This window comes from Haliaeetus leucocephalus, unplaced genomic scaffold, assembly GCF_000737465.1.
Source record: "Haliaeetus leucocephalus isolate CR32 unplaced genomic scaffold, Haliaeetus_leucocephalus-4.0 Scaffold598, whole genome shotgun sequence".
Lineage (NCBI taxonomy): Eukaryota > Metazoa > Chordata > Aves > Accipitriformes > Accipitridae > Haliaeetus > Haliaeetus leucocephalus.
Genome location: NW_010973034.1, coordinates 2,588,566 through 2,732,744, shown reverse-complemented (window position 1 = coordinate 2,732,744; position 144,179 = coordinate 2,588,566).

Below are 144,179 nucleotides of genomic sequence, written 5' to 3'. Positions count from 1 at the left end.
TTTGGTGTTTTGATTTTTATTTTTTTTTAAGGAAAAGTACCGTAATGTTAAAATACCAATGAAGTACATTGTGCCCAAAAGGCTCTGTAAAGATTTTGGGGCTGAGTAACAACAAAAAAGCCTTCAGGACTGACTGTCCCAGTATGACTGAGCAGACAAGACTTGAAGGAAAGCAGTGAATCTGCATATCTAAAGACTATGAAAACAACATCAGATGAAACAAGTGAATATCAGGACTGAAAAGGCTGCAGGAGTTTGCAAGCAGATGTCAAAAAGCATACCAGAAAATGTCAAGAAAAGTATAACAAGCACTGGTTGCAGAGATTAGGGTGCTAAATATATGCATGATGAGCACACCGTGCTAGGGCTTGCTGTCCTAGGAGCTGCTTTGCAAGCAACACTGTAAAAAACCTCCAAACCCTCACCACCACCACCACCAAAAAAAAATATCAGTGAACAATGTCTGCAGATAATCTTGGAGTCAGAATGTAAACAGGGGGTATTAGTCAAATAAAGACATGGCTGAAACATGCCTCTGGAAAATCTCAATCATTGCTGTTTTATCAGAGCCTGGGCCAATTGTTCTGCTCTGTTAGGAAGGAGAACAAATAGGCAGCAATTTTCAAGATAGTACAATGGAGAACCTGAAGAAAACAATTATGGTGAGCACTGACTTTTTCAAACGGTTTCCTGAAAGTGTGAGTAAGAAAAAGAGTTTGGAACTGCAGAGTGGTCTTCTGTGGCAGGCAACAGCAAGTTTGTGTGTATGGCATTTACACGGCAGCAAGCCGTACTGTTTCAGGAACAGTGCTGGCTCCGAACTGTCGAGTGATGCTACGCTCTCCCGTGGAAGAGCCCCATGGTCCTGGGGAGCACTTCCAACCGGAGAGGTTGTTCACCCCCTCCCTGGAGGCACTGAACTGAGCAGAGAGAGCAAATGGCTGAAATCCAGGAGCTTCTGAGCTGGAAACTCATTGAAATTACAGCAGCTGAGAGAAAATGAGCAAATCTTTAGACAGTGTTGTAGAAGCAGCCTCATCATGGTGTCTGTGGCACCTATTAATTATGGGATATCCTGGCTAGTCATCAACATCACATTGCGCACTACGTCCTTTGCTCGCAGATACAACATTAAACAGGGAAGGCAAGAATATTTAGCTCTTCCTCACAAACTGGTGGATCAGAAGTTGCAGTGGTGTGAAATAACACCCGTCCCGGTCTCCAACGTGTGTCCTGGACCACAGCTGTGGGGGAGCCCTGTGGGGCCATCCAAGGGTGTAAATTTGGAGAGATGAATGCATCCTGCCCCTCTTGGAGAACTCTTGCTGGGACTGGCCAATATCTCACCCTTAGAAAATCAGCTTGATGCAGAGAGCTTTCAGTTTCAGATTTTCCACTTAATTTGTAGTGACTCATCTTTGTTTGTTTATGGCCACTGATGTGTGCTTGGCTAATAGAAAACTGATGCCTCATCTCATGAGCAGAAAGCTCATGCTTCATTTCAAAACTGCCATATAATGGTCAGTCTCAGCATGCAATTTTTGTTTAACTAGTGTACTTGGCACTGTGATCACCACATGGAAACATTGATTCCCAGTCATCCATGTCGTGTAGTGCACCACTATACAGGCTACCCATAAAATAACTACAGGCTTCCTGTTCAGCAGTGCACGCTCCTAATTAAGTACCTGATTATATATTCCACTGATTTGTAAAACAACACAAGTGTAAGATGTAAATAAATATGCATAGTCCCTACTTGAGGAGATTATTTCCACTGAAAGAGGATGTACATCAAGAGAGCACCATATTTACTGCTACACAGTGAAGTTTTCTAGCACAAGCAGGAACTGTAGATCTGACCCAGCAAATATCTATTGTCACCAAGCAGTTCATGTTCCTGTAGTTAGTCCTGCTGAATTCATAGATGGCTTTAGGGAAGCTCAAATGAATTTGAAGTGCGGCCCATTTTAGTGAGTAAGCAAAACTGATTCATTTTGAATTGCCATGGGTTACAGAACATGAATCGCTACTGCAGCTCAGCTGCTCAGTGATAAGTTGATAAATGCCAGCTGGGTTTGTGCCTTTAAACCTAAAATGGTGGTTATCAAAGAAAATGTCAGTTACATCAGTTCAAGCCCTCCAGTCTTTGGATGAGTTCCTAATGCCAATACTTGTGCCTTTTTGGGAAATTAGCAGGAGAAAAACTCCCTGAGCCTTAGCTGGAAATCTTAGGTTCAGGAGACATGTACAGGAGGTTGGTACTGTAGCTGCTGCATCCACAAATAGAGCACATCGTCCCAAAGGAGAAGGAATGGCAGAGACCTGGCTCTGCATGTTGCACCAAACTTGCTGGAGCACTTATGCAAGGAAGAGGGCTACTGTTATTTTCTGCTGATATACACAAAAAGCAGTTCATTCCCCCAACCACAAGAGCAGGAGAAGTATAGGGGCAGAAGAGTTTTAGATGAATGATGCAGCTTAGCCACCACCTTATTTGCATCACCCAACTTAATGAAATGTAGTTTCCTTCCCTCCAGTTGTTTAACATACCTAATGAAGTAGGTCTGAATTCATAATCCAGAGACCTAGCAGAAGGAAACATGATTAAAAAAAATCCCCAAACTATACAACTTGGAGATAGTTAAAAATAATAAGTTAAAGAAGGCTCTGCATTACTTCCAGGAATAACTCCTTTCATCTCTTTGGTGTGTGAGTTATGCAAACTTAGATTCCCCAAGAGGTGGGCAAATAACCTGAAAGAATACAACTGACGGTAAGGAAGCCTTTGTTTGATCTCCTTACACACCATTTCTCATTTGGCTTTGGTGAGTTCAGTGAGGTTTTACATGAATTTACTTCCACAACTCGGTCCTGCCTGTGGCAGAGTCTGTCTCATTCTGACAGTTTATTTTCCATGGCCTATTAAATTTCCTAGTGGAAGCATTGATGAAAGCTGCCAAGCAATCCTATGGTTGTAAGAGTTGGTCCATACTTCCTCTCCCTCCATGCACATTTAAAAAAATGAAGCCAGAAAAACATATCATACCACAATTCATCAAAACCTATGCAATAAAATAATTAAAATTTGGGAAAATTTTCCCCAATAAAGACAGAAAGAACAAAACCAATAAAATTGAAACTGTCTTTTATTAAGAAGTGACACTATTTCTAGATGACTAGTACATGCTGGCAAAAGTAAAAACGAGGCTAGTTAATGATGCAATGCTTGGAATCAAAGAACATTAAGTTTAACACCGAATTAAACACACAAAGAATTGCTACAAGAAATGAGAAGCTCTGAAATAAATCGAACAGTCTGAAACCCCATCTTTCTAGCCAGGGAATGGTTAGAGGTCTCAAAAGATCTAAAATAAATTCCAAAAAGCTATAAAAACAGGAGAATGGAAACCACATGCAACATAATGGAGTCTCAAAGCACCAAAGAACTTCAGTCCAATATAGATAGATTACACCGAGGTATATAGGTTACATTCAGCTTGGATGAGTCTTGAACATTTCTATACAGAAAGCTTTTTTTTTTATTATTTTTTTTTAATGAATGATGTAGAATGAGTGTATTTGTGACACATCTGGTGAGCAATCACTCTTGCTGACCACTTTGTTTGACCTCTCCCCCTCAAAACTGAAACTGTCATAGAGCAGAAGATACTTCTTTTCCTTTTTTTTCTTTTTGTTTTCGATTTGCTCTGTTCTTCTCACTTCATATGTTATATGCACTGCTACAGAGATGAACAGAGCTTGAGCAATCATACGCTGGTACCTGACATGGGAAGGTATTCTGCACTTTATTGTTCTGGTGGTTTTATGAGTGTGACAGAGGATGAGGTTTGCTTCTAATTTTGTCATTTCGTAACTCATCGTTAACAAAAACACTGTCAGTGCAGTAATTAAGGTGAATACCAGGAAGGCACAGCATTAACTATCTTTTGAGTTGTAACTAGCAAGGCTCCTCAAGTGTTATGAAAGGTGGCAAAATTCAAGAGATGTACAAGAGATAATGGATGAGACTCCACTCTGTTCCATTACCTAAGGGGTTTTTTTCTTTTTCTTTTTTTTTTGGTGAAAAAGCATACTTTCAATAGGCACAAAATTGACAGCACTCCAGACTGAAGTTGCACACATAGCCACTTTTATGAAGAGACACCAGCAGTGCATCTTTCCTCTCCCAGCCACTCTCAGGTTGCTTCAGCCACAGTTCAGGAGAAAAATACTTAAGGACCAGAGAGTAATTCACATTTTATCTTAGCTCTCCTGCTGAGATCGCCAGCCAGGGTGCCTCATTTTAGGAAGACCACATTGCAATGCCTGTACTTGTCCACTAAGGAGTGGACCGACCCCAGTGGCCCATTTCATGTGTATTAAGGCACCAAATGGTAACAGATTTCACATAGTAACAGCATGAGATAGTTCTCAAAAAAAAGACAGCTTAAACCATTCATTTCCCTGTCTCAAATTTTGCTCACCCTAGCTACACTTTTCAACATTGTTGAATATTGACAAGCCTCTATTTTTATCACACAGGTCAAGATTACTTGTTTGTTGCTATTGTAGCTCCCCACAAACTTCTGAAACAATTTTGCGACCGTGCATGAGACTTGCATTTCGGATTTCCAAAGATTCTTCCTTGTCATGGGTGTAGAGGAGTGTTATTCATAGGAGGCTGTACCTTCATACTTTAGTCATTAGTAGAAATGGGCCATAGATCATGTCATGTTGTCTGTAACCTAGTTAGATTCTGACAGGAGAGAGGTTCGAAAATCATAGGTTCACATTAGAAACCTTTAAAAACTCATTAGCTTCTGATAATTATCCTAATATCCAAAGCACTAAAAATCACAGAGCTCATTTCTGCCTCATAACCGACTGTGAATACGTTCAGAAAAAGCTTTGTCTTTTCACTTCTCAGTAACAAAGGAAATAGCTGCTCTGAATGTGAACATTTGGGGTTGGTGCAGAAAAGGACCACTTTCCTTCCTAAGTGTGAAGAGTGAAGTCCATTCATTCTGTAATGGAGATGGAAAAATTACAACTAAGTCTTGATTCAGTGCTCTGCCTTGGGACATCGCCCTTTCCAGGCCATCTCCTCCTGAATGTTTGACATCTCTCTGCCAAACTCAGAAAACACTGGATTTCTCTAAGATACATTTATTCAGAAATGTTAGCTGGTGGGGTTTTTTGCAGTCATGGTAGAAAAGGTTTCTGTGAGGCCGTTGATTCTTTTAAACAGCCTGCTCTTAAATGCACCTTAGCCCTCGAGACCTTTGTGGTCAGGACCATCTTCTGCATCCTCAGTTTTTCTACTATGGCTGGATCCCAGTGATTTTTTTATTTTGAACCATACAAGGATCCAGCCCACATACTTGAATGTGTCTTGAGTCACAAGCAAAGTGACCCAAAGATACTTTGTCCCTCTAGACTTTAAACAAAGCAAACACCATTCTTTCAGCTTAATTAGCGGACACTGTGGATGAAAAACCCTGAACAGGATGGCCAGGGAATATTACACTCTGAGTTGGAGCACTGGTTTATAGATTCAACTGTCCATATTTGATCCCACTGTAAGTGGCAACAGGAGCAAACCTTCTTCAACCTCATCCCTTATGGATTTTAACCAAGTCTGGCCAAGTCTGTTTCTAGACTTAATTTTAATAGCAAAACCATTTAACCTCATAAGAACAATGCTATAAAGATATATTACTCCACATTTATTACCATACTAGCTCCTGAAAATGGCTAGAAGTGGACAAATTCCTGCCAGAACAAAAAAAACAGCACAATAAAACAATGACCAACCCTTAAAAAAGACAGACATGCATTTAAAGTATACATAAAGATGATCACATTATTCACAGACTTGTTATTGTGCCCCTCTTCTAATCACACTTGATTTCCTTGGGAATGTATTTTCCATGATTTCTGGGATGTTGTGCTTCTCTCTTTAGTAGAGACTGGGAATTGCCTTTGACGGCTGCACGGGGCTAACGCAGGAGGGTTGCAATCTAGGTTAAGTTTTTTCACGGAGATCTCTAGCGTAAAACAAATAACAATCATAAAATTAATTCTCGTGACATCGTTTTTACACACCTCACCTAGCGGGACCTTCAGAGCTAAAAGGAAGATGATGACCTAAGGAAGCAGGGACTGTCACCATAGCTACAAGGGACACGTTTACTTGTGCAGGTTAAGTACAGAGGTAGACACATAAAAGACACTTATTGGCAATATTTGCCACACAATAATGTAGGGTTTGTCCCCAAAAGAATCAGTAATTGCTGTACTGGCAGTGTGTTGAATACTTTTATTACAGAGTTTATTAAAATGCCACTTACACTTAAAGAAACAATCACTAAGGACATTAGCTTCTGTGCAACAGAAATTTCTTAAGCTACCAGCTCTGCAAACACAATACTGGCATCTGAAAAATCAAGCTGTTCTCCTTTGTTGGCTTACATCATGACTTGCAATAACCATGGCAGGTTCAGAAAGTAGCTAGCCATTTTTTGATCTTTCCCTGGGAAAAGCAGGAATATTTCTGTGTTCTTGAGTAATGCACCAGCTTCTCCAGCAATTCTTATATCATGTGTTGCCCCGTCCTGGGGAGCTACATGAATATTTCTACCTTCATGAGTCACCTCACTGTCCAAAAGTGACGGGAGCAGCTTCTTTTTAGGGTGACCATGCTGGATGTTCCTGGGAGGTATCCAGTTTTCAAAGGGGGAATAGGTAACATTTTCTGAAGATTGGGTCCCATAACATATCTCTGGCTGTCCACCCAAAACTACATGATACCTAGCCACCCTTGAAAAATATTAGTTTAAGCAAGTAATAGAGGACAGCATCAGAGGTACTGTCTACACCAGTAAAATTAAACTTGGAAGCATAAGGAAATTTAAAGCGAACAACTCTACTGCAAAGAACAGGGTTTGTTTGGCCAATAAAATGCAAGAAGTGAAAAAGTCTGAAAAGTCTTTTCATACCTGAAAAATGTCAAATAAAGGTGTCATCGTGGAGCAATGCTAACTATAATAATGCAGTTTCAAGGAGTAAAGTCTGTTTCCCTACATTTGACTGCATCTGCTTCATTCATTTTTTCCATTAGCCCTATGAAAGCCTCCATTTCAGAGCATTTGATGTGAGCTTGGGAGAGCCGTACAGGTGGTGCTGCCTCAGCAGGAAACCCACTCCTTGCTGAGGGACCGTCAAATATTTGCAGGGAAACTAAAACAGAAGAATAAATATTACATGCTGATGGATATTTGTCAGAAAAGATAGGAGTACTTTCAATGGGGCTTGTCAGACACAATACATTCAGCACATCTACATTTTCTATGGCAAAGGGAATAGAGCGCTCCAGCTGCTCCCCTGGCAAGCCTAAAGTTTTGTCTCGTAAATTTAAATTATAGATGACATAATGGTGGAATGGAAATGGATTGCACCTATAGAGATAAATCAGTGAAAAACCTCACGCTTTCAAGGAAAGGAAGAAAGAAAAAGGTTCTGATGTGCCGCAGATCTTCCATTTGTTGTGATATTTAGCCTCTCCAACTCAACACTTTGTAAAGCAATTTGTTTCTTTTTTTCATTTCCCTCCACCTCCATTGAAAGCGATGAACATTTTTGTGAAGCTCACAGAGAGTGCTAGGTTGCAAATATAACAAAAAGCTTGCCAATGCCTGGGAGTCCAAACTGGCAATGTTTTCTGTTGTGTCAGCATTTAAGTATTATTGTAGTGTTATCATATCATGGCATAAAAAAATAACATGGAAGCAGTTGTGCCAAAAGCTTAATGTTTGACTGAAAGCACACACCAAGTATCCATAGGTACATTTGGGTTCTTTGCCAAAACATTATTTTAATATGAACCATTCAATGGATCTTCCACTCAATCATGAGAAACTCCACTTTTTATTTTAAACCAATAAGACAAAAAGCACTGGCAGGTTTCCTGCATCTGATACTGATGAGGAATAAAGATGATTTGACAGCCCTGGAAAGGAGACTGTCTCAGGCCTGGAGCCTGGAGAAGGTTCTGCTTTTTCTTCCACATACTGAACTTGTCACTTTTGTAAAATGTCAGAATTCCACAACAAATTTATCTACCTGCGTCAATGATAAAGCAAAGCCTTGTAAGTCGAGACAGAGGAAAAAGCAGACTGAGAGAGGGAGAATTTTGCTCGGCAATGGGTAATATGTTCTGTCTCCTTTTTTGAACTCAATGGAAATGATATCTGAATGATCAATACAGGAAATTAGAGAAGTGCTGTTGTGCACTCTATCATTTGACATTAAACTTTTGAAGCTATATCAAGCTTGACAAGCTAGTGGAAATACAATCTGAAGTTTAAAAAAAATGGAAGAATACATGTGCTTCAGACCAAATTCACATCCAGATGACCGTCTCACCATACGAATATACTAGGTGTGATGAATAGGAATTTATTTCTACAACTGTTATTAAGTAAAGCCTTGTCCTTTGGATAATCCAGTGTGAATTCAGCCGGCTGCACTCTGACAAACACCAGCTCTTGGATGAAGGTAGAAGTAACATTTGGTCATTTTTCAGACCCCTTTGATCTTCTGCATCCTCTGAACTTTATTATACTGCACAGTTTGCAAGGAACTGCAAACTGCTCTCAGCAGCAGCCCAGGACTAAGCAGCAAAAAGCGGGACTGAGAATCTGGGCCCAATGACTTAAACTGCAGAAACAGCTGCTGAAAGAAAATTCATTGGAAACAGAGATGAGTGTTCACAGGAAACAAACTGATTTTGTCTTAGAGGAAAAATTCATCCAGGCCTGGTCAACAGGGGCATGCTGAATGAGATCTCAAAACAAAAGACATGAATGTAAGTGTTATGTACTAATGATGACATATGTAAATAGTTACAGCAAAGATGGCAGCAGAAATTTGGCTTTTGAAAACTTCTACCTGTTCCTGGTGTTTTTTGTCTGTCTCTCCCCAGAGCGAGCATTAGTTGTACTCAATTGCTGCTGCAGCCTCCCAGCAGGAATGCGAAGAACCAAAACTCTTCTCACCCTTAAGATGGAACTAAGCCAGCAAGAAAAATGGACTGCAATATGATGTGCAGACAGAAAGGTGATATAGCCAGTGATCCCCAAAGTCTTTGCTATTTATGCCGTTTGTTAGGTTGTTTGTGAATAGTTGAGTCTTCAAAATAGAGCAAGTTTAATTAAAGGCTACCTAGCATACTTCAACTCTCTGAATAGGCAGGATCTTTCTTACAGCAAGGTTTCTGATGAATACAAAATCTGCTTTCCACAAATATTTTTCATTCTCACTTAAAATTTTGCTGCTTCTGCAAACATTTCTGCAACCAAACTTATTTGCTAGGATGTACGTGAAAAGCAGACAAAAAGGGAGTGCAAACACATTAAACGTGAATTCACTTAGAATTTAATAATAAAAAATTGCACAGCAATTTTGTGCAGCACTTGCCTGGCAATGACTGTTAGAGCATCAGAATCAAATTTGGAAAGTTACACACAGCTGACAGCAATGTGTCTAACACCTGATCCTTCAAGATAAACACAGGAAAAAGTAAAGTGAGGATCATAAAGGACCAGATTTTAAAAGCATTATGAGACCTAATGCTGCAATTAGGCCTATGAACTTAGGTTTTAAGAGGAACTTTGCACATGTCTATCTGAATGGGTTGAGATGGATCCCACCTGCCACAGGCATAAGCCTGTTCCAGTCTGGGAAGCCATATATCTGCAACAGCAGCTCTGCCAGGCACTTAGTTTGAACACAGTAAGATATTAATTTGGTCATCCAGTTTCCAGACCTAAAATGATTTGCATACCACCACCAAACACTCCATTGCTGACAGTAAATATACCCCTGTAGGACTTCAAATGCCTGCAAGGCAAATGGAAATCTGAAACTGTTCTTCTTATAGCCTAGGTAAATACTGCACATCAAGCTGCCATGACCATGTTTTGAAAAGACTAACTCCTTGGTTTTTGGAAGAAATTCACATCTAACTTCAGAGCTGTGAATCCTAAACAGAAATGGGAGCCTGCCTCCAGTGTAAGACTTTGATCTCTCCACTGTGTTAAACCAACAGTAAGTGTTTGACAACAATAGAGACCTTAATGTTCTCCAGAAAACATATGATTACTAAATGGGCAACTCCTTTAAAAATTTTTCATCAAATATCAGCCCACCTAACACACTCATGCAACTGCTTCAATTGGTTCAGCCAGTTGTATCTCCCTGTTGGCTTCTGCAGAGCTGGGCTGAAATATGACGGCTGACACTGGAAGGAAGCATACATTACCCTGCTAAACTCAGGGGTGAGAGAGCTCCAAAAGCTTCCTTATAAACTCATTCATCCTCAGGCTTTGTCTCAGAAATCAGAAAGCTTGGAGCAGTTCCTGACACACTGCAGCAGCAGCAGTCTTAGAAACAGACTGTGCTCAAACCGAAAACCCCCAGAACGCATCCCTGAACCAGCACAGTGCTGCCGAAAAGAGGAATAAGTCACTGGGCCCTCCAGAAGGGGAAAACACATTTCAAATCCCCTAGAAAACCACAAGTCAGAGAGGGAAGTGTGCTGCTGGCCTACATGAAAAGTCATTTGCACCTGGCAGAGGCGGAAGACCTAAAGATTCTTTAAAGCCTGATGTATGGAAGTGGGTTTTGTCTTGCAAACAGGAGCAAGGCTCAGAGGTTCAGTCGTCTTCACCATAAAAGAGTGAATCACGGATTCCTAGTGTGCGCATCTGCACCAGGACACTGCTTAGCAGCAAAGTCTGCACCAGCATACTCTCCTCTTCTCCTGGCTAGATTCTAATGGTGATAAAACTAGTTTTAAGGCCTCTCCTCTTTATCCTCTGTTCCACCATCTCCCCATTGCTGTGCCCCCCTCTCCGGTGTGAGATGACTAGTTTAATACAGAGAGAGGAAGAAATAAACTGCAGGGAAATTTTGTTTGCTTGTTAGGCTTTGTGCACTACTTTCTTCCTCTGTAATTTCTTCTTTGACCATCTTACGGTCACTGTAACTCTTAAAATAAGGACAAGTATGATGTACACGTTGAGCTTACGTGAAGCCTTTGGTGTTTCTGAGAATTTCTTAGCACTCTGGCATTATAGAAACACAGTGGTACCCAGCAAAATGCTGGACACAAGCATTATGACTTTTCAGCAGCTATTTTGTCTCTGACTCTGGTTATCCATCATAATAACTAATTAGTGTACTTAACTGCATAAAGGGTCTGCATTTTGACAATAGATGAAGAATTTTGAAAGTTTGGGTACATATGGGTTACGTTGCCTGCCTCTGGTGTCCTGCGGCATTCAGTGCACAGTTTCTCAACAGGAACATTTATGACCTCAGTTGTGCCATACATGTCATCTATTATAAATAATGTCCCTGGTCCATGGTCAACTTTATCTTTGAATGAGAGCAGCAGCCTGAGGTCTGCTCCTCATATCACTTAACTTCCTGCCTTAAGGTAGTTCTGTGGGCCAGATGAACTCTTCAGCCAAAACATTGACTTGCACATGTTCTAGCACACCTTTTTGTTGCACTACGGCGTATAGTGCATAGAAAAAGCAATATGGCATTGCATCGTCAAGCAGAAAAAAGGGAATAATTCTTGTGGTTTGGTTTTTTTGTGTTTTTAATGAAATGATTTTTAAACTGGTTGGAAATTTAGGATGATTGATTTATTTTGCTAATAAATGGGTAGCTAAAAAGTGCAAAATGAGGCACAGTATTGCATCTGTTGTAAAAAGCATGCCTATTTCCACTGGGAAATACAGTTATTTCTTAAATTAAAATAATATCTGGTTAGGGTGTTCATACCAACTTCTTATGGCCAGGAACAACACAAAGCTTTGAGGATGTGAAGTGAAGAGTAGCATATCCACTTGAAACTACAGAGATGATCCAGATGCACATAGCAGAACTTGGAATGAATCCAGCATGCAGGGGCTAACACCCCTACCCTCGGATAAAGTGCCATGGGATCTTTTCACAGGAGTAAACTGCAGATTGCAAAACAGTTACCTTAACTAGTTCCTGATGTGCTGTATCACACCACATTCAAATCTCCATCTGTGGTGTCTGCAACTACTGTTCATGAAGTTTTCAGTGCAGAAATAAATATGATGTAGTTCTGTGATAGTGCCACAGAGTGATTTCCATCATGTCATAGGCCCAGCCATTTAATTTGAAAGGTACTTCGAGCTTGTGTAAATCCCACCTAATGCCTAATCTGGAGGTCTAGGAGAGTATGCAGTCATCATTTTCAATATTACCAAGTTGCATTCTAAATATATTTTTCAACGTATTGTTCTTTTCCTGTCTTGTCTTACCAGCTTGCTATTCATTGTTACAGAGCACCCATGTACCATCCCAGACGTGACTGCATTTTCAAAGAATGAAATGCTTTTAATACAGCAGTATATATAGTACAAAGGCTTGGATAACCACATGGTATGTCTATATCATACCACACAACATTATTGACCCATGAAGTAGAGACATAAGTTTGCATGCAAACGTCTCTCCTCGGGTCTTCTCTTTCAGTAGGGTCACAGCTCACTAAGTCCTTCCCTTCATTCTTAACTGTTTGACTAAGCTGGGCAAGAGGAGCAGCAGTGTTCCCACAAACCTATCTAGTGGTAAACTCATCATGAGTCAACTTTAACTAATACTAAGCCACCAGAATCACTAGAGGGGAAAAAAATCAAGTTGACTGGTAGAAATCAAAACCTAAGTAGGCTGAAGCACTAGGCAGCCTGAGAAATGCCCTACTTCCTTAGCCCAGAGTAGGAAACAGCTTAAGGAGTAATAAAGAAGTATTTTACTTTTAAGGTGGGAAAAAACAGAGCCCAGGAGTGAGGGGTTCAACCAAGAAAGGAGCATCTTCCTGATAGGAAAAGGGTAAAACAGAGCAAAGAGACAAAAAGTGTTTGGCAAGAGTAAGAAGGGAAAAAAGACTCAGGGGGAGGAGAAAAAACAATCTGTAGGAAGAAGGACAATGTGAGAATCTGCTTGAGTGAACAATGATAAAAAATTCCTGGGTCACCCCTGTGATGTGTCATGATGCTGTCTCTAGAAATACATACAGTTCGTTTTGTGACCAAATTTCTAGCAATAGCTTCCTGTTTATTCATTTGTATCTGATATGGTCATCCTGACAAAGCTCAGAGAATTGACTACAGGAAAGTGAATCTCTTCTATAGTTGCAGAAGAGGTTAGAAGAAAATAATCTGGCTGGCCACAATAGTCGCACTTTTCTGTGGCCTGTTTACATTCTATTTCTCCAAGTTTCGAATATATAAACGGTAGACCAAGGAACAACCTAAATTTACAGTATCAATACCTTTCATCATGACATAATATATTTTTACAAATGTACATTTATTTGAAATATGATTTTAAAAGAATCCTAACCAGCTAAAATTATCTCTGGTATAATTCCCCTGAATTAAAAGAGGTTGCAGAGGGAGGGAGTGAATTTGCCTCCTGGTGTTATTGGTGAAAAAAAAAAAGAGTTTTATGTCAAGATGTTTTTTATGAACTTGAATCCAGTTTCTAATCATCCAGATTGCCCTGTACAATAAACTCTTGATTATGACTGCTGGCGTTAACAGTAATAAGACAAGATGATGTGCAGCACAATTTTCTTCATTCAGCTTTTCATTCTCCCACTGCTCCTAAAAAGTCTCCATATCTTTCTGTTGGTTTTGTTTAAAAGTCATGTAAAATTAGATATTATCAATCAACTCACACATTCTCAAGTGCAAAAACGTTATTTTGTTGATTGCCATGTAGCTTTGTGGGACGAATCGGCACAGCTCCGCTCCTTGTTCAGGAAAGTTGGCGCTGTCGTGCTCATGTAACTTTCTGCTGAACTGATAGCACAAGAGAAAGCACTGACTTCCCTTTGGTCTAAAGCAGAGCTGCGGAGACCGATCGAAGACACTTATCTGCATTCTTTCCACTCTGTGTCTTCAGCCGTGCACACTTCTCTTCACCAACACTAATTAAACTAAGGAGGAAAAAAATTAGATGTTTGCACTCAGACAAAATTATTTGAAGAGAGAACTGCTTGCTGGAAAGATAATCAACAAAAGGCTTTCATTTTGAAATCACAGTCTGGCTTTTCCCTGGCTTTCTTGTTTGGGCTCAGGGTTTGGAAACCTTGTGGCCCTCACTCTGCGTGGTTTATCAATGTCAAGAGTTTATTGTAGGCATGAGAACTGAAACCTGGCAGTTGCTGTAGAAATCCTAGCATGAACAGTATGGCTAATGGGGTGCCCCAGTATCCTGAAATTACTGCTTCAAATAAGAAAAATATGTAGGATTTCAGACTTTGGGGAGTTTTTCCTCTCTATTTCAAGCATGTGTCTTTGCTTGTGTCTCTAGTGTCTTTGCTCAATCAGCTAAATGACATTCTTTGTCTGGCTGCGATGTTCATCCAAATTTTTTATCTTATCCTATACAAAAATCTTCCATTTCTGTAATACCAGAGACATTTATGTGGCTGATATTTTAAATGGATGTGTGGAAAACCTTCTTCTCTTCCAAATAACTAAGTCATTATAATTCTTCTCTGTAACAAAACAGGCTAAAGGCAGAGGCACAGTTTACCAAGTGCAAGCTAGAGGCAACAGGATCAGATTAAAAAAAAAACAAAACAGAGAAGAGAGATGAGACCAACAGGATTTGTAGTGGTTTGTGGTAGCTAAAAGGATGCCTGCACCCCTATGAGGTGCTGGTACAAACACAGCTCTGTCAACAACGCAGCTCTTAAGAGGGAATCTGCTTTGTCTGGTCAGTTAGCTGACCAGTGGCTAACTGGTCTGGTTTTCGAAAAAAGGAAAGCAAGGAGCCTCACAGATTAGTCTTCCAGCACAACCGTGCTCGTGAACTACACTTGGAGGGAGGTACCAATCCACTGCCCAGCCTCTGTTAACTCTCCCCATGATGCAGATCTACCAGTTAGATTGTGCTAAGGACAGTTTAGGGGACCCTTAAGCTACCTCACATATTCTAGGAGCTAAAGAGAGGCATGAGCTACCTGGCCCTCCAGCTGAGACCAGTTTACACTGTTTTGCAGTGTCAGAGCATGGTCCAAGCTAAGGAGCAAACAGTCATATCAGTTCCCCCTGGAAGGGGGTGAGGAGACTCAGCCACTTCATTTATGTGACCCTAAACCAGACCAGCTCCAAGCCAGTTCTCAAACTAATTATTCTACTTCAATCTTAGAAAAGGTATAGGCAGCTTGCATAAGGAGAGGTTTTGGGGTTGTTTTTTTTTGGTGAAAAAGATGTTTATGCTACATATGGAATAACCAATCTTACCCAAGCCAAAAGCATTGGCTACATAATGAAATAGCCCAGTTTCTAGCAATTTGTATCTCACAACAGAGCCCAGAGAGGTTTAAAGCGGTGTAAATGCCTCTCTACATTTCCGGAGTTTCTGACCTTATGTCTGCTGTTTTGCAGGGGAGGCAGAGGTTTGATCCCCAGCTGCCATGAACTGTAGGCTCCCTTCAAAAACCTCTTTCTATAGAGGATTGCAGACAGTTATTGCAACACTCCCTTTCAGTAAGTGACCTCATACACATGGCATTTTATCTTCAGAGCTGGCTGCTTATGCCTGATACACAATTTGCTGCACAAACAGTCCTCTGACAACCCTGCAGAAGCAGAAGCAAGCACTGAAACGCAAGGCTGTTTTGTAAGGTGGCCTCTTTGCTTAACTTATTGCCTTACCTGAGTCTTCTTTTTCAGAGCTGTAGACAGTACTCATCGCTGTCTTGCGCACAGATGCTGATCCACAGTGAGGGAGACCAAGAAGGAAAACAAAGGCACCCACCAACCCATAGCTTCAGGCATGGCTTGGTTCCCAAAACCAGAGCTGGGTACAATGACTACCCCATCGGGTCCAACAGGCTCCCTGGGTATCCTGTACGCTAGCTTTTGTCAGTGTTTTCTCTGCCCTGCTTCTTTAGTAAATGGCCTTTGCTAAATCTCTTTTTACTGCCTGCCACATTTTTCATGGCAAGTTGCCACTTTTTAAAGATCTTATACCAGCCTCACAGAATGGAACTAACACTCACTGATTTCACACACTTTGGCACAGAAATAAATACTTTATGCATGCAGATAGTCCCAATGAGACTTCCAACTTCAGTAGAAGGGATCGTCATCAACTGCAGTCATTACAGCACCTGAATAATAATTATTGCTCCTTATTTGGCATTGCCCCACAAGCCAAAGAGACAACAGCGCTGCTTACCTCTTCTACACAAACCACCAGAAATAGTCATGAAGCAGAGCATATGCTGTGTCTTGTTCCAACTGTAACACTCCAGAAGTTGGGCAGTATATTTTATTCACCGTAAGAATAATGCTACCAAGAGGCTCTGCACAAATGATACATCACTGCACCATATCACAGTGCAGAGTTGGAATTTAGTGTGTATAGCCTAGTGTGTGTATAACATGTTTATTTAAACAAGTATACGTGCACATAAACACATGTACAGACATGTATACATACTTCTGTATGCGTTGGTTTGTGTGCATATGCATTTATATACATATATACACACAAAATTTATATACATATATAATATATACATATATAATATATACATATACAAATGCATGCATAAATATATAAATGTAGGGGGTTTTTTATATATGCATGATAATTTTACTGACCAATGACAAAGAATTTGGTTAGCCTCCTTAAAGATTTTATTTGCTTAAGTGAGAAGCAAGATGAAATATTCAGCAAAAGATATGGCATACTTTTAAAAGTATTAGAGAAACATTGTTTCAGATCCAAAAATGAAGATTTGCAACATGAGAAATGCAAGAAGGAAAAGAACTAACTTTAAAGCCGAACTAATCACATGCATACTACAATTTGTTACTTTGCATCCTTCCCCCTTGTCCTCAAAATATTATCAATGCATAGAAATTCCTCAGGAACAGAAAAATATCTATAGCATTAATCCTGTCATTTCCAGATTGCCACCATGAAGTGGCTGAGTAACACAAACCACTGAGGCAAAAGCAGAAAGTGGTTAAAAATGCACTTTCAGGCTACTGCTGTTGACTTCCTACAGACCACGGAGGTATCAGTAATTGTTGTTGACATGACAACCTCCAGGAGAAGCAATAGATTTCACTGGTGAAGCCACAAGGCTGTCCTTTGGAACAAGAAACCTGCACCAATACCCATAACTTACAGAACATAAAGTAGCGTGGGGTAATAATATTACAGTCTTCACACTGAGGGTGAGGGCTGTGTGAAATGTCTAAGAGTCTAAATACATGTAGCATCACAAAAATACACCACAACCCCCCTCCCACCCAAATGCAGTCCACTTCTCTAAGAGCACTGGTCCTGCTGCTTGCTCAGGTGGTAGAGCAGGAAAAGATCGCCATACGGTCCAGGGGTGACAACTGCATGCAGAGACGCACGATGTTTAACAAAAAAAATTGGAGCTGGGTTACTGTTTGTGGTGAGCTGCCTTTGTCTCCCCTCTCACCCTCCAAGAGCAGGAGATAAGTCCTAAGAACACCAGCCCCACAGAGGACACCTGTCCCACAGACCTTCTCTCCATCTGCGGCCAGAAGGGCTGGACCCTGGGGCTGGTTAAGGAAAAAAGGTGTCACTTCAGCAGCTTGGATGGTGTTACCTTGGTTTATGTGAAGCCAAGACCACTCAAAATACGAGAAGTTAGCCAGGACCATTTAAAGTACAATAAGTTCACTCTTCATGGACACTCCATGTCACTTTACTCCACTACTGAGAGGACATGACTCACTCTGTGCAGGCTGCGGCAGAACATCGTGCTTTATATTTTTTCTTCTATGTAATTTCAAATGCCTGAAGTGAATTTATTGATTTTCTGAAAGTTGTTTTGTTAACATCATCTTTAGTTCCCATTATCTGAACGTTTTAAGCTGCTTTGTTCGGAGGAGCGCCCTGCACCTCTTCCCAGTGTCATAGTGAGCACAAACACGAAGTCCTGCCAGCATCGCAAGTGCAGCTTTTTCTTTAAAAAGGTGAATTTGACCCTTCTGAAAACAGAACCAGGCAGACAGTTCTTTTCAGAGCCAGGTACACCAGACATTTGTAAAGATGTATTTCTGTGGTACCACGTGTATGGCAATGCCCTTCCCTGTGCATCTGCTACCACGGGGTCTTTGCACAGGAGCCAAAAGAACAGTCATCTGTCGACTGCTCTCCTCTTCCCTCCCTTCACACCTCTGTGACCAAACCACTCTGCACATCACGAGATCTCTTTAGTATTTAATAAGGTCACGGTGTATTGGCTGTTTTAAAGATTGGCCTGGTGAAAGAAGACACATCTGAGTCTTTCTTCTTGAAATTGAGAGGGAAAGCCTTTGGCACAGCAAAGGTTAATATGTTGTGGGGAGAAAAACCTATTGTCAGTCTTTTTAACACTTCCAGGTGGATCACTATTTGACATACCGCAGAAGACACCCTTGTTTATTGACATTTTCTTTGCAGGAACAGTCACACTCTCCAGTCATTGGTTTCCTTGTGGCTTTCATGCTGAGCCTGCAAGAACAGGATGTTCAAGAGCTGTCCCATATGGTGGCATGCTGTCTATTGTTCGGATGATTGGCTTCAAGCACTGGCTGGCTTTCACTTTTTGCTTTGAGTTGGTTATGGCTGAAACTTGCATCAATTGTTGGGATGGGGTGGAGAAACCGGGTCCCAGTGAAGGATGAATCCGCAAAGGGGCTTCTTTTCATTACATGAATTTAACACATCTGCTGGAGTTAGATTTCTTTGTATATTAAGGGCATTATGGTTCAAATTAGAGGGATATTTTAGGATCATAAGAATAGAATTCCCTTCTAATGCAGTGGTGTATATTTTTGGTTTCATTATAATTCTTATTTATTTTAACACATTTGTGATTTGTCCAGAGCTTAGGTTAATGTCTCTATTTATGTGTTTATTTTGGATGGTTGCTATATGTAGATTTACCAGTAGACTTGATTAAGCTGGTTTTCTTATATCCTGGACTATTAAGAGCATTCGCATATACAACTGAGTGGTGAGACAAAAGCTGTCCGCATTAAACGAAATAGAATGAAAAAACTTGAGGAGGTCAGGTTGACTGCATTTGCTCCTGTCAGTAATTGTTTGCTTTCTTTCTCTTCCTGCAAGAGGTCTTCCACATTTTTTCCCCGTTTCTTTCCAAACACAAAGGGAAATTGCAATGTCATAACAGGAATCCATATAGAAAAACTGTTCTCTATTTTGGGTAAGAGAATAAAGCACCCAAAGTGCATCAAATTATATAATGCTAAGCCCTGATAGTAATGGTTATGAATTACTTTCTGACCCCAGCTGGTGACCAATCTCTGTCTTAAAGTGTAAAGATTGATGGTCCCTGCAGTTTTACCCTGGTCATTGTAAATCTGTTTTTCAGGACTCTCAGTGGATATTCACTGTCTTGTCTAGGTTGTCTGCCCCTCTAAACTAGTTTTAGCTTACAGCCTTTCTGATTTGTACAGAACGAAAAAAACCTACAACCAAGATGGCAACTTCTGTGACAGGAATAAATAGGCAAATTTTAATCTATAAAATTCTTCCTTATGTACACCACACTTGGCAGAACTTGAGGAGTGTGGAGGGCTTTAGAGGGTCCAAACATGTTTGGTACCCTCTAATTTAACACCAAACACTTGCTACTTAAAAATCTAGCTCTTTCATTTAAAACAAACAAACAAACAAACAAAACTATTAAAAAATAATAAAACCCCCCATGCCCACAGTTGATAAATACACTTAAAAACCAGTTTGTCATAATAGCAAAACAACTGAGACATTCACAAAGAGATACACACAGATTATCTCACCACCTCAAAACAGAATCCAAGCTTCCCACCGCAGCTGAAGACAGCATTCTCCTGTCCATTTTTGTTGCCCATTCCCCCCCGCATGTGACTGATCTCTGGAAACTGATTGAATCAAATGCTGATGGGTGTTGGACCTGAACACCTTTCAAGATTTGTTTCCATGAGACTTTGCACCCACAACAGTAACAAGTGAGCGCATGAAAGCACGAATGGTTTCACCAGGATCTGCTGGAACCCGCATGGCAGAGGAGCGTTTGCAGACAGGGAATGGTATTTTGCCACTTTCTAAGCAAGATCGCATTGTCTTCCCTAATCACATAGTGGTTTGCTAGCCTAATTTATTCTTTTCAGGAAGGATTTTGTGGAATGCGTGGGGGTGATGGCATCCTTGCACCACAGAGCTCCGGCTGCCGTGCACTAGCAGAGTCCCCGGAGGCATCGCGCGCAGGTTTGGGGAGCCTTGTATGAACAGGACTATTAAGTACACGCTCTATTTGAGCGGGCATGCACTCTGGATCTCTTTTCTCTCAACTCATTATTAATGGTGTGTGTGTGTTGGGATGGGGGGACTGCCTGAAATTACAAATGAGCTAATTTCCTTTTGTAACTGTACATCAAGAACTGAGAAGTTTGTAACACTTCTTTCTTCCCAGGCAGACTCCACACCCCAAGGAGCATTTTTAAGGGTTTCCCCCCCACACACGCACACATGCTCTTTTTGTATCTCTCCTAATTCAAAATTTCAACAGCACTACTGTGGAGGGAAATACTTGCTAAAATAAAACGTGATGCCTGGAAGAGAAAGAATTATCCAAATCTAATTATTAGACACTGCAAGCATTTTGAGAGTCAGAGATCCTACTGAGATGGCAGAATGCCTCATAAGTAATGCAGCAGGCAGGTTTTATTTCATTTCTAGGAGACTATTCATCTGTGGATACAAAGAATCTTTGATAAGTATGCGCACGAAGAACAACCACTATCATTTTGGTGACACTATCAATTACTAGCTAGCAAGTACCACTGATACACCACGCTGCGCAACACATGATGGGGGCCCAGCTTGTAACTGGTATAATCAGGGAGTAAATAGCGTGCTGATTATTGGCACGTTGGCAAGTACATGGAAGAGCATGGTAGGAAACAGTTTTAACCAAAATTATTCACACAGGTTTTCCACAGTTCTTGAGGAGGAGAGGAGCAACACAGTGCAGAGTAAACTTACAGACAAGACCTTGCTGACATTGGTAGTGTCAGACAAGGTCTTTTGAGACTAGTGCTGCAAAATCATTGCTGAACTTTTCTATCGGCGACAACTAGACTATGACGCACATCCAGCAAAGGCCCAAAGACCTTCATATGAATGAACTAATTTAGCATTTTAAGGCAGTTCTTTTTAACCATTGGATGATATTAGATTGAGACTCGCACTGTTAATTGGTCGACAAGAAGACAGCATGTACATGTTCTCATGCATGGAAACATATAAAGGTTTGATTGTGTGTACTACAATGTCTTTAACTGATTTGGAAATCTTTGGGTTTAATGCTAACAAAAGTTTACTTATGCAACATGCACCATTTGAGCTCAATTATCCTAAGCAACGTGACTTCTATTTATTCTGATCCAACACTTTATCTGGCTCCTCCTTCCTCTTGTAATATTCCTTCATTACTACATTATCAAGAGGGGACTTGCCAGTGTTCTGATATCTGCTCTAATAGCTGTTTTGTGTTTTCATGGTGTCTTACATCACCTATTTTGGATTTTTAGAGGCCAGTCGCGTGGTCTGCTCCCACACCCACCACTCCTGGAAGCCACAGCAGCAGGCTAACAAGACACACTGATTCCTGGTGCTGCTATAGAAAGACTTAATGGCTGATGTGGTCTCTTAAGGAAACAAGACAGACAAAGTCAAAATCTAGGTGATAGATATATAGTACCAAGTTAAAACAAGTTTCATGGGAACAGAGGAGAGGGTGAGAGGACTCCCTTCTCCCTCCTCACTGCCCTCACTCCAGGGGATGCAGTTTGAGCTCAGTCCTTCAGGGATGCTGGAAAATGCACAGCTGCCCTGAATGCTCCAGCTCAGGAAAGAGCTTACAGAGTGTTAGGCACTGGGATAGCTATCTGCTAGAGAGAAATCCATAGGAAACCAGGCTATATTGGCTCTCAGAGCTGCTCAGCCTGCATTCAACTGCTGCCTTCAAGATCTCTGGGGTGTCAGAATCCCAAAGTACACTTTTCTAGTGAGAGCTTTTAGATTACTGAAGGCGTTCTGGAAGGATGGTTGGATTAGTGATAGAGGTGTCTAACAATATACCTCTAGTTCATACTAATACTGATAAATTGCAATATTCAATACAATTTCATGGTACCACTGTGAGTTAAAGTGCTCTCAATAACATAAAAATTACCAAAGTGCACCTTCACAAAACGTACTATTCATAATTTTTCAGTCAAGTAATACGGAAAACGTAAAGGAGAGCAGATTGTTTTCTATATCAACAGTTCACTGAGAAGATTGTTTTAATTACAAGGCTCTCACGTCTTTTTATATTAGGTGTCTTGTTGAGGTTGAAAAGCCATTAGTGTCTCAATGTCTTGCAAAGCTTTCTCTACAATTGTATAACAGCTACTTAGCAGTTATATGAAGCATACCATTTAAACAAAATTTAAGTCCACAATTACTCTGTTAATAAAATGTAAATTTAAAAATACATGCAACCATCACGAAGATGGAACATTTAATTCTCACTTAGCTTCCCACAGAATGAAGGGTTAATTTGGTAAAAGAGATAAGAAGACTGCAGTAATTGCTCTTATCTGCCGTTTCGTGGGTGAAAATAACTTCTAAGACTTTGAATTCTGAGGCCTAAATCAAGTGTTCATTTTACCTAGCTATAACTCCCCTGGAACATTAGAAGGAACAATTAGCATAGATCTACCTGTGTATCTTAAGTTATGGTTAATGCATGGGAACAGTGTGCTTAATTTTACTGCTTTGAAAATATACCCCTGGAGAATAAAAGAAAGACTTTGGAGTTCTCGATAACAGTAAAAAAGGAAGAGCTTGATTTATTTACTTTTTCTTTTGTGATAACCTTGCTCTTTCTGGTCCTAATCCTCTGCAAGGAGTATAAAAATAAGAAAAAGTGACAAAGAGGATTTCTGAGCACTATGGGGCTCAGTGGAAATGCTGCTCTGGCATGTCTCAGCCAGAAGACAGCAGAGACACTGTGAGTTTCTTTTTACAAAACTAATATTTAATGACTGTATTATGCAATGAGCCTTTCTGTGGTCATCGCTACTATGAACAGAAAGAATAAGTGGGTCGGTCCAGGAGAAGCAACAATGCCAGCTGGCATTTAATACAGGTAAGGTCTTCTGATGCTGGAGCAGTCAGAGAAGTGGCTGCAGAAGGAAAATCAAGAGCAGATTTATAATGAGGAAGACAGGAGACATCGATGAGAAAATGAGGGTCCATTACCACCAGGAGTAGCTGTCACAATCCAGTGAGCAGTATGAAAAAAAGAGGTATCCTTCACCACTCCTGAGCCCCACACTGACATCGGGGAATATTTCTCAGTAGGGAGACCAGCACCAAATTTCCATACAAAGGGAGAAAGTACAGAAAAAGGAGTTTGAAAAGTTAAGCTTCAGGGAACAAGGTCACTCTTGTAACCCACAATTAGATGAGCCTAAGGGACTTTCACACCCAAACCCCATCAAATGCCAAGAGTAGCTAGCCAAAGTCAAGACTACAAACTCTTTTAAAGCTGCCTGAAAATCTTAGCCATACGTGTCTGTTACCTCCTTCCTTAGAGGCTGCTCAGAAACCAGTAATTTGAATATTTGTTGTTAACGTTGAACAACGCATATTGGGAACTCACTTCTCCTTTTTGGTACAGAAACTGCTCCATTTATTCCTTTTCTAGTATCAGTCTCTCTTGAATTAATGAAGCTGACTATCTTACAAGGTGCACAGTCCAGATCAAAAAAATGTTTAGGAACCTAATTTCTATCATGCACTTAAATAGGATTTAGGAACCTAAATCATAATTGATTTGATCCTGTATGGTGTGACTGGGAAATGCTGAAAGTGAGTGAGCTACTCACACAGCCAAGGGAGTTCCATTTTAACTCCAGTTCTGCCTTTACCATTGTCTGACCTTGCCTACAAAGATCAGGCCAGTTATTCACCTCTCCTAAGGAGCTCACACTTCAAATTTTGAGGAAGAATCCTTTTTCAGCATTCCACTGGTTGAAATTTTACAGTGAGGGGCATTTCCCATTATCTTTCCCTGCTGATCAGTAAATTATTAAGTTCTGTCTCCTAAAAAAACACAGTCAGGATGTGAATCAAAACATGAATTTTCATGCAGATAGTTTCACTTGTCCATCCCATTTTTAATGCTCACTATCAACTCTGAAGGAGTTTGCATCTAGAAAGGAAAGCTCCTGTGTTTTTGCAATGTCTTATGATTTTGCCATTAAAGGCTACATCAAAATTATTCTGTAAAAATGAATTTTTAAAAAGTGCTAAACCATCTTATTTCCTGTGTCGTCTGTATTATGGAACCTCACCCACAAAAAAATTAGCCATTGCTATTTATTATGCATCACCATAGCCTATATTCCAGATCAGGGTAAACTCAGTGGGAAGAAAAGGAGTGACTGAACACTGTACATGGAAAAAATAGAAACAGTGAAAACAAAAAGTTTACTGCAGTAGCTGGTCTGCAGTAACTTACAAATTACTAACAACTTATGTAAGTTTTACATGCCTATTCCATCTGCTATTCATTAAAAAAACACGTTGCCATGGTAACTGCCACATGCCATGGTATTTATGCTGCTTCTGATGTACAAAGCATAGTTTGTGTAGGAGTGTGTGTATGTATATGATGTGGCAGCTGTCGTCTCTGCCATTTTGTTGCTGCTCTAGAAAAAAATAAAGCGAGTAGTGGCTATGAATACTCATTTGAGTAACGATACTCGCGCCCATTTGACTAAGGGCCCACACAAAGCTCCACATGGTTATCATCTGACCAACCCACACACGGGGTGTTCTCGCAAGGGGGCAGAGCTGGGTGGGCTACCTTTAAAAATAACACCGCTATCTGTCACAGAATTAACAGGCTGGAAGGCAAAAAGATACCCATATTTTTAGTGACACATAGGAAACAAAGGCTTTCAGAACGACCCTCTTCATCTCTCTTTCAGAAATATAAATGGGAAACAGCACAAGCGGTTATGCCCTTTAGAGAGATTCAAATTTTCTGCACAATGGAAAAAGAGGCAACTCAAAGCACTTCCCAATAGTCTTCTGTCCATTATTTAAAGAGCACTTGCTGAAGATGGACAAGCCTTTAAGAATAAAGTAGACAAAAATTGTCCAGCACTCAATTTGTACTGAACCTCTTTTGAGTTTTAGTAGTATTGTGACATTTTACTCTGTTTGCCATGTATTTAACTTTGACATTTCACGAGAAAAATATAATTCAAAAGGCTATTTGCATACCATTTTAACTTCATTTAATATAAATTGGTGCCTACTACAAACTTCAGAGAAGTGTTCTTATGAGATGACTTGTTTGCTACCTGCTTGAAGAGATGCTTAGTTTCACATTTGTATTCTTAACTCTCAGATAACTATGTAGTTTTCCAGCTTAAGCCAACTCTGTTCATTTTATACTGCGCTTGCTTGTCACAAGCAATTAGCAAATAGAAATTTCAAGGTTCATTAATATAATCTGCCCTCAACAGTAACCTGTTCCTATAGCAAAATACACCCCAAAAAAACCCTTTAACTCTTGTTGAGTCTGCTTTCTTGTGCAGTGAAAAAAAAAAAAAAGAGAGAGAAGCAAAGGAAATCTGTTGCTGTACCTTCACCTACAATAATTTAAATAGTTCAGTAGCTAAGGTGAAACTGCTACTTTGTGGAATATGTGTACTTGCATAAAATCAGAAAGCTGAGAAACTATCTATTCTCAGTGCCATGGAATAACCAGTTTTCATGAAAACATACCTGCAAACTGATTAATAACATGAGATGGAAGGAAGGGGCAATACCGATGACACTGGAGATTAGAAAAGCAGCCTAGCTGTATTTATTAGCCTTCTTGCACACTTCTTGACAATGACAAATCAACAAACCATATCAGAGTCCTGTATTACAGGAAATGAACCGAAGCAGCCCGTGCAGAGCCGTTGCCTACACATCTTCAGCTGACTTTCAGGTGTCCCAGATTCATCCATTTCAGAAGAACTCTACAGATCAGAAATCATGATATACAGCTGTGCAAAGATTACAAGGATGCAAATAGATGGTTTTCTTCAGCAGAATGTGTTTGCTCCTTACTGAAAATATCTCAAATGTGTATGCTGAGCAGAATAAAAAGCAAGAATCACTTATTCATGTGAAGAAGATATCAGGCCTCAGTCTGCACGGCTTTGCACATTACGGAATCATTTATAGCCTTAATCATAAGTGCTTATAAAATGCTCTTCCTCATCAGAATTCTCTTTTCATACTTGCATACAAGACTTCAGGCACTTGCACAGGTGTAAATGACCATACAGTGGCCTGACAGTGCGCTGTCATAAAGTATCAGACCCGGTAGTCTTTTTTCTCTCACTTATATTCCAAAATGTATCTTTTTGCTTTCAAAAACAGAGGAATAAAAGAACAAAACCTAGGAAGTGCCAAATGCCATAGGGAGAAATGAAAGGGACTATTAAAAAACCCTTTCTCCCTACATCAGTGATACTTGGTGGGAATTAGAGCAGCCTCAGCTCCCCTCATTTTACCATGCCTTTGACCCCAGAAGGCTGTTCTAGCAGGCAGGGAATTAGCAGAAAGTCAACATGTCATACTCTGACCCTGAGACAACAGCCAGAGCAGGTTATCATAGGAGTCATTAGAGCCTTAAAAATGGAATCCTCAATTGGCCAGTTAAGCCTGCTTCGAGCTGTCAGAATGATGCAAAGCAGCAGCATCAGGTCAGAGAAACTGGCATTTTCAGGTTTCAGAGTAAAAGAGTGAATAGCAATCCTGTGCTAAAGAATTTTAGGATTCATCAGGCATAGACCCAGTTCTGTGTGCTTTTGGATTTTTCCTAGAGAGTTGTTAGCATTTATAACTAAATCCATCACAGAAACAGTATCTCAAAAAAAACTCAATAAACAACCAAACAAAAAAATTGAGTCCTGGGCATTTTGCATTCCCAGTTAGAACTGGCCTTGCGCACAGCTGTTAGGCAATGTTCTCCCAGACCAAAACACACCAGTTTATCCAACGCACAGTTGCTTTTCAGCTCATGTCCAGTGTAAGGTATTTTAAGAATTGCAAAATCCAGGGTGGGAAGGTTTCGTTCCAAACAAAATAACTATTTTATTTGTTAAACTAGATTAAACTCACAGCACTGTGTATGTCTAAATAATAAGAAAGGAGCTGGTAGAAATAACTCTGCAGTTCCAGGAGGTCGATGATATTAACCACTGCTATTTGGCCCAGATTGCTCCACATACTTAAATGGTTATATTTTACCTACCACTGCATTCCTTCCCTCTGTATATTCAGCTGTAATTACCCTATCTTTCAGGATGATACCTCAGGTAGTCGTGACTGTTGTACTACAGGGAGCTAGGGAAATATCTTCAGCTTTGAAAGCTGTTACAGGTTTTTGCAGGTGTGTTTGAGACTAGCATAGCACAAATGAAGTTATCTAGTGCAAGATTTAGACAATATGGACCACATGCACAGAGGGGTAATTAGCACAAACAGGGGAATAATCTACGATAGTGGAAAAATAAACAGAGCTCTTTCACGTTGAACCTGAAATCCCAATTACATTGCAGAACACAGATGTTAGTCCCATAAAATAAATACAATTGGCACCTTTGGGTTATGATTAAATCCTGCAGGCACTGAAAAAAACATATACCTTTTCATTTTATAACACATTTTCCTTTTTGTTCAGAAGCAAACATTCTTTTGCACCCAATTCCCATCATAGTTATTTATATAAAGAAAATGGTATTTAGTATCATTCCTTTCCTAGCTTATAACGTACAAGAATCTCCTCTTTCCCTCTCAAGAGAGGGATAGCAAAACTAAGATCAATGATTCTGACAATATAATCATCCAAGTCAGCATTTCCCAGGAGTCCAATTAGTCTTTCTTGTCTTATCCTCATGTATAGACCTTATTCCCTTGTCCCTGGCTAACTCCAGACCATTTCAACAAAATATGCTTCAACACAGTCCCTGGAACAAGACCAATTCTTCAAGATGCCTCGGAAGATGTTAAGTGATACTCAAAACTCCTTCTCTGAAGGTGTCTCTTTCACATATTCCACCTCCAGAAAGTGATTGTAGAAACAATAAAAGCATTTTAGATTGTCATGCATGCATTTTAGGAAGGCAGGTGTTGGGATTACAGTGGTTTACAGGCATATAATGGAATCACACTATGTAAAACACTGGGTGCCTACTTTGTTGTGCGTAGAAAACACAGCACAATGTACCTCCTGTTGCAGAGGAATGAGGTCTAACCTTATGGGATATTTCACATATGTATTTCTAAGAAGAAAAATAATAAATTGCTATGAACTCCAAGGATAAAGCAAAGTGTTTAGCATGTAACACTAACAAGAAATCAGAGCGGTTTTTACTCCTGTCAACTATACTGCACAAAGACCAAGATAGACAAAAGGGTACAGTACAGAAAATTGTTGTTTTCTTTTTCTTTTTCTTTTTTTTTAAATCTAATTAATATCAACCATCCCTTCCACTTCTGGGACTCATTTTCACAGTGGGGTTGCTATTTAGCGCTAATGTTCCAGTCTTTATAAAAATGATGAGCATCACTTCCCTTGGATTTAGTGGGAATACCAGGACCTCTGAAATTCAGGTCTTTAATGCAAGTTTAGGCATCTAACCACCCAAGAGAACTTCAGTTCCCATTTGGAAGGCAAACTGTTTATCGCTGCTAATACCAGACATTCATGTACTGAACAAGGGCATTCGGGACAGGCAACATGGCAGATTTCTGTGCTTTGTGATACTTTAATCTCTAACACTTAAAATGTGTCAGCCAGCTCCATGAATGAACAGCATTGCCCCAATTTTGCTTATATAGCACAAAGAATTAGGAGGCTTGGACAGGCAGTCAGTGCATCAGCCAGTAAGGGTCTAAACCACAGACCCCAAAAGGCCCAGAAAAAGGTGTTTTGTGAGCAGTGCTGTCTGCAGGTGGAAGTTAGGTCACAGTGAAGGTGGTGCTCAAGGTGTGAAACTACTCACTTAGACTTCTTCCTACGGGGACAGAAGCAAAGCATGTAAAAGAATATTTTCTACTTTTTCTGCAATAGCTCCTGGGAACTCATGCAACCAAGAACATAATTCTTGGAGTTATCAGGGCAGGAAGCAAAAGGCAGCTTGGCTCCAGGCAGGCAGCAGAATGCGCTTCTGGGGAAAGGGAGGTGGAGAATTCAGTTACCTATCAATAACTGCCTTAATGTAGCATGTACAAACCCTTCAAAAGCCAGCACCCACCTTTCAATGGCTTGGTTTGGGCTGAAATTCTGTCTTGGGTCCTTTGAAGCCACATGGAACAAGGATGGTGGTCACTGATGTCAACAGGACACAGCTTTTCTTCTTCCCCTAGGTCGGACAACCAAAAGACAAGGAGATGCGGATTTTCTGTAAGCTCGTCAAAGGTTGCACTTGAACCCTTTCTTCCAAAACCAGCTTAGCAGGAGATCTCTGTTGAGGGAACAGACATATGGAGTTCAAATAAAAATATAACCTCATACTTTCACAGAGTTTAATCTCCCAGTATAAGACAGACCTGACCACCCCTACCCTCACTCGGGAAGCTTTTTAATAACCAGGCTACTGTGTAAAAGATTAGTACTGTACACTAATCACTGCAGGATAAATAGACAGCTCAGGTCAGGACTAGACAACAGAGCTCATAAGAAGGCCTAGTGTTTGGATGCTTCGTCTCCTAATCCCAAAAGAAGGAGATACTTCTTTGCTGAGCTGACTTTCTGCTGAAGAAGGAAACCACTAAGTAAGCCCAAAAAACATGGTTGTAGGCTCCCATGGAGTTTTTGCCTGAAACCTAGATTCTTAAGGTGTCTCAGTCTGAATTAGACTAGACTTTGTTCTTTTGAACTGTTGCCATGCAATAAGTGCCTAAGCTGTTCATCAGCTGCTGGCTATTACATGCAACCGAGATGGAAATTGACTAAGCGGTGGAAAATTAGGGCTTAAGACTAACTTTATACTTAAAATTTATTAATATTACATGAGGATGTAAGGCTCTGAGTCATGAACCTGTGTCCCACAAGCCTAGGAATGATACAAATAGGTAAAACTCTGACAAGAGCTTGCAGTCTTGTATTTCTTATTTCCTACTTTATAGAATCATAGAATCATGATTAATTAAGTGGGAAGCAAGACAATAGATCAGAGCTAGACATGCATTTTGAGACCCAGTTTAAAAGCCTTTACAAGGAGAGCAGAGCTGGTTGTAATGAAATAGTAGCAGTCTGCAGTGGACTTGTACCTACAAACCTGTTTGTTTGTGAGAAACATAGAAGCATTTAGGTTGGAAAAGACTGTTAAGGTCATTGAATCCAACCGTTAACCCCACACTGCCAAGTCCACCACTAAACCATGTCCCTAAGCACCACCATCTACCTGTCTTTTAAACACCTCCAGAGATGGTGACTCCACCACTTCCCTGGGCAGCCTGTTCCAGTGCTTGACAACCCTTTTGATGAAGAAATTTTTCTAACATCCAATCTAAACCTCCCCTGGCACAACTTGAGGCCATTTGCTCTTGTTACTTGGGAGAAGAGGCTGACCCCCACCTCACTACAACCCCCTTCAGGTAGTTGTAGAGTGCGATCAGGTCTCCCCTCAGCCTCCTTTTCTCCAGACTAAACAGCCCCAGCTCCATCAGCCGCTCCTCATCAGACTTGTGCTCCAGGCCCCTCACCAGCTTGGTTGCCCTTCTCTGGACACGCTCCAGCACCTCCATGTCTTTCCTGCAGTGAGGGGCCCAAAACTGAACACAGGACTCGAGGTGCAGCCTCACCAGTGCCCAGTACAGGGGAACAACCACCTCCCCGCTCCTGCTGGCCACACTATTTCTGATAGAGGCCAGGATGCCGTTGGCCTTCTTGGCCACCTGGGCACACTGCTGGTTCATATTCAGCCGGCTGTCGACCAGCACCCCCAGGTCTTTCTCTGCTGGGCAGCTTTCCAGCCACTCTTCCCCAAGCCCATAGCGCTGCGTGGGGTTGCTGTGACCCAAGTGCAGGACCCGGCACTTGGCCTTGTTGAACTTCATATATCTGGCCTCAGCCCATCGATCCAGCCTGTCCAGACCCCTCTGTAGAGCCTTCCTACCCTTGAGCAGATCAACACTCCTGCCCAACTTGGTGTCATCCACAAACTTACTGGGGGTGCACTCAATACCCTTGTCCAGATCACTGATAAAGATATTAAACAGAACTGGAATAAAGTTCAATAAAAAGTTCAGGGAAAACTGGGGATTCATGAAATTAGGTCTATCCAAATATACAGAATGCAGGAATCTGCATTTGGGGATTTGACCTCCTGTTCTTTTCCATTAATTCACATTCTTTCCAGTCTTCCCTTGTCATTGTCTTGCTAAAGTCTTTAGGCTATTCCATGCTTAATTTTAGCCTTTTGTTTCACCGAGGCTATTCAGGTTCAGGAACATATCAACTAATTATCAGAAAGGAAGCATGCTGCACTGCAAACTAGCAGGTACTCATTTCCAGAATTTAAACCTTCATCTTCCCCTCTACCAGCAATGATGCAAATGTGCTGTGAAGGTCAGGATTCTTGCTGCTCAGAAACAGTCTAAAGTGGGGTGCAAAAGTTACCTGACCCCTGGACCATGGAATGAGCATGTCAGCACAAAATTATGAAACACAGGTGCTTCTTTTCAATGTGATGCATTGCTGAAATGTAGAGTTTCAGTAGCCCTCAGACCTTTGCTCCCACCTGTGCAATGGTCTGGATTTTATACTCAAGGGAGGCTTGTAAACATTGTGGGAATAATGGCTTTTTTGAGACCTCCTGGAGCTTTTCCCTTACAGTGACATCCTTGCTTGCATAAGTAGCAAGAAAGGAATGAAGAAACATGATGGGAGTCTGTTTTGTTGTTAGCTCTTTCTTTGCTTTTCTTTTGCAAAATATATTCAGAAGAATGACAGGAGCCTCATAATAAAAGATCATTACTGAAGATATCCTCTCTTATTTGCAGCTCCTGGAGTGGAATCAAGAGCATTGGCAGGCTACACTGGCTTAAAATTGTGCTATTTGACAGGTAAAGATTTTATTGAGAGAGTTTTAATTTTATTTCTGCATCCTTTATGTAAAGGCAGGGAGTGGGGGGGAGGAGAGAGGGAGACGAAGTGAGGAGGCATTTATGCCCTACATGAAAAATCACAACAGCATGGTGGTTTTGCAGGGGAATTCCACACTCCATATACTGTTCATTTAAACTCCTAGGTTAACACAACGTCTATAAAAATAGGGGGTCTGTGGGATCACATAGGAAAGGAACCAAAGACTAATAAAAGGTAGGAAAAGGAATGGCAGCCGTTAAGTTGGAACAACAACAGAAACAATTCTGTCACATAAATGAAAAGAATTACAATGGAAAATGTATAATATGGAACAGCAAAGCAGACAGGATAATGATTTACTGAAACTTCTGTGCCTCATACTTTGGAGTAACAATGTGAAATTTGGCAAAGAAGAGAATGCCCTTTGCATGAACCCTTTATCCCCACATCCCAGAATCTGCCTTCAGTAAAACAGCTTCCATTCATACATACACAAGTAAAGGTTTAGATTTAGCTCAGCCACGAATTGGCAGTAAAACTGGGTAGGTTTAGGAAAAAAGGAAAAGGCGGCCTGTAGGGAGGACAGAACAGTCCATTTCCAAATCTGGAACACATCCAGTCTTGAGTGTCCTCTGTTTTTATGCACTCTTTAAAGCCCACCAGTTATGTCTAGATCTGCCCAGTGTCCTTGTCCCATGGGTGATCATGACCTACTACTTCTTTCTGGTATTACATTAATTTAAGTGACAATAGGCAATTGCGTAACTAAACTTGTACCATAATGGTAATGTTCAAAATGAGACCAGAAATCTTCTTTTTGGCATTTTTTGCCTTTTATATGCTTGACATCAAAACCAATTTTTTTTTTTTTCAAGTGCTTCCCCTTGAATATAAGCTCTAACAGAATCCTTAGCAAGCTACAGCTCTTTTTTTTCCCCGCAAGGCTGGAGGAAACATCATATTCAGCAAACACTTCAGTATTTAAGGGAAGGATGGTAATTTAAAAAGGGCAGGGAAAATGGGGGTAAGGAGTTGTGGGGTTACTGGAAGTGGAAGAGGAAGTAATAAGGAGCAGTATAGGAAGAATGATGTTCAGTAAACATGATAAACAAATGCATTGCTACTTTGTCCATTATCCTATACTTCCATTTCTCTCCCCATCCTTTCTCCTAAATTATGGTCATGTCAATGTCTCTGACTAGTCACTTAGAGCCATTATAAAGATCCTGTGTGTGTGACTCCATGCAGACTGTCAAATAAATGATCAGTTGTAAGCTATACTAAAAGATGAAAAAAAAAAAAAAAGAAGTCTGTCCCATATATTAATCTATCCCACAGGGACTCATTGTTCAAATAAGCTGTTTTTTTCACAGCTACTATGAAAAGCCAGATTCTGTGGAAAGTGAAGCAGAAAATTACATGATTAGGAAAAAAATTGAAAAGTTGTGTCATGATAATTGTCACATTTTGGACCAGGTTCAGTAAAGGGAGGTTTGTTTTGTTCACTTGTTTACTTCTAGGAAATGCTGTCCCTATTTGCTATGATTTGAAAGTCCATACATAAATAATTCTGGGAGCAAAATGTTGTGATTTTAGAAACATTTTTCTATGTATTTATGTGCACAAGCCACTGCACAGTTTTAAGTATATTTCACTGGATTCTCTATCTTCCTGGTTGTTATTCTGCCACAAATATCTGTGCCCTCTATCATCACTAGGACATTAATGTTAATTTTGACAAATGTAAATGCCAGTGAATTATGAAAGCTGAAATCTACCAGTATGAAATGCTTTGAGGACAAATCATCATGAGGCAAAGAAAAAAACATAGTCAAGAAATTCCTTTCTCCCTCCCCTTATAAATAACGGTTTGATGTGTGGATGACTTGAAGGAAGAGTGCCTCCAGTACCCTGCTCCCTGCGGTTTGGTTCTGAGAGTCTCGGTTTAGGTCAAGAATTGCAGCTGCTGTTTGAGGGATTTTCCCAGATCTGGGTGTATCAGGTGTTGGTTGACGCTTCGAGCAGTGAGACCTGTCATCACACTGACAGGGTGTGACATAAGGGGAAGTTACAAGAAGCAGCAAGGCAGAAACGTGAAAGAAAACTCATGCAGATACCAACTAACATTTCAAGCAGAAATTGTTAAAAAAGATTTAGAGTTCCCTGAATAAGAGACAAGCTTTTTGGTCGCAAGCTTGTAATATATTACTATGCCATCTACTATATAAAGCTCCAACTGAAAAAAAAAAAAAAGGCAATAGAAAGGATTTTAGAAGAACTAAGTTGTCATCCTGTGCTACGCCATTAACTCAGGGGTGGCTCTGCCAAGGGTGTGCTTAGTACTGCATGAGTATTCCAGCTTGAAAAATGAGAAAATTTAATCCTTGTAGAATACATTAATCTTCACCCCAATTCTGTGTGACATTGTCAGCAGTTAATTTAACAGCAGAGCTTCACAAATGAAAGATCAATGCAGGGGAAGCTCCTCTGAAATCCTAGTTTATGCAATGAACATTGTCTAAAATCTACAGCCCAGACAGAAAGGTGTCTGCTGTTCACTGAACCAGTCAGCAACTAGAGCAAAAAGGTGAAACTACAGATGTTCGTGACCAAGTCCCGAATCCTTTACAGACCTCTTGTTCCCAAACACCAATAGATTTTCACAGGAGGAAAATCTGACAAAACCACTGACATTTTTTTCCTTCGTGTAATGAGCACCATACCTCCTCCACACCCTTGCATACCCAGTGATGCACTAATTCAGAGCTGAGTCTGAAAGAAATAGTTAAAAACCAGCAACAACAACAAAACAACCCGCAAAACCTGATATAAACATAAATAACTTTCCCAAACCTGGACTCCAAGAACTGAGAGTGGGACAATGACATCCACAATTTATAAAGGCAGATTTTAGAGATACAGTACTTGGCCCTGGGCTGTCAGGCACAATTGGTGCACCAGACCTGCAGGAGAAAGGCACCAATGGCAGAACATTTGCACACATCTATATTTCTGCCGCTGGCACCTGACAGAGGAGGACAGAAGAGACACTGTACAAAAAAATCACCATTCTCGCTTCATAAATTTAAAGGCGTTAAACAATGAAAGACCTCTGTGACAGAAGGGTCATTTGCTGCTTACAGGATGTCCAAAACAAACAAACAAACAAACAAAAAGTCAAGCTTCCCACTTTCTGAACATACCATTAAGCCTTCTAGGTTATAAAATACTACTTAAAATGAAGTTTTTTCACCAAAATCAACTCCTTGTATTCCATCTGATTTCTACAAAAACAGAACAGTTTTATTTGTGGTGTCCTTTCCTTTAAAGCAGTTGCTTCACCTGCTGGAGCTTTCCAAGTCACTCAGCAGGAATTAATGTGGGGAAGCATGAGTATATTTAAAGCTCCCAGTGCTGCTACACTGCTGGAAGTACACCTCAAGAGGTCCATTGATTTTTTGCTCTGGAAAAGAGAGGGTCTCATAAAACCCATCCTGAAGATGACAACTATCTTGTTCCAGTCCTGGTTTACACCTAATAGATACCATTGCACTGTCCACTACTTTAACTCCTGTATCCTACACTCTGTGCTGCACAGCCAAAAATAAAACTTCAGAGATTCTTGTATTCGAGCACAAAGCAATAAAGCAGAAAGTAGCTCAGGTCAGATTTAGTGAAAATGCAATTAGCAGAGGACTGCAGAAAGGTGGTAATGGCAGCTGGAAACCACCTTTCTGCTCCTCTGACATTAACTGGCAAAAATGCCATGGAGAGAATTTACACGTGGGCTTCGGTCACGTGCAGTGCAGCAATCAACTTCCAAACACTGCTGTTGTCTCTAGTGGTTTTGCACAGCCTTAGTTTTTCTGGTATAAATTTGCAAGATTCTGCCTGATCGTGAGTACTATGAATTATGCACAGAGCAAAAAGTCCATATCCAGTACAATTTCACCTCTTAATAAGAGTGAGACTACTGCAAAACCAGCTCTAACAAATGCGTAAGAGTGATAAGCACTTATATTTGCATTTCCAGCAACCCCTGTCTCACAATAATTAGGATGTGTGTTGATTCTTCTGATTCTTTAATTTCCTTTTTAAAAATTTAAAAAAAAAAGAAAAGGTTTGTCTATCTGATTAATAGTCAATATTTTCCACGCACTCAAGCTTTCATCTGTCGAGAACAGCAAGACATAGTTTTCGGATATTGCTGAGGATGCAACATGTGGAATTAACTAGAATAATAATCCACGAAGAAAGAATCTGTGACATTGATTGTCATGTCATTTGTATTAAGTAAGGTGGGAAGGACAGCTGTGAGGAATTAGGATGATGTTATGACTTGCTACGAGAACACTGCAGTGTGAAAGATTTGCAAAAGAACGGGATATTTTATTCTTAGTTTGCTTCAATACAAACCATTCAGTGGCCAGTAATAACTATCACATGGTAATTATTTGGTGCCCTGAGCCAGATGTATCGACACTGTCAGCTGAATTTAAGTCAACTATTACTCATGAAACAGAATTGTCATGGATGGTGATAAATGATAATTAGTGCTCCTTTGCAGAGGGGTATCAAAAATATATGCTAGGCTTAGACCTGCACAGAAAATTAAGAAATGCTGCTGTAATTTTTTTTATGTAGTCAATGACCAGAACTACTTTTGCATTTTGGGGGAGACAAAAGTGGGCTGAAAATTCAGATAAAGTGAAGTATACTGAATTTATGCAGTTTTCTGCCTGTTTTTCCAATAACTATGATGGTGATGATGGTATCAACAGGGAAATTACAATTTCTCAACAAAATCAAATGTGATTACTTGAAAAAGTGTTCTTCCATATACTTATACCTCTAATAGGAAAATATGGCTGCTGTATCAATAAGTAGATTTGAGAGCAGATATACGGCATTAGTGAAATTATATTGTGTAACTTTCTTATGGGAAAACAAACAAACAAAAAAAACTAAAAAAAAGGGGGGAAGCATGAAGCCTGAGAATATCATTTAATAAAGTCCAGACATGAATCATGGTGTTTAAAATCATTAGTATCCTTGATCCAAGTAAAACAGAAAGCCGAGCTAATTCAGGTGCTGTACAAATAAAAACTTTCTAGTTGTATTTAGGACAGACTCTGAGAGAGAGAGATAAAGAAACCTCAGCATATACCAGCAGGATAACAGTATAGCACCGTTCATTTTGATAGCAGACAAGGATCTACACGGTACATCAAAAGACTATAAGGGACATTTAACTACTTGATTTTAATCATTCATTATACATTGCCAGGAAACCACTGCATTTTTCCTTAACCGAATGGCAAAAAAAAACCCGATCACACAGCATTCCTTCTGCTTCTTATAGGAAACTGTTTTTAAAATCTACTGAATTGACTCAATCTGTCATTGATGATACAATATCAATATCGAAATGCCATATTTGCAAAAGGAACCTGTCAGAGAGAATGTCCACCAAGCTGAAAAACAGGGCAGTCCCTAAAGCGAATATAAAAACATCTTGTCCCCATCTGAAACAAGTGTTTGAGTTGTAAATAGGGCACGAACCACTGGACAAACGTGTCTAGTGTTGTGCAGCTCCCAGTCCTGCCCAGGTGCTGAGCAGGGTTTGGAAAAGTGTTCTTCAGCCACAGTATGTTGCATTTGCAAGCTCAAGCTCTGCACATGCAGGGAAGGTAAGAGAACATTTATGGGCGCTCCAGCAGCCACCCTCAACTCACGATTCCAACACAGTCTTGGAGGCTTCCGACCATCACTGCAGTAGTGTGGAGGTACAGCTACAGGTCAGATCTTTCCTCTAACAAAACAAGGGGAAGCAAATGATTTTAAGAACAAGCACCTCTTCATGCTGATCCTCTTGAATTTTCTTCCACATGTGCTGCATGAATTCTAATGTTTGTTGCAAGACATGAAAAAGCAGAGAAAACTTAATCTTAAAATTTAAATCAACAGCCAAGTTATGCAAAATGTATTATGAATTAGCCTGTAGCAGCTCTTCTCTGAGATGATTAGCTTCCAAAGTCCATCATCTAACTATAGAAAATTTGGTGAAAAGCAAGTCAAGATTAATCAGTCTCATTTAATGGAATTATAAATATTTCCTACAATCATATCAGGATAGCAGTTGGCCATATTGCCAAAAAGAGTCTTGTAAATGGAGAAGTTATAAATAAATAGATAAGCCTTTTGGTTGGTTTGCTTCTTGCTTAGAAAAAGAACATGATTTTTTCATCAGGTTAAAGAAAGTTCAATAATGTTTTTAGGCACTGAAGTGAAAGAGTAAATTGAGACTAGAAGCAGAAAAAAAAAAAGGGCTGATTATCTATTTGACCATGAGAACCAATTTAATGAATGCTAGGGGTTGAGATTTTTACTGATTATTGTCAGTGATGACACCTTTTAGATCCTGACTGAAGGCTCCATGAGGTAAGGAAGTGCAACTATCTCCATTTGTGGAAGGGAAACTGGTGCAAAGACTGCCTTTAATGAGCTCTGGCTAAATCCCAGCTCCGTGACCATGAGAGTTCAAGCTCAAAACCTTTCCATTATCCTTCCAGTTGTTCTGGAAACATGGGCACAGAGGCTGAAGGAGAGGTGCAGGCTGAAGGAGAGTTTCGGTTGGTTTTAGTAGGCTCCTCTGCATGTTATGGTGCCCACTCTTCAAATAACACTTGTTCTGCAGCGTAGGCATAGCCAGAGAGACCAGATATCTGCAGTACAGTGCCAGGGAAAGGTCAACGTATGAGCTTATCTAAGCTCTGGTTACCTCTGCATGGCTTTGTAGAATTATTCTGTTTCTTCAGACCTCTATTTATTTTTTTCCCCCAACAGAGTTTCATCTCCATGTCTGTCAGGAACAGAGGATGAATGAAATGTCAATGGTTGTTTCTTTTCCACAGGAATGCTATCCTTCCCCTTGGTTTGCAAGCCCTAAATTACTTTCCCATTTTGTGTTTGTGCTTTCACAGGCAAAATTCTTGTGTCTTCTTTTTTACAAGGTTCTTTGAAAATTGATTTTTTATGTTTTAATTAAAAATTCATCAATAGTTTTTTTTCTCTGAAGTTGAAAAGTGAGTTTCAGGGAGTGATTAGATCCATTCCCCTAAAACTTTCCACAGTTTTTACAATCAATCAAAGAAACAAACATTGACAATATAAAATATGAAGAAATATGGTTACTTTAGCTGCCAGCAATTGTACCAAAATGTCAACACAAAGAAGAAAAAAATTATTGCATTTTTAAGCATTCTCAGATGAAGTAGACTTACATCCTTAGAACCCCAAAATTGTGGGTACACACCATTTTGAACGTCTCCTAAATTTTCTTGCTCTAGGACCTTACATTTTCATTGTGATCCTGCATAAAAGGGAACTGGATTAAATTCCAGTATAGGGGAAAAAATGACAGGTGCATTATTCCTACCCTTGCAATACTTTATCTTAATATTTTATCACAAGAGAGTTTGTAAAGTTGGCTTTAAAGTGCCATGCCAACTAAAAATACGTAAGTACTGTATGAACAGGAGAAAAATCTCATCTCTCCCTCTGCTCTCCCAGCTGATAGTTCTTGTCATCAGAAGTATACCGTTTGACTGTGATGGATTCACGCTGAAGGGAGGGACATCAGTGTGGTGAAAATGAGGGCTACTAAAACATATGAGCTTACTTAGACATACACTGACTGTTCAGGCCAGTTATCCAAAGTACTACACCTGGTGTTATTTTCCAGCAGCTCCCTCAGGGGAAAAAGGTTTGATGACTGCTTTGAGTGGCATCTCTCTCAACAGACCAGGACTCAATGAGGTCGTCTGAGAGGCCTATGGTGCACAAAGTAGATTAACTCTATAGCAGCCAAAACCAGCACAAGAAGGAATGGAGGAGAAAGACTGGTAAGTTTTGCCCAAGGGATGAGGAAAGTCAAAACCCTTGAAACAACCCTTGGAACAACTTTTTTTTTTTTTTTTTGGATCTCAGAGGGACAGGAAGGTCCCTCTACCACAGCTTCTGTTTAAGTTCTCAAAAATCTGTCTGGAGCATCTCAAGAAGCAAAATGAAACATGCCTTCTGGTTACAGCTAGTAAAGTTTTGTCCATGCAAGAGGGTTACTTTCACAGGTAACAGCCTTAAATGTTGCAGGTACAGAGAGAGAGCAATAGAAAAGAAACAGTGTGCAATTCTGCCCTGCTTTACAATCACTTAAAATAAATGCCAGGAGCCTTGAAAAGGCTTTTCTGGCCATAGAATATCTCAATATGAAACTGAAAAACCATTTTGAAAACTCAGAGAGGAATTGTGGTCCAATTGGATCAATAATTTGGAGCACAGGACCCAACCATTGTGACCACACAACAGAAATAATTGCAATCACTGCTAAAAAAAGTAACATATCTCAACACAGCTGAGATCAGGCTAATGATTCACTTTGTTTTAAATGTGAATTATTGAAAGCAGGAATCAGAAAGTTCAAGGATGAAATTAGCCTCAAAACAAATTAATCTATTTTAAAAGTTTTGGAAAAAAAGATCCCAACTTGTACAGTACTGGGGAAAAAAAAAATCTACAGAATACAACTCCAAGCTTCCAAGCTCAAAGTTAATCTGATGATATATCTGAATACTGATAACCTGGGCACAGATCCATCTCCAGAGAGAGATATGCCTGCTATGATTATCTCTCTGGTAGCTGTCAAACAAAGAGATGTCATTCTGTCTACAGTTAAACAACAACAGATGGAACAGACCCTCAGCCAAGGTAAGTAGCATCACTCCAGTGCTTTCAAATGGAGCCTTACCGTGGTTTTCACCAGCTGAAGATCTGTTCCAGATCTCTGTTCCTAGGCTAGGGTTAATCTCATCTCTAATATAAGCTGAGATCATCACTGAAGAAGCTACAGAAGAAACTACGTCTTTAAGGCACAGGCTTATGTTTGTGGTATCATTATGACAGGTACCCTCATCAGTTAGGTTTTCCACTTGCTTCAGAGGACACTTAACATGTAAAGCCTCTCAAGTTCATAAATTCATGAGCTGCAGTATCCTGCAAAAGCACAAAGTTCTTGGGATAGAAGGTGTCCCATCTTACCTGATTTTGCATATTGCATCTGACCAGTTGCATAAACAGCTTTTACAGCCTCCACTGAAAGAAACAGGAATTTTTAGACAGCAGCTCATTAGTTGTAAGGGGTTTGCTCAAAATTGGTCAGATGATCCAAGACGCTGCAAATACACTTCTCCCTCTGTTGAGTATAGAGACACAAAACCAACTTGCACTGAGGCTGACATCTATTCTGCAGTTGTTTACATATAGGTGAGCTAGATAAGTTCTAGATATTGTGCCCAACCTTTTTTAGCTGTAACAGCAAGAATTAATGGATGGAGCAATCCAGTCACACTTTTGCTAAATCACAGTTCTCACACTTTGTGTAATATTATAGATAAATTAGGGATCCAAAATGATGAGAAATATGGTTTCTAAAATTTATATGGTGATTTGAGGCTGGTTTATCTCCAAGTCAGAATATATGGTCCACCAAGAATAGATGTAAATTCTGCATACGTATTTTTATATACAAAGGAAACTCTTAGAAAATAAAGGGGAATGGAAAGAATGCTCCACATTTACCAATTTTCATTCCAAAATTCCCTTAAGACTAATAACATTTGATATCTTGACCAAAGACCATAGTGTTTTGGCTAGAATACAATACGTAAGGATATTATTTTCTGTGATTTTATCTTGAAATCATCTTAATCCATTGATATTCACATATTTCAATTTGGTCATACGTTTGCCAAGTGGTTCTGAAATACTGGTGTTTAAGATATGTGTGGTGGAACTGTGATTCATGGACATCACAAATGGAAAATATCTATTAGATGAGCCATTTCTGCTAGTACAGGCTTGTTCCCAAAAGAACATTTCCTGGTCTTTTGTCCAGTCTAATTTCAAAGTCCATCTGGGTGTATAAGTCATGCTATTATGAGCAGGAATGTTATTAAAATGTGTGATGTGTTTTGGCTCTATAGTTTTTAGCCAAAGAGCTCTTTTTATTACTCAGTGTGGGCAAAAAAAAAAGATTACTTCTTTTGTTTACTCTTGGTCTGGAAGGGACCACCCCAAAAGGCCACTTAACAAGGGACCCACATTAAATGGTATGTCATAGTCTAAAGCAACCGCAGTGGCTAAGCCTCATGCAGATATAGCCAAACATCCCTCATAAGCTTATTATAAGTGCAGCTACAGAAAACTGGAGTTCAAGGCCACCTGCAAAGTGCAGTCAGAAAGCTTTATAAGCACCCAGATGGTGAAGCTCACCCTCAGTCCCATACTGCTGCAGGTACATTGCCATCAGTTGAGTGCTAGTATAAGTGTCTGCATAAGCTGCAAAGATTCCAACATAGATGTATCTAAAAGGATACATGACGTGATAGAAAAATGGTACTATAAGGGAGACAAGGCCATTAAAAAAATGCAGTGGCCAGAATGAAGAGCTTTTAAAAATTCTTGTCAGACCAGTTCATCCTTCTGAGATCACTTGGAAGGGTCATGTAGTAAACAGGCACTTTGCTGTACACTAGAACGTTGATTGATTTCTATCATTCCTATATTAGACCAAGAAATGCTTGGAAAGGGAAGGAAAGGGCTTTTATTTTACAGTGTAAGATAAATGAAACTCTCTCAATTTCAATGGACAATCCTTCCTTCTTACATAGACCCTGTTACTTTGATATCCAAGCAGCATACAGTGCTTAAATGATACTGTCCTACCTTAAGATACAGTCACACAGTTACTGTTAGTGCAAGTTATCCCATCCTCATTTTACAAGCCAAAACCTCAGAGACAGAGGAACATAATCATAACTTGGCACCCAGCCCTAGCATATAGTTCCCAGAATCAGGTTCTTGATATAATGAAAACCAGACCCAGCTTTTACAACAGGATTCATAGCAGTCAACACAAAACACTAAATTCGAAAGTTTTCTCAAGTCCTACTTGTCCTGTCTAAAGGCATCTTTGAGTTTGGTATCTTTGCAGGTTCAGAGCTGCAAATCTGGGACTAGACTAAGACGTCACATACAGAAAATGGAATTTTTATAAAGGTAGCAGAGGACACAGCAGGATGGCAGCAGAAAGATATTTAGAGCACACCTGCCTGGAAACCAGGAGGTCTAGACTTCAAGCACTCCTAAATCTGAAGAATTTAAGCTCATGTCTCAGAGTTTTAAAATTTTCTTCATCACCAAACTAACAGTGAGGGAAAAGAGAAGGACATAGCGCAAGATGACCCATCAGGGCAGAGAGCAGGTAAAACAAGGTTTGGCTAGAACATAGCAAATAAAGTCTGTGATCTTGGGAGGGAAGAGCCAAGGGCTCTGGTACGTGAATGAGCACTAGACATAGCCCAGACATGAACTCAGGAATGGTCTCTTCCCAAAGTTCACCTCAGAGGGGAGGTAGAGAAGAACAACCAGAAGTAGATCAAACCTAGCAAGAGTTGTGATTAAACAGTCCGTAACAGCTACAGCCCAACAGGCTGTGCCTGGCAAAAGGCTGTCCTCTCTGATGCTTTCCCATCTCTCCACAACCTCAGAAAAGGGCTCTAAGACCTTCCTGTCCCCCAGCTCAAACCCTACTCTCTGGTGTTTCACTGTCAACACAAAACGTGTCAGCACCTTGCTTCAGGGACAGTTTCCCTACATTTCACTACAGTCATCGGTAAAATGGGTAAACATTTTCTGTGGAAGCAGAAAGCAGAACCAAGAGCTCTGCCTTCTAACCACAGGCTTTGCTGTCATTTCTTGTCCTACATGTGTGATTTCTCCTCTCATGAATCTTGATTGTCCTTCCCGCACAGCAACACAGCTTCCACAATAGGGACAGCAATTATCTTCTCTTATCCCAGAGTAGACCACAGTAAGAAGTAGTAAATTTTAAATGCCACATACTGAAAAGAACCTACAAGCCATTTCCTTCCACTTCTCAGAGCATTATATCCACTGGGAGGATGCACGAGAGGTGGACAACAGGTCTTTCTCCTTCCAAGCTTGAAATATATATATAAATACATGTTGCCAAAACTATCACACTTTGTGCTGGACTCAATACTCTTTGCACACACCAGGCACTCAGAGGACACCTAGCAGACCAGGACCTTCAGGGATATAACTGATTTGTCATTTCTAAATAGGCTGCAAATGAGGCTACTTCTATTCTCAGCCCATCTGGGGACAGTGGTGCCTTTGAACTCATTTAAATGATCTTTGTCTGTCTTTTCTTTCCTAGCCAAAACCATGGCATCTATGTCCTCTCAGGCGCCTAAGCAGGCTGAATTTTCATGGAGCACTCCTGAACAAAGATGCCTAAATTAAGATTGAGTTACACTTTAGGTTCCTAAGTGCTTTTTTGGATGTCAACCAGACTAAGAAACTTGCCCAAGGTCACGCAGGAAGTCTATGGCAGGAAAGGAAACTGATCTGGGGTCTCTGAGGTCTAGGACTAGCACCCGCAGCAGTAGAACATCTTTCCTCTCCCTGCTGCTCCTATCAAACCTAAAATGACACAAAAGATCAGAAAAGCTAATGACAGGGATGAACAGGTTTTGGAATCAATTAATCTCATCTACGAGACTCTGAAACATGAACTATACTTACTTTTATCCATTTATTACTTTCTTACCCTCTGCAAATGATTGCAGAAATGCCAAATCCATCTATTTATAAAGCAGTGAAACCGTCAAGTGTTCTCTAATGTACCACTTCCAAGTGCAAGCAATATATACTGACCAGCTCGTAACTATCTTGGCAAGGATTCACACACCTGTTAGGATTTTAATTTATCAAAGACAGACATATTTATATTTATGTCTACGGCTGCATGCTCATGAAATAGGAAAGGATGTTAAAACAACACTACTGCTTTAAGAGCAGCCAGGAATCTCAGAGTTAAGGTTTGTTGCTCTGTCCTTAGCTCACCCGTGCTACCCACAGCTCTCATATATGCATAGAAGCAGCCCATGAACATAGCTGATACATGAAAGAAAAGAGTTTGAGGCAAAGACCAAGAGCCAAATCCAACTGGAAAAACACCAGTTGAGTTCATAGGGCTCTGGAATGGCCATGCCGAAATCAACCAACCTTTAGCAAATGTCAGAAAAAAGCCTGAATTGTACCTACCATTGTCTAGACGACGCGGTGTTCAGATTTGGCATGTTTGATTTTTCTTTGATTAATGAAAGAGATTATAACAGGCTTTCCCATTTGAAGACTGTTAATATTCTTCCCGCGTTATAATGGCCCCCAAGGATTTCAGGGAGTGTACAGGCACTCCCACTGATTCCCTGCCGTTTTCTGCAGACTCCGTGCAATTTCAATAGACCCGTTTCTTTCAGACCCATTACACACATAAGTGATACACCCCCATTATCAGCAGATCATTGAAGTGATAGATCGTAATGACTCCTTAGGAGGTAGACTGTATATCAACCTGCAGCAGAGTGTGTTTTATAGACCAGGTATAAATTCCATAGGAAATGCTGACAGATCCTTGACTGAAACAGTACCCAACAGCACCTTGACTGTGCAGTGACAGTAAAAGGTTAGGCACTGCCCTGTCCTCAGTCCACAGCAAAACTGAGGTTAATGGGAGTTGCACACTTGGAGGAAGAAGAGTCTCAATCCCAAAGTTTATAAAAAAATCCTGTTAATTTTTTTTTTTCCCCTCAAGCACACTGCTTTTGTAGTCAATGTTAATATTCTAATAATCTGTTTATTTGGTAAAAAGGTTGATTAGGTTCTATTTACTTTTTATTCTTGCCTTCTGCCTTGTCTGGACTGCCAGCATTTTCTGAAACTAATCCTGGTAAAATATTTATCTCCATTCTTGACAATGTGAATTAGTTTCTACCCCTAATCTTCCTAACTAATGTCTTACCATCTCACCAAAAAAAGTTGGTCATCCACAGGATGCTATATTTGAGGACATTCCACATCATCTTATCATTGTAACTGCAGTCACCACCTCTAAGATGAGTCCAAGATGGGGACACTTCATTAAAGAATATTCATCCTCTGGCCTGGCTATCAATTAATAATTTTCTGTGTCATCGCTGCATATACCCCACAACCCATCCACCACCCACACAGTCCACTCCTTGAAGGCACCACCCCAAGGTGTAGAGGTTTGATATAGCACAGTCAGTGTGAACTTGAGCAAGCTAAATTTTGTGAAGGTAACAGCACTTCATGCATTATCATGAGGGCCTGAGGAAAGGGAAAGGATCAAAATAAATAATTAACAACAGAGTACTACAATGGAAAAGTATTTTAGGTGTACCAGACAATACTGTAAAATGTAAGTATACTTCTAACCTATTTTAGGTAAAGAGGCATTAATCCCTTTTTTATGATGTACTTAATTTCCTTTTTTTATAAGAGTTTAACATTGATCATTGCACCTTCTAATAAGTTTCTGAATCATTCAGATATATTGTTCTAATATTAATTAGTTGTGTTTTATAACTGAATTTGCAGGACAAAATAGCATCATTTATGACAAGTAAACAGATAGCACTCATTGTAATAGCATCTTCACAGATTTTGAATTAGAAGATTTATTAAAAATACAATTAACTGACAAAACTGGAATTTCATAAACAACACAGTGTGAACAAGAGGGACTCCCACTCTGGGACTTCTTTATTTCCATGCAAGTTTTTAATTTCTGTTACTTATAGCCTTAAAAACAAACTTTTCAGGATAGAGGCAATCTTCTTCCTGGAAAGACTGTAAAACCTGTACAGCAATTCTTGACCAGGACAATGAAAACTACACACTTCACTTCTAATAAAAGTACTTCAGTCATAATTGACTGGCTGAACAACCTGAACACTTCACTTTTGTTGTTCCAGGGATGGATTCTGGACACATCTGTGTACAGTTTATATAACATAAAGTGCATTTGTTTTTTACAAACATGCTCCAATACAGGCATAAAACTTATACTAACTTGCATGCAGTGTATGTAACCACATGCAGTTAGTAAGACTAACACACTAAAGAAAACTAATAAGCTGCTAGCATCCTCAAAGCACAAGTACTGTGTGCTGCACATATCTTATTTCTAATTAGGTTCTTAACAGCTACTGGTTGTTCTTCATTCACTGATCAGACTGATCAGAAAGAAATAAAAGGGCAGTGATTTGTGTACATTTTCTGAGCCATAACCTTTATATTATTGTTACAATTATGTTACTTTACTCCTCTTCCAGCAAGTCAATTTCTAGTGTTGTGAAGAAAAACAAGTACACACATTACACTGAGTTTTGTGAATTTCCTGGAGTTCCATATAACTTTTGGTCTAGCTCCCATGGCACAATCTCAACTGTAAAGTAAAGTTTGGCAGTCTCTGAATTTCAGAAACAGTTCAAGAAGTATACACTCAAAGGAAAATGAATTCTAAATTGCAAATATCCCTGCTATCATATAGACTTGGCTCACTTTTTGCCCCAATCCCTTTATTTTCATGATATGTCTCATCTTGGTTAGCTCATTGCCAAAGGACAAGTTTACGGCAACTTTAAAATGGTTTATATTGGCTTGAGGGAGCGTTGCCCAGTCAGGGTTTAGTCAAAAATGGTTTATGTTGACATGACTCAGGTCTGGGCACTCACTTGCCTTCATTTTCTTTCCAGTTTACCACACTTTCAAACTCAATGACATACATCCTTGCCTGGAGGCAAGGGTTTTTTTCCATAGACACTTGAAACTTTCAACCATACTTCTGCTTTTACTTTGGTTATAGACTTCAACAGTTTCTTGGGAGGAGGTAGGTGCTGATACCAAAAAGCATGTTACGGAATGAGCTTAAAACCTAATGCCTTATAGAAACCCTGTACAAACAAACAAACCAGTACAATGTAAGTAAAATGCATATTTTAAAAAATAAGTTTTTGTACTCAGAAAGAAGGTTCCATTGAATATTTCTGAATTTAAATACAACCAACAAGCTCGAAATAGCAGCCTGAATAAGGAGTTCTTTAACAGTGACAGGAAAATCTTTCATTACAGTAGAGCCATACTGCATGGAGGCTCTTGACTGTCCATCTTGACACCAGAGGTGCTAAACTGCAAATTGGTCTTACACCTATTCATCTGTGCAAGGCAGAAGTATACTTACCCACCGTTCCCACTACTTATAGTTCTGACTTAATGTGTTGCTTTGAAAATTGTCTGTCATTAGGAGGAAATTGAAATACTTAGATTTTTAGCAAGTCTTCTAAATAAATAATAAAAAACATAATTTTTTTTTTGCCAGTTCTTTTTGTGTCTTCTACTTCATGTATGTCTTGTTACCTCATTGTCTCTTCTTGCTACCTACAGTCTCTGTTGGCACTTCCCTTAGCCTGTCTGTCTTGTGCAGCGGAAAAGAGAAAGGAAAGTCTTGCATACATTTGTGTGTTATCTGTCCAGTAGTCTGGTCATTGCTGTTTTCTGCAGAATGCGGGTAGCTCTTCACAAAGAGCTCTACACAACTTTTCCTGAGTTATGCTGCAAAGTTATTTCAGCCAGTTCTAGAGTCAGTAAGCAACAAAAGTGGCTTAGTCACTTGTACTCACTCTCCATTTCTATACTGCTCTAAGAGATGCTGGTGGACTTAATTTACATGCATGATCCAAAGTGGCTTTGGAACACAGAATTATCTGAAAACTCCTGAGAAGTTGAAGAGGGAAAAGAATGTTTTCTAAACATTCATTTCAACCTGAAAGCCTGTTTTCTGTGCTTCAGAAAAAGACAAACCTTTGATTGCCTTTATTCCATTCCTGGCAAAAGCTCAATTTAAGGCAGGCTTAGCTGGTCAGTAATGCATTGACAGCTTTTGCTTCCATCCAGCCCGTTAATTTTGATAGTAGAGAAAAACAAGTATATCTGGCTGTTATGGACAATGGTGAATGACTCAATGTAACCAAGGGTGGCTTTAGAAGAAGCACTTAGAAGATTGCAGCCCTCCCCTCCGCGCTGCCTGGAGAAAGAGGTCACATACCACCAGGAGAGAGCTTGAGCAGCCTTATCATCCAGCCTTGGGGGGTAAAAGCCTCACTGATCTCTGTTTCCATTTGCATGACCTGAGACAACAGTTGAGAAAAGAGTCATCTGCATCTGATCTGCATCTCAAGTGGTCTAACTTAATTGCCAGCACTTGAAATTTCAACTGAGGTCACCCATTATTCAATAATATGCAAGAAAAGAGAGGGCTCCTCGGAAGATCTCTGCAGTCTTTCAAAAGCAGTGACTTGTGCCCTAAGCTCCAACTTTTGCCATCTGTTTCTTGATTTTTCTGCCAGCTCAGCTAATGTCAGGGGAGTAGGTAAGGATATCCCTGAGACATAACATCTTGTTCAGGTGTCCAGTACAACATTGTCTTTCTGTCATGCTTATAAACCTAGCTCACAACTCTTAAACATGTATCATAAACAGCCTGTACTAACATGTTTAGTCCTGGAAAATACTGTTTTCTGCATATTCTAATCTCAAAGGGATTCACCTCCTACTTATTCCTTATAGCTCAATGAATTTAGTTTTATGCTTCTGCTGAAAATAAACACTAGTTTTCTACATGTGAGGAAACACAATAAAATTGCTGCTTAACAACTTTTGCTTAAAAGTAAAACAGTATTCACAATTTACCATAAAAATATAATGACCCATTCATCCTTTATTTGCAGAACTTCCTTCCTAAAGTATTTGAAGACACGTGATGTTTTCCCCAAAGACAAAAGCACTCCCAGCTTTCACAGTGTGTTTACTTGATGGTTCCCATTGGCAGCTGTAGCCATAACAGAAAACACTTGCCTTATTCCATGGGGCCACAGGTGAAGAGGACACATATAGATCTTCATTGATGATTATGCTAGGCCCAAATGGACAAAGATTTGAGAGAATCAAATTATTCCTATTGGCCAAAATGGCCTTTGATTCAAGCTTCACACTTTGATATTTTTCCTTTTCAGTACTTCAGGGAGGACTAGAAGATGAGACACTATTAGCCATGATAGAAGGCACTACCACCATATGTGAAAACATCTCATCATAGCGCGGGATTTGTCATCTCATCCTGCAGAAGGCTAAATAATGTCTGGATTTCACATATTAATGTGTGCTGGCAGAAGAATACTATGGATTACTAAAGTAATGGTAATTTTACCCTTTAGATTATGGAAAAATACGAAGGAGAAAAAAGACTCAAACTCTAATATTTTACTAAACAGAAAATTGGTCATTTTGTAATCCCCAAAAGTGAAATCCTATTTATAGCATCAGTGAAATCAAATAGTATGCAATCACTCTGAGGTTTGCAACATTTGACAAATTGTAATTTTGTTCTTCACAAACTCCTAAACACTTCCTGCTAAGTGACAACAAGCATCAGCAAGTTTCAACAAACCTTCTGCAGCTTCTTTATCTCACTATAAAGAACAGATGCCGTTTGGGGGCTGCTGTGAGCTCTTCTGTTCTTTGTGTAATATGCACATGTATATGAGAGTGCACATCACACAAAAATGTGATAGCCAAGGCCCATCTCAAATACTTTTTCTGTGGTGCACGGTAGGCAAACAGCTGGCTCCAGGCAAGAATCCTCTGTCAATCATGGCAAAAACACAAGCCACGTGCAATTTCATGGCAAAAGTGACAAAATTTTCAGCATTAATAACAAAATTATTTAGGCCACTAAAATGTACAAAGATGCTCCAACACTGTTTTCCAGTGTGTTTGTGAAAATGATTACCTATTTCTGCCCCTCACCAGTAGCAAGAAGGAAGTATCAAAAGTATGTAAGTTAAATAGAGCTGGTGGTCCCAGAAAATAATTACTTTCAGGCTATCAGGGTGCTTTTAAATCTTTCAGCAGAGAGCTTCCTATAAAACAAGAAGCCCAATGAACTACAGATTTCAGGATGGTAGGAATTTCATGTCATGATGTCAGAACAAACATCATCTACATGCTAGAACACTGTTAAGTAAAGCTTTGAACATCCAAGCCTTTGCCAGTACACACTTTTCTTCCATTCCAGGCTTCTTTATAATAAGGAGTAAAAAGACAAACTTAAGAAGTCTCACTAACTACACAGAAAAAGAGAGATTCATCATAAAGATGAGAAGGGACTTGGGTTTGGAAGGTAGGAACATTCCTGATGGAGAAGCAAGAAGACATTCAGCTAATGAGGAGCATAACATTAGAGACAATGCAGGAAGAAAAAATGAGAAATAAAAATGGATCTCTTCAGGGAGGGGAAAGAAAATTAGCAAAGTCAGAGATAAACAACTTAGAGGAAGTACAAGGGGACTTATGAAAAAGGAGTACATCTTAATAGAAGTATGTCTGGAGACAAGCAGTGCCAATTTACCCTACTGTTAGCAGGTAGGCAGCTGCATCATTATACAAGTGAAGAGAAGGTAGAAAACACACATGTTGGAAGAATATGGTGCCTGCCCTGCAGTTACCTTGTGATCCCATTTTTTCCATCCTGAGTAGTCTTCCAGTTTAAAGTGCCCAAGTTTTCCATTTATAAATTTTCATTGGAAAATGTCATTTCATTGATTCCAAAACATGTAGGAGAGAACACATCTGTTGCAGCAAATACAGACATTTTGTTCAGGAAGACTGTACTATGCATATCAGAATAACCAAAAGGCATAGTGACAAGAGCATCTTCCTGGAGGCAGGAGACCCATGTCCAGGTTCTGTTCCCCTGGAGTTAGAGCAAAGATTTCAGCTTCAGCCTTTCCCCAGTAAGCCCTCAAGGCTATCCATTACTCTTGATGGAACATTTTCAATCTCAACTATTAGAGCAGCTCTATTTTGTATAAATTGTATTAAGTATTCATTGAATTTTGGGCTTCAACACCAGGGGTTAGTGCCCTAATAACCTGGCTATTCTAGGAAGACATGAGGCAGGGCAGAACGTGGTAGGAATCACATAATAAGACTCAATGGCTTTTATAAACTTCCTCCATCAAGCTTCACACTCCATCACTGCTGACCTCACTTCTGGGAGTCCTGACACCTTTGCAAACCTCCACTTTCCAGTTAGGCTACGATTATATCACTGGGAGAATTGATTGAGATGTTTTTGGCAGGCCCTCTGACTCCTTTTTACCCTGGGAGAATACTAAGGGGCTTGGATTTAACATGATAAGACGTAGAACAATTTAGAAGTAACATAACATTTTGGAATTAATAAATAGCTTCCTGACCAAGTCTAATCCTAAGGATATATTAAAATAATCCATTTTTATTTTACTTTAAAAAAATAATTTAAAACAAAACAAACCAACGTAAAACTGGAGAAGAGCAAAAATAAATTGTTGAATGCACAAGTTGGCTGGGTGTTTACCTCTATACGTTGTTCTTTTTTGAAGCAGAGATGTCACCAAAGTACCTGTAAGGGAAAGTCAATGAAAAGTAAGGATAAGGGTCTTTGTTTTGACAAAGCATAATTTAACAGTAAAATACTAACATCTGGAGTTTAAAATTACATGGGAAAGCTTCACTTGGAAACAACATGGAGAGACTTTTGCTGTTGTTGCAAGCCTCATCTAAAAATGCCTCTTGCTGCCACCACAATAAAGTTAAAGCATTAAATATGCTCATACTGTAAGTTAAATAGTTCAGTTAACAAGAATGGCAACAGACAAATGAGAAATATGGGAGCTCAGCACTGTAAAGCGCAGCCATTCATGCTTATTGACTTCCCTGGGCTTGTTCCACAGTGATTGCTCGTTTTCAGTTTGTATGAGCCAGCCTCTTGATACTTCATTAATTCATCCATCCTCCATGTGTAGCATTCACTGCACAGACACCAGGTCAAACTCTTAAACACGGTACTGGACTTGATCAGCCAAAATCCTTGGCAAAGTAAATGCAACCTTCACTCTACCCAGGGGTTTTGCTACGCATGTCAAACAGAGGAGAGTGAAAGCATGCAAGAGGAGAAGATTCACCAAGTGAGTGGAGCAGGGCAAGGTAAGATTAAAAGGGATGATTGCTGCCTCTTTTTTCTTCTTCTTCCTGTGCCCATAGGATCAGTTGTGTGGAGCACTTATTACACAGCTCATGACCAGAAGTTGACTTTGTCACACTGTGGGGTCCTAATCTACATGACAGCTGGAAGAAGGAACGGACTTGGAATCCCACTTCAATGTGCAAGCCTCCAGATATGCTGTAATTCATAGGTGGCATTTTCCAGTGCTAGATCTCACCAGTATCCTCAGACCTAACAGGAGCAAGGAAAAGTGCTGGGTCTGCAGAGGGAGGTTTCAGTAACTTTGAAGGCAATTGGAGACAATTCTGATGTATACACCACACCTTGTCAACATTGTACCAAAGGTTAAAATTGATCTATCATTTTAAAATTCAAGTCCATATTCTCCCTTCCAATACCAGAAGGAATCTCACTGTATAAAAGATAGAGAAAAACACTGGTCCTGTTCTTTAGTACTTTTCATTCTCTAAATGGTCTTTTTGTGCTTTTATATCTTTAAAAGTGTAATGTCTTTTCCAACTCAATTCTACTCCCCACATGAAGAGTTCATGATAAACTGAAAATAAACAATTTATTCCAATTTCCTAAGATGATAGAACATGGGGTGTATTTCACAAACCCTCATTTAAGCAAGACCTTTGAGTTTACGTGATAATGTACATAAGGTCTGCAAAATCAAATTAAAAACAAGCTTTACCATAATGTCTTCCCTCTGCCACAAGTAGGTCAGTAATTTCCCTGTCATTATCGATAACTTTTTTTTTCATTCTTTGTTCATGTATCTAATTCCAACACAGCTGTCACACAGAAGAGCTGAGATAAAAATCATTGTGTTGTTACAATACTTATGAGCCATTTAAACTTACACAAATCAAAAATACACTTGTCTCTGCCTCCTTTCTTAAATAATCCTTTGACCTATCTTGATTATCCAGGGACCTAAAAAATGACATCCAGTTTGAAAAGTTAAAAAATCTAAAAATATTCCTGCTATTATTCAACAAATCTCTTTCAATTTTCTGTGTTTTGAAGGCAAATAGTATGTATGACAAACAATGACAGCATATTTTCAATAGATGCAGGTGAAAGGTATATCTGATCTCTGACATCCATGTGTCATCTCAGTAGTGAATGTTATAAAAATTTACCAATAGCTTCAAGATCTTTGTGGTTGTCAATGAGTTGTGTACAGTTTACATTTTTTGCTTTGAATTTCAATTTCAGAACACGTGAAAATAACCAAACTAGAGGAAGTGTCGAGAAAGAATACAAATATTCATATATTGCTGAGAATGAGTGGTACAGTTATTTCAGGTTTTAATTGCCAGCATAGCGTGCTGGCCAATCTCAATATTAATGAAGAAAAAAAAAGGGTGTTTACATCAGGAAATGGAGCATGACAGTCACGACCTACAAAAAGCAGAATACATTTTTTAATCTTTAGAACAAAGAGTAGTTTTTGGTGTTGTATTTTTGCTTGAACAGACACATTACTGAGGACCATATGATTTGCAAATCTGGTTTAGTTCATCTGAAAAATCTCATGGATCAGGAATGTTCTTTTTATCTCTTAATCATTTTGCTTGGTCCCCAAATTAAATGCAATTCAAACCTCTCTATCAATATGCATTCAAAATCAAAATTTCCCATTAGAGCTATTTGTAACTAAGAAATGTGTGCCTGTTGACACAAGAGCAAATGACATGAATGAATCTGCAGACCTCAAGAGAAAAAAGGAAAATGATACCATAACAGCCACCCGTCTGGTACTGATTTCATCGTCTTTCCACCCAAATGTTTTCTTCAGCTTTCTTTTTTAGCTTTCTTCTAGTGACATATTACAAAAACCTGGATACCTTGCTCTCAAGGAAAGCTTTTTTTGTGTGCATGAACTCAAAGGAATACCAAGAAAAGCTTTTTTGTGTGTGTGTGAACTCAAACGAATACCATATGTAAAGTACTTATAGCAACATTATATACAAAAGTGCTAATAGAACAGATATTGCAAAGCTGAGAAATGCAAGTACATATTGAGGTTCACAAAAAAAGAACATGGTAAACCACTAATGATCTGATAATTTCATAGGTCTTACTCAAGTTCAGGGCAACATTAAGGAGACTACAATTATTACTCAGCTCTCATGCTTTCAGTCATGGTGCCTTTGAAGAATGAGTTAGGGTCAATCAAACCAAAAACTTATCACTGTCATAGTGTGACTGATTACCATAACATCTGATTTCAAATTAAAAAAGACTATTTGGGGTCTGGGAGATGCTGGGTCTGTGTTTTCTAGCTCTTACTATCCTCAGATTGCTGTAGATCTTTACTATTTCTCCTTCTGCTACCATTCTGGTGCTTTTCTGTTTTTCACTCAATCTTGCTAGTTTTTAATCCATCACAGTCTGCCCTAGCTTGCTTCCACCCGCAGCTCTAACCTAATACTGTTCCCCCCCCACACCCTTCTATTATTTTCTCTAAGGAAAAGGAGGAAATTTCAAGTCTCATCCCCAGCACAAGAGAGGAAATAAGTGAACAGACACGTGTTCTCTACCAGGAGAAACAGAATTGTGAAACAGTCTGATAAAAATCAGCATCTATCTCATATGTGCTGACTACCAAATATTTGTAAGTAAGTGACTCGTTTCCCAGCAACAATATATACTGGCAAGCAATGATGAATTTTTTTCTTTTCATGATTCAATACAAATTTTTAGTACCTCAAATGAAGTCGCTCATTCTTCATAATAAAATATAGAGTAGAGGTAGAATAAAGTTGAGCAAAATTTAGAGAAAGGGATGATGATTCATTTTGCCCTGATTACAAAGAAAACACTGGAAGGTTTGTTAAAATTTGATGTGGGTATCATTAGTCCTTAAAATTTACTATCCCAGACTCCTTGTTGCTCCTAACACAATGCAGTCAAATGTAAGAGTAACACCTATTAAATTGTCTGATAAAATAATGCCTTCAGTTGCAAACTTCTGGCCCAACTGAAACCTAGGCCTGGGTTTAAGCTGGCTCTAGGCACAGCCCACAACTTTGCAAATATATATTCTTAAACCTATGCCTGTGCATATGCAATGAGCAGTACCCACGGTCATTTCAAACTCCACTTCCAAGCAAAGAGTTTCAACTCTCTGATTCCTAGTAGGGGAAAGAAGACCCTCAAGACCACTGCTCCCCCAACCCTGTGTTTCAAGTACTCAGACTGATAACTCACAGGTAAGAATCTCTCTTCCCATCATATCAGCCTGAGCAATTGGGAAGAAAAATCACAACCTGTCTCCCACTTGAGGAAAGAGAGACGAAGGGACAGAGATAGAGGCAAGGAAGGAGTGAGAAGAGGTCTGACAGCAAGAAGAGATCCAGGCTAATATGGATAATGGCAAAACCACCAATTCCTTTTTCAGCATTTGCAACCCCAGGGAGGCCAATTCTGAGAAGATCATATTGTTCAAACAATGGATTGATCGGCATGTTCATGGGCTGCAAACAGGCCAGCTTGCGGTAGAGAGGGGGTGGTGGGGGAACAAACAAGAGATTTGGAGCTGTCGGGAACCGGGAGGGAGGCCAGCCAGGCATACTCTGCGCCATCAGCCTTGACATGTGGCCATGACTGCATAAAGAGTAAAAACGCGGAGGAAGAGAAGTTAAGTAAGGCCATGCCAGAAGAGTTAGCTCAGCTAAGATCTGTCACGGGGAAGAAAAATGATTTTGACGCAGAAGACAGAGTGTCTGGGTAGGAGCTGCCATTGGAGTGAAGAGGAATCGTGCTCTGAACATAGGCTAAACACTACAGAAAAACAGATTGTAAGCATCTAAGCCTGAGTGACCCCCAAACCAATAAGCATCTCTGGTTTTGATCTCCCTCACTTCCTTGGAAATTTAATATTTTTTTTAGTATTTCTATTTTTTTTTTTAGTATTTCTCAGCCTTAATTGTATTCTATAATAGCCATAATACAAAGCTTAAACACATTAACTTAAAGCTTTACTGCTAGCTCCCTCTCATTTGAGGGAGTAATTTAAGCGTCTGTGCTCTGTTGAAAAACTTTTTATGTTAAGAAGTGACAGGATTGATGTCAAGGTAGAAATAACTCCACATTTGACACCTAAACCTACTGCAATGTACAGCTTAATGGAAAGCCTACAAAGAAAGAAATTTGTTTCCTGAAAAAATTTATATCAACATTAAGTTTTGTGGCATTTTAGAAGTCAATCATAAAAAGACATCCTACTTCAGAATTTAGGTTATTGTGGATTTACCCAAATAAATGTTTTATTGTCCAAGGCTAGATCAAGCAAATACTGTAGAATTGTAGTAGATCTGTAGCACAATCATCGGCTTTGAAGGCCTGATGCGTACACCATATGGGTTTCATGGTAGGTGACTTTGAACTAGCTGCAATTTTTGGCCACTGCCAAATCAAAATGGACATTCTGAGGAGAGGAAAAAAGATCACACGCCATCGTATAGCTGAAGCAGAAAAGTGGTTTGTGTCTGGGGCTCTTTCTTTTAAGATACAAGACCACACACATGAAAGTCTTCCAGGGTGTAACTTCTTATAGAAATGCACTGACAGCAGCAGTGAGTTTTTTAAACATTTATTAAATCACTTCACAACAAATAGTAACACATCGAGTGCTATCCTCACTTGTAGCAGTCTCATTCTAAGAGGGAAAATACTAACCAAGCAATTTTTTAACTCTTTAACATATTAATTTAGTTAATATCTAAGATATAAGTTTCTCTAGGGCTTCCCTAGCAGTTCCTTTACTCCGTACAAACATCAGGATACAATATATCCGTAAATGTGAATATTGAAATTAAGAAATAACTTTCTGATTGTTGAACTACCTGTATTTCATAAGTCAAGCAGCGTGCACATTCTCTAGTCTATTGGGCACTCAGGAAAAAACCTGAACACACACTGGTACTGTATGTCTGTTAAATTCACGGGAGGCTCAGATTTCATAAACTACATATTAATATATGTCATGGATTTGGGTGAAGTAGGATTTGGTGCATTCAAGTTTATTTTGCAAAATAAAGGAAGAAAAGAAGTAAAAATACAGCCTTAGAGCTTTTTTTTTTCTTTTTCATGTTCTTGCAAAAGTTAAGCAGCTATCTCTCAGGCTTTTTTCCCTCCATTTTCTTCACTTTGCTAAAAGCTTTGACAAGGCAATGATTTTTTCCCCTAGTTAAACACTTTCACTTCTTACTTGCCCAACTCCCTACTTACTGTTCGAAAAATTTCTCTGCAAACAGCAGCATAGGGTATGAACAGGGAGATATTTTCATATATGTTTTAACTGAAATGTCATTAATTGTAAATTAAAAAAACCCTTTAAAATATAGTTTATTCTAATATTTGCCTTAGAAAATTTATTTTGTGCACCCAGTGATTTTTATAATCAAGTCTTGCAGCCCTTTTTTTCACATGAAAACTCATTAGTCCCGTCCCTTCCCTTCCCCTCCCTTCCCTCCTCTCTCCTCTTTTTTTAATACAATATGGATACAGAAGATGAACTGCAAATAAAATCTCCTATACAGATACAGAAGAACTACAGCAGGAAAACCTGTTGGTGTGGTGGCAAGTGGCTACCTGCCTGGTGTATAGCAGAAGACAAGCTGTTTCCTGAATTTGCAATGAATAAACTCCACTGACTTATGTTTGCCATTGACCACACCACTGAGCAGTGATTTCAGATCACCAGAGAATAAGGTAGCTTCTCAAAAAGGGGAGCACGTATTTTGCAGAGGGAAACGTGCCCATCGTGGGGAGGGGAGGATGAGGAAGCTGAAAAGAAAAGCAGCCCTAAGCAGATGTCACTTGACCGTGCCTGTTTTCCCCTTTCTTCTTCCCTCTCTGTTTTTTAGCACTGATCTGAAGCATGTGAGGTTTATTTTGAGCTTTTGAGCAGGTGGGCGGGAGGAGTCAGTGCATCCAGTGCCTCGGACTACATTGTGTGCCCTGAGTTTACTTTTTTGGCAGAACAGGGACCTCACCCCTTCTGCCCCATTTCTTCCTTCCTTTATATAAAGGCACATTAAGACAAAGTGGGGAAGGAAGTTGCTGTAGCAGTGTGATGGGCCAGGGTGAATATCCTCTTTGGAGGGACGTGGAGCATACAGCACAGACAGGGCAAGCATTAGGTCAGGATGCAAACGGCTGGGGATTTGGGGAAAAGAGGAGGGGAAAAGAGGACCATGGGGTGGTGGGAAGATAAGCCCATGAAGTGCCTGAGAACCCAGCAGCCCTGAGCCCCACTTCTCAATTTGGAAAATACCTGTCCAATGCAATGCAAATAACCATATTTGTTACACACAAAACAACAAATTTCACTCATTTATTATGTCACTAATTCAGCGGTATAACTCAAGGACTTCAACACTACTAATAATCAAGAAACCATGCCAATGACACCAGGAGTTAGTATTATAGCATTGTGAATAAGTATTACGCATAGCATAGGTACAGGGAATCTGAACAAATAACACTGGATATTATTCCAAATGCTTGAGTTTGTTGTCTTAATGAATAGCTTTTTTGTTATAAGTATTAAGAGCTAAAAGTTCATAGCCACCTACAGCACCAAAAAACCCCCCAAATTTACAAAGTTTTTTGACAAGAAAAGACAAAAAAGAGCAAAGAAAAGACAATATCATTAACTGCAGTAGATTTTTTTTTTTCATCCTTTGGGTTACTTGTTACAACCACTGTTAAAGTGAAGAGTAAACTAACCACTTTATTCCTCCTGTATGCAGGGAGGTTTGGGGGTTTCCTTACCTTTTCCTTTTTTTTTTTTTTTAATACTTAGCCAATTCTTGACCAATGTTAATAAGCATGCTTGAATACCAAGTCACTGTTGAATACTCTCAAACTGCTCTCTCACCGTCCACAGAGAGAAAGAAGTTTCCAACAAAATTTGAATAACAGATTTGAGGAACTTGTGATCAGGTGAAAAAGTCTGCCTAGATAATTCAGTGTGAAATATTAATTTAGGTTTCCTGGGAAAGGTCTTTATGGGTTACTCTATCACTAGCAGTAAAAGGAAATAAAAAGAAGTTGAGATATCACAATTTTGAGAAGTACTCAGAAAAGCCAGCGTGTTTGGGGTTACATGCACATTTCAACACCAGTTTCTATCCTTTGTTTAGCAGAATACTGGTGCACAGATGTTAAATAGATATTCTGGTTTGGGGCCGAGAGCCCAAGATTCTGTTCTTCCAACTAATTACTTTAATTTTACAATTAGAGCACAATGCTCTCTCCTCCCTCCTCCAAATGCTCCCTCTCTCCCTCACTGTTCCCATAAGTAAATCCTACATGCTCAGCTCCATCAACCTCCTATCCTCTAACTCATTCGCATGCTCCCCTTCCTCCTATCAGGCAAATAATTTTTTGCTTTTACAGAGAGAAGATGCTGGCAAACACATGATCCCTTTTTTTTTTTCAGCAGAGTTTAGATGACAGTGAATTGACCTTACCAATGTACAAGTACACATTTCAGCATTTGGAGGGTGAAGAACAGGAAGATTTTAAGGGGTGGAAAGGAAAAAGTAGAGACAGAGTTAGGTTTTCTTATCATTATGGAGCACACAATATAGCAGCATGACCAGACTTTCTGGTCACATAACTATACTGCACAGGAACAGACCAAAAGACATAAAAAAGTAGCTCTGTATTCCTCTACGTATAACAAACACAATTTTGTTACAAGTATTCTGTCACTCCTAAGGCGTGCCAAACATGAAGTTGTTTCCCCATCAGATGGTAGCCTAGGTGTGACATGGGCAGCTTTTAAAAAGGCTATTTGTGCAAAAACCAGTGGAATTTTTGTTATCAGGCAAGCAGATCCCCAGAAATCATCTAAGAACAGGCTTGCAGGCAGGGTAATAAACGCATCTCAAAGTTAAAAACAAACTATTTTTGCCAACGGTTCTCCTTGTGCCTGACCAGAGGTTTTTTAATTATGGACATTGACGGCTCGTTTCAAAAAGTTCCTCTACAACTTTGACAACTGGAGTTTCCACTCTGTTGATATGAAGCTGACTTTTTTGAAGGTAATGTAAGTACTGCGTAATACATTAAGATAGATTTGACTCTTTAATATTTATAAGATTAGCATTTATATTAGACCATAATGAGCTCCAATTAGTATCATTCCAATCTAACCTAAGGTCTATAACCCAATTTTCTTACATTTCAGACATCATCTTGAAGAGTAAGATGGAAAAGAATTGATTGATTCATGACAACATTTTTTAGGGTCTACTGGGAAGAAGAATTGTTTGAGTGATTGATCAGCATTTTTTCATCTGTCGCTTGAGGTATCTTTTATGAAAAATACCTTGTAAAGCTATGAATTCACTGATAATAGCAAGTATTTAGAAATTATCTTTTTTTTTTTTTTGCTTGTTCAAAATCTAAACATTTCCCTTGCTTGTCAAATAAACCTTTAATTAAATTGATTTCCCTTGTTGCATCCTTTTCACAGGTAGATTGTTCAACCGCTTGAAACCTCAAGGTGTTGCCAGGCTGGCATCTAAATAAATTTATCCTGTATAACCCCTGCTGACACCCTGCACTCTGCTCTAATCAGCAACACTGTGACTGATCAGAAAGCCCTCTTTGTGAGGTTTTCAGCTCACATACCCAGCAACCCACCATCTTTTGATTGAGCCTGGTGCATCCATGGAGAGGTGTGAGGTGAAGGAAATACCTCACCCAGGCTGGAGAGCAGTTGCTGGACACACAGAGCTTGTGCTTTATGGAGAAGACATGGCAAATGCCTGATACATACAGGGGGATGGAAGGTAAAAAGAAAGTATAAAAGGGGTATTAACCTCACAGACATGCCAGAAGGATGAGACCCCTCTAACTTCAGGAGTCAGCAGTCAGGCAAGGATAAACTTGTGAGGATAATTATAAACCATGGGCTTTTTCAGAAGGTTGTAAGTTTTCACAAGAGTAATTTTTGCTTCATGCACTTCAGTCAAAACAAAGCTAATTTTTTTTGAAGTATTTCAGCAGAAAAGTGTCCTAAATCAGATACGGCATGGGAATTGTCATAGGAATAAAAACACAAGAGGTGTCAGAATTTGGCACATTTGACCAGTGATGATGCAGTAGGATAAGGCTGAATAAAGATGGAGCTGTGAGAGGACAGTGCTTTGTGTGCAAAATCCCACATCTCCATCACCTGGCCTCTGCAGCATCTCCTTCCTGTAAGCAAGCCCAATGACAGATCCTATTTCTTCTTCTGAGGAATTACACAGAAATTATTATTTCCATATCAAAAGAAAATATATTGACCCTACTGTTCAGCTTATGTAAACCACAAGTAATTTACCTAGTCATATTCATAACACAGGTTAGTGTGCATATACAATCCAATTTACACACATCTCTTCAAGCAAGGTCTCCCACCTGCTCTTGATCACTTTCCCTTTACCCAGTATAGTTCCCTGATAGCGTACACTAATCTGTTAACAGTCCTATGCTTTTGTACATGCTCCCTATTTTAAATTTTACTACATGTAAGTCCTTGTAAACATAAATAAAATAAATATAATATCTTTTCTTGTGAAGTCATATTAACAGATGCTGCTCTGTCCATATAAATGCCACAATAGATACCAATAGTCGCTGAAAACAAAGATCGAAATAACGTTCAAAATGTTACCCTTACTCTCAGTTACTTTAGTCTCTCATGTCTTTCCACAAGATGGGCATATTCTCTAGCACGTAACTCAATAGGAATGACTGTTGCACTGAAATGAATAACATGAGCACACCACGAGCCCACCATGCTGCACTTCACAGCTTTTCTGCCTTCTGCAGGGCTGTGCGTCTCTCTCTCGTCCCTCAGCCTGAAGTTACAAGGCTAAGACCCTATCTCAAAGCCTATTTTCAGGCAATAGTTCCCTGATAGATATGCTTCATTTCAATTTGTTTCATGAGTTATGATTTGTATTCTTGCTTTCCAGTAAAAAGAACAAAATCTGTCACATGTGCCATGTAAGCTGTAAGAAATCATTCCCCTCTTCTAGTAATTTCCATCTTCAATTCAGCCCATGTTATCAAATCCCCCTGAACAAGTATTCAGGTCAGCTCATAGCCAGTAGTCCATCAATGCTGATGGAACATTATTCACCTTGTTTCATGCTTCTGCTCTCTCAGTATCTGCAGAAGACATTAAATGGAAGTATCTGGAAAACAATAATCCTTCATTCTCTTGTTTCATGAAGTAATCTCAGTGATCTCTACTCTCTTGCAGCTCTTCCTCTTTCAAGTAAAATCTAGTAACTCTCTAGTTAAGCTTTGCTTTGCTACTTCAATTTTATACTTTTCTCTATGCCCAGAAATTGTAAAATCAATTTGACTCAACATGCCATGCAGCAAAGGAGGATTATGCAAGGATACCAGTGAAGGTCCTGAAACAGAGATGCCTTTTAGATAGGTGACATAATTCAAGAATACTGTTTCTGCAAACCTTCCCCACTACAGATCATGCACATGCTCATCCATTGAAATCTTTCCTTCTGTGACCCACCAGCTTTCAGGAAAGTGAACTCCTTCAATACATCAAATGTGCTACGCATGTTCTTGCACTCTTGCAACTGAAAATCAACACAGCAATGAGAAAAGGTGTTGCTGATAACAGAATAATAAAAAAAATACTACAGGGTAAAAGAGGAAATCTGTCAAGACTGGAAATGACTTTTCTGAAGTAGAAGAAATGAGATGAAGCCTTAAACATCCACAGAAATTGTGATTAAACACAGCGCATGCGGCATACTTAAATTCAAGGTGACACGGTAAACAGATGTTTGAATTCTTTACCAGTTGTCCCTTCAATGACATACTTCCCTCCCTATCATAAACTGATAGAGGTACTTTAAGCTGGCAGTCTTCAGCTGACATTTCATTGAGGAACCAGAATAATGAAAAAGTCTAATGACTGAATTAGAAAGCGAGCATCTTCCAGTCAAATCCTGTATCAGTATCCAATGTTAAAGGCACCATTGTGGAAAACATCTCAAAAGTAAGGGGTTATTACTGTACTATTTCCTTTGTGCCTACACTCTGTGGTTTTGGGGGGGGGGGGGGGAAGGGGGAAAAAAGGAAAAAAATCCATTTGTTTGCCCTACCTCTTTCTGCATCATCCATGTTGATTGCCAATGTTAGACTGGGGCAATTAAAACAGTGCGAGTGATGAATTTGAGTACCCATTTGATATTGACTGTACAGCACTGGTGGGAAAAAAGAGGTAGTTAGCTAAAAACTCATTAAGTTATGCATGCAGACAGAGAGACTGCACTGAAAACAAACACACAAGAAAAGCTTTTCTGGATCAGACCAAGGGTTCATCTCACTCAGCAGCACGTTTCCAATGGCAATCGGAAGCTACTGCAGAGGAAAACTTAGTACTGGGAAATACGTAACAGTTCCCTTAACACTTTCTCAGCCTTCAGATGTTTTCAGCTCTGGGTCCTCTTGAGCATCGTGTGGCCTTTATTTAGTCAGTAAGCTCCGTTGAATTGCTCTTGCCTGAACCTCTGTAGCTTTCCTTTGGTTGCACACTGTCTCAGCTTTCACGCATTGCTTTAGCAAGGACTTCCATAGCTCAGATACACATTACGAGCACTTCTTTCTTCTGGCGGCTTTCAACATGACTTCTGCTAGCTTCCTTATCCCCTCCAGAGGACCCGATAGAAGTTGCACAATATTAACTCTTTCCAGTAATGTTTGTAATTCCTCTATCCATTCATTACAAATACGCTTATCACCATGATGTCAAGGGGTTCCTTCAGAGCTCGTCCTGCTTTCCCAGGGATGTAGCAACAGCCAAAAATGCTTTAATCCATCTGCATGCAGTAATAAGTTTGTGACCTCAGAGTTAAGTATGCATTTGTGACCAGAAGATTCAATTGCAGCTGAGGGCTCTCAGGAGTTGCTCTCAGAGAGCTCTGATGAGACTTAGTGCAGAATATACCTATCAATGATGTGGTAGGTTTTATCCCAGATGTCCAAGGAGACGTTAATTTTCTCTATACTACAATACTAAAAGAAGGGTGGGAAGGTAGGACATAATAGCAGGTATTCTCTGTGTCAATGTTTAATGCATTTTTTTTTAACTGTTTCAATTAGAAAGTTTTTGCTTCTCAAATGTTTTTCCTAGGATTTCCAATAGCAGATATTTTTTGCTAAAAATGCAAGTAGTTGAAATGGGCACGTGCTATTTAAATACCACAAATGGATTTTTTTGCTTCAAGCAGGCTCCCTTCCACTAGAAAAGAACATTACCTTGCTAAAAAAAATACTTTTTAGAAAACTAGGTCCATTTTTCCACTTGAAGTAAAATGTATATGGCGAAGCCACTATTTATGAGCCAAGATATTTTCAAAAATGAGTACATCTAATTTAAGAAAGGTCTTTGGGATCTGCTTTGAAAACTACAACATAGTAACTTACATGACTTGTACATCTCTTGGGATCATAAACTCAGCTTAAAGGTACAGAAAACAGCAGTGATTTTATCAAGGATTGTGCTTAAAAATAAAATATTTGCTAGAGGTACAATCACTTATTGGTATTTTAAATAAACGGGCAGTCTTCGCTATTTCCTAAAGCCCTTTTGGGGTATCTTGTCCAGAGCAGCATTTCCCAGAGGCTTTTATCATGTCTAGAAAGGGGGCTTATTCACAGAGCATTATTTATGATTTGTCTTCAAGGTATATTCTATTTTTTGGACAACGTCTTCTGTGGAAAAACAAATAGTTCAAGACAGAATACTTGTAGCTTCAAAACTGCCTAAATTTCCCTGTGCCACACAACAAATAAGTCAGCCTCATGTCTTTTGCTGTAAATATTTCAAAATATTTAGCAATGATCTGATCTATGAATGAGGTCAGTGAACTCTGGCTATTAGTGACTCTGACACTACACACAATACTTTGGCACCATTTTCTATGAAAACCAGGAGATCCTTACACGTCAGGTGCTTGCCTGCATCAGCTGGACTGCAAAACCAAATCCTGAGGAGACCTGACATGACTTCAGCAAGTAAATGGAAAGTTGTTGGCCATGTTTTCAATAGGCTCAGTATGTCTCTCCACCTGCTACTGGGCCATTTATCAATGTAGACCAGTAGACACACTCCTGAAAACTGCAATTTTATCACTCAGTGCATTACACCATGCCTCCAAAGTCCTGAAATCCCTTCTTTTATTACTTCAAAGGCTAAACAACTCATTCAGAGGAAAATCACTTACTTTCTGCACCTTAAATCCCCAATCAACATCATCAGGAGCTACTTAGTTTTTTGTGAGATACTCCTCTGGATTTTTTCCCCAAGGACATTTAACTAAAAGGATATATAGCTATTGAGCTGTTTCAGAATTTGAGCAATAGTCTACAAAACGAAAGCTATATTGCAGCAGATGCGAAGAGATGGAAGAAAATGGAGACACTGGAGAGGATCAGCCGTGGTTCTGAATTTCTTGCAGGTGTACAATGATTACCTATTGGATCACACACATCATTGTGCTCTGAAGAGAAAAAAGGCACTCACTGAAGCATGTGTTGCAGGCCAAACTGTTGAATGTAATTCTAACTGCAAAAGGAGAGAGAAATTTGTCCACCATTTTAGCATATATGGTTTTATTTCACTGAAAGCACAGCTGGGAATAATGTGTCCATCCAAATGGCTTGTTTGGAGCTGATGGCAATCTAATCACTGTCTTATTTAGGTTGATAGATTAAGGGGAGCAACAGGCAGTTCAATCAACTCTAATCTTTTCCAGCCCAGAAGCTGTATTTCAGCTAGTGTTGTAGTTGAGGATATTTGTGTTGTGTAATGACTGTGCATAAGGCATTCAATCACCAGGTTGGAAGCCCATGTACACCTGACTAAGTACCTTCTAATACCTAATTTAATGTAAGGTTCTGCATCACCAGATTAAAAAAAATATCTCTATAGCAGCAGGATTAAAGGTCTTTTCAATGTCTATGTTTTTCAAAGTTAAAAGATGGAGTCATCTGTTTTCAGTTTTCATTACTAAAAGGCTAGCTCCTCAAGCTCATTAGCTCTGTTGTGATTGGCTCCTATCTTGCATAATACTTTTGTTCCTTGATGAATAAGCATAGACTTCAGGAGCAAATGATCCTTTATGATGAATATAAAATATGTTTTTCTCTGTATAATGTTGTATGCCAGTTTAATAATCCAAATATTAGTGCTGGTAGAAATTATCCAAAAGTGATCCCACTTGAAAATGTTCCTCTTCCAATCTCATTCCATATGTTCCTATCAACTCCTTTTGCCTATGAATATGACAGAAGAAGACATGGACAACTGGATTATTGAACCTGGAGATTAAAAAATATTTCAGGCTTGAGTGTTTTAACAGCTTGTCCAAGCAGCAGTGTTCATTGCCGTAGCATTTAGTTCAGTTTAGTTCTTGACTATCATCATTCATGACCAAGTAGGTAGGTAATTTTTAGTTTTGATTTTATGATTCCAATCTGACATTCACTATGAAGGATATAGTGTAAGGACAGTGAAATCAGCTTGCTAAGGTAAAACTGGTATTTAGGAGGAAAGACTCTAGCACAAGAGATGACAAAATAGCTGCAACAAATGAAGCATTTATTGTAAGAAGTCATGAGAATTATTTTGCCAATTGTCAGCTAAACATCAAGCATTTTCATGTTAACTTGGAAATAGCAGTCTCCATTGAGAAACCCCAGCAGCTGAAATCCTGCTATTCACAAGAAAATAATAAGAAAAAAACCCTTACTAGACAATATTACTTTGTATTATCTACCAAATCCTATGCATGAGCTCTTCTCTTGAATATCCCCACTTTGTTTCACACTGATGTATTTAATGGCCTCATTTGTGTATTGGTTCACATTTTCATTATATTTTGCCATTTAGCATTCTCCATGATTGTGTTTCATTGAACAGATGCACTACAGTTTCTCTGCAGCAAATTCTATGATCCATAATTAGATGTCAATATGTTTTCTTGTAATGCTATTGTGAATTAAACACATTTTTAGTTACATGGACATTAATTAAAATCATATGCTGAATTGTTATATCTTTTCAAGCCAGTTGGAGAAAATATTTCTGGTTTACTTGAGTGCTGTAGAGCATTCCATTTTATTTTTTCACTAGTTACTGTACTGGAAGAATCTACCCCCATCCCACCCCAAATGACGCAATATTAACGTTCATAACAAGATCAATCCTGCCCTGCGATGCATAGATCTAAGTGCTAAAGAATGCCTTCAGTCATATGCACTTAAATTGCAGATGAGAACACCCTCCCTCTAGGAACTGAGATCTACATTTATTAAACATGACAGAGGGAAGGTGAGACCCAGAGCTTGCCTTCATCCCAGATGTCACCGCCTATACAGGGGCATACTGGAGAATATATGTATTACAGTAGGAAAAAGTCCCTTAAGCCAAGGAAGAACCAGGTCTGTAGTCCCAAACTAAGCACCTACAAGCAAAGTTTAGAAACCTGACCGCTGTTAACAGATAGGAGGAACAGACAGAAGAAGAGTAGTACCAAGATCTTGCATAATCATTGACATGTTTTATATACTAAATGATGTAATCTTTTTTTGCCTGTAGGGGAATCAGTTTTGATGGGCAGGAGCTAAGAATTTGCTTTAAAAAAAATCTATAGCAGTAAGTTTTGGAGGAGGTTTCAAGCAGGTCCCAACAGAATGAATGGCATAAGGCTGGCATAAGATGTGTGAAATAACTGTAAACAGCTAGTGGGATGTGAGCTAGTGAGGAAAAGAGCAAAGAACAGCTTAAAATAATAAGGCGAGCCAGTGAGAACCAATATTCTTCCCTATTATTGTAGGTGGCACGTCCTTCCAAAAACACCCTTTTGGTTAGTGTAACATTTATTTCTACTTCCTACTCACTGAGGGCAAGTTTTGCCTCCACTTCACAGTTGCCAAAGTTTCCAAGACATAAATGATGCGATTCAGAAGAGTAAAAGCAGGCTGAAGAAGTGAAGTTGGAGTTCAGTCTCTCCTCTGCTTGGTGGAGTTTCACTCTATGGAATGTATTGCTGTGGGCTGCAGAAGGGCAGAGACAAGCAGAAGAGGAACCTACTGAAAAAAAAAACCAAACAAACAACTGACTAGTTAGATCCCTTATTTAAACATCCCATGTAAGGCAAAGTAAGGCTGAACTGTTCAAAGAGAGGGTTCTGGTCTGCTCCTTTTTTATTCTTCTACTGTGACACGTCCCCTTTTGCCCAGTCCCTGTCTCCAGAGAGTTTAATTACAGGTGTGAGTTTGCTCCAAGAAAAAACAATGACCTAGATAAGAGCTGAATTCTGCTTTTTCATACAATTGTATCATGCAGCACCATACAAATGTGTACTGCAGTATCTCAGTAGCTTTCAAAGGACAGGCTAAGGATTTGATTAGGAAAGTATGGTATAACATACAAGGGAAAAAGAAGGAGAGATTAATCCAAGCCACTAAATGAGCTCCTGTCATCTGTGGAAACGTAAAGCTGTCCTATGACACTTTTAAACCCCACAGGCATTTTGCCGCAGCAGGAAGCCATTGCTAACTTGGGTACAAAGCAGTTTTTCTCCAGCTTTCCTCACCCTGTCCTTCCTCACCCCTCTCCATATGCAGCTGTATAAGGAAGATTATAACTAGAGTTTGTGGGGATGTGCCTTCAGCATTTTCCGGAAGATGTTAATTGATTAAAATTTGAATGTTTATAAGATGGGTATTTGCAAAATGAGACATTCAGAAGTAGAAATGGAAAAATTTTTCTTCATCCCATTTCATTGTTATTTTAGTGAAAAGTTCAAATTTTTAGCTTTCAGAAGATACAGAAAGACTTATGTGAAAACAAAAAACTTATAAATGACTGCCTTTTCCCAAGTTTTCAGCTTGTGAAAGTTAGAGGGATTGCAATTTCTCCTCCTGACTTAGCTCTATTTTCAGTGAAAGCACATGCGGTTCTAATGAGTGCCATTAGGTCCGTGACAAATTTTCTGAGTATCAAAACTACTTATGGTAAAACACAGACTTCACAAAATTAAAAATAGTGTATTGAGTTCTTAGGAGATTGAAAGGCAAACATTCTGAACTGTGAATAAGTCAATTTTTTAAAACCTGTAAGAAATCTCAAATTTAGAGAGGAGCTCAATTTGCATGCAAGATTTACTGTAAATTTTGAACAAAAATGTCATTGAAATGTTCACAGAATTAGGTTATACAAAAGACAACTTCTGACTGAAGACTCTCTACTATTTGCAAGTATCACATAGGCAAATAGCTAGAGCAGTTATGAGTTTAAAGTCTATAGATCAAGGCTTGGATTCTCTAACACATCAAAAGTCTCATAGCAGCTCCCAAGGTTCTGCTGATTAACCCAGTAGGATATTAATTAAGGAAACATCTGCCATCCATACTCAGCATTCTCTTTCACCAATTAGGAGAGATCTGGGTAATTCAGACTTCTGAAGCACAGCTTTTTTTTTTTGCTTTTTTTTCTTTTCTTTTTTTTTTTTTTCCCAGAGAATTAAGTCTATACAGCACTGACTGAAATAAGCCAGTTTACTACTAAAACAGACTGTAATACCTACTGGAAGTAGCAGAACTGAAGGAAAAAGAAGATTATCATTTTAAAAATAGTTCAAGCTACCTGACCCAGTTTTGTGTAGCTGCTGGATTCTAAGGCAGACATCTTCCTGTGCCATGTACTGGAAGAACGAGGGGTTAGATAGTCCCTGCCCAGAGAAAAAGCTCTGAAGCAAAGCAAGAAAACAAAAAAGTTCAGTGGAGCTCCACAAAAAAAGACTAGTTAAGGAGAACAGGAGTATTATTTTTTAAAGTTGCATACAAAGAGGTCAAAGTCAGAAATATGCTAATCATTTTACTTGCACTATATCTGCTCTCTCATGATCCTGTAGTACTTTATAACAATAATGGTGGCATTTGGATGCCTACAGTCAAAGGTACAGTGCTGCTTCTGTGCTGCCTACTTTCCGAAGGTTTATAGATTTCACTTAAATATACACCAGAGCATAGCAGATTACCAGCAGATCTTTCTTATGCTTCTTGCCAGTGAACAGCCTTGTCCAGTTTCCTCCCCTTCCATCTTGACTTCTCTAATCAAAGCCAGGCAAACACTGAAGCCAGCTGTGCCTACTCAAAGCTAGCAGAGATCTATCACTCTCCCAAAGCTATCCCCCGTCCACTGCTTTGATCACATCATCTTCCTTGCAGTCCATTTAGTTCCCCCTTCTTTAACCTGCTGTGATCTTCAGCTTGTGCTCCCACCCTGTCCCAGTTACCACTCCTCGTACTCTACTGAGACGTCAACAACTCCAGCGAACCAGTGACAGACACTTCCCTCACGCCTTCACTCTTGCTGCCCATGAGAACATGCCTGTAAATGTGAAGAAACACTTAATTTTCCTATTTGAAAACTAACCTTAAAAAATTCTCCTCTGCCATGACGCTTTAAAAAAATTGTCCATGGTTAAGCAGCTGGTGTGCCGAGACCACTGCCTACTGTGCCAGTCAATTTCCTCTTATTTTTAACACTCCCCATGCAGGACCAGCCATCTGTTTCTGGTTTTATCCTTTGACTGCAATCTTTTGGGGATGGGTTTATTTCTGTACATTTAGCACCAGCCAGACTGGGGTCAATGAACCCAGGCAGCCCCATTCAGTAGTATATAAATACATAGTATCGCCCTTCATACTGCAGTTGTGGGGATTGGGTTTATTTTCCTGTTGCCATTGGAATGGGAAGTAAGCCAACATTCTTCATTTAGTTCTTTTTATTTTTTCAATTAGAATCCAATAAAAGCATAGACAAAATAATAAAAAAAATTGTTGTTGTTTTTACAGGTATGTCATGCAATAATATCATTTAAGAATACAATTTGTTGCTGAAGGGCCAATATCTGCAGTCAACCTTTCTCCCCCACATAAGAACACTGAATCCCAAAGCAACATATGATGCACTAGGTTTTGTTGCTTAATTCTTAATTACCACTGAGACAGAATACATGTGGAACTGTGATTAGTTTTACAACAAAAGAAGTGAAAGTGTAGAAAAACTGGAAAAAACATGATAAGGACTGGGAGTCTTGCAAGACTTACTTCAAGTTTTCCTAAGGTGCTGTCTACAAGGGCTTAATTTCAATAGTTGCTGTGCAGTAAGATCTGCTTTGAATCAGTGAAAGGTCTACAAACCAGAATTACAGAACTCATGTAGATGGTCCCGTCTGGGTTGGTACCATCCGATGCATTGCTAAATTGCAGGCTGCATCAAAAAGATGCCAAGTTTTTCCAAACTTGCAGGCTTCACTGCCACCAAAGGGGTGACTATTTTGTCCCTGCAGATGTCTTTTCAAGCTTGTGTTAAAGAGCTCTTGTCATCCTGCTTTTCATGGTAGGGGCACGGCAGGTGGCAGATCATTTTGTGACCATGCTTTCATAATACAATAGCAGAAGCTGGGAAAGGCAGTTTCAAATTTCCTTTTTGCCTAAGGAAGCTTGAATGCCTTTTCTCTTATGAGTTCCTTAACTATCCAGAAACAGGTAAGTCCATGGTGAAGCTACACCAATTGCTTCTCCTGAAGATATTGCATTACTTCATGCAAATTATAAATAGCTGTACCTCCAACTCTACTCCTTTTTGCTGTAGACTTATGTGTGTTGTGTACTAGCCCTTACACTTTCCTGCCATTTGTCCAGAGTCCAGCATATCTTCACAGATAAGAAGGTGTAGGAATGCTTACTTTACAAATGTCAGAAGGGTTTAAACATGTTAGTGAGTATTTCTCAGAGCTGAAAAGTCTTGCTCAGTCCCAACCATGCCCAGAAGATGAAATTTCTTACAAAATTTATCTTCTGAAAAAGCAGCCTGGAAAGGATTTGAGTTTGAGAAGTTACATGCTAAAAAGGTGGGTTTAATCATCAGGATTCTGGCCTGAGGTGAAGAATGGTGATTAATCACCTAATCACATCATTTTCTGTATCTAGTTATGCATACAATATACTCCCTTTCCTAAAATGATCCTGTAGGAAAAATGGCAGTGTGGTGTATCTGGTATACAGAAACAAGAAAAGTTAATTAAATCTTTAAAAAAAAAAAGGGAAAAAACAGTCCAACAAATTAATACAGAGGAGAGCAGAGTAATGGAAGAAAACCAGAACAGTGGTTAGCCTGTCATTTTATGTTGCTGTCGTTCTTGATTTACGAAATCCAAGAAAAAAAGTACGTAAAGAAAAAAAAAACCAAACCTGTTTCTTGAATATTTGCTAGTATTTCAGGTCACACTATGAAAGCTGCCTTATTTTAAGAATTTTCAGAGGATTACTGCTCCCATATCTCTGTTTCAAATTTGACATTCATGAAAAGGAGAGACTAATAAAACTAAACAGATCCACACTTGTACAAAATCATGTAACCTATCACATTTCCACAGAACAAACCTCAAAACACAAGGGCACAATTCTGCAGGCTTTTGCTCAAGGAAGCCTCATTTCTGTAAAGACAACCCCGGAATACCAGTACATGTTCTTTCACAAACACAACATATACAATACTTCACATCTGGAGTACTCTGGAGCAGAATCTTAAAGGTGCCAAGTTATGTGGTGCTTGCTATTGTAGCAAATGTCTGCTAAGGATTTATAGGGGAAAATTTTGCCTTGGCAAGGATGATAAACATGTACTAATAATACTTTTCCATCTCAAACATTCATGTTTCTATGGGTAGATAGGGACCAACAAACTTATCCATTGGTGATCTAAACCAAAACATTAGCCCAGAGGTGAAACCTGCTGTGCCAATAGATGATTTTTCCTATCCTGAATCCACAGGTTGCAGAATAAAGAAATTAAAGCTATCATTCATTTTGGCTTGTTCCTAGTGTTGCGGTATGAAAGCAATGACTGATGAGCAGCTGCATCATCCTGGTGCAAACTCAATGAATTTGCCCCAACATAAAGACAAATCACTCCAGTTATTAAGAGGAAAGATAAGCAGTCACTAGGAGAGGAGCTGATTATTCTACCATATTATACTATCCTCTCAAATGTCTTGATTTTGTTTGATTTTTCCCCATCAAGTGCCAGAAAGAGCTGGCTGTCAACAACTCACAGGTTCCTTTTACAAAGCTGTAGATTTTCCAAGACTGCGCACCAAACCAGAATTTGTGATGATTTACACCCACTCATGCTGTACATGCAGATGGAAATCTGAACAATGAAACAAAGCCCGTATATATCCTTCCTTTTGTGACCTACAGTGAGGGGTTTTGTATGGAGCACCCAACAGCAGAAGTTGCTTTATATGGAGTGCTCTCTGAAGATTGTAAAGATACTACAGCTCACCCCCCTGCCAAAAAAAAAAAAAAAAAAGAAAAAAATACCTAGTTCATGGCAGTAGTAGCCACAGGAAAGTTTCTATCCATTTTCTGAAGACCAAGGTTCTTTCCCATATGTTTCACTGACACTAAGTTTTATTTCTAAACCATGAAATTTGTTTGAGGTTTGGGCAATGGAGAAACTACACCCTATTCTTTTCTTGCCCAGATTACATACCATTATAACCTTTATTACCTGTGGCTGGCTTACCACTGGTCCACAGTGATAAGAATAAACGAAGAAGCAAGTCTTCCTTTCCTTACATGTACCAGATTTGAACCCCTGGAGAGGGGAGAAGCAGAGCTGAATGTTTCCCTTCAGAAAGTTCTCAGCTCTGGTTTTCATCAATTTTCAGTCAATTCATAATATATTGATACTCAGAATGACCCACGTTGTTAGGCTTTTCCTTCAGGTAATGAATGAATGTTGATAAGGAATGAAGTTAAACCGTAAGTTCACACAGATAAGCCTTCAAAACTGGCTATAAATCTAGGTGGATGAGAGCTTCTTAGCCAGACAAATGTAGTCATTCAGCATATAACTAGCATAAAAGACTCAAATTTGCCCTAGGCACTTACCTGGGGCATTTCTGGGTTTCCTGGAAAGAATTAACATCTTCCTGAGTTTACTTTATTTCAGCCTTCCCAGGTATCTTATACCACTCCATCACTAGTACTTGGCAATATCACGACTTTCTCCATTTAGAGTGGCACTTCACACCATCTCATCTCAGATAACACTTCTGTCTATATTACTCCAATAACCAGAAGGATCTGCCTCATGTATACACCTTATGATATATAAAATATATAAAGCAGGACACAGATCACTGCTTTTTTGTTTGTGGATATGAATAATTTGCAATAGTATTAACACCCCTTTTATATTACTAAGAAATAGTAAAACATAAAAAGCAGGTTAAATATTTGGATTCCTGTTAATGATTTGACTCATGCCTAAATTTTCTTTTGGCTTGGAAAAGGTGGGGAGGGTCACATCTTAATGCAATATCATAATGCAATGTTATATTACCAGAATGATTATGATGACTTGCGTAAATTCTATTAAAAACTACCATTACAACATGTAATTCTGACCAAAAGTAATGTGCAGGTCTGTGTGATTTGGGCTGTAAAGCACCCACTGTCAGACTTTGTGGTATTCATCAAAAAAGGTAACAATATTTGTATTTCCCTTCTATCTTCAAACTATAAAATCTTTTAAATTATAAAATCAGGAAAACCACAGTCATTAAGGCATGTATGATGTTAATCTAGTATTACGTCTAGTACATTACATTATATACATCTAGTGTACACCCAGTATAAGGCCTGTCAGTTAGCAAAGGCTGTATCCACCCATGCACCGTCTGTTTTGGATGACTGTCATATGACTGAAAGATCTCAGGGTCAGCACTCCCTATGCTGACACGGAGAACATGAAGCTAAGTCAGAAAGTGCCCAGATCCTGAAAAGCTCAATATTCATTTGTTTGGACTTTTGACCATTATTATACCAGATAGGCTATAAGCTGATGCTCCTCATCTTCACGTAGTGGAGAGTGGAAACCTAATGTTTAGAGAGAAATGACCATCTCTAAGTACTCATGATTTCCATATCGGAAATGTATTTCATGCTTCTGTAAGCTAGTTGGGTCACATACACATTTCGCTGTGCAGAAAAAAGGAATGGTAAATCCACAGCGTACCTTGAACTGTGAGGAAGTGCACCAGCATACTTGACAGTCCCCAAACTCTTACTTTCTTCAAAACGTGATGGCCCAGCCATATAGCCTGTACGCAAGTAAAATCTCTCAGATCTTTCTGGGTAAAATTCCTCCCTCTCTTTCTCCTTCTCATCACTTGCAATTCCACACACCCACGCAATACTGGAGAAATTTGTCCGTGTGAGGAACTGTGCCAGAAGGAATCAGTCTCTGCAGCTACACTGCAACCGGCACCACAGCCCCACTGCACCTCTTGTGCTGGAGAGGGCTGAGCATCACAGAGAAATCAGCTTCCCTTTCCAGGACACAGGCTACTATTTAATTTTTTTAATTAGTATTATTTTTGCAGCCCTTCCTCACTCTGTCCCCCGGGCTTTCCAGTCCATCACGAATGCTGTAAAGGGATTTTAAGCCCTGTTATTGCCTTTCTATATGCTCAAAGTGCTTTTGACTCTGGGTTCTTCCTATAACAATCAGGATAGGTTTTTTTTCCATAGCTATTTCTTCCTGTCTGACAGACTGCTGTTAATCACATGCGTAACAGTATTCTGAACTATAATAAGTTTATGCGGTTTGAAAAACTGTTATGTACCCCTCCCTTGTCCCTGTGCCTGTTACCACAAGTTATTTTCACAGGTTTTTTGGAGGGTTGTTTGGTGGGTTGTTTTTTTTTTCAACTAAACACATCTTTACAAAGCTGAGATTATAAAAGAGAAAGGTGTTTTCACCATGCTTTCATTATTTGCTGACACAATATACTTGCATTGAAAAGAACTCAAAGAACCAGAAGAAATTAGTAAAAAATACATGTAGGAGTAACACACTTGTTACAGGTAATGTTTCCCTGATTCCTGGGCAGTAAGGAAACTTGTCTGCATTGTGAATTTAGGCTTTAAGCACCTAATTTAACCAAAAGTCAATAGGACTTTGATTTATATACCATGGATTTCTTAAAAGCTTCAATACTCCTATACACCTCAGCTTTAGCCCAAACCAAGCAAGTTCAGAAGGTTGTCGTAGGCTTTCCTCTTGTTGAAGGCCTTTACTGTAAATAATGAACTTAAAGACACGGTGGAGAAGAAATGCAAAGGCTGTTCCACCTCTCCCAACCACATGTACCCTGCAGGGACAATTTTTAAGTTTCACATTTGGAGGTTTTTTATATGCAGGGCATAATAAGTGATGAGAAGATGAAGGAAGGGACCTAATTCCATTTCATGAGAGCCCTGTTTATTAAAAGCCAAATTTTCCAGTAGTATCTAGCCATCTAGAAGATGCAGTTAGATCAGCTCATTATTAGCATTATTGAAACACAAGTAGCTCCTCCACCCCTGCGCTGCTCTCAAAGCAGGAGATGGGAACAAGCACCCCTCAGCAGGCAGCAAGCAGACATCAACAGTCTGCTCTAAAACAGGTCAGCAAGACAGGGTTATTGATCAATGAACATCAGAAAAGCTAATGAAGAAATCCTTTGGCTGTCCTTGTCCTTCCACCTTTCTTTACAGTGTTGACCAGGAGCAATATGTGGCTAAAATCTGCATGTCTGAGAGCAGCAATTTCCACTTCATGAGGATTTTGCACTGGTCATTTTCACTCAGTCACAAGCTTATGGCTTGTGCAGCTGTCAGTAGACATTCCCATTCAGTGGGTTCATTTAAATAAAAATTTTAAAAGGAAAAATGTTTGTCTCAGCTGCTTTTTTTATCTAGCAAGGTGTAAAGGTACTATTGATCAAATTTGCCTTTTTTTCTAAATTTGTTAGGTTTCAGTAGAGACTTCCTGTGAATTAAATGTTGGCAATTGATCTAATCTTGGCTTCTGAAAATGTGTAATGAAATACACATCGCACGATGTGAAAAGCAACCACACTGGAGGCAAAGCAGGGAAGGGCAACAAGTTCAGCATCATACGTGTGTATGCTGAACCAGACAAACATAGTATTTTCTTGAAACACATCACGGTTTCTTTAGGCTTACAATAATGAAAAGTTTCATTTCATTAGACAAAAGTGCTGAGGGGAGCCAGAGAAACTTGTATATTGAAGCTGGAAGTAGTAAGAACTCTGTCACAGCCTTAATGACCAATTCTCTCAAAAGAAGTTCCTTCTTTTAGGGATATGACTTCCAGTACAAACTGGAACGAAAGCAGCACACAGGTAAATGCAGTGGTATGAAAGCACCTTTTCTTCCAAGGGCCTGTTTTACTACAATTTATGGATTATAGTAGAGCAATACTCAGTAGTAATCGTATTACTACAGTTTGTGACTACATTAAATAGTAGTGTTATCTTTGAGGTTGGAGATGGTTTTCCCACAAGCCCTTGGCAGACAGCTTTCCTTCATCAGACACCATTTTACTGAGAAGAACAGATTCCTTTCCCCTACTACCATTACAGGGTGCAATGGTTATTACTTACATTTGGCTCCCAGGCCTCTAAATTCCTACAAAATACCAAACTAGTCTAATTTGCTTTTCTAGTGCCCTGCTATCAAACACCATCATGTTTTTACAAATACTAATGTCAATGTGAAACGCCTCACGTTTTCAGCCAAAAAGAAGCTCAAATCCAAACTTTTTCCTTTTAAAAAAAGACTTAAAAAAAAATCTGCAAATTAACTTTTATGCAACAAAAAGCCATACATCAGTGAAAATCCTGGCCATTCCCAATCTTTAAAACTATTTAAAATGACAGTAGCAGGGGTATTATCCCAGGTACTGTGCCAAATGTAAGTAGCTATATTCCACACACCCATTTTCTTCCTTCAGTTTAATTGGATGGTTGAATTGAAGTGTTTTCATTTCCTGCACTAAAATCGTGTGCAACATCCCAGCTCAGACTTACCCACTTTCTTTCAATCAGCACTATGTTTCTGTGGAAATGTAAACCATTCCATTATGTATATAAACTCATTTGTGATCTCACATGCTAGAAGACACTGATAACACACGTTATTTAGTCTCAATTTAATACAGCGGTCTGGATCATCTGCTGGGATGTATGGCTTACCAATGCTCCGACTGACTCCAGCAAATGAGCCTACTCAAGATAACAGTTATAAAGAAACCTTCTAGCCATGTACCATCGATTCACTCATTTAACAGCCAAATGAATCAGATACAGAAACTATTGAAGAGGTTTGAGTGGAGAAGTGGGAGAGCCAGAACTGCTCTTGCCAGGCTCTGCCTGCCAAAAACATTAGGAAGCTTTCTCTATATCTAATATTAGACAGCAGAACTGGACCTCTAGCTACTGTCTCCAGAAATGCACTCAGCAGGAATGAATATGTCTCCACATGAGATGACATGAGAGTACATATGTTGTGCCAGGCTATCACTAAGCTTCAGGCAGGTTATCAGAGATGATGCCAGAGGCAGGATGGTGCCGAAAGCAATGAGCTTTGCTTGTAGAAGAAGGGATGTTACTCCAACAGAGCATACCCTGCAATGCTGCCATGATTTTGAAAAGGCCCCTTCAAAGTTGCAGGGGGCTTTGGGTGGGGGGGGCCAGGGGAGGCTAAGAAAATGGCTCATTAACTTATTCTCTCCAGTATATACCAAAAAAATAGTTTCTAATTAAAAATTATGCCAACTACAGAGAGAATGATCTGAAAATAACTCTCACTTCTTTTACTAACTCTCCCCCCGCCCCATTTCTTCAAGTTTCTTGGCTTTAAGACTTTCCACACTCCTCTCTCTGCTTCCCCCTCTCCCACCTCTCACCTCCTCCCCCTCCAATCTGGCTTCCCCGCCTCCCTTGGCAGGCTCTTTAGCTTTAATTCAATAGTTAAAAGGCTGAATCAAAAGTTGTATAATCCGTTTGAACCAACTTTTATTCTGTATCAGAAAAGGAGCAGAGGTTAAGGACAGCCTAGCTGTGATTTCCAATCCATGGGAGTGAGCACAATGAGCTACCGATATTTTCCCCTTACTGTGCATGTTTTATTTACCTGGTGAGAAATGGTACCTGTGCAGTCAGGTGCTGCAGTGGGGCATCTTCATGACAGGTATGAAACAGCACAGGGATGTTCCTCTGGCCCTTCTCATCTGAGACATTTCATCACTGCTGTCATGTGAAACCTAAAACCTAGAAGCTGCTTCAGCTTTAGTGGAAGGCAAATTTCAAGGAGACAAAGGCAGAATAAGGCAAGAAAAAGGAGGGAAAGAGACAGAGAAAGAAATGATAGAAGTATGAAAAAAGGGGAGAAAGACTGCCCAGTTTTATTCTTCCTGTCCAAAGCAGCATAGACACTATGAGAAATTGTGCAGAGCAGGCAGATAGACACTATGAGAAATCTACTGTGTAGGGCAGACCAGAAGATGCCTTGATTAGCCTGATAAAAAGGCTGATACGTGGTATGACTGCTGTGTCTAATTGCAAAGAATGAGCACCAGTGAAGAAGAAAATGTCTCAATGCAAGTAGACAGTATTAATACAAAACCAAGCATGAGCTCACCATAAACGCTTTCGTTAATATAATAATAAGGAGTTATGGCATTAAAGCTGTGAACAGAGTTGCAGGAAGAAGAGTTTGTGACTTTCAAGGCACAGGTCAGTAGGAATTAGAAGAGATGTGCCAAGTGTTCACCACAGGGGACCAGACCGACTGGCTATGCAGAAGAGCAGTGAAGGAAAAGAAAGTGCTGCAGGGTCAGGAACCAAATGGCTCTCGGTGTTGAGAGTGGCACAAGCATCTTCAACACAGTTTTCTGTTGGCCAGCTTCGACACCCCGAAATAATACACCACAATGTGCTGACACCAGTAGCAGGGTTTCTACAGCCCTGGTAACATTGATGCCTGAGCCAGCTGCAGCCTTGTCACAGGAGGATCACAACCTGGTCTTGGTCAGGAGTTGAGTAATTGGGTATAATGAGGCTCAGCAGTCAGGACAATGAAAGCAGGAATCAACAAGTGATGGCAGAGAAATGCCTGAAACTGCTGGAGATGCATAGGATGTTGCTGGGGGTTGATTTTATTGGTATCTTGGCTATAAACAAGTATTAAATATTTTGGGTAGAAAAAGGCAGAAACAAGTTTTATTTATTTGGAAGATTGTCCTGGCTTTAGTTTAAAAAAAATAATAATTTAAAAAAGGAAAAAAAAATCATGTTTCCTTATACAACTATTAAGAGGAACAAAAACACTTACAACAAAACAAAGATTTTTCAGCATGTCATGGAGAGCAGAGACAGGTTGATATTTCTCAAAGGCCAGCATTGCACCATTTTAGTTTGGTTAACCTAATTAACCCTGTCTGTAAAACAGTTAAATTCACTCAGAGGCTTCCTCTCAGAAAAAGTCATCAACATTATATATGTTTGAGCCCAGATATTGGTTGTCTTTAAACTATTTCATTTAAGGTAAATGGTAAAATTAGAAATCTAGATTATATGAATTTATTCTGGCTGTCCTTGGTTTTTTTCCCAGCTATTTGAAGGTTTAAAAATAAACCAGCCATACCGCATTGCTTGAGAAAAAAAAAAATCTTAGATCTCAGATATAACTTATAATGGGCAAACTTCTTTTAAAAAAAAATTAATCCTAGGATTTTAAAACCTGCAAGAGCATATGGGAACTGCACACACATATTCTCCTGCAGTGAAGCCTGACACTTGCTCAGGGGCTGAATTTTGGCTGTAAGTGAGCCTGTAAGGACCTTCCACCTTCTGAGAAATGGGGCACGCACCACAGCAGCATTACCACATATCTGCCAGATCCTTACCACACATAGCCACACGTGTTTTGCATCCAAAATATTCAAATTACACATACTTTACAAGTCAGGCTAAAGACTTTACCAAGTTGCTGTCGGTATCATGACTATTGCATATTCAGCCATTTGTTCTCTTTTATCTGGATTCCTTTACCAATCTGTCCTTGCTGTATGTAGTGACATAATACAAACCAAAATCATTATTTCTTTGTGATCTTGGGAGGGAGGGGGGGACCTACAGTAGCTCAGAAAACACCTCTAATTTCAATAGTCACTATCACCCAAAGAACAATACTACCTGGTTTTGAGGTAGCTGCTTAGGACTCCATTCCTACGTTTTCCACCATTTTTCCCCGGATTTCTTCTTACACATATTAAAAAACAAAGTTTTCTTTCCACTTTTAATTACTTAATGGCAATAAAAAGGAAAGAAAGCAAAGACTTTGACTATATGCTGTTATTACAAGGGGTTTTATTGCAAAAAAGCAGAGAGAAAAGTTGCACTTATTTCATCTCCTACAGTTCCTTCTCGACAAATCGTCAGGTCCTCTCGTGCACATACGTCCACCCCACACACATATGACTGCATATGGGACATCGGAATAGCTGTGAGATAAATGCAGTATTAGCTCAGTGTGGTAGCTTTGATATGTGACGCTCTGCAGGGCTGCCAGCAGAGTGACAGCCTCCTTACCCTAATGCAAAGACTATTCTTCAACTATTCAGTTCACTCCTAATAGTCTTATATTGTCATTAGTGGCATGAAGCAGATTGTGCATTGCAACAGAAAGCCTTGCATCCCTGAGGATTAGTTCCTGCTTTTGAATGTCAGTTCTGAAGCATTCGACAATTTTTATCAGATGAATTTAAGGGTCAAATGCAATCAAATTAAAAGAAGGGAAAATAAACAGGCCAAAATAAAAAGGAGATAAGCTAGAATTTGTGTTTCTACTACATTGTTTCCAAAGGGAAGAACTTGATTTTTGTAGCAAGGTGTTTTCCATATCAGCAAAGTTAAGACTTTATCTTTGAACAAACAAAGGATATTGCACTTTGAATTCAAATATACAGATTGTAGCAGTTAAACATTAACTGCTCTCCTCTGAAAAACCCATTGCAATGTACTGTTCCATGAAAAAGATTTGGTGCATTTAAACCTATAATTGTGCTAAGTCTGGACATCGGAAGACCACGAGAAATACCTCAGAAGATAAAGCAGTTCTGAGTGTCTGTGACCCAGTTCTGGTACCAGCGCCCATGATAAGTAGAACTTTCCTTTGAGTGGGTTTGCAGATTCAAGGAGAGAAGGTGCCGCATAATTTGTCAAATGCATTCTTGCTGAGGTTACAGGACCACTGTGCTAGGTGCTATAGAAAAAAGCCATCTGGAAGGTTTACAGCACAGAGAGACCAAATATGACGGATAAGAAACTTGCCTCTAGCGATGTAGCAATTTGGTAGTAGAGCCAAGAACAAAGCGAAGGTCTCCAATCCTAGTCTAGCAGTTCCCTCCTCCCCATCCCGTCCCCCCTCATGATATTACTGTACTTTTAAGGATTAATTTTTAAGGCTCTATTACCTGTAAGTGTGGGAACATTTTGTGTGGAGGAGTGCTGGTAAAAGGCTATTTAAAAGAACAAAAATACCATATGCTTCCTGGATTAATTTTGAAGCCTCGTTAAGGTCAACATAAAAGACTAAGTTACACTTGTGATTTGGCATGTACTTTCACTTGATCAGAGAGGGATGGTATTTTTGTAAACAAAGTCACTAATTTAACCCAGTCCAGAATAAACTTGTGTGTAAATATCCTGAGCTGTAATAGTGCTGTACCTTGGGAGCAAACACCCTAAGTAGATGCTACCCCCTGAGTTTACTAATGCTAAATACTAATGTCACTTCATTTACGAACACAACAGAGACTAGAGAATGTTCATATTATCTAACATCATCTAAGCAGTTTCCTACTAAACTAGTAACCAGCTCTATGAACTGGTAATTTAAAACTGAGCCGGAGGCTGTGACTCTATGTGAGAAAAGGTCTGTAAGGGTAATAATCCTTGTACGTGTTAACAGCAGATTATTTATTAAATAAGGCTACCACATTCAAATACTGTCATTTTATTCTTACGACGAGCTATAAAAAAATATGAGAAGCAAAGGCTAAGGTTCTGCCTTGAAATATTCCAGTGACACCAAACTTAGTCTCTATATCCATGAAGAGAAAAAAAAAAAGTTGTAATACATTAATTATATCCCTGTAAAAACTAAAAGCATAATTCCACTCCAATATTGGTTCTGTAGGTAGAATAGTATTGAACTCAGTGAACACACACTAAATTTGTTCAGTCTGGAAAAAGAAAAAAAATTTACTTTTAAATTGCCAGCCAAAACCCTAATACTCCATTCTGAAAGCTCTGACATTTGTTTTCACGTTAACAAAGTATTTTTTATTCCAGTGACCTATCAGTGGGAAAAAAAAAAAAGACAGAAAAATCAGAATTTTGAATCTGACAGGCTACCTTTCCTTGCATAACTTTATCCAAAAACTGATAACATTCATTATTTGAAGGCCAAGATTTGCAGAAGTTTAATTTAATCCTACAGATCACAGAACCCTGATACTGAAAAGAGATGTAAGGAAGGACACACCTGATCAGACTGAAAGTAGTTGTTCATCTTTAACAATGTTAACTGAAAACGTGTCTTAATATTTTAATATTTAATAGGTGATTGAGACCCACTGATTTTAATTTTAAATCTTCTTTAAAATGTAGACTTCTAAGGTAATAATCACAATAGTAAAGGGCAAAGACTGGCAGGTGATGAAAAGAAATTTGATATAAGGGAAATGAAGCAGACTGGCAAAATCATAAATACAAGTTCAACATTTCCAACTTTCAAGTTTATGCATCTATTTACATTTTTTTTATGAACAATTTTCCTTTAAAAAAAGGATGTAAAATCAGTTTTTTAGATCTAAATCAGACTTTACTTTCAGTTTAAAAAATGTTGAGTGACAAAAATCTTCAACTTAAAAAAAACCAGACAGTAACAAAGGTGAAACTTTCCCAAGGAACATCTAGATTTTGAACACCATTTAGAAGACCACTACTCTTTACTTCTAAACTTCCTATATTTTTCCACTTAATTACTTCAACTGATGTTAATCTAGGATAATTCCATTTGCTGCAGAATTCGTACCCACATGTCAAAGCTATCCTACTTTAGTTACAGCAGAATTTATCTCATTGTAAGATATTTAGGTGAAATTCACTGTGTAGGTGAATTTCACTTACATCCAAGAAGGAGGTCTGTATGTTGACAGGCCCTTAGGAAAATACTTCAACAGACCAAACCCACTGACTACACACTCTGATGTATTAGGTTTCTCTAAAGTTCCCTAAGGTACAATTCAGAGTGCATTAAAACACATGCTGTGGAGGCATCTTCAACCAGCTAGTAGGAAAAATATAGCTACATTCATAAGGTGGAATTTAAAACATCTGAATATGGCAGCGTCAAGTCAGTAAGTGACAGCTGTGTAGTTTCACCACTAGAAATGTAATAGCAGTAGGAGCTGTGGTGGGTCAACCCTCCTGCACCAGTACAATCCCAATTCTGCCTCATCATACTTGGCACTCGGGCCAAATTTCCCACCTAAAGGTCTTTGATACAGGACACTGCCTGGAAAGACAATGAAATCTTTTCCAGTATTTCTCTTTTCTGCTGTCCCAACGTTACCAAGTAGTTTTCCTTGCTGGAGTTTAAGTGTTTATTTTTTTAACCTACTCATTGGGCACAGGGAAAACTTTTCACCTTTCTCACTGCAAAACTAGTGTCTTATTAAACCCTTTGCCACCATAATCTCCTTCAAAACTTCATAAGCCCAATTCATTCAGTCTTTCCTTGCAGGTCATATTTTCTGGATCTCCAATCACTCTCTCTGCAAACAGCCATAGTAACAGCCATGAATCCAGACTTCCCTGCAGGAAGGCACAAATAATTGGACTTTCCTTCAACTATGATGTCATCAGCCAGAATAGAATGGTTTCCTCATCTCTTATAGACAAGCTTTGTTTCAGTATAGATTTGCCTTTTCTTTTTTTCTTTTTTTTTTTCATAACAGGATAATGCTGGCAACACATTCCAGCTGTGACTGACCCCACAACGCTGTATCACATTCTCTTCAGGCAGAAGGCATATACAGATATTTAGTCTTGCCTAACAAAGGTATTTGCACTTTTTCTTGTTGAATTGCATCAACAAGAGTCTTGGCATTGCAAATTTGCCAAGACTCTTTTCACTTCTGAACTCCAGCCTCCAGGACTCTTCCAATCTCCCATGCCATACACAAAGCTAATGAACACATGTGGTCATCCAGGACTGCAGAGTTTTTGTTAATACCAGATTAAGACTGATCCTTTCAGAAACTCATTTTCACAGAAATCTGTTGATAACCACTTAGATAGTCATTTTGCAACAAGGTTTTTATTTTCTGCATAGTGCTTTAGTTTAGATCGATTGTAAGCAATTGTCAAAAGCCTCACTATGTTCACAATGTACATCTACAATAATTAATGTGTCTCTTAGTGCCTCTCTTGTAGCCAGAGAGTTGGCTACCTTATTATGGAACAGGCAACCAGTGTGAAATAAAAAATACTCCCCAACGATTTGTTAAATTAGAAACCTGAAATTAGAAACCTTATCTTCTCTTGTAAAACTGAAGAGCAAGAAGTTTTAGGAAGAAGAATTTCCAGTAGGTGCACACTCTTTTTCTACCAAGAATGACTGGGTTCTCTGCAATTTTGAGGAACCAGAAAAGTGCTGATAATGTCACCACAAGAAGGGATATGCAAAAGGAACACTCGAAATGCACATGAAATTGCACAGAACAGAGAAAAAAAAAAGCAGGAGGGTTTTTAATTGAGCATGTTCCAACAAATGTAGGACAAGCTCATGGTAATGGGAGATTGGCAGGAGGGAAAAGAGAGGTGAGCAAACAATTTAAATGCCATACATCAAAGAAAGGCAAAACACACTACCACAGCACGAACAGGCAATGCCTCACAGGAATGCTTATTTCTCTATATGTACCTAAGACAATGAGTAAATACACGAAGAATAGAACATAATCATTTCAGCACTGAAAACAAAAAGAAAAAAGAACAAAAGCACAACATACGTTGTAACAGTCTGATGACCTGATCAGTCAGTACAGTAGCAAAAAAAAAAAAAAGAAAAAGATTAATCAGCACAAACCCTGCTGAAAGTATAAACAAAGAAAATGTATTTTTAAAGCACAATTAACACCTATTTGGGCATTGCTTTCAAATTTCTTTTTTTGATGAAAGGTACGCTAACATGAGGCGAGGCCTAATTACCTGTTACTTGTAGGCTAATCCCAAAGCTATTACCAAGTCTTGTTGGATTTAATCTGCACCAGTTTTAAGAGAGTGGCTGAGAATATTGTGTGCTCCCCATCCACATACCTGCCTGGCAGCATGGGGAATGACTGGGCACGCTTAGCCCTTCAATGAACTAGAGAATGTCCTACAGACACACATGTGGGGGATGTTCAGAGGCTCCATCAAGAGCAGGCACAGTCTTGACCGTATCTTGACTGCAACAGCAGAGCCTCATCAGCAAACAGAAAGACTACTGTAAATTTTTTTTTTCCAGGAACCCACGGTTTTTCCTCTCCACTCTGCTCAATGTAATCCCTTCTATGTTAATGCTGGTGTGGATCTTAATGCTCCTTGGGCCGTTGACCTGTAATTTTTGCAAGTCTTTGCAATTCTCTGGAGCTATATAAATAATTGACAGTAATTAATTATTATTATACCTGTCCAAAAAGTGAAGACAGTGATCTATCACCAGATGTGGAAAATTACTAAAGGCTATACTTTGGCCAAGCTCTCTGAAAAGATGTGTTCTGGCTTTCTTTCTGCTGCCTTGCTTTTCCTTTGCAATATATGTATTAAATGGTACCTTCTGCACCAAAAATTTTCACCAATTTTCACAGATTTTCAAAGGCACAAGCGGCAACTAGGATGCCACTGTCAATATGCTGCTGTTCAGGACCTCTACTTTTAACACCAAGCATAGTTCAGAGGCTGGAATGATATTTCTTATTTAACCTATGAGGAGCATCAAGTCTAAGGACACCACAGCATCTCATGTTCATTCTTACAACTCCCTACTAGGCATAGGCATTTTTTAAATAGATGACCAAGTGCAACCTCTTTACAGCATGAACTTTTTTCTATGTTTGCATAGTCTAACGCAAGGAGATGTTATCGTACTAGAGCCCCAAACACCTCAGTAGTACATACAGCTTTGCTTTACCAATAGGAGACAGAGACAAAAGTACCATAAGGTTGCATTGTAATCTTTCATTCTCCATGTTTGCTTGCCAGCACCTTTGCAGTCACCCAGGACTCAGCCAAGTGGGACTCACAGGGAAATTTCAGATGATGCTTTATGCTTTGCACAGCAACATGGTCCTGGAGCTCTATGTACAATGGGTTTTATCTACCATTTTCTCCTGCAACAACATGATGCGAGCCATACTCGGTTAGAACAAGAGCTGTTGTTAGAAAAACCCAACACTGTGTGCTGCAAGAATAAAGCAACATTTATAGGCAGCCCAAAACTTAAATTTCAGGAGCCTCTTGCCTTTCTAGCCAACTCCTGGCCAGCCAGATTTTGTAAGAACAGGTATGGCTGGCATGCCTTGCACAGGGCATTTGAAGCTTGTGGTAGACCAAGTCCAAGATTCCTTAATTTTTTAGACAAAATCCAAGTGTATTCTCACCACTAATATAACAGAAGAAAAACACAAGTATCTCCTGGAATATTTTCCATACGTTAATTTTGTAAGTGCTTGCAATCCTTCAGTACTAAAGACTAACAAAAGATAGATACAAAGTTATTTTAATTGCTATGAATGCAGCAAAAAGCCCTTTGATTTCTTTGAGGGTTGGGTGGGTTGTTTTTTTTTTTGTTAAGCAAAATTTCTGCGTTGGTGTAAGGCAGATTTTCCAGGCTTCAACAAACCAGATGGCCATCCAAAAATGCGATATGAAATTTTTATAGGAAGCTAAGAGCTGAACCCATCTAAGGGAGAGATTTTTCAGAGATTCCAAACTTTTAAAAATAAATATTACTGCAAGATCTTATGTATCTACATTTGAACCGTAACGAGTAAATAAATAGCCACAGTGATAATTACCTAGATTCTATATTTAGAAGGAACAGAACACGTGCAATAAACAATAGCACATTGTGATATTAATGAAGCGCTTGCTTCCTCTAAATGTAGAAATTCAGCAATTATCACTAGAATTGGCATGTATAAAGGTGCCGGTGACAATTTTAAAAAGGCATATTGCTTATCTGATAGACCAGAATGCATGCTTTGGACCCGATGCATTCTGTTATGAAGCATTCAGTGACACAGTCCCACACTGAGCCAAGCTTATGCTCGGCACAGCGACGGCTCTGGTGGAGAGGAAGAGGTGATTGCAAGCCTTCCTTCTGCTTGCCCCAACTTTGTGTTGGCCGGAGGCCAACTCAGCCATCAGCACAAATTAGAGCTGCTATAAAGATGTTCTACTTTACACCAGCAGGTTTGGACCCCTGAGGAGCGCACCACTCAGACATCAGAGCGTGTATTGAACTTCAGACCTTTCCCATCAAACCTCTGTCAGGCTCCTTCCTTGCTAAAAGGTGTCTCCTTTATGCTCTCAGGCATTTTGCCCCGTGCAATTCAGAGCCTGTCAGGAAAACTGGCAGAGCTGGCCACACCAAGCTGAAAGGTCTCCGAGTCACAGGAGCTGCCCTCTTAATCTTTAAGGTCACTTTTGGTAATGCTGCTTTGTGGCCAAAGATTCGGCCTGGAGACCTTGCCAGAGAAATACCCCTCAGCAGCTTGTTTTTTCAGATCTGCATCTCTGGCCCCGGGTGCACACACAGAGCTTAGCTGCTCTGCTGCCAACACACCACACTGTGCCTCTCCAGCCTGCCTTCGTGTCCTTAACTCTTTCCAACTTTCTTTCCTGGGTGAAAAATACTCCACTGCCATTTTTCATTAGACTTCTCCGTGCAGCCTGTTTTCCTACGACCCTATTCTAACTCACGCACAGAAAGAAAACAAAGTTAGCAGAATGTGGGAAGGTGGTAATTTACCACCTGGCTGACTGCAGGGTCTGAGTTTTAGCTTTCCACCCCATTACGTGCCAAGCAAAGTTAGTCACAGGGCAGAGGACTCAGGCAGTGGATGAAGTCTTCTCTAATTCTCTGAGCAATGAAGGCTTCATACTCATCCCTCTCTTCGCAGCATACTTGCTGTGCAGAAAGCATTGCTGAACTGCTAGGGCAAATTTCCTTAAAGGGCACTAACTGGCCAAGGGATTTGTGGCACAGAGCATTACAGTCCAGCCACTCCTTGCAGCGGTCAGAAAACTCTCCTTGTGTTTGGGAACTTGGCACAGGCTATACGAGAAAATTAATTACTGAGGGGGTATAGTAGCCATGTTTCCAAATTACACAATTTAGCTGTTTGGCTCATTCATCAGCATTCAGAACATGTTTATTCTGCAATATAGACATAATTACTTACTATGGCTCTGCTCCTGCAAAAGCCTCCTGAAGGATGGACACCTGCCCCAGCACCGCTGCTAGATCTCCACCCAGCTGGGTGCAATGACTGCGTATGGTCCTGACGGAGAGACGTCAGGAGTCCGTCATGCTCCTTGATGCTCGTAACGTTGACTCCATCTCTGCCCCAGGAAGCATCACCAGAAGTTGACTCACGGGGCTGCAAGAAAATGTTCACACACAGTGTATGGGGAGATGACAACTATCACACACTGCCGGGGTGGGAAGACAAACTGCTGCATACTCTGGAGCATTAGGGCAATGAACATACACAAAATCATGGGGAGAAGATAAGATACAGCAAAGAATTCATACACCAGCCATGCCAAAAAAAGAGATGACTAAAATGACTGCAGCTCATGCTTTCCCCCTCTGAGAGGTAACATTGCCAGAGGACTTAGGGCACAGAAAGCTCTCCGTAGGTATCTACAGAGGCATCCTAACCAGCTTTCTAGGAGTAACTGCACTTTTCCTACAGAAATTTTCAGAGATGATAGCGTGCGTGACTATATCCACATCACAGAGATGATGATGTACCAAATCTAACTATTTGTTGGCATAAACTGCTCACAACAAATAAACGCTCAGAAGATTGCAAGCTCAGTAACCTGATTCACTCAGCAGTTGTGCTGCTTCTGACATCCCTACCATCATCATCATCCACTGTCCCTCTCCATAGAGGGCCAAAGACATGAGGGTGAAATAATTGCCACAAGGACAGGAGAGACGCCACTTCTCAGCCACCTAACCTCCGGGTGGCTTTCTGACCTGGCAAAAATAGTTGCAGTATGCTAGCACAGGTCTGGGAGCATTATCACGGCAGCCAGAAAGGAACCACTCCTCTCACACAAGGACAGGTCTCTCCATCTGCTTCTAAATGAAACCTGTGGTCTCTTTTTCTAGCAGTTATGTAAACTCTTAAAAATCATATACTGTGGCATCCCAGTCAAATAACCTCATAAAACAAGAATTACTGTCTCGGAAAATATATACTTCCCCCATGCCTTCCTGTGCTGGGCTGTAATGGCAAAATACCTGCTGCAGGGGCATGTATCCCCACTCTCAGTGCTTTTGAGATATACTGAATCTGCGCAGGGACCACTAAGCAAGCGTGCAATCCAACCACTCAGCTCGGCTCAGCTCTTCTCAAGATGCTCTTTGCTCACGCAAGCTCTTGTTATGTTTTCCACTCAGCAGCCCGATGACTGTCTACAAAAACATGTAGTTATAAATGAGCACACCAACTGGTTCTCAACACGGAGCAGAACAATCAGGCAGTGGAATGCACTGGGAAATTCCCCATTCTGCGCCTTTTGTTCCAAGGCTGCTAATGTGTTTTCCATGAGAATTTCTTCTGCAATGGAAAAAAATAAACATGTCCCCAAATGTTAGGCAAACAATTTATTTATTATTAGAATGAAAGGCAGAAAGGGGAGTTTAGCAGAACTTTAAACCGAGATTTATTATGTAGGCTAAATATTTTTAAAATGCAGAAATATATTTCAACAATAGTCATATTTGATAAGAACTGTCACTTCAAGGCCTTACAGTTAAACTCTTCTGAACTGCCATTCAAATTAGCTGAACTACGACCTGCAACAATGCTATGTACATGCACAAAGTCGCAGAATCAAAGTCTCTATTACAGGCTATTGGACTACACCATCTCAGGGACTCATTTTACAAGCCAACTCACTGTCCCTGAGAAGATGGAGCCATGGACGTAGATGGAGCTAAAATAAAAGGGACACGACACCTCCAAGTATGGTAGGCTACATTTAGCACGCTATCTGCCATTCACACATTGGTATTGCCTCTCTGAGGTCATCCAGTTGATGGTTGACCTCCAAAGTTGAGCTCTGCAGCAAACTCCTGAAGCAGCTCTCTGAGAATTGTCTAGCATCCTAACTCTGAAAATGAAACAAAGAAGATAAATAGGAAAAAAAGGGGAGCTGATGAAGAAAAAGAGTAATTATGTAGCTGAAATGAAGTAATGGGAGAAGAAATGCAAGAAAAGAAAGACGAAATAGAGAGAAACACAGACAGAGAAGGAGGATGGATAAGTGCGAAGGAAAGGAGTGGTCAGAAATTCTGCTGCTAAAGTCCTGCTGTTCCATGTGTTTTTCAAAACAGCCCTCTCATAACAGATAATGCGTGACATTTGTCTCTTAATCCTCTCAGCATGCCTAAGCAGCACCACGGTCTATTGACTGAAATGTTGCAGCATTGACCATAATTACAATACCAACATCCTGCTACCTACAGCAGCCATAGCCTGTGTTAAATAAAATCCCCGCATACAATGACATGCACAGGAGAATTAAATTTCAAACAGCAACAGCTCTATAAACATGCTATGGATTTACACATAGCTTTCAAACAAAAATCTTTCTGCAAGGAGTGCATAGCTGAGGGCTACATAACGTCTTTTAGCCTTTTCTCAGTATTTCTGAAGTAGTTTTTTCCTCTGGCTATTTTCCTAAGGCACAATCTGTTTTTAGGCTATGCAAACAACAACATTTTTGCCTTTTTGTTCGGGGGAAGCAGGGCTTGTGGTGGCTGAGAGGGCAGCTGAGGTGAGCATGATTGGGCCCGTGTCTTCTGTGGTGGCATTGTGGTTTTGCTACAGGGACCAGCCAAATGAAATAATTGTGTGTCTTAATAAATACAGCCCTGTGTAATGCTCACTGTGAACATGTGTACTGGCCTTATGAGGGAGAATAAAAGGGGTGTACACTGCCCATAATTGATTTTCTTGTGCAGTTGTCCGCACTCCCCTGTACCCCAACCACATATCCTTCTGTAGCAATCTTGTGTCTTGTAACTGTTTATCATGCGAATTCAGCAAACCTATATACAGCTGAATTCTTGTGCAAAACTTGATTTATGGTCACTGAATTCATTTTTAATGAACCCTTTCCCAAAATATCAACAGCGTGTTTTGATTTCCAAGAGCAGTTTAACAGTGAAAAAAAAAAAAAAAAAGAAAAAAAAGCCCCTTCTTGCTCCTTGACTTAGGAATGCCACAAAGGCTACATTTTCCTTCAACTTTGGATGTTACAGCTCACAGCATCAGCTTGCATTAGTATACAAAAAAGATTACCTGTATGTCTAGCACAGCTACAGTCTCATAAAAATCTCTCCATCTTTCCAGCTGCAGGGTAGACACAGAGGTTTTAAGGGTGAAAAGATAAGAGAGGTACAATTAAGAAGTCAATGGCAAATATCTCAAACTGCTGCCTTGCAGGGTGAGTAACCTGTCAAGGGCTGGAGAGGCTAGTTACTCTCTAATGCATAAGGTCACAAAAATATCACACAGCATTTTAAATTGTACTTAAATAATGTGGTAAATGCTGAACAGCAGCTCTTCTCTGCTGTATTGCAATGCTAATGGTCACACAGTCATGGATAGCACCTTGAGCTCCAATCAGGGTCTTGCATGCTTGATAGTACGTGGGCTTAAAAGCCTGCTTTCTCCCCAGGGAGCCAAACTATAGATGAAGACTGAAGTTAATCAGAGTTTTCTCCATCCAAGATCACTTGTCCACAGGAAAAAAACAACTTTTTCTTTTGCCTGTATTTCTCATGTAAGGCATATAGAGTATCACTCTATTTCAGCAACAAAAGGGGTTCATAGAAAAAAACAGTAATTCCACTGGTTACACTAGTAGTGCATAACGCAAAATTCAGCTTGGTTACACCAACTCCCAGACCGCACAGATGAAATAGCTCAGCCTATTTAACTACTTGGTCCTGAAAACAAAGGACCTTCTCCCTCCACCTCTGCCCCTGTCCCATTAGCACTACCTTCTTGTGCTGACCTGACCCTTTATCTGAGAAAATTCAGCTTGCTAAAGTTGCAGAAAGTTACCGTTCTGCATTTTGCCAGACTGGTGAGTCCAGCAGGTCCCTGGGATGAGATGACACCAGGGAGGGTGGGAGCACACAGCTCCAAGCAGGGGACTGGGGACTTTGTTTCAGCAGCAGTAAAGTATTCAAACTGAACACCTCCTTTCTCATCTGGCCATTTTCATGTCGCTGTCACCACCCCAAAAAAAAAATAATTAGATATTTTCTTTTCTTTTTTCAGAAGTATTTCCACAGGTGGACAATCTCTTTACACAAGCTGCCAACAGGACTGCTGTCCTCACCCACGAAAAGCTAGTAGAGTCATCACAGTGGAGAAGGTCCAGGAGCAGCAGATATCCCTGGTCCTCTCCAAGTAACAGCTATGAGTGTGTCATGGCAATACACTGCGGATCAACACCACAGACTAGCAAAAAAAACCCTCTCCATCTGTTAGGACAGACTTAAATGTCGAGCTAAGGAACTGCATGGTACACTCAGCTCATGTGCAAAGGGAAGTCTGGCTTCTCTTACAACTTCACTGCAACCATATGCAGGTTTGCCCATTGCCCTTCATTCAGCAAGGACCAAATTATCATTCACTAATTAGACAAATCAGTAATCATTACTTGTAGACCCTCAAGCACCAGGCAAGATAATAAACCCAGAAGCTAGAAAAGGGCCTGGAAGAGGTCCTTGTAAATAGTACTACTAGAGACTTTCTCTCCTATCCATAGTAGAGTTATAGCTGCAATAGAGCAAAAATTCAGCAAAAGACTTGGCAATAACTATAACATACTGGATGTAACTATGTCTCATTCAGGAAAAGTGCATCATCTTTGGGCTGCAAAACACAGAAACAAGTTTGTACTGAATTAAAATTATTTCCAATATCAATGACAAAGGAGTCAAAGCAGAAAACCCTAAACTTTCCAACTGCATTTGGACCATAAATTATTATTTCAAATGTCTTTAAAAGAAGAATTACCTTGATTCTATAAAATCCACAGAACCTCAAAACAGACGTATTGTTAGAAGATCAAATACCCAACAATTACAGACCATCATTGTACCAAAGGAGATTATCAAAGGATCCATTCACAAAAAGTGCACGAGAAAGTAACATGCTATGTTTTAGTCTCCTCTCTAAGGCATGACATGTAGTCATCTGCAGGTCTTTCTGCAATGGCAAGGATCACACACAAAAAGCAGAAAAGCACAGGAAAAAATGGCTCTATTGGGATATTTTTTTCCAGAACTGGCTGGATGAAGATGCTTGAAGGAAACTTCAATTAAAGACAGGAGCAATCTACAGCTTCTTCCTGTCTCAGTCCCAGTCTTTTTTATTTTCCGTGCTGCTTCTTACCTGTTGACTTTTGAGTTTTTCATCTTCTTCTTTTTTTCTCTTATTTATTTACTTGCTTGTTTCGATAGATGCCATAACAATTCATGTGCTGAGTTTATGGCATTTAGAACAGAAATTGAGGCATTTTTTGAATACCTGAGCTCTTTTCTGATGAACACGAGTTTTGTATTTGTTTGATATGTTGGCACCTAGACTGTTTGTTATAAAACAAACTGCAAATGTTTGATAAATAATACAGTTTAAAATAATTTTAGCACATAAAAATATTTGTAAATAAGTTTTAGTAGGAGTAGCTTAGGTAGAAACAAACACTTGAGGGTTTTTTTTCATTATGTAAAGCCAGTACTGCAGCTGTGGACAGGTTTTGCCATTGACCTTCCTATCCCCTTCTGCTGTATAAAACACAAAAGCAATATTTGTTGTATAATTCCCTTAGACCTGGTTATCCAGGCAAAGGTGGTAGGGATTTGTGACTTAGCCTGGAAGGGACTAAAGCACTGCACCCTTTCTCTTTGCAATGCCTTGATAAATGCTTGTACCACTAGGACTACTGTTCATCCTACCATTGCCTGGAGCAATTACCCTGGTTTCTTGCCCTTTAAAAGTACTTCTGCCTTCAAATTCATTAGTTCAGCAAATTTTGTGGATCTCCATGCAAGTACTTGAGGCTGCTCATTCAGGATGAAATGAAGGTCCAAGACTACATTTCTGAGATCAGCTGGCGATGTTTCATTCTCAGACTAAACTGAAGTTTGCTCAAATGTTGGGCTGGTCAGTAGGCTATGAATGAAAACAAAGGAAATTCTTTGCGAAAGTATTACCATCTGAACCAGTGAAAAGTTTCAATATTTCAGCTTCTCGTCCCAATACAAAAGCAAGTGTCAAAACACAAGGGTTTCCTGAAAGGCAGATATCCTACTTTTTATCAGCACTATGGAGGAATAAAACAGGAAGCTTTTACTTTGTTTCTTTTAGTTTAACTTAAATAAAAACCTTACAAAACCAAAACAACAGCAACAAAAAAGCAAACCCCCAAAACACCACACACCCCCCCAAAAAAAAATTAAAAAAAAAAAGCAAAAAGCAGTTCCAAAACCATGGACTCAATATTTTATCCAGTCTATTGTCTCTACGGGTAAGGATTAATTATAACACTCAGATTAAACTCCAGAGGTACTATGAAATGTGTTTTTAAGAAGAAGCCTTCATTAAAATAAGGAAGTTGCACCAGCAATACAGCCTCTTCAGCGCTTTTGAGTCAGCTTTTTTGCCGAAGGCCCTATTCTAGTTTCATTCAGGAAAGCCAGAAAGTTACATGAGGAATGAGAAGTGATTGCAACACCCAGAAACCCATGTGCTGTTTACTTTCAAAGAGGCTTTCAAGTGCAAAGTGCCAGAGCTACTTTTGAAAGTGGGAGCAGGTCATTCAGATCCTGACTCTCAGACGTGTTTAAGAACACATATATGTTTAAATATCTCAGCTGTCAGTGTCTCTGAGCCTCTCTCCAGTATTACAATGCACGTCCAGCTCATGATGCTCAATCCGCAGTAGGATTACAGAGCTGGGAAACTGACATCTGGGGACCGAGATGCTAGCGTTCTCCCTTGATTTGACTCAGTTTTTTACAAGGCAACATGTATTACTCTGGACATGGTTTCTATATTTTTGTAGCACAAGAGAGAAAACCTATTCCATGTTAAGAGAAAACCATTATACAAAAAACCCTGACACATTTGAATTGCAGACACAGTGAGATCAAATCACCCATTCTGGTGCTACTGAGTGATTCCCAGCTTTGTCCTTCATACAGTCCTTCTCTTTCCTCTCTGCTTTTTTATTATAAAATAGTAATAATAGCAGTCCATCACCTGTACTGACAAGAAGACCAAGATGGTTTACTTTTCTTCCCCTAGGAAGCTGCTTTCCCCTGGGATGTCCTGCTGGGGTGACAGCAGAAATGAAGCACCCAAAGGGTCCATCTCTCTCTCCCAGTTAGACCCACACAGCTCCCTGGGATGGCATAATTAACTTTGTCCCATTAAAACACTGCACGTACTGCAGCAGCACCTCAACCCTGTTACTTGATGGATCTGTCCTAGTTACTAGCAGCCCTGCCCATTCTGTTTTGAGGCACAGTTACAGTCAAGCCTGAAAGAATATCATCATAATCAACCATTGCAGAAGGGTAAAGTGTATTTTTTGTGCTGCTCTCTCTAAAGTATATAGTCAAAATGCCAATGATACCAATCGTTTAGAGTTAGAAATTATGCAAGTCAGAGATCTGTTGTGCACCATTTTGCTACTTTGCAGCAATTTGTGTTTCTCCAACTTTCCCTCCGCAATATCATTCAGGAGAGAAGGGGGAGGGGAAATACTGGGGAAAGAGATTTCTCTTAAAATTTCTTTGACCAAAAAGCTCTGACTTATCTTGATATGTAATATAAAATATTAAAAGCCTGACTGTGCTACAGCATTTTCCAACTACCAGGCACTGATAAACAAAAACTGACATTGTACTAAACTGAGTTTAAGGTGAAAATTCCACCAGCTATCCTCCTCCCCACTCCCTACTTTTACCAATTACCTTTCTAAACTTTGCTATTTGTAAAGGAAGCAGAGCAAAACTAAGAACTGGGAAATACATTTGGGTTTGAACATGAAAAGTAACCTGTTTATTAACAACAGGCAATCTTTCATCTTTGGGATTTGAGATCTGCACAGATTGCGGTGTCACCTCCCAGCATTCCCCACTGCGAACTGAAGTTCGTGGGAATGACCAATACTAATGATCCCTGAACTGTTTCCCACAGCCAAATGACAGCTGTGATTCTTTAGCCCCAGCTCTCCTCCTTAGAGCTGATTCAGCGGTAAATTTATGGCACTTCCTCTGAAGTGTCCCATGCTGGCTTTGGACATTTATCACCCAACCTTATCATCAGAAGATGCATCTTCCCCATAACTCATAGTCAAGTGCCAACTTCACAAGACCATGGGTAGCAGGGAAAGGCAGGTCTGGGTGTATTCTGACATACGTCCAAGGCATTTATCTTATTATCATCTTTCTTCAGTGGAGGAGGAATATGGTAGAACTTTGTGCAAAACGTGCAGGAAATGTGTCTACAAACATGGGCTTAGAGAAACACTGGGCATTTCTGAGCAAGGTTACAAACAAACAAAAGAAGTGACACCTTGAACCTATTTCAGTTTTGAGACTTTAATATCGCCCATCTCAGAACTCATGGGAAGTATTTATATCCAAGAGCATCTGCTGGCATAAGACCAGTAAAGTGCTGTAGAAGTTTAACAGGAGTTATTTATACGTCATTACCCAAATCTATTGCAGTTAATAGACAAATCTACAAGTCAATCCATAGCAGATTTAATATTTTCTTTTGTTTTCCTTATCACTGTATTTTAAAGCAAATAACAGTAACAACTTCTCCATATTGGTCTTTCCACCTGTAAAATTGATCCTTAAGGCCAGAATACATTTCTGAATTTACTGGTCAGTTCATTATAGACAGTATGAAACAAGATCTTCACCCAACAAGCTGTAATCCCTCCAGCAAGAAGACTTCAACTCCTATCATGTAAAACGGAGCTCCCCTGTATAACCATAGCCGAAAGTAATGTCAGTAAGAAATTCTGACCAGAAAGGGACTCCACAAAACCCTAATTTTGTCCTGATTGTGGATTGTTCTTGCCAAAATTCATGGTGATGTTTGGCTAGTGCAGGTTTTTTTAGTGGGTAGAGAGCAAGGCACTAACAGGAGAAATTGCTTCCACGTTCAGATGTGGATTTCAAACCCCTTCTCTTTCCTCCCCAATCTCAGCTCTTCCAGGCAGTATTTTATTTTTAAATGAGGGCAAAACCCAGTGTCTTTAACTTCATAACTTCTTGTTCAGAAACTCTAACAGTGTGTGATAGTCTGGTTAAGAACTGTTTATCCTGCAGCCATGCCAGCAAAGCAATGCACCCTTGATCTTTCCATATGAGCTGTTACACAGAGAGCAGGTTTCACAGCAGGTTCCATGGCACAAAAGACATCATGATGCAGAAATAATGCTCCAAACAGCCAGACGCATTCTCACTTCTACAAATGTCTGAGCAAACATCCGCATCTGGTATTCTGATTTTTTGTTGTTGTTTTAAAGAAAGTAAAAATCTGAGGATTAGCGTTTGTACTTTGCCATTTAGGAGTGCCTCCACTGGCTCAAAGAAAGTGTTCTTGCTTTGGATCTGGCTGAAATTTGGTCACTGGATCAGGAGCACATCTTCAGCTTGTTCTGTACAAAATACACTTGAAATGCAAGGGCTATTTTTTCCTCACAGTAGAAATAGCTAAGGATGAGCTTTTCAAAACAAGGCTATCAAAAAATCAGCATGTTTTTCAAAGTTCTGTGGGCTACATATTCAAACACCACTTTAAATTGCACCAAGGAAAACATTTTTTGTCCGTTTTGAAATATCACAAAAATTCTCATTCGAAGTGTTGTTATTCCATCTGGGTAGTCAAAATTAGAGAAGTAAATCCTGAGCAAACAAATCAGACTTTTGCACCTCACTCTGTAAAGACAAATATTAAAATTGCAAACAGTAGATAAATAGAAACATTCTAAAATGCAAATTAATTGTTACCAGTGATATAAGGCCAAGCCAGTAAAGCGCTCTCATTAAGAAGCTTTATGGAGGCCATAGATTTAATTATCGGGGGCAGTTGTACAACTCGTTCTGACCTACTAGCAGCATTTTTGGTTTGCACAGATGGGCCATAGTGCTGTCTCTTTCCTCCGTCTATATTTTCTGTTCCCCAGAACAGGCAAATTACTGAAATCTATAAGTATTCTGCTCAGCAAAGCTCTCACCCTTGCCTGTCAGTCTTGAATGCAGCATGCTTTCTGCTGGCAGTAGAGGTGGAGACAATTTTCAAGACTGTGAAAATCTTATAAGTTTTGTTCCTTAATAATTATTATTCTGAAGTTGGCAAAGATAAATGCAGCCTGTTCTCCCTGCTCATTTTCTGCTAACAGCAGTAAGCGTCCTACATACTTAAACCATGCGCTGTGGACATGCAGGGTGGAGGACAAAGACAAAGCTTACACAGCTGGCTTAATAAAAAAGAGGCTTCAAATGATTCAGTAAGTATATGTAGGGTGTATAACTCTTTTCTGTTCACTCACCGTGAAATAATGATGTTTGGGGCCTGCTGAAGGACGTATACTACTCTTGGCCATGTTAGTTTTACAGGAGGGCAAAGACCTGTGAGAGGCTTGGGCTTTTGTTTTTCACCGAGAAGAAAAATGAAACTGTCAACAGTACATTGCTGAAAAGTCCATGACATACAGAAATTTCTTCTATATACTTGTGCAATATCTTGACAGAAAAAAAATAATCCTGTTTATTGGAATGTGATAACTGCTGGATGGACTTCAATAATAAAGTATGTCACCTGTGTTTCCAAGTAGGAGTCCCTGCTCCTATCATTCTGGTTATTCCTTTGAGTAATCAATTTTCCGTAAACTGCATTTCTGTTCTGTCACCAAGTAAATGCATTAAAAGCTTACATTCAATCCTTGTTATACTTGCCTTCCTTATAAATTTTTGACCACCATCAGCAAAAGTTCTCCATTCTGTGTCTCTGGGAAAAAAAAACAAAAAAAAATCCTAGGTCTTTTGTTATTTGTAGGACTTCATTTTTGGAGCAAAGATCTTCGATCACCAACCCATATCTGAAGAGTGAAAACTTCTGCCTTAAGTTCCTTCTCTTACTGATAATAGACAATACGGACAGTGGAAAGCACACCTTTCGTCTGCAATACTACGTAACTGGATAAACTGATGTCTGACCTGATCATTTCTCATCTATTAAAAAAAAAAATCTCTAAATGAGTGCCTGAAAATACACTGCCAGCTAATGAATATATAGGACTCTTTAGATCCTGACTTTTTTTTTGTACATTGTTTAAGAGGACCTGTCTCACGTTTGTCTTGACGCATTCTTTCAGGTTGTCTGATCCATTGCTTAACAAAGGTTAAAAGAAAGAGCTTCTGCCTGGACTCACAGCTTCTGACCCATGCCGCACAAAAAGTCAGGGCATCCTTTAAGGTAACAGTTTTCCCACAGAACCCAGTTGTGAACACTAGACTTACTTTTAACATACTTAACTTTTAAAAACAATTTTCTTGACATTGATGTATCCATGTACTTAGGCTACAGTTAGGATCACAGTGAGAATATTTCCTTATTTCCCAGCACTAATGTTCAATTTCTCTTTGAGGCATCATAACTGCATTTTACTTTCACTGATCCTTGGTGCCAGCCAGCCCTAGCTTGCCTAAGTTTCACACAGTGTGGCTGCATTCACTGTGCTAATCTTATGTTACATACATTTTTTTTGTCACTCCATGTGTTTCTAATTGGTTTCCCAAGCACCCGCAGCATTACAGCTGCTCTATTTGGCAGCTGCAAGTGCCCACAAACCCCTGTGTCTTCCTCTTCTACACTGTTTTAGGTATTCTCTTTTGGCACTAAAGTGAAAACAGTTGTAATCAGATGTAAAGTATAAAAAAAAAAAAAAAAGGCATATGGAAATCTTGTGGCTTTGATGTTGCAAGAAGAGAAAAGTCTCTTCCTGCATTATGCCCGCTGCCCCACCCCTGCCAATGGAAACTGGCATTTCTGTGTGTAATCTGGGGCTATTATAAGAAATTACAAGCAAAATAACCACAGCCAGAGGATGAATGACCAAGAGTGCACAAGCTGCTGTTGGTGGTGGACCAGCAGAGGCGAAGGCAGGGCTGACCACAGCATCCCTGGCTGGAGGCTCTTCACACCCGCGCTGGGCTTGGGAGGTTGAGCTGTCCTCCCAAACCCTGCTGTGCTTTCCCCGCCTGGAAAATGGCATACTGGAGGTTATTACTTTACTGTGGAAAATGTAAATGTTCTGTAAAACACTTGGGTTCTTGCATAAAAGGCCAAAGAGATTACTTTTAAAGCACTATCTTCTATGACTAGCAGGGGGATAAGCACAGTAAGACACTTCATGAGCTGCCTGCAAACAAATGTCAGTGAAATGCAGTGTGGAAACCTATTTGGGAAAGGACAATGCTATCTTTACTGTACGTGCAGAGCAGATGGGTCTTCACTTTGGCATCTCTGATCCCACCTGAGAAAGATGCACAGCAAGTGAAAAGCAAGTGCTCTCTTTAACTGTCATGCAAGAGTGAAGAGTGGAGCCAAACCCAGCACCACCTGAATCTATGGTTCGAGGAGGTGTAGATGTTTTAAAAGCAATGCCCAAACCCCTGAGTTGTCACCAGTGCAGATGTCCTAAGGCCTGCCTGTGAGCATCAGTCCAGATCCAGGCTGGGAACCAAACCACTCATCCTGTGCAGGGCAGTTAAGAAGCTGTGCTTTTTCCGTCTCTATCACCACAGTCTTAATTTACTGGTCTAAATGCTCTAGTAGGCCTGTAACATGAGTTTCTCATAGCAAGTGAATCACTCTTTGTGTCTAGAAAGGGAGGGAGAAAAATAATGAGTGAGTCTCAATCCCATGTTCATTTTTTGTGGAAGATCCCGGTGGAATGGACTAAAAATAGTTATGCAGGACAGCAAAATTTTTGCTTAATAAGACAAAGGTGCCCAATCCATACATATAATCCTTGTAATGTTTCTGCTGAATTGAGCTTTATATGGGGGTAGAAAAGAACTCCTACAAAATATGCTGTTGCATTAATTATAAGTTTTCCATTTGACAGCTTAATTAAGAAAAGAAGAGTTAGTGTAGGGCTTGCAGAATTCATGATGAATCACACATATTCATACAGACTTCATTTTCATGTTTCAATTATACACATTCCTAACTGATGAACAGCAACATAGCATTTTCTGTTTAATAAATGTGATATCTGTTGGAATTGATAACATTAGTTCAGTAATTACTGAGCCATTATTGTCAGGCATCAGGAAAAAAAAGTGGAAGGATGCCCTAGTTATTAAAGTTTAGTATCAGCACTAAAAAAAAAAGTGTGGGGGCTTTACCTACAGGCGCAATACTTACAGAAGTCAGTGACAGAAGGTGCCTATGGATCCAATTAGGAGACAAGAGAAAGAGGAACAATAGCTTCATGACTGGAGAACCAGACTGAGGGATGGGAGATCTGTGTTTAATTCTAGTGTCTATCACAGACTTCCTGTGCGGCTTTGGTCAAGTTATTTCATCTCTTTATGTCTCAGCTCCCTATCTGTAATAACACAATATGCAATAATACAATATCCCCTTCTCCCACACTTTTGTCTATTCTTTTCAATTGCAGCAGCTTAATTGTTGGGACTATCTTCTTCTCTGATACAACAACCCTCCAATTTTATGGGGAAGCATCAAATATACTACAATAATACTAGTAATTGTAAACGTGATTGTCTTTTAACTCGGGGCGGGGGGGGAGGAGCAAGCCCCTTCTATGTAGACACTTAGAGCAATAACTTTGAGAGAAACTGAGACAAATATCAACTCAAGCATCTTTTCTAAAACAGTGTTTTTGATACACCATTTTGTATCCAAACTTTCCAAGGAGAATTTCTTTTTTCTTTTTCCCAAATATAGTAGGAAGGAAACAGTGGTTAAGAGCAGGGAATACGTTCACTGACAGAACTCACAGCAGAGAGCTATGAATGACAGTTCAGTCGAAAATTCAGCCAAATCCTTTGATTTTGTTCCCAAAGAAGGGCTACTTTCCTGGCTAGAGGAAATAAAAATTTGCAAGATGTGAGCAGGTGTGGAGATGCTGGGGGTCTCTGTCTGATGGCTTTTTTTCTTTTTTTGCAAGAACAGCATGTATTGGGTTTGTGTGGTAAGGGTTTGGTAGCCAGATCCAATACACAGCAGCTTGAAATCAAGTTCAGAAGTTTATTTCTTTGGTGACCTATCAGAAGTCTCTTATACTACCATAAAGGCAAGTGTTACACATAAAGTAGGTTTCTGCTATAATTACCTTTGAGTGTATTCATAATTATCTCTAACGAGATTACTGATCAAGAGCCTCGCCTGAGAGAACAGCTGGAAATGTCTCCTCATTCAACTTTCTAAGAAGCAGTGTCTGCTTTATTTTACCTCCTCATTGCCAGAGACTGATAATGAACAAAGCACCTGACTCCTGTTTCCCAAAACATTTTTTAGATATGCCTGTTACCTTTCTGACTTGATGAGAGGTTCTGTTTTCATCAAATAAAGCAAAGAACACTCAGTGTATGGAGCAACTCTAGGTGGACATGTTGTATGTCCCATCAAGAACAACAAAAAATGTATGGTTTGTCATTTCAATGCACAAAAAGTACTAAGGGATGAAGAAGGTGCCCTCTCCCTGTAACCTACAAGTTTATGTCATTTTATGAAATCTACATAGCAAACATGGAAATGAATGCCAACAAGAAGCAAAGGATTATTTCCTTACCTTTTCATGCAAGTATTTTGGCAGAGACAACAGATAAGCATCAGCACAAGAGCTGAGTGAACTCCACCTGATGTGGTAGGTTGTGGTGTTCAGCATAGTGCTGTGATGCATGTCCACTGCTAGAGCTGTTCTCCAATTTATCATCTCACATTTGATTGTTACTAGAAATGACTGCAACTGTTCCAACTGAATGTTTTTGTTTTTCTTTTTCCCACTGGAAAATGCTGATTTTTCAAAATGTAGCTGATCCATGGGAACAGAATGATTTTAATGAAGTTCTGGTTGAAGCCAAGGAAACTGGCAGCTGTGCCAGTTTTGAAAATTTCTTGCTCAGGCAGGTTTCTAAAATTATTCCATGTGACTTGCTGCCTTTTCACCTGATATACTGCTAAAGAGACCAAGCTCCCCCAAGCCCCAGGCTCTCAGCCACAGACTGGCCAGACCTGGGAACACAGATGCTCAGGGTGCCACCTCTAGAGTTTGCCAAGACTTGGGAAAGTTTGGGAAGAAATGTTTTGAAACTATTGAACAAAATAGCATTTCAATTTTTCTTAAACAGAGTTGTGGAGTTATTCAGGAAGACATTTTGCAAGTCTGCTTTTCACTTGAGTTTTGTTTTGTTTTTTTTTCAATTTTGAAATTTTGCACTGAGTGGCTGAAACCCAGCAGAGTATATTTCTTTGGTTTGTAGTTACCACTGCAAAGCCATTTTGTCAGATCAAAAAGAAGTCAATAGTTCTGGTGCATTTTCTCTCAGCCAAGGTAGCTCTGTGGAAGAGCTGACCTGCAGAGATGCCTTTGTCTTTTCTCAGCTGTGGAAAGACCTGCACAGTTAACTGAGGCTATACACACATACAACAATAAGACAGCTGCAATTCAGCAAGATAAATCCAATTCCTAAACATTAAAAAAATCCCTTGAAATTAGAAGAGATTAGGCACGCTACCTACTGTGGCTGGATGAAATAGAGTTTATTGCTTATCTCTCTTTGGTTGTCCAGTTTGGTGCCTTGTACTCAGAATACCAAAACAGTAGAATTTGTGAGAAGGATGAGAGTTTGTGTTCTGAATTTAGTTTTATTTGTAGTATCTGAAGCTTTTACTCCATTTTCTTGGCTATTTAGAGATACAAAATGGCAGCTTTCATCTACTTTCCAAAGGCTATCTAGGCATAGTTGCTTCCTTTATTAAATGTCAATTTAGCAATGTATTTTTACCTTCCTCTTGTTATTATTGTCCCATCATTGTCCTGAGGCTCTTTGTGACTTTTTCCCCCATTCCTATTGTAGCCAGTTACCCTGCAATTTTCCCTTTTCTGTCTCCATCTCACACAAGTGATGTAGCATGGGCAAACGCAGGGTTTACAGGCTTCTGCTTTGAGCTGTGCAGGTTTTACTCACTTTTTCCTTCCTTGTGTGGATTACTACACAAGCTGGCAAACCCAGTTTCTCATGGGACGCCTCACCTCTGCCACGGTTAGAACTTCCCAGTTTCGGTTATTGCAACACCAGCAGTCTGCCAGTACCTGCTCATTTTGGTGCTGGACAGTGGCTGTCAGAGGTTTGAAATTCCTCATTGTTGTCACATCCCCTTTCAGTGACATCCAGACCACACCACCCCGAAAGTATCTGTGTGATCCGTCTCCCTTCTTCCAAATGATGTGCTGCAGTCCACTGGAGAAAAAAATACTGGATTTCTGCTTTCATTCTGCCAGTTCAGTCTTACAATGAATATTTGTAATAAGATAATTTGTTTCTAGACTTAGATGGTCTGCAGGCCTTTAGATGTCTGAAATGATTGCAAACCCAAGACCTTTTGCATTTTATGTAATTCATGTTCTAGCTTCTGTAGGGCCACCCAGCAGACCTGTTTCTTCGGGCACAGGAAATACGTGTTCTTTAAAACGTGAGACAAGGATTAGCTGTCAAGATAAAACCACTGCACTAATCAGTTTACAGAGGTGTAAATTGTTTGTCAGAACACAATGCCAGCAAGGCAATTTTGTTTAACAACAATCGTAACAGCAAGGGTCCCTGGGGTGGAAATAAGTAATCAAGCAAAAAAATGGGGCTGAAACTTTGAGAAAGCGAGGAGCCATCTCTTTCCAATGCATCTGCAATATAATAAGACCTTGACAGAGCATTGGGAAAGGAACTGGGTTTCTCTTTCTGTGATCCTGAAACCAGTGCTTATGCCATCAGTCTTTATTCACACAAGAAAACTTATTCTTTAACATAAGAAAGGAAGGATGGGAGGCAGGACCAGGTCTTTGCACAAGGTTTTCAAACATGCCGAGCACTAACTCAGTTTTCCTTGAATTCAAAAGTTTTATTGGCAATCACGATGGGATTAAAGAAAGTAATCAGAATTAAAGCCAAACCAAACAATCCTGGAACTCCCATCCTCAGAGTACCAAAGCTAGGCAGACTTTCATCCAATTGCTCTTAATTAAACCATCCCACACATTTTAGAGGTAGGAGAATCAAGCCATTCCAGTTTTAATGCCTTGGTATGGAAATTAATTTTGTGCCTATGCCCATAAGAGGGTATGACCATAAATCCAAAGCATGAGGAATGCTGAGAGCATCTTATTTCCCCTCGCCAGCTACTGCATGGATAAATCAAAATTTATTGAATAAAAGCTGCTCTCTTTCCCTACAAATTTTGCCTCCCTTCTGTCCTCAGACCATCATGGGTCCCATCATACTATTAAAATCAGTCAGCACACCAAAATGAAATGATTGAAAGGCAACTCTCAGCAGAACTGGAACAACCCCTTCATTTTTTATTTCTTACTTTCATGTGTGTGAGATGGGGGGGAGAGAGACTATTGAACTTTAAACTTCCTGATAAGCTATATTGTGGGAAAGTGCCATTTTTAGGTTTACATGAAGGAGCTACCTCTGAGAATGGCCTTTTAGCCTGTGAAAAAACTAGAAACATCCCAGGAAGTCTCCGAAACATTGTAGCACTGTGAGAATTTGTATAAAAATAAACATTGGATTATTTCAGTCCTACTCCCTTGAGAAAAAGAGACCAAATTACTCAGAGCTACTAGCGTAATCTTGACAGAGGAAGGGAAATTAGCAAATGATGCCAGGGCTTTTTTGTTTTGTTTGGGGTTTTTTCCCCTTCTTTTTAGTGTAAAGTAATAATACTTGGAAGAGACGGGAAAGGCAGGTTAAGCATGTGACGGAAACAGGCTCAGAGCTCAGACCAAGCCCTTGAGGAGAGCAAGCCAAGCCAGAAGGAGCACTTTTAAAAGGTGTAAACTGGAATTCACAGAAACATGAGAGCTTGGAAAGCATCCACTGACAGACACAATCCAAAAGCAGACAAATCCTGGTCTCTAGAGTTCAGGAGATTTTTTAAAGCTTTTTGTCAAGCATTTTTCTCAGGAGAAATTAAGATGTGAAAGGCACAAGGAGTCAAGCAGGGTCCCATGTCACTTCAAAAGCTGTTTCTAAGCCTGGTTAGAAAAGTCCTTCATTTCATGGAAAAATTATTCTGATTAATCTCTCTTCCCATCAGGAAGGGCTGAGAATCCCACATGGTAATAAACCCACATTTTATTCAGCATTGTTCCTAGGACTAGTAAAGGATGGTAAGAAAGAGCAAGAGATGTTGCGATTTCAGTAACTACTGGTAAGTGATTGCTATAAACCAAGAGAAAGCTATGGAAGGCAAGGATTAGGAAGTCTAACACAAGGTTATCTGAAGCCATAATATTGAAAATGCATGTGTAAGAGAAGAAGGAGAATGAAGGCATCTCCTCCACCCGGATGTCTCCACAGCTATAATCTGCTCCACAGTACTGAGCAAGATTGGCAACTGCTTGGTGGAGAATGCACTGCACCCTGAGAGGGTTTGTACACACTCAGAGGAGAGCACAAACTTGCAGTGTGTTCAATTCAGAGCAACGGTTAAAAGCAGAGGCTTCATTAGTGGTCTAACACATGAGATCTGAGCTTCAGGCTTAAGCATACTGCCCATCTCCATACTTTGCACAGCATCAAGAAGACAAGGAAGAGAGCATAATATGCTAGAAAAGAAAAAGACAGAAAAAGATAGAAAAGAAAAAGAAAAGATATGCTGTCTTGGCTTACTCTGGACTCAAGAGTTAAAAAAAAAAAAAACCACAAACAAACAAACATGAGTTTCTTTAACCTGAGCTAGAAAGCTAGATTTTTTTAGCCAGACATGTAACAAACTCGTATTTCCCTGGGGTAAAACACAGATGGGAACCCCCAGCAAGGGTTGAAAAAGGACTGCAGAAGCAGTCACTGCTACCCACATCCCTTTCTGCAAAAATCATTCCAGGCAATTCAGGGGTGGCAGCAGACAGGATCTGGTCCTTTTACTGTCAGATTGGCCAACAAAGGAAGATGAAGGTGAGGATCTCCAGCAAGAACAAAATGAAGGCAAAGAAGTTGCTTCGCAACAGGGAGAAAATCAATACCTTCAGAAACAGGAAAAAAATATATTAATAAAAACCTCCAAAAAAATCACTATACAACTGTGTGATATCTACAGCAAAAATTCAATATCTACTGCCATTAACAACATCATTAATAACAAATGTCTGTTTAATTACTCTTGCTAAGATTAAAAAGGCCATTATTCTTGTAACTTGAGAAATTCATTAGCTGGAAAGTCTGTTTAATGCCAAATGCACCCCCCTTAAAGGCACAGGGTTTAATACTTGAAGGTATTTCTGACATTCAGGCATTTGTGTTGCTTGAAGAAGCACTACCCAGCTGGGATGAAGTTCATGCTGTGACAATAAGCAAGTGCTGTTACATTTCAGAAACTCAGATGAAGCTACAGGATGTTTGATAGCACTGTCTTTCCTCCAGAACAGTTAAAAATGCACGGGGACAGAGTAGGGTTCTCAGAAGTACCCAAATCACTTTCCTTCATATTTTTCTATATGAAGGAAAAATAAATGCTTCTGAAAGATGGGCTTGGTAGCTATATCCACCAGCAAATTTTGAAAATGCTGTCCCACAATGTAGTCTATATAAATCAGCTTTGTCTCGTCATATGCTGAAAGGATCTTGCGTGCCCACCATAAACCCTAACTCTGGATTGTGCGATGTGCACCTTCCACAACCAAATCCCCATGACACCTAACACGTGTGTTTGCCTGGCTATTGAAGAGAGGAAAATGTAGCAAATGCAGTAATGCCTGTTAACGCAGCAGTTTGGCTGATAGCCATTTTCTAATAGTACTAAACTCCTAACGCACATTCCATCTCTGGAGGTGAATGTGGTTGTACAAGCAGGTACAAACAGAGCAATTACCTCCTCCTAAAGCATGAAACGCTGTACTCCTCCTTGACTGGAGTCCAGGGAAGGCAGAGGATCTGGACTGTGGCGCAGACTGACATGGAAAGGTAAACACGTTTCCCACCTCCGAGCTCTATGGATGGTGTAGAAAAGCTATAGATAAAAATTATTGCAGTTCACAGCAATAGCAAATAGGGATGCATTTAGTGGGGAGATTCACTCTGAGAGATAAGAGGCTGCATACAGGAGTATTGCCCCAGTCCATGTGCCCCTCCAGCTGGCTAACCTCCCACACCATGCATGACTTGCAATCACAGCACAAATGAGGGAGACATACCTTTCAGAAAAGTTACCCAAATGATCAGTATCTCAAAAACTATGCTGAAAGAAGGCTTGCTGCTTAGCCTGTTCATGCACAGTTTCAATAATCACAGGCTATGCACCAATGTCTGTGCAACATCTTGTGCATTTTACAATAGCTGAATTAACTATCCAGTGTAACGCATTCTTAATACTGGGTTGAGGGGTATTTGAAAATATAAAGGGGCATTAGAAAAGTCTAAAACTGCAAAATTTGTCTGAGGGAAGGGCAGCAACTTATCCTCTTTCCCTCATTTCCTCAGAAAATGACAATAGTCCCGGCTGCCGAGGTCATTGACGTGATGGTGACAGCAAACCATGAAGAGTTGTGTGGCTATTTGATGTGATACCAGGACAGCAAATTGAGACTGAGTAGTCATGTTCTGAAAATGTTATAGATACCCCAGATCTTAAGAAGATCTCAGAGACACTAGCCCCTTTTCTGGGGTACATTTGTTCTGTTTTTCTGCTTCTGACGGAGACATCCCCCAAAACAAAAGTCTAGCTTTTTTATGTTGTTGCTGCTGTTGTTTTAACCTTTCAACTTTTCTCTCACATTGATATCACCCCCAATCCATGTCTGTTTGGAGAAGATTCCATTTTTCCCATCATGCTTCCTAGGGTACTCAACCATAGTGGAATATGGACAGTTCTCCCTAAGAAGAAAAGCTTGCACTAATAATGCACCATTGATTAGCACTTACAGCTCAGGAATAGTCCTACTGTGTGACACACTGGACACTTTTACATAGTGAAAGCAGAATGACTTGAAATTATGAGGAAGTAGATGTCAGGGGACCTGAGCAGTAATTCTCAAAAACTTTAAGTTTGGCTCCTAAATACGAATGTATTTGCCTCACCCTACTTACAGACGTTCAAAAGCCTTGTCTTTTATAGTCACTCTCCAGCAACATATAAAAGCATCCCCTTCATGTTGGGCACCAACACATGAATGTCTACCACAAAGTCACAAACATCTGTTAAAAGAGCTTTTTATAAGCACTTCTGTGCCGTTTCTAGGTCATGCAAGAAGGTACACTAATTCAGTGTCAGGAGTAGTGGTATTGTGGGCCAGTAATTATGTTAATACAGATAATGATATGTACTTGTATTACAGAAGCTTTTTCAGAGTTAATTTTGCAGTCAAGCAATTGCTTTGCTCTGTTTAGCTTTGCGTTTGGATAGCAAACGAAGTGAAACAACGACAGTAATTTTGGTCAGTCAGGAGTACTGCATTACAGAAGTAAGAGGCTGTCTGTGAACAGAGGGCATTAACCATTTTCCTTCTGGCTCAGTTTTCTACCGCCTTGCTCCACTTTGTGAGCTTTTAACGGTTGGCTTCTAAATGCCATACCCATCCAGTTGTACCTTGTTTATCTGAGAAATGTTACATCAGAAGCAAGACGGGCTTGCCAAAGAGCAATGCAGCAAACAAAATCACTATAGATTCACTGCAGTGATTAACTACTTTCTGAAATAGGTGAGACACTTACAACAAGCCCCAAAGTGTCCATGGCAGGCCAGAGGTGTAAGGGATGCTGGTGTGTTGCTTAGGCCCAGGTGAATGGGTAAGAGCATCCACATGGCCCAATTTGTTTAAAAATGCATATACTGTGTGTAGTGTGTGTTTTAATAAGCGAGGAGCTAGATCCAGCAGTGCTCCTGAGTAATCAAGCAGCCCTTATATCCAAACTGGGAAAGTTGGGTTGCCTAGGCTTCTGTTTTAATTTTTAGAGCTTAGACTCGAATATGATTAGTAGACACAAAATCTAACCACATTTTTGTTAACATCCTCAGTCAACTAACTGCTTGAAGTGCATGTAAGTATAATATACAGGAGATAAAGCTAGAAATGAAAAAGTGTTACATGTGTGTATGATTGCCACATCCTTTTTTTCAGGAGCACTATGGTTACCATAAGTATCCAGCTATCATACACTCTGGGTTAAATTAAACCATGGTACAAACACAACCAGTTTAAATGATATTACCCCAGGCACCAATTTGGCCCATCACATGTTAATTACCTCCCTGAAAATTAATACCTTTTTTTTTTTTTTTTAAGGTAAATAGTCTTTTCTAAAATTATTTTTATGGAAAACAGGTTTTGTTTGTTTTTTCAAGAAAATTACATATTTGTAGAGTTCCTGGACTTTTTATGCTGTTACAAGTTACATCTGGTTTTCTCCACTGGCGTTGTCCAAGCCAACTTTAAAGGTAAAGCTAATCCAGAGCAAGCCAAGGATCTGACTAAATTCTATAAGCCAAGAAACAGCCAAGCCACAGAGAATATTTAGGCACGAGGCTCCTGCCCGCAGCCCAGTGCTGCAATCCCCAGGAATGCACTGCGATTGCTCTACAACCTTGAAAAGCCTAGAGACAGCTGCTGGTTCCTGGCTGCAGCCTCTGCTGCTGAAGCATTTTTTTCCATCTTGGTTTCTTCTCATCCCTGTCCAGGCCAGCCCCAAGCCACGAGCCCCGGAGTAGGATTTCGGTGGCTCCCCCGTTCCCCTTCACTCTGCAGCGGCTGTTCATCACCACCCAAAGGGTTAGGCAGGAGGCTGGAGAAACTTCCTGAGGCTTGAGGCTCTGCAAACACTCGCTCTTCCTTCTTTGCAAAAATAACTTGAGTCCACAAGCGCCTGTTCTTGCAAAGCCAAATACCTGACCTGGCAGCGTGGTTTGGTTTTTTTGGTGTTTTTGTCTGCTTGTTTGTTTGTCATTAAATGGAAGAGTGAGCTGTGTATTTCCACTTCTTCTAAGCTAGGCTGGCAGAAGGGGATCATCTGGATATAAAGTGCCCAGCCATACCTCTGGTTCACTTCTCTGTTACATGTTTTCCTCTCTCCTTTTTCTTTGCTCTGTAATTTCATTGTCTTTAGTATAACTCAAGTCTTACAACTGAGCCTGAGCTTGCTAAGCAAAATTCTGGCCCCAAAAATGAGTTTTGCAGCTGATTTCAGTGAGAGTAAAGAAAGTATAGATATTTATCCCTTGCAAGAAGACATAATATTAACTGTGTAAATCTTATACATAATAGAACCTCTATGTTTATTGCCGTTATATGGCATGAAAACCACCTGTATCGTCACAGATGCAGGTCAGTATTCATATGTAAAGTCTTACTTTACACTGTGATAAAAATCCCTGGTTAAGAGCAATTGAACGTTCAGCATGAAAAATGGGCATGTAACTGAAAGACTTCTGCTTCTGTCTCTCATCCCTGCAGCTGTAGTGTTTGAACATACATGGTTCTTATATCTTCTCTTCAAAAGGTAGATCACAAGCAGGTAAAACTGAAAGAACCAATGAAAAGTTTTACTGGGAAAAAGTCCACACTGAAGTAGCAACAAGAGCAAATTTATTAAATAAATGGGCTGATGGTTCCCAGTCTCAATCGCTCACTCTTGTTGCTTGTGTATGTCTATACGTACACAGATATTAGTAGGTCTCCAGGCAATGTGAGCATCTGTAGATATAATGTGGTATAGCATTCTCTCATGCCGTGGAAGATTTAAACTTCCCATCAAAATGCAATCCCTTTTACCGTTCCCTCCCCATTTTGTTCTCTAATACCTTCCCCAGACTCTAGAAAATGCAGCTTCCCTGTCTTTCCAGAGCTGTTACAAAACCAAGAGGCTTGCACGACCAGCTCAGACAGACAGAGCTGGTCATCGTCCATCGTGCCCCGACCCATCCGGACACCACGTGCTGCTTGGGAGCTTTTTCATCCTTCCTGTGTGTCTGCTCTCACTTCGCTCTTTCCCAGGGGTTGTTCCCTTCCTTTCCCCGTTGCTTTCTCAGTACTTCGGCAGATGTTTCTGAGCCCCTCCTCGAGCCTTTCCACTGAAAGGGGGGAGGTAGCATTCCTTCCATCGATGGGGCTTGCTGGGATGGGGTGCTGCTTGGACCTGCGGAGGTGAGGAGAAACCTCTCTGCTCCACAAAGCCCGGGCTGTTGCATGCCAAAGCCAGAGCTCACCGCAAATGTTCCTGCTAGCTCAGGGCTGGGTGGGTGGGTAAAGGTCCTCAGCCTGGAAAAGGAGCTGAAACGAAAAGTGGGAAAGATTTAATCCATTTGGAAAATTTATGTATCAGAGAGCTACACCTCCCACAGCTACACCTCCTAGATTTCCCTAAAGTCACCGTATCCCTGATGGACCCTTAAGTTTGGGGAGGCTGTTCCCCTTCCCTGAGTACCTACTTCTTCCCTTCAGCAGCCACTTTGGTTTACCCAGCTCCAGGTCCCAAGGAGATCCCATTTTAAATATCCTTTCCCCACTCCTTCACATGCAGCTTCCCTTTCTCCTCACCTTCCCCACACTCCTTAATAGGGCTCTTGTACAGTAGCCTGCTTCCAAATACTAACTGTCACAAACTGCAATTATTGGTATTACCATTTTAATAGATTTTCTGTCTCCGACATATTCTACCTACAAAAAAGAAGATTGCAGAGTTAGGACTAGTAATCATTTTTTATTTTTTTTTTTTTTTTTAATAAAGTACCAATCAGGATTACAGAGCAAAAGTAACAATTGCAGAATCCTACTACTCACATAGGGTTTTTATCACTTTTTTTCACTCATTCATTCTTCTGGTGTTTGCAGAGTTCTGCTTTGTGCTAGTAGCTTTCTTGGTGGTTATCAATTTCATTTAATTTGCAAAGAAAAGCCATGTTTTTTGATTATCCTTTGTAATTTAAAAAAATTGCAAACTAGTTATTCATAAACAGGACCATCTTTCATTTGAGAAAGCAAGAACCAAAAGATTTTGCCTTAAAGTGGCAGCTCCCTGTTTTGTTCAGACAGATGTGTCCTATTCACTAGGAAAAAACAATAGCAAATCTGAAGGCCACACAGTCTAAACATCATTTTTCATGGAATTTGGAAAAATAACTGGTGCAATAGAGATGAAGTAAAAACAACTCAAATTTTAGGTGCATATTAGAAATATATGTTCCTTTTTTAACATCTTCAGTTTTGTATGTTCCAAATAGCTAGCTTACATTTCAATAATCTTCTTTAAACTAGTTTTTCTTAACCTTTTTAAAGATTATTTAAAATAACATCAATAATTTAAAGTTAAGCCTAAATTTATATGAAACACCTTCTATGCCTATTGCATTCCAGACTTTTTTTTTTTTTTAATTAAGGAGATTCTAGCAGTCATTTCTGACTGCTGTGGCATCTCTCTGCAAATCCTTTCTTCAGCTCTGCTACACTGAGGTTCATTTGTGTCATTCAAATCTTTGCTCTTTAAATATCCTCTTATAAATTTATTATGGCAATACATTCATATCTTTAAGTTTAATCTGAAACTTCGATAACAAGCAGGAGATGGAATAAATGAGTAGAAAGGAGACCAGATAAAAATTAAAATACTGTTCTGTCATTGCCCATATAAACTATTAGGGACACTGACAGGATGGTATTTTAATTTTGTCCTCTTCTCCCTTGCTCCCTCCACCCAACTTCACTCTTCCATCTTCAGCTTGTTACCAAAGCTTCTGATTAAGCCCGGGAGCAGGTTATCATACGCAACATGCTCAGGAGGTCTTTAAAAAGCAGGCATATGAATGACACCAGGTAAGCATTGGTATGCTACAACCTAGCAGAGAGGATCTTTTCTTTCTTTAATTAGATCTCCAAGTGATCCTTGCAGAAAAACACCCTTATTGTGTAAATAATGATAAAAAATCAGCATCATTTAACCCTGTGTCTCCACCTGCCCATGATTTACAATGATATTATGAGATCAATTGCTTTTTCCACAATTCATGTTACAATGCTAATGCAAAATCTATTCACAGGCCTCTTTCCAACCCTCTCTAAAGCAAACAGTTTAGAAGTGCTTTCACGGTGTAACTAAGAATCTGAATGTTGTTGGATTTTTTAACATTCAGATATGACTGTTTTCTCTTTCTTTCAGTTAAGGGAGAAGAAAACAAGTCTTTTTTCAGTTTTCTTATTTGTTGAGTATCCAGGTAACAAACTACTTAAAATCAAGCAAACAAAACTTGATAATTGGCCCCTATCCCCATCTGAGCTACAGAAGGATGTAACCATGGCAACGTGTGGTTTAGAGCAGACCATTCTGTGTACCTTTCAGGATTTAAGCTTGTAGGAATCTATCCATTCCTAAGTAGAATTATCACTCCGGGAGCAGTTTGTTCTTTATTTTAAAGGATGGTTGAAGCTGGGGCCAGAAATAGTCTGTGACAATGTGTTCGGGGGGGTGGGGAGGGCGGTGAAGGTGGTACGGATGCACACACAAAAAGGAAAACAAAACCAACAAAAAAACCCCAAAGTTCCCCTGCGCCAAGGAACAAACAGGAACGGACACTGCAAAAGACAATAATTAAGGATGAGTCAAGCACAGCAGGTTGTCAGAAAGCTCTCCTGCAAATGTGTTTTCTCATAAGCTAAGAAGCCTGGAATAAAGTTAGTCATACTTCAGCCCTAAGGTCCAGCATCTCTTTTCTTGCTTTAGGTAACTCTCATTGTAAGTGTATGTATATATATCGTTAAAGAAGTATGTCTATGGAAAGAAATAAAAAAACAAACAAACAAACAAAACAACACACCCAGGTTTGTAATATGGCAACTTCTTCTTAATTGTGTGGATTCAGGATCTAAGGAGGTTAAGACAATTTAATACTTTCATGCCTTTTTTCCCCATTACATAAGGTTTTCTGAGTTTCTTCTATCCAACCATCCTTGTGTGTTTACGGTTAATACCTCTGTAACATTACTATGTTCACAGAGCTGTGCATGTAATTTTGCTTTCTTCTTGCATCCCACTAATTAAATTTTATTTTTTAATGTAATTAAGAGTTGGTCTTGAAATCCATCCTGTTAATGTTAGTTTTTTGTTTTCCTTTTGAAACGGAAACTACAAACACAACAGATTGTAGCTGTCTCTTTTTACATAAGACAAGTCGCATTGTTTAACCAGAGCCTGATTAGGCAAATCAACTGACATGAGAATGAGTGGTTGCACTGAAGAGGTAATATGCTGCACAAGGCAATGCTCAGAAATATCTTGACATGGAAATCTAAAGAAGAGATCTGTATTCAGATTTGAAAGGAATTAGATTTGAATCAGAACAAAAATATTCTGAGTCAGAATGAAATATATTCCTGTATTCTCACATATTATCCTATTACCCTCTGCAGCACATGAAAGGGAAAACATCATTATAAAGAGAGGCTTTTCCAAGAGTGGATATTCTTTAAGTGGGCCAATTCCAGACTGTGTCCAGGGCTCTAGGGCTAGAGGCCAGTTGGGTTACGGGCTGGAATAGGTGATATGAAAAACTACATTGCAGTCCATGTAATACCATAAAATGTAAGGTACACTCACTCTCTTCTAACAGTATAATAATCAGACCTAGTGTTATTCACTAGGAGTACATACTGTTTGCTCTAATTAGCACATTTCATGTCTCCTTTCTTTTTTTTTTTTCTTTTTTGCTTTTGTTGATAACCTAGGTATCCTATGCATCTTTCTAAAGAAATAGCAATTTATAATAAAAAAGAAACTGGGGGAGAGCCATTTACAATATTTAGAGGTGGTCTACAGTCAGGTCTGATTTTTGCATGTCTAAGATCAGGTTTTAGACCTGCAGAAGCAGGTATTCTTGATATCATTTCTCTAATTTCAAGGTGAAACCTATGATATACAATCTGTTTAGATTATTATTACTCTGCTCCTATGAATCTTACTGCCATTACTATTGCTGCGGCTACTACTACTACTACTATTACTAATACTATTTTTTTTCAAGGAATAAGCAGGATTTTATTCATCAGCAAATAAATATTGCTTGCTGTTTAATTTTATCCTCAGAGAATTTTGCATCTTGCACACTTTGATAGAAATATAAGCTCATTAACAGAATATTTTTTAACCAGACCATTATGACTTCATTTTGAATCAAAGCTCATTAAAACAATTATAATCAAATGTTTCATTTTCTTTTTCCCTTGTGAGGAACAGCTGAAAAGGTTATGTTTGTTTTTCTTTATCTGAATCTCTAGGGCTATATAAACAGACTACATGGACTTGTTTGTGCTCCTTTTTCTTTACATTTAAGGGTTTGCTCAGTAGAGTATGCATGAGCCCTGTTCCTGGGGTCATCTGTCAAGAGTTGCAGCACGACGAGCTGCAACCCAGACCACACGAAAATCAGTGGCAATTTTCAGTTTTGTGCCCGCGGATGCTGCCTCACCACCAAAGGTCCAAACAGGAGCCACCTCTTCATGCTACCTCATTGACAACCAGTTAAGAGTGTGCACATCAGGAATGGGTTTGCAAGGTGTTTTCGTTCCCTTGCTCCACTTGCAGGGACCAGCACACTGCGAGCAGGAGGAAAGGGTGGTGGGGTGGGTCAGATGGAGAAGATCCTCGCCTTGGTCTGCTCTCTCCTATTCTTGAGCAGACCTACAGCTCAGGTGGCAAAATGTCGTCTGGGAGCTTTTGCTGGTGCGCAGCAAAATTGCTTTCACATAAACAGAACTGGGACCTCTCGTGTTTTGTGAGTCACAGGAATTATACACAGACAATAGCTTGCCAGAGTCACTTAGCACAAACCCCATTGAACCTCAACATTTAAAAAACTTTGTGCTTAATTCTTTGGTGCAGACAAATATTTCTTTCAACACAGTCACTTAATAACCTCACTGTTGTTAAGCCTGAAACTGTGTTTTCAGTAAAGCATATCTCTATTAAGCAGTCTATAATTCAAAACAAAAAATTCAGAGAAAATAAATTTGTACACAAAACCTAGTAAATCTATGTACCAATAAATTTAGAATTAAGGGATTTTACTCTGAAACAGCATTACCTTCATACGGAAAATGGTGATTATTTTTTCTCTGAAATAGCTAACAAGTACACAGCATTTCCAAACCACAAGAACAGCCCCCAGCTACAGTCCAACACCACTTACTGTAACATCAAACATTAATTTTCTTTCAGCCATGAGACTAAATCCTGAAAGCTGAACATAGGCTAACAGCTGAAAGCTCTGTGTACAAAATTTTGCTCAGAAAGGACAGTCTTCCCTATTTCTGTTGAAGATATGAATCTTTGCTATCTTGATATAGCAGAATTTCTGTACTAGCCCAGTGTAACCACCATACCGATGGAACAATCAGCCAATACAAAGCAGAAGATGTACAAAGTTGTATAATGACAAGGCATCAGTAATGCAAATATTAAAAAAAAAAAATGCCAACTTAAACTAACGCATAGTTTTGCTCCCGAAAATTGACCTAGAAGTTGACATCTAATTTTGAGGGAAGAGATAATACAATATAAATGGCCATATTTTAAAGTAAATAATATTTGACCACTTTCTAGAAGCAAACTTCTTTATGACAGATGTATTTCTGGGACCCATATATGCCAATGGTTAGGGTAATTTCTTGGATTTATAGGTTGAAGCCAACACTTTCTGGGCTGTAAGGAGAGCCTAGGACTCACAACTTCCATCTGAACATAAGACACAAGACAGAAATGGGGACAACATCAATGTTTGCTCAGCACCATGAAGGACTGAATTGTTCAGCCTGCTCTCCCAGACCCATTAGGTGTCCTTTTCTTATTTCCAGTTTATAGACCATTTCCTAGGTTTAAACTTTGTGTTTAGTGGGTCCCCCACAACCTAGGATTTGCATGACCTCTTGGGAATAGATAGGAATGGCTTTCACAAAATCTTCTGGATGAGTATATTAGAGAATATCTTAGTCTAAGTATGGATATGCAATTCCACAATTCCGTGTTTCAACTTAACTTTGAAACGCTCTATAACCACATTGCTAGCTCAAGCAGGAAGGTCACTTTCTTTGTTTTTTTCTTTTCTTTTTTCTTTTTTTTTTTTTTCTTTTTTCTCTCCCCTCCCTCCCCCCCCACCAGTCTTAAGCAAGACCAAAGGATTTCAGAAACACAGACTAGGAATTCATCTGGGTCCCGTTGCACATTAATGGAAATGGGAGCTCTGTTCTTTCTGGGTTGCAACATACCTGTCTGTTTTTCTATAGACAGATCTTCTACTGACGACAGGTAAAAGTCAGGTGGGCAAGCAATGCTATTATTTTAAGTGACAGCATGTAAGCATTAAATAATGCCACATGTCTAAAAGCCCAGCTAATTCTTTATGATAAACCAGAATAATAGTAAAAACAAACAGGTGTTAGAAGAGCTCCCCCTAAAATTAATAGAGAGGCTAGTTTGCAATTACACTTCATTTTCTCTGACTGTTTCCAAATGCAGACATCTAAACCAATGGACATTAGATTTATTTCAGATTTAAGTCAGTTTAACTTTCAGGGTAGAGCTGTCAGCTATGTTGTCAGTTATCCTTAGTAGGCTGCCAGGGGTGGAAAGAAAAACAGGAGGTGGGGGGTGGAGGGAAGCAAAGAAAGAGACATGTTGGAGTATCAGATCTCCTGTCTACACCAGTCTTTTCACTGGTCCTTCCTAGCTAAAAAGTTTCTTCCCAGACACAACAAGGGTATGAGATATGAAAGACATAGTATTGTGTGATGGAGTATGTGCATTTTTAATTTTTTTTTTAACTCTGTTAGTTAGAGGGGGCAAGGGTGACCCTTGTGTCAAGTCTGGTCTGCATCTGGAGCATTTTGCAATGGTCAAAGAGAAGGACTGTTTCTCTCAGGACAGTGCTGCTCTGTCCATGCTCCTCCAGCTCCTGCACCGTGGCTGCAGTCCTCCACACCCTACTCAACGGCTGCCAAGTGCATTCAAGACCCTCTTGCCCGCAGAAAGACAAGGCTTTCCCCATCACAACGAGATTTGCCTGGAGGATCTGTTTTTTCTATAAACGAGTCAAATGATTTTCAAGTCTTTTTTGTTGTTGTTGTTGCTAATTACTTGTTTTAAGGAAGGCAGCAGACTGGGAGGCAGTGACCTATTCGCGGATGCTGAGATCATTTAAAATTGTATAACGCAGGCAGTATGGCCAAACCCAGACATTCCAAACTCATGAATCAGGCCCCATAAACCATGAGATAGTCTTAAAATAATGATCTTTAAAAAAATAGTAATGAATGTTGAGTTCTCTCCACTGCCTTCTGGCTTTGTCATCTTTTAAGGTACACATGAGATCAATTTTTTCAAGTTTTCCTCATCAAACATGAGGACCTTAATCTTCTTTCCTTTTTTTTTTTTTAAGGGAAAGCTGAAGTTGTTAAAATACTACATGATACACAGAACTTTGGTTTTCAAGAAAAACATCAAATATTACCACTCTTCTGATAATATCACAAGAGCTGGCAACAAAGGAACAGCATCTATACATTGCGATAGTCTTTCCCAGGCACTTTAATAAGACTTACACATTTTATATTCTAGCTGTGCTTTAATTAAAACCAGTTACTTTCTTTTGTTTGAAATAGCTTAAACAATTCAGCACTTAAAAAAAAGAAAGGAAAGAAAATAGAAGAAAGAAGCTATCTGGATGGGTTTCTGATAGTGGGTGTAAATCCAGTCATAATCAAGATTTATTTGTACAAATCATTTCAGTGGGAAAACAGAGCCTCCAAAGTGTGCATGCAATTAAGTATCCTACCAAACCTTTGTTATCCTTGTGTTAGACCTGGCTAGTGTCTATGTACATTGTTAGTCAAACATAACAATATCATAATCATAAATAACTCCTATTTCTCATGAAAAGCTGACTCCAGTCTAAACCATTGGGGCTCTGCATTTCTATTGGTACTTGTAACTGCCTGAAAACAAAAGCAACTTTATTATTACAGACTAAATTGCAGTCAAATATTAACTTATGAACTCTCTTTTGACTTCACAAGATTGTGCGGCATTCTTGCCTGTTATCTGAAATCCTTAATAATGCATTAGAAGACCGAAATTTCAGAAGAATTTGTTTGAGATTTCTTCTTTGGCTTCATCTGCAGTTCTCAATGAGCAATGCATCATCCAAACACATTATAGAAATTAGAGTCTGCATTCCATTATGCATTCAGACATTTATAGCAGAATGATAAACCTGTCTGTACCTCAGGGAGTTGGCTTTATAAATCAAGGCTTCCTGTAAAAAGATTACATTCCTATTTGAAATTATTGGGGTTCTATATCTTCTTTCCATATCATGTTATAATATACATCAGAAAAAGAAAGGAGAATGGAATTAAAGTGGAGAAAAGTGATATTTTATTAGAGGCAAAATGTGTTGCTATTTATTTTGATTTTCTGAAAAATGCTAGGATTCTGCAGTTTTAGGTTTGAACGCTTCACTATTTGAAGATTATACAAAAACCCCTGATCTCTCAATCTATTTTTGAAACTTATCTGCTTCTGTAGTACCAGAAAACCTCAGAAGTCTTTCATGTATTTATCATCACTGAACTCCTCTGAGGGAGGAAAATACTGTTATCACTATTTTAGAGATCAGATTTTAAAGCACAACTCCCCAGGTCTCACAGGCGAGCTCTGATAGAGCAGGGGATTGAGCCAGCATCTCCCAACCCCCAGGTTACACGGCGGGGTGGAGGGATGGAAAGAGCAGTCGTGGGAGCATCCCTTCTCAGCAAGCAGGACACGACGGGTCAGGACACACTCCCTGCACCCATTAGTGATAGAAAGGGACTTGGATAGGACATTTTCTGATGTGGGGAGCCTAGAGGCACCGTAGAACGGTGTCTCTGGATGCCATGCAATCTGTCCTGCAAGTAAGATGCTTCTGCGGAGCTCAGGATTGTGCTGTCTTAGTAAATGCAATGAGAAATTATTCTGCTAACCTGTGGAGAGCAGAAGTTTGAGCTCCACAGAGGACACTTGCTCATGACCACCCTACATCTTCTTCTACTGCACATCGAATGTCCCCCTTGAACCTCACCTTGACCTTCCTGAGATGTCTGTCTTGCAAATTATGGTCAATACAATGGCAATGGTCACACAAGACTAGGTGAATAGAAGCATAACAAGGTAATATTTTGCCTGAAAAAAAATAGGTTTTCTCTATGACATCAAACGAACATAACATCCTATAAAAAACACTTGGCACACTTTAAGAAGCAGGTGTACATGACATAGTTTCTTGGGATGAGGCACTTTCTAGCAATGATGTGGAATAGGAAATTTTAAGAAATATAAGAAATTAGGGAATACAGGAAATAGGATGGAGAATGTGAAATTGTCCATTATTTTCTCCTTACATGTTAGTACTTGACTTTTTTTCATTTATAAGTCAGTAAATTCAATAACTCTGTCTGCTCCTCTGCAGACCTGAGAAACTACCACAAAATACATCATTAATTGTATCCTGGGTATATTCAATAACCAAAAGGAAAGAGATGGATTTCAGGATGGAGGTGCATGAAAATAGCAGGTTTGGAGGTGGAAGAATGTTCAAAGTCACCTGGCTTAGTGTTTAACATTGAAATGTACACATGAACTGGCAAACTTTCTAAGTTTTGTTATTTAAAATCTGGCATCTGAATTTCAGAGCTCAGAAAAAAATACACTATGAAACACTCAGCTAAATTGAAAAAGTCCTGTTCTCCTAGGTGCAATCACTTAGTCCAGTGAATGGCCTGAAATCCTATTAAGACAGTAGAGTTAGGTCTTCTGGGTCTTTAATTTATACCACAAGTGATACCCACAGTGACTTCAGCATCTACACATTAACTTCATTTAAGCCACAGTGACTTATCATCTATGCATTAACTTTATTTTATTCACTGTTTTGAACAGAGCTCTTTAAGGTTAAAATGCCTCTTGAGAACTGCAGGCTACATCCACCCTAAACTAATTGAAAGGCTCCTTGGATCTGAAAACCACCAAAGGACACTGGTGCTTTCATATGGCACAAGACCCTCACCTTGAAAAATAAAAGCTTTTCACATGTGTGCAAATGCAACCATCCTTCCTCTTTTTCTTTTTTTTTTTTTTTTTTTCCCCAGGAATAAAATCTGATTCCTTGGTTTCACTGTGAAACAACATTTTTGCATTTATATTTTTCTACCTAGCAGCAAAGGTTTCATGCACCATTCTTAATCTTCTCAAAAGTTGAACCACTTGTTTACTGCATGTCATTTAGATATTCCATGTTACATGTAAGCTATTTGCTACTCTACCGTTAAAAATCTACCCAAAAGCTAAGTCTGGTAAGTTAATTTGATCAAGAAAATTTATCCTGCATTGTTCACTTAATCTGGGATTTAGACTCAGGAAGTCGTGGAAGTAAAATCTGTAAAATGAATCCTATTTTACAATCAATAATCCCTACTCTCCTAGTTCGTTACAATTAGAGATGTAGCACAATATAGATAAGGACTCAGGAAGTTTAACATATACAGTATTGATTCCTTTTTGTGCTTGTTTTTTATTTTATTTTTACGTTATAAAATACTCCCAAGAGATGCAAACAAAGCCTAAGAAGGCCAGACATAGATGCTGTACCAGCACTACAGGACAAAATAATTCAGTGTATGCAATCTTAAAACCATAACCATTAATCTTTTGATGCAGTGCATCTCTGAGCATGGACTCATAAAGTATATAATAAAACACAGATATGCCACAACAATTGAAGTCAAGTCCTGCCTTTTCTCAGCCATGTGACTTACAAGAGCAGAATAAGAGCACAGGAATGAGCACAAAGTAAACTCTAGGGAAGCAAACAACCATATCACTTTATGTTCTTAGCCCTTAAATTCCTTTAACATTTTGAGTTTTGCAGGTCAGACTATAGAACCACCTATTCTACAGTGATGCTGTGTTTTGGTTGACTGACATTGTCCACTGTCAAGCTGTCGGACAGTTTCACTGTCTAAAAACTCTAAAAAAGTTCAATTGTCTGAGTGAAACTCTTCCAAACCACATATTGGAACTTGGGAATATTTCAGAATGGGGTTAGGCATGTCTGAGATGGGGCTAATAAATTACCTTATTTTGGTTTAATTTTCATCAAAGAAATCACCAAAGTGTTTTCTCTGAAAAGTTTGAATTAGTCAATTTCTAAGGAATGTAATTGAAGTTTCACAAAGTTTGGCATTTGAATCACGTGTGTGTCTTTGGTTGTCTCTGGGAAAGCGTACCCAAATTTAGACAAAATCACAAGCCTATTTTACATCTCACAGCTGCAAAGGAATTCTGTGGAAGCTGTTTGAACTGCTGTGCAAAAGTAAGGCAACTAAAACAACAGAAAACAGCATATCTGACCACGCATCTCTTCCCCGTGTATATGTGTGGGATTATTAGTTATAGAATTTTATCCCCCTTTTTCATGAAGCAGTGATGAGACTCACACAAGAGAATGTTAAAAAGTAAATCACACTGTTTTTGCAGCAAAGCTTTAAACAAAGCAAAGGGTGACATATTGAAGAAAGAAAACAAAATATCAGATATCATTAATCACCAACCACCCTAGGCACTAAGTGAGATAGTCATCTTTGAAAAGACTAGGATGTGATCATATAATTTAAGACTGAATAATAAAGCGTGGGCACCTTTTTTCTGCTATTTCCTTACTTTCAAGTGCCTCGCTTTGTGATCTTATTAATGTAGTCTCAGTGACAATTGTGTTGTACTCATAGTGAGCAAAGATGATAAGAAACACTGGAATTCTGGGAAGAACATGCATTTCATCAGACAAGGTTTGGGAAGGCATGCCTACAAACTGTTTCTCTGATGCTCCTCAACAGGGTGTGTGTATGATTCGTGTGTGTGTGTATCTAATATATAAATAATATAAGAAAGACATAGTTCATGTGTGAGAGAAAAATCCCATTGAACTGTAACATTCCCAGATGTTATTTTCTAGTACAGTCTATATGCAGAGAGTAGCTTCCCCTTAAATAGCTTGCAAACCTCCTAGTGCTGTTCACTGTACTCGTTGTTTCAGAGCCACCAGAAACCAGCCAGAGCAGCAATATGTATGTAACTAGGCCTTGCATGTTTGTATATTTTTAGTAAACATAGTTATTTGGTACCCAGCTGTGCCCCTGTGGTTTCTTCATATTGTTTTTGTTGTTTAAAGATCAAAAAGCACAGACATATACTGTACATTGTAAAGAAAGGAAATGAGGAGGCAAAACTTAGATAATTTAAAAATCTCTCTGGCACGTCTCCAAAACACAATATACAAGTCTAGAGATATCCTTGAATATTACATTATGTACCTTGTGCAGAGCCAGGATCTCTGCACTGTTTGGTTTACATTACTCAAACTTCCAAATACTGAAATTCCCTTAGTATTGGCTTCCACAACCTCATTATCTTTTGTACCATCAGCTACAAGGGCCTCAAAGAAGCAATTTTTAACTTTCAAATGTGACTAATGTAACCATTTAACTCTAAAAGGCCTTTTGTTTCATGTCTGAATGTGAAGATGTTTTTCTTCTAATCTTCTTTCCTTGACAATAATGTGAACTGTTCCGCAGACTGTTGAGAACTTTGTCTCAGTGAGAGGTTATTACTGATTTCTCCATTTACTCTGTGGGATCTTAAATCACATGAAAGTATCTCACAAAGCAAAAAAAAAAAAAAATTACTTTATAAAGCTGGAAGGTGATTGAGGTGTGTAAAGGTAATATCAGTGTGAACCTCTCTTCATTTGAGCAAAATGGAAGGAGTGAGAAAGTCACTCTACGTAGTGACTGCCCAAAACCGAAGAGGTCCTGACCAAGGTGTTGTGTTAGTGGTATGGTGAAACCTCAATGGAGTTAAGCCATAAGGATCCAAGAGTTTGATGGGGACTGATAGCAAACACAATAGACTGGAGAACAGCTGGTTGCGAGAGGAAAGCAAGCCAGGGAAACGTATAAGAAACAGTTATGAGTTTGGCCTAAGGGAGAGGTCATCTTTGCATACAGTGTCCTGGAAAGGCAAACTCAGATTTATGAGCAAGGCACTTCTCTATTGTTTGTTTCTATGTGCCCAAACAGATTTTTAGACCACGAAATACTTTCTTTCTCTTTCTTAATTTTGGGGACCAGGGGTGGGGAGGATGAGTGGTGGAAACAATGTTTCAGGGTCTGAAATCCTACTTATCACTTGAGCCAAAAAAACCAATATTTTTATGTTTGAGTTCTGGAATTATTATAAGGGATGTATATTCAACACAAATCTGTGGTGCTCCTACCCAACCCTTTGTATTCTCTGAGACTTATCTTTCAAGCAAATACAACCAGCCCAAGCAAGTGAATCCTTATGCAGCAAAATATCCAATTACTTCTGTGTGTGCTCCACCTGAAGAAAGGCTTCTGGATGTGGGCATGCAAAGTGCTTTTACTGTCATATTCACCTCCGTTAGAACATAAATAAAATGTGTGGGCATGTGTTGATGTACTTCCCCAGAAAATACAAATGCCACAAGTATTATAGATTATCATACATGGATCCTGGCAAAGTGTTTGTGGATCAAGAATTTTTTCCCAAATGAAGTCTCAGAGCAAAAGCGTGCCCTCAAGATGCACGTCAAGTTCCTGTTGACAACAAAGGGGCGTGAAGGTACACGCATCCAACGGCAAGGTCTGGACCACAGTCATGCCACAGGAGAAACTCTGACACTGAAACTGGGTTTATTTAAGTTCATAAAAACACTGAGCAAGATATCGAAGTATAGTACGAGCACGCAGGGAGAGAGGGAGATGCGTGAAATAGGCTGTGGAGCAAGCACTCTGGAAGAAAGATGCAAAGTGACACATTAGAAAAGCAAACATCTGGTGTACGTGGAAACAAAGGTTGTCTGGATAAAGTGAAAAAGCAGTCGCTCAAAAGTGACTGCGGGATTATGCATGAACTGGCATTTGAAATTCAAATGAGAGGGCAGTAATTAAAATCCTGAAAAGTAAAGGAAGCTTTTAAGAAGCTAAATTCTAGGTCAGTCAAAATAAGCACTGATGGAGAAGAATTGTCTGCTTTTTAATTTAGAAATCTACATAGAGAAGAAATCACATTCATTTAAATCACACTGTTTCTAGATACCACCATGTACAATATAGCCATGTCTCAACAGGAGTTATATTTCTTGCTAATATAGATATTAAACTAAAGAAAGACACACACACCCCCCCATATTTACTTTGAATTCCACAGAATAGAAATCATCTTTCTTGAAATGTGGAAAATTGTTTAGAAGACGTGTGTGTGTATATATATGTGTAATAAAGACTGATGTACAGATACACATGCATGTCAATAGATATCTATGAGTTTGTATCTACAGTGGTTGTAAAACAGAATTTTAAATTCTATCTTACATTTGAATACTCTATGTAACAATACATGGCTTTTCTGAAATCCCAGTCTTAGTCGTACATTGAGTCTTTTATCTCCAGCAGATGAATCCTGTGCAGGACAACTGTGAAGTACTCAGCATTATTGTTGTGAGAGTTCATGCCTAAACTAATATTTAATCATTTTCTTCCCAATCCCCTTTCCAGAGAATGAGTGTCCACATTTAAAAAAATCTTCACTGCTGCCATCAGTGGTGTACCAAGGAAAGCTACCTTTATCTGTGGACCAAGGAGCTTTGGAGCTACTGTTGCATGGCCTGCTGTCCACCCAGAAGATCTGGCCCAACCATCCCAAGGACACAGCATGAAATTAGCCAGCAACACATATTTATGGTTTTAAGGATAAGCAGAGGGAAAGCCAAGGGCTTTGGGAAGAAAGTTTCACCTTGACCCGCAGCCCTCCGCCTCTTCCCCTCTTCCACATCCCTGCTGCCGCCTCCAGCATTCTCAAGGCAAACGCATTGCAATTCCTACCCAAGTATTTCCACAGCCAAGCACAGCATGGATGGCAGTTTGTTTAGTGCAAGGGAAACACACTGATGCCTTCTTCCCCAGGTCTTTCCTCCTCCCTGGTTCAATTCCCATTTAATGGCAGGCGGCAGGAGCAGATCCAAGGTTAGTGCTGGGAGCTGGGTCACGTTCCATGTTGGGACTCGGATGTGGTGGCACGGATCCATGTCACACACCCTGGGCAGGGAAAGGACCCAACGTGTGGATCACCCGGCACATGCATTTGGGAGGATGGAGCAACTGCGGCGCACGGTGCCCTGGTTGGGGGGGCATGTGGCCCCATCCGCACCTCCCACTCTCCAGCTCCTGAATCCTGCCTCTGCCTTGAAGGAACAACCAAAGAGAAAAAGCACTCTAATGCCTAAAGTGAAAGAAAAGCTTCAAACTAAAAGGGATTGATTTTTTTTTTTTCTTCCATGAGACATTTATTTTCAGACAGGCATGCTTTTTCAGCTAAATAAGCAAAAACATAGCCTTCTTTTCAAATAAATTCTATTTCTCAGACAAAACTTGAAAGTAGAAAAATGCTTCTACAAACATTTTCATAGAAAAAACATCCTCATGAGCTCTACTGATAATGGTTTCAGTGGGTTTATCCCCTAGTTCATTTTCAGGCAACACTCTCCTTGACCTTACTGCTGAGTAAAGTTTCAAGATTTGGCCTTAAAAGTTTTATTTTGGCCCTGCCACAAGGAGTATGCATAGATTTGCACACAAAAACACTTCAAAAGATTAATTGTTCAAATTACTGTCTCCCCCTTCCCCAAAATCTACAAGTATTTATAGGCTGAAAAACATTAATCTGTTAATATAATCTCATGTAATGAAGAAAAGAAATATACTGTTTCCATCTGTCAATTAAAATGTTCACCTGAAGTGAACAGTTACCTTGCAGGTAATTCTCCTTAATCTCATTACTCAAATAAAACCAAATATATTTGTTTGCCTCTAGTAAAAAAAATCCACAACCTACTCTGTACAGCAACCTACATAAAATCATAAGAATGGTTATTTAGTACAGACGGTTTTAGTTAACACTGCCCTTATCATATATTTGTTTTAAAGTTTCCTATGTGCTCTTTGTAAAGATCAATTGATTTATTATTTTAAGACTTTTATCTTTTTATCAGTTATTTGCTAATACAGTATTTCGATGTGCCACATTTTCTCGAACTACCTTACAATAAAAAGCCTTCCTTTAATCATTTCAGACATTTTAGCAGGCAATCATTTATGTATGTATGTATGTATGTATGTTAGCAATTAAGGATACCTTTAATATTAACCTAATCAAGCTCCAGTTTGCGGTTAAGTAATCACTTTTGCTTCAGAGAGATCCTGCCTTTTATATATTTTATTTAACATATATACATACATACATAAAATGAAGTATAATAAAGGGCAGGAAAAGGTTTCTCTGCCTGTATTTTCTCCTTGTTTTCCTAAAAGTATTTTCAAACGGTGAAACAAGAAACAACTATGTTCATAGCCTGTCTGTACTTGAGACTAAATAAGCAGGTCTGTTGTTTTGTCTCAAGCCTCCTTTTCACTAACACTTTGTTCCAAATGCTAAATAAAATAATGTACTTCAGGAAGCTGCTGATGACTGCGCACCAATTTCTGCAGCAGAAAAACTCCCTGAAATTAAGTTAGACCCGCAAAATCAAAACACGTTACCTCCACAACGGGGAGGACCTGAACTGGAGCATCAGGAAGAATATTGAAACTGCCCCCCTCCAGTGATGAGTTCCACTAAATACCTGCAAAACCCTGCTGGTGCCTGCACTGGTGGAGAGAGGTTGCTCTGTTGACCACTGGCAGGTCCACTGCTGAGTACTGGAAGAAGGGAAGCAGGAAGATCTGCCACAGAGGGATGCTCTTACTGGTAGGGGGAAAATAATCTGCAAAATTTACTGAGTTATGGGGAGTCAGAGCCAGCTTTCTGATTAGCCTGGCAGACAGGTTGTATCACAGAAGTAGTTCTTCGGGGGCTAGACCTGATTAGTGTATTTTACCTGGAAGATGGAGAGAAGATGGGTGTCCTACTGCAAAGGTCCTGCAGGGAATTCTCAATTTATTCACATTTCACTGTGACGCTTTCTTGAGATGACAGCAACCCCCTTCAGTCACTGGATTTATAGTTCCGAATAGCCTCCGATGCCCTCACCAGATACAAGATCACCTGTCTGAAGGAAGGTTTATTGGCAAACAACACCTCCACAATCAAAAATGTTCTTATAGAAGGAAATGTGTCATTCCACACATGAAAAAAAGGCATTTATTTCTTCCTTAAAATAATTAGAGGGCAGAGCAGGGAGCAGAGAGACACTTTAAAAGGACAGCATTATTTCATCGTATAGACAATCACCTTGCTTTAATGGAATTTAGAAATTTCTGATACTGGACAGATAAATTAGGAAGATAAATTGATGGTGACAGAGACAGGATCAGAGACAGTCTAAGGACTGTGGCATGTATGTTTTATCTCTGTGAATACAGATTTTAATACCTTGTGTTTTATTTCTGTACAAAATGAGGCTAGGTTACCTTTGCCTAGTAGACATAATTGTCTTTTATAAAAGAGAAAAATGTATAAATTCTGAGGGAAATGTAATATCTTTTGACATAGTTTTAGACCACCCACACGGCAAGCTAAGGAAGCCAATAATCTTAAGCCAAAATATGTTTAAATCACTGAACAAAGCTTTTGCCTTTTTACACGTCTTGTATTGTCTAATAAAAACAACATGAGCTGGTTATGAACTATTTAGAATTTTTGAGCCCACTCTTTTGTCCAGTCTATGATGCAGTTATTATTTTTCTGAATATAAAATCCGTTTTCAGTAAAAATATACAAACTAATGTATTCTGAAAATAGGCCTCCAATTTAGAAGGGAAAAGAATGTCATCTATTTTTAGTGCTGCATATCTTTTAGAACCTGATATAAGGTCAAAATCTGCTCTGATGCAAAGGATTGATAAAACAAAAGGATGCAAAGGTATATATATACTTTTTATTGGAACCTGTTTTTCTTCTTTACCTAAAAATCAGAATTACTGTTGACTTGATCTTCACCATACTTAGTACTGATTTTAGAGATTACTGCTGCAAGAGAAGTTTCACAGCATTTCACAGCACTTAGCTTATGCTTAAGGGTTGAAAAGGGCATGCCCCCATGTAAGGTAATTGCCATTCACTCCCATTCATGGCTAGCCCCCAGCAAATGGGCATGTTAGTAACTTGGGAGGTGAGTTCAAGACCAGTTTCCCTCAAACAAGGATGGTCCTCAACCAAAAAAACCTGAAAGCACTGGAAAAGCTTACCCTGAATTCAGAGGAGCCTTTGGTTCTCTTCCTAGATAGCAAGGAAAGAGCATCAACAAATGAGCCTTTTTTTGTGAGTTTGAAGACTTTTGTAAAAAACAGACACAAAATCTATTTTGTGTAAATCTAAATTTGCATTTATCTAAAAAGCCCTGAATACAACTCCCTTAATTAGAGCCAGAATCAGACGTAGTACCTTTATCTGTGAGGAGTCCCACTGGCTTCAGCAGAACCATTAGTGGAAGAAGCAGTCAGCAGCTCCACACAGATAGGGACTGCAAACCCCAGTGTTTTATTTCTCTGCATTAACTGTTTTCTCTGTATTGCCTGTGGGGTATTGTCCTGGTTTCAGCTGGGATAGAGTTAGCTGTCTCCCTGGTAGCTGGTACGGTGCTGTGTTTTGGGTTCAGTATGCGAAGAATGTTGATAACTCTGATGTTTTCAGTTGTTGCTCAGTAGTGTTTAGACTGAAGTCAAGGATTTTTCAGCTTCTCATGCCCAGCCAGCCAGAAAGCTGAAGGAGCACAAGAAGTTGGCACAGAACACAGCCAGGGCAGCTGACCCAGACTGGACAACAGGGTATTCCATACCATGGGATGTCACATCTAGTGTATAAACTGGGGGGAGTGGGGGTGGGGGATCGCCACTCAGGGACTAACTGGGTGTCGATCAGCGGGTGGTGAGCAATTGCACTGTGCATCATTTGTACACTCCAATCCTTTTATTATTGCTGCTGCATTTTATTAGTGTTATCATTATCGTTATTAGTTTCTTCTTTTCTGTTCTATTAAACCGTTCTTATCTCAACCCACGAGTTTTACTTCTTTTCCCAATTTTCTCCCCCATCCCATTGGGGGGGAGGGGTGGGGAGTGAGCGAGCGGCTGCGTGGTGCTTGGTTGCTGGCTGGGGTTAAACCACGACAGATATTTATCCTCTTTAGAGCAGGCAACTATTGGGGTTAAGGAAAGTAACGGTTTCCTTTTCCCCCTCTTTTGTTCCTGTTATAAGTAATACAGATAGTAACAAAAATATTTCCGAGATAAAGTTCCAACCCTGTACCTGAGGTTATTCTGGAAAATGTTTTTGCTTGCCAGAGCTGTGGCTTTGCATAAGGTAAAGGAGCCCTGTGCTCTCTGCACTTTCTCCAGTAACAATGCTTTGATTCAGCCAGCCACCAGCTTGAGTTGAAAACAGTGATTAAGCTTGGCTTAAGTTGTGAGAATCATATCAAATCTCCTTAAATTCAGTCCAAACAGTGGAATGAAAACATATCTTTTCCTTTAATAAAAAAATTATGAGCTTTTTAAATGGAGCTTAAAACAAGTGGTCTGAATTAAGTTTTAGTTGTGACCTCAGGTATTGCTCTTTTTCCTTGTAAAGCCTGGGATTTGCAAGTTATTTGGCTAAAATTTCAGTGCGAGCTTGAATAAACCAGATTCTCTAAGTCATATTTTTGCACAAGATGAAAACAAAATGAGTTAAGTGTGAAGCTGGGTATAAGTCAGGAGAGAAGAGAGGTATGAGGAGCAGCAGGTGACCTCAAGCTGCTCTTCAGGTTTATTATTTTAGCACAAATGAGAGAACTACTCATGTATAAGGAAAAGGAATTACATGCTACAACAGCATGTCTATCTGAGATGGGTATAATTCAGTTCCCCGTGACTCTTCTATAGCAATGAAAATGAAAGCACCAGGACAAGTCCCCAGACACAATCAGCGTTGTGCAGGAGTGGGGTATCTAAACCTAACCCGGGTTCAAATGCTTGGTCGGGTGCTGGCAGCTCATCATCCGTCCCTCGTTTGCACAGAAGAGAGCAGACTGCCTCTCCCCGGGTATCGTGCCTGAAATGCCACCCCGGGGGAGCCCAGCAGTTTCTGGGAACGACAGCTTGCTGCTGAAGATGAGCAGGACCATGGGATTCATGTCATTGCCTGGGGACCAGCATCCTGCTGCGCACCGGGCATTGCTTCTGCAAGAGGGGAGGGAGAAGACGGCGTGGTGCAAGGGTGGAGGTGGCCCTGCCATGCTGTTGATGCATTGCAGCCAGAGAGCCCAGACACAGGCTTTTAGGGCAGCTCCCCCTCATGAGAGAGGCTGCTTGATGCCTGGTGGAAAGAACTGTAAATGAAGCAAACTGTCTCACTCAAGGCAGATTTTTTTTAGAGCTGGTCTTCTACTTCCCCTGCGTCTCCCTTCTGTCCTCCCCTGATAGAGCGAGGAGATGGCTTCACTTTTCTGGAGGCTTGGCTCATGGTATTCACAGCAAAATTACTACATTTCAAGAGACCTACATTTTGATGGGACAGTTACCATTTCAATGGCTCCTATCTTCTAATAGTTTTTAATTGCATTAGCATTGTTTTGACCCTAACAGTAGAGGCAGAAACCCTTCCCATGCACTGACAAAAGCTAGCTTGGCTTAGCTCACCTCTGTGTGATGGAGGAGACATCCCTTTTCTGCTAAGGAGACATGCAGTGTTTGCAGAAACGCAGACAAGCCTGTAAAGCTCTTCAGCTTTAGCTCTGAACAGTTAAGCGTTTTACTGGGGCTACTTGCATTAACCTGATAATGTGCTTAAACGCTTTGCTGGTCCGAGGCTTTTAGGTATATACATGTGTATTATTCCTGTGTAGAGTAAGTCTATACCACTGCTAAGGCTGATATGTTACCTTTAAAACACTGGCAGCAGAAGGACGCAAAAAAGGCTCTTTGCTGTAGACTGCGCCAATTGCATAGCCACAGGGGAACTTCATGGCACGGCAGCCTTTGGTGCCATTTACACACGTGCTGCCTGACAGTGCACGCCTTTGCCCCTGTCATGCAGGGGCATCAGTGAGGAGGAGCCAAATGTGGCTCGATTTTTCATGCCATGCATGTCCATGCACAGTTGCCCATGCAGAGAGAATCCAGCGAGGCTACAAGACCCAACAAGCAGTAGGGTGAAGTGGTGACACTGGCAGCACGGACCATACACTAGACAAGTTTTCTGGGAGGATCGGCAGGAAAATCTTCCCCAGCTATACCCTGCCAGAGTTTGCACTTTTTATTACCAAAATGTATGGCTATGTGCCTAGAAATCTGCAGCAAAACTAATGCCTATCTATGGAGACACTAAAGGCTGCTCCAAAGTCTGATCAAGTCACAGGAAAAAAAGGTCTCTCTAATTTCAATCTACATGAAAATTTGCTCACAGGAGTGTTGCTAAGACAGAACAAGCTTAATTCTCTCAGGTCCAAAGGAATGTACCTGTCTGCAAAGTAATACCTAATGGTACAGCTTTTAATGTTGAAAACATCCGACCCGATTTCAGCATTTAAGGGTCTGCATCCCAAAGGAGACAAATCTCCAGGGGCAAGAAGTTGATCTAACACAACAGAAATTCTTGAAAGTTTAACAGTGAGCAATTTGCATCATTTCAGTCAAAAATCCCCCCTTGCCCTGGTCCACGGTGTGAGAATCCAGAGATAGTTCATAAATACAGATACCCCTTTCTGAACTTTCATCTGCTGTGTTTTAAACAAAAAGGGTAAAAACTTTGCATTTGTGTATTTGTATTCCCATGAGCTCACAGAGATTTAAAGCATTTCACCACCACATTGTAGGTTTTACCTGTTACTTCATGTTTTTAAAGTGGGACAATGCAACACTGGAAATGGTGAGGATTTAGGGTAGAGAACTGTTGAAAAAAAGATTTTAATATGGTAAAATCAATCTAAAATCTGTACTAGGCAGGGAAGTGGCAGGGGATAACATGAGCAAAGGGAATAAAAAGAGCTCTGAAGAGCCCATACCAGTTGCTAATACTTAATCTCTTTAAATAATGAATTAGCTGCTCATATCTACTGTCGCTGCTAAGAGAAAGCACTTTCTTTGTGAAGTGAAGTAAAGCTTGAATACCCATGAATTATTCAATATAAAGTGTGCCAGTTAAAATGCCTTGATATTGGAAGTCAAGTGTAAGATTATCTTTTGTCTGTCAGAAAGCATCTCTCCCATGTTACTGAGACTTGAGGGGGTGGAAAAAGGGACCAACCAGCGCGCAAACACATCAAGAAAAATAAGGGATGTATTGTACTAACACACAGAACCATTTCCACTTATGGATGAGCTTCAGTCGTATGCAGGAATTATTCTGCTGGGCTTTATTCTATTTACTGTTTCTGTTCTCCTTTGCCTCCATGATGTCTCCATCGTCTGTGGCTCTGCGGGAATCACTCATGATGCAGCAACACTGCTCCAAGGTTTCTTCCAGCAGAGACAGTATCAGCTATTGATCTGTCAGCCTTTGCTGACATGGAGAAATGTATTTCCTTACTCAGGTTTCTAACAGCTTCCAGAGCTGAATAATGACCTTTCCACTGTATCAGAATGTGTAATCTAGAAGAATGCGCCTTGCAGGAGAGTCTGGCACAAAAAATGACTGTTTCTCAGGAAGGTTTAGGTCATCTAGCCCTGGGGTATGACATGGGCTTTCCAAAGGGACGGGTAATCAGCTGCTATTTTTTATCCTGGGTTTTTTTGTGTTCCCTTTTCATACAGTCCACATTGTTGGCTGTACCTCCAGATATCTCAAACATTCTTTTTATTTTATTTTATTTTCTATCTGTGTTTTGAATGGTTTCCAAGTATTTTCTCTTCTTTTTTTTTTTTTTTTTTTTGATTGCAGTTGAGTTCAAAATATCACGAAGCCCTGAAGCTGCAGAGAAAAGCAGCCTGGTGTTTTGGAGGGCAATTTCCTTTTTTTTTCAATCCCTCTTTCCCATTCTTCCCCCTCAAATTATCCCAACGGTCAGCTTGTCTCTACCTCAGTTGTGTGTCCGGGGTGCCTTTTGATTTTACAGGTACCTGGTTTGTATTTGGTGATTTTTCGGGTACAGTACTGCAACATTAACAACTAACCCACAGAGGTAGCATCCAAAATACTAGTCAACAAACTGGACAATCGAAATGGGCTGTATACAGCTCACCACTTAAAAACTGCCTAATTTAAGCATCCTTACTCTTCTCTTCATCAACTACACTGGCAGCCAGGATCTGGCAATTCTGAACAGAGGTTAATCTGGGTGGTTCGTCATGTTACAGAACTGGGATGTTATCACAGATGTGACAACCACACTGAGCACCATCTATAAGTGGCTTGAGTGTAGTCCAGTGGAACACTGAACGCCAAGCTGAGATGACTTAATCATTTCTGGAATATTTTAATTGCCATTATTGTCCATGATGCAGTTTTTATTGATATTGACAGAAGAGTTTATCCAAGACTGAGACCTCTTAGAAATCCAACCTTGGACTTTGAGGTGAGAGTAGAGAAGAGAAAAGGTATCTTGTGTCTCTGGATCACTGATAACACCCTGTGGAGGGCTATGCTAGTACTCCCAGCAGTGTCTGAGGACTATCGCTTCTCTAATCATCAACTGTAAAGAAAAAAACAGGTGAAACAGAACACTGAAAAGTATTCCAAACAGTAATAAATGTCATTAAAGGGAATATACTTTGAATTGACTTACTCAAACTGAAAAGAGATTGAAGAATTACTGCATACTTTTGGGGAACAATCTCAAACTGTTCTTTATATTTGAATAAGATTGCTAGCACTATTGATCGGTCCATATTTGGATAAATCCCTCAATATATAAAAGTGATTTACCTCTTTGCCTTAACAGAACCATACATCCCAGATCTCTTCCATTTATTTTAAATTCTGTTGAAACCCAAAGAGCCAGAGTTTATAGCCAGACCCAGGCCAGGCCAGAGAAAAAGTTTGTGACTGTCTATTTCACCTGTGCTGCCCATGCATTAGTAAAAAAAAGCTATAGTCTCAAGCATTTACTATTTCTATTTTCTCAGCCACCTTTCTGCATGCTGGGTGCTATTCAATTTCACTTTTAACAGACATTAGTCAAATTGAGCAAAGGTAGACTAGTTGTCTTTTCTTCAGCCTCAGTTTACTCCCATCAGAATAAAATCTGAATCAGATCACAAGATGAAAGGGAAAAAAAGAAACAAAAAAGATTGCAAAACTTTTTGCCTGGACAAAGACAGTTGCATTATTACATGGTTAGAAGGTACTTTAAGTCGGAATTTTTTCTTAATGCAGCATCAATATACAATTAATATAAAGAATCTAGCCCTAGCAAGAAGAATCAGAATTGGAAAAAATCACATTAATTCCCTTGTTTTGAAGGGAGATAGTTGCGTGATGTCTTTTAAAACATGGCTTGCAGTGTCCTTATTCAGCAGATTAAGAATATACAACATGTTGCATGACAAACCAAGGCACAGTCTTTAGAGTCATTTAAGATTGATGTTTAGCAACAAATGAAAACCATTTACCATTCTCCCCAGAGAAATTTTGGAATGAAAGATTAATTATCCATATTATTGTGAAAGCTAGATCCAGAAAAACTCTCTTGGTTTACATCTTTTGTTCCAGAAATTAATTTATATGTCTTGAAAAGATTGCTCAGAATTTATATGGTGCCTTTCCTCATTAAAATCCATGGATATAAATTTCACAGTATTTAGAAGTACACAGATTTTAGCAGGGAAAAATTAGAGACCTGTGGCCTTTTAAATGTCAGGGACCAGATTATGGTCTCGGTTGTATGTATCTAATTCTTACTGAAATGAATAGAAGTCCCTCATATACACTGTCTTCATAATCAGAACCAATTGTTTTTCTCTTTGCACGATTTAGGCTGGGTAAATCAGAAAACATAGGAAACCAAGCATCATGGGGCAATATCATTCTTTGGTTCTTGAAGTGTGCAACACACTAGATCTGATTTCACTCACTTGTGGTTTTAACAGGCTTTTTATTAGATCTTCCATATTTTTACAATGAGAGGAACCTCTCTCATTTCATACAATTCACCACTCTTCATGTTTTGTGAACTATTAACATTTTTTATTTTTCTTGCTGAAAAACATAATTTCCTTAGCTAACTTAAGTGAATGTGCTTTTGTGCATTTGAAATTACAAAAGCAGAGAATAGGCCCATACACACTTGAGTCCATTACCATGATGTTTGAGATGGGGCATGGTTTGTTTTGGATGGGTGGCATGTCTGAAATTTCCCCCAAGTGCCTCCAACCTGCATTATAGATTTTGGTTCTAAGAAGCCCATGATCTTTTTGTGGTATGGGGTTTCTTGTTTTGGTTTTGGGGTTGTTGGGGTTTTTTTTTATTTTTTTACAAACCGACAACTGCTCCTGACTATTTACACACTGTGCAATATGTATGTCTGTTAGAACGACCTAGTTCTTGAAGAATAATGCCAGATGTCCTGTGCTCAAAAATACCTACACTAATGCTACAACCACCACTATCACTGTTTGTTTAATGTAGTAATCAGCTGTCATGCTGTCTTTTTATATCAGCACTTATTATTGTTTTGGAATGAGGTGTAGAAGAGATAGAGGAAGGCACACAATCTAATTAATTGGGCTGTGGGCATCTTTGTAGAAAATGTTCTGAAAAAAAACAGTTTTCAAAGTACTAAAGCACTTTTTGATCTCTGCAGTACCTGCTAAAAAGGCCAGATATGCTTTTAAGATGCTGCGCGAAGACTTAGGGACCCTATTTTGCAATGGAGATTTGAAACTTTTTTTCATAGGCAGGGCCAAAGGTTAGATTTGTCGTTTTTTCCCTGATACTTTCTCTTGGCAGGCAAAACTTAAATAATTCCACATCTACCTATGGGCAGTCAGGAGTTGTTCAGATCCATGTATTAGCCAGACTTTTTCTCTGTTGTCTGATCTGACTGACTGACCCATCTCTATTGACTCCTGAGCTGTAAATTTAACATTTAGAAGAAATCTTTCAACAAAAAATGTTTATTCTGGGAGTTGGAAAGGGTCTACAAACAGATTTAATGGGATAATAAACACTTTGGTTGGAGGAATACAACATGAGACAAAAATGTTCTATTACCCCTCTCTAAAAAAGCACTTGGAGTTCTTAACTCAGATTCTCTTCACATTACTTTCTAGACATAAAAATCTCAAGAGTTAGATAATAGCCTTGAGTGCTTCTTTCACTGGCATGGAAACTTGAGACCTGTTGCTTAATAAAATGTTCCACTAATCTTTAAAAAAAAGTGTCTCTCACAGCTAAAGGGGTATCTGCCATACGTTAGCCTTAATCTGTAGTCCATATCCAAATAAAAGACAGTATCTGTAAATCCTGACCGCCTTTAGGAAAATTCTTGTTTTGTTAACATGCAAGATACTACTGTTGTCTTTTCCATCAGTGTATAAATAAATGTAAAATGCTCAGTGTAAGTCTAGTTTGCTGTAAGTACAGCAGGTTATACTTCTTACCCCATTCAGCAAAGATGGTGATATATGAAAAAAAAAAGGGGTGAAAAAATGAGCTGCATTGAGAAAACTAGCTCTCAGGTACAGACAAAGCAGAAAAATGTTGCACAAAAAGGACTGACTCTTTTCTTATCTACAACAGAGTAACTGCATTGCTTTCAGCAGAGCTTTATTCATCATTTCGGGGGGATCACATTATGAGCTGACTTAAACAGCTGACAACTGTCCTGCTCCTTCCTTCCCTTCTTCCTTTCCCTTTTTTCCTTCCTTACTTCCCTCCTTCCTTCTTTCTTTCCTTCCTTCTAACTTCCTTCTTTCCCTCCTTCTTTCCTTCTTATTTTTCTCTCTCCCCCCATCTTCTTCTCTCTTTTTCTGTCTTTCACAAAGCAACATATTAAACTGGTAAATCAAGGAGGAAACAGTAAACATGCCCGCTCCATATAGTAAATAACTATTTTCACCAACCGGCTGCTGGCAGGTATAAAATCTGAGACAGCTGGTTAGCCAACTCCTTAGGGCTAACTGCTCTAAAAATCACTTCTTTTCTTTTCCTTCTTTTTTTTTTTTTTTTTCCCCCCCTCCTTTTTCACAGCACATATCCAGATACAGACTCTCTGAGCTAATTATCAGGGCTGGGATTCTCAACTTAATCATCACTACCAATTCCCTGGAGTACAGTGGCATCTAAGAGCTAACCCCTGCCATGCTGAATCACAGCCACACAGATGAAGAGCCAAAACCCACTGAGATTTTCAACGGAGGAGTCCTGTACACATATATAATATAATCCTTTACTTTACAATTGAAGTGTAAACTAGGAGACACTAGCTGATGAAATGCAATTAAAAGTTAAAGGATGAATGTTATAGATTATTAGTTTAACAAGGCTTCAGGGAAGAGAGAGTCCATCTGTCTGCTTTGTCTAAAAGCAATTCTACGGTGGGCTATCTGTAAGAATTAACTCGTGCCATGTTCTCCATGAATGAAGAAAGGTGGAAAGATAAATAATCAGTTGACTAAGTAGGTGTAACTTTGCACAAAGTATTCAGCTTCTGGTTAAATTAACAGCAGAGAAAGGTAAATTGCAGAATTATTCCTCTCCATCATCCTCCATTTCATTTCAACAGGGAATGGTGTCACTGCTGCTTTACTTATCTATTATGAATTCAACCCAATATTCAGCTTGAGTACTCTCTGTGTGTTACTGCCTGTACTTGCAGGTATGCAGAATGGCGTGCAGTTATATGATACTAATAAATGGCAGGCTTAATTGTTTTGTAATTATTCAATGAAATCATTTATTTTGCATGAATAAACACAGATGCTTATATTCTCTGCTGGTATAAATCGAAATCGTTCCACTGACACCAGTAGAGGTGCGCTAATTTACACCAGCTGAAAATTTGGCCCAATTATTTAAGGACCTGAGCTATTTGGCAAACGCTCAGTAGGCACGACTGGATTGTGAAGTTTCCTCTTAGGGCATTTCGGCAGTAAATTACATTTTATACAGAAACTTCAGCTATCGGGATGTAAAATCTTCCTGCACTAACTGCGGTAAATTAGTTGGTCTGTCAGACGCATGCTATTTGCTACACCACTTGCAGATGTTCAGTCCTATGTGAGATTTCCTTGATGCAACTGCCTATAACAAGGACATATTTATCACACTTTTAGCTGTCTAACCTTCAACTAATGCTGCTCAGATGGAAGACACTTCTTTACAAGAAATCTAAACTATGCTATTACTTTTTATTAAGGTTTGGGTATCATCACCAGTGTTGGCAGCTTACAACATTGTTGTTCTTAGTGCACTGTTTGGTGTATTATTTAAGGCTGCAGCTTCTGGAGTTATGAAAATATGTCAGAATTTATGCTTAACTTTTTTAAGCATAAACATCTTTCTAGCATGCATCATGGAACAAAATTTAAGAAAATATCCTGATGGACATGGAAAGTTCAAACCCACTCATTTAAGAAACTTAGCCCCAGACATTTTTCTCCTTCATCTCACTATAGTTACAACAATTTCATAATTTTGGAGCACCTTACATATTGCTTGATTTGTGACTTTGGCAGCACTGCAGTAATACACTCTGTTTTTCACAAAATTATAGTGGAAGATATGAACCTTCTGTCAAGAAACCATGGTGTAATTTACTGAGATTTCAGACTGAGTGGAGCAGCCATACATACATTGGCAGGATCTTGTACATCTAAACAGAAGATCATGAAATAAATGTAAGTTTAAAGTTTAAAGGACCTGAAAGACACAAAGAAGCTCTGAATTTTATTCTTAATACTGCCATAATCACCCTTATTCTCCCTTTGTTTCCCTTTCTCTGGCCAAAACTTAAGAAAAGCAACATTTCTTCATCACTGTTAATTTGTTCAGTTTGGGATAATCCTCCAGAATGGGGTCAGTCATACTAAGTGTCATAATAGCTGCAAGAAGTATATAATAGCTCTGTAACCTCAAAAGAAATTTTTTCTCTGCATG